The sequence below is a fragment of the Columba livia genome, chromosome 12, assembly GCF_036013475.1.
Source record: "Columba livia isolate bColLiv1 breed racing homer chromosome 12, bColLiv1.pat.W.v2, whole genome shotgun sequence".
NCBI classification, from domain to species: Eukaryota; Metazoa; Chordata; class Aves; order Columbiformes; family Columbidae; genus Columba; species Columba livia.
In genome coordinates this window covers 2,843,262-2,961,503 of record NC_088613.1, presented here as the reverse complement: position 1 = coordinate 2,961,503, position 118,242 = coordinate 2,843,262, and the positions used below count along the sequence as shown (strand labels likewise).

The following is a 118,242-nucleotide window of genomic DNA, read 5'->3' as shown; positions in this document are numbered from 1 at the left end:
TCCCTGTGACAGTTCAGGAGTCACTATGTCACCCTGGGGGTTCCTGGTCCCCAGCGTGAGCAGGATTCCTGTGCTCGCCTTGTGGGTCCCTTCAGCCTGGCTCTGTGCGTACCCCAGGTTCCCTGGCTGTGAAATCTGTGGAGTGGCAGGCTTGAAAGCTCCATGCCCTTGCTGCCAGTCAGTGGCCATGGGCAGATAGAACGAGAAGGGAGAAGCCTCCTCACAGCTGCAGCTTTGAAATGGCCAGTTGTGGGCTGCCCGGGGCTCGCCTCTCTCCTCAGCATCCCATGTAAAGTAGCATCTTCATAGTCTCCTGAAATAATTGCAGGTGCTTGTGTGTCCTGCCCACTGGTGGCAAGCCATTGGAAAAGGCAATGGTCTTCCCCTGCTCCTAGCTCTGCTCTCTCATTCTGCTGCTCTCCTCCCAGCTGGTGAGCCTGTTACTCATACAAACTGTTCACTCTCGAGCGCTGATAGAGCTGTTTGCTTCTCACCCCACTGGGCTCTGCAAGCTCATTTTATTTTTTCTTGGATTAATGGGATGTTTACTCCACAATAGCCTTCCCTCAACACCCAGCAGCAGGAACTCTGAACCATCACCCCAAAAACTTCCCCACTGAACTGGGAGCAGACACAAGCTCCCTGCTGCAGCTCACGGTGCCGTTGGGCTTGAATGCTGGTTCCCAAATCCTGCGCCCAGAGGGTTTGTGCCTGGCTGAGCTCATTTCTGCCCAGGGAAGAAGCTCCTTGTTTGGTTTGGAGCCTGAGGACTCTGCTGCCTTGAGCAGGTAGGGCTGAGGCTGGGACATGTGCCCAAGTCCCGCTATGTCATGACAGTGCAGCTATAATCAGGTGACAAGGATCTGGCTTGACAACAGTCAGGCTTGTTTCCTGACAACTGCCAAACAGCCATTAGGTAGTTGTGACTTCTCCTACTCACTCTGGCTTGGAGTGAGGGACAGAATAAGAGGGGGCTGCTCTGCTTTTCTTGTAGAAGAGAAAAAACCCAGGTGTGCACAGATCCCTTTTTCATGTGTCCCCCTTACACAAGTGTGACTGTTGCTGTGCTCCCCACCTTCCGTCCTCATCTGACCCCGCTGTGGGCTGCTCCTGGGGCAGGGAGGGTTGTACCAGTACAGATGTTCTTACAGCAGCAATCGGTACTACCAGCAGCACTGGTTGGATCAGTAGCTGTGCACGTTGGCTCCATTATACCTCTGCCACGTGCTGCAAATACATCTTCATTTACCCAAGTTTCCACTACTGGCATACTGTGCCTGCTGGTATGTAGTTTCTTTAGAGAAAAAGAGCCCCCTTGAAGTTTGCTTCTTGCTTTCCATGAGCTCTGTATTGTCTGTTTCCTGTCTTGGTGTCACCTCTGTTCTGCTGTTCTTTCTAACTGTCAAAAGCCCCAGCAAAGTCTCGTCTGAGGTTCCTCCAGTATTGTGCTCTGCAGTAAAACCCCTCATCTTGTCATCACAGACAGTGAGAGTCCCTGGGGAAAGGGCCATAAAGCAGCTAATTAACAAGTGGCTAATCCAGCACGGAGCAAGACCATTGAAAAGCAGCAAGTGTTGCAGTGTGAACCCAACCATCTTTGTCTCATCCTGCACCAAGGAGCTGGAGGCTTATGGCGCAGGGCACTGTACCAGCACTGCCGCGAGCCCATGGCATCCATGGGAAGCATGGGCTAAGAAATGGACAATGTGTGTGTGTGGCACTGTATCGGCACTGCCGCGAGCCCACGGCATCGATCGAAGCATGGGCTAAGAAATGGATAATGTGTGTGGTGGTCACATAGGGAGATTAAGAGATGCCAGAGGAGGGTCTGAATTTATACCCAGCAGCGATCCTTAAAACATTTGAAGAGAATACTCCCACAGCAACTATTCAGGAACCCAGGAGGAGAAATAACTTTGTGTTTCACTCCCAGGCAGTCTGCAGGGCAGGGAACGAGTTACACATGTTATAATTCCACACCACTTCCCAACTCTCACCTAATATCAACTGCAGAACAGCCTTCTGGAAAATAAGCTGTGCAAAAGTAAGGAAACTTGGCCAAAGAAGCAGCTGAAAGAGTAAAATTCTCCCTGATGATACTGCTGCTCTGAGGCATTTAGCTCCTGCTTTTAAGCAGGCTCTATACCAGCATCCAAACTTAAAGAAGTGGTGACAGGTGTACATAAGCAGGTGGGTGCAAACAAACAAATCCTAATACTCTGCAACGAGCAGCCTATGTTTGTGAGGGATGTCTTCATGCACAAGCAAGCAGAAAGAGTGCATGTTTTTTTATGGAATAAATTCTGACATTAAAATGTAGAAAACCATTTGGTAAAATTTATGTCTTCTTCTCAATCTTAATTCAGGAAATATTTTTTCATAGCTGTATCTGTAAAGGACCAAAACACACCAAGAGGTTTAAAATAGCCATATAAAGGAGAAAATTAGACGTCAACAGACAGCCTTCAGAAGGTGCACGTTGTGTCCAAACAAGGAAAATAAGAGATAACATAAATCTGCGCGAGTCGAACGTAAACCTCTAGGATGAGGTAAGTTTTAAGGTGGGACATGCTGACAGCATAAAAATGTGTAATGAAGACTATGGCAACATCATTAGAAGGAAGGCAGGCAGTGCTCTGCTGGCTTGGTGGATTTCTGTGGCTGCAAAAAGCTCTGGGATAAGGGCATTGTGTAAAAACAAAATTAATTTCTTTACATCAGTATCTGCCATCGAGGATGTTGGAAAATTCACATACTGTGCCCTTTCCTATGGCAGATAAATCTGAACAACTCTCTCAAACTGAAATGTCAAAGGAGATTTTTGGAAAATGCTGATGAAATTGAGAGCAAGAGATTGCCAGAATGAGGCAGGAATTTCCCTAAGGGCTCTGGAGGAATCGCAGCATGGAGCTATGAAGCTACCAATAGGTCCAGGTGCCCTTCTGCTGAGATGAGCGCTGGTATCATACAAATGGGAGGCAGCAAGTGTGACTGCAATTTTTACAAAAGCTTAGAGCCAGGAAACTATATAGAAGTCCAGCTTCTGCATAGAGCAAACTACTTGCTTGAAGCTCTGATAAAGAATAGAACAGGGCGATTTGGAAAATGATACAGTGAAAGCCAGTCAGATTTTCAAAGGAGCAATTTATGGCTTGCAAATCTATTAACATTCTTTCTTGAGGCTGTAGCCAGCTAATAGTGTATTTGAATTCCCCAAACCCATGGTAACCTCCTTTCCAGCCCTGGTTTCCCAATCTTTCCATAAGAAATGCACACAAACCTCCTTTTACGCATTGATAATGTAGTTTCCTTAAGAGCTTTTGTTGATTTTTTTTCAGATCGGGAGGGAGGTTACCATGGAGTTACCTATGGATGGGCAAGCAGACAAACCCATGCATTTGGAAAAGAGGATGAAGAGCAAGGTGTCAGTGCTCGCGCATCATACATAATGTCTAAAGGTAATTTAAGAAAACACACACACAGAGAAAACTAATGAAGCGCTGCAGAAGGCTAGCATGATGTTGAGCGGGCGGATGACAAAATGGCAAGGTGGCGTTCAAGGAAAAGTGCCACAGGCTTGCAGGGGGAGCAGGGCAGGCACAGCGGTGGCCCCGGAACGGGCTGGTGCTCGGACAAGGAGCCCCCGCCGCTGCAGGGGTTGCCCGGGCAGGCTGGCTCCGCACCCAGCAGAGGCAGGAAGGGCACCCGGGCTTCTCGGAAGGGGAAAGGGAACAGAGCGGAGGTTGGAGGTGATAGCCGGCTGGAGCGGGGACACCCAGCAGGAGGGACCGGAGAGATGCGTCGGCTGGGGACGGAGCTGGCGGGGGGGCGTGAGGAGGTGGGTGACGGACTCGTCCGGCGGGTCCTGCTCCTCCGGTACCCACCGAAGGTGCCAGTCCGGGGGCAAGGGGCGTAAGATCCGCCCGGTCCCCAGGCGGGGCAGGCGGAGGCGGGCGGACCCCGTAGCCCAGCAAAAGGGGGGCTGCGGGGTCCGCCCCCCGGCGCCCCGCCCCGCAGAGCCGCCCGCCCTCGCCCCGCAGAGCCGCGCACAGCGCCCGCCGCCGTCGGCCGGCCGGGGGACACCGGGAGCAGCGGGCCGGGCCGGCATGGCGGGGGCGGGCGCTGCGGGACGGACGCAGCAGCAGCAGCAGCAGCAGCGGCGGCGGGCCCTGGCTGAGCGCTGAGGGCGGCGGCGGCAGCGGCGGGCCATGGGGGCGGCGGCGGCGGGGGGCTGCGGGTACCCTGCCCTGCCCGCCCGCCGCGCCGCGCCGCCCGCCGCGCCGCCCGCCTGAGGCTCCGGGTGGGGAGCGGCGGCGGCGGAACCCAGGTGAGCGCTTGTCCCGCGGGTCGAGGGCTGCCTGCTGGGTGCTGCGGGCACGGCGGCGGGGAGACCCGTCGGTCTTGTGCTCCGACCGGGGTGCTGTCGGTTGGCGGGAGTTAGCTGGCTTCCCCCGGGGATGCGCCGGCTGATTGCGAGGAGGCAGGAGGCCCGCCGTCTCCTCCCCAGCACCTTCTAACACCCCTAATTGCAAGCGGGTCCGTGTTTCCCATGGTGTGTCAAGAGGGATGCCCGGGGGTCTCTGGGTGCCCAGAAGCTGCCGGTAGCTGGAGGTGCTGGAGCAGGGTTCTGCCTCATCCTTCTGCAAGAGCCTTGGCCGCAGGGTCAGCTGGAGACATGCGTGTGGCCTTCTGCGGGCACCAGGGCAGTGATGGGATGTCCCCCTCCCAGCCATCCTGCTGCCCCATCTCCCTGTCGCAGCCTCAGTGGCTCCTGGACCGTGGATCTATGGGAGGTATATGGTGCACGGAAGGAGGAATCTGGTTTGAAGGGCTTGCATGGTCTGAATCGGATCAGCGCTGCTGAGCACCGCTCTCACCTGAGATGGCTTTTGCCATGCCAGAGCCCCTGGGCAATGCAAGACTTCACAGAGAAGGTGGAGTGCAGGGCAGGAAGCTCTGCCGCTGCCCCCCAGGTCACCTTGGCATGCCCCTGGGTGGAGAGTTGCTGTGATCGTGGCAGTTGCTGTGACGGATCGTGGCTGGTTGAGCTGAAAGAGCAGAGATTAATGCACTTGGTTCCTAGCTGAGGCTTGTTTGGGTTTTTTTCCTCATTTCCTTGTTCTAGAGCAATTTGGATGGGATGAGTTTTTCTCCTTGTCGGCAGCAGAACTGGTAGAGAGACATGGCTTGCTTTTGGGGAAGAGCAATTTGAAAACATTCACATCTCTCTCTTCTCTCATGACAACTGGCAAGCTGTGTGCCGCCTTCTACCTTTTTGTGCCTCAGTTTCCCCCATGTCTGCAAGGGAAGGGTGGAGGAGGGAAAAGCTGATTTGCACCAGGGTGGGCTGGAATGTGTATTCTTGTGCGTGAGAGACTCCCTGCACAAGGCTGCCTCGAGGGTAAGAGTGGTTCTCGACCAGGCCCAAGGGAGGCTGAGCCTGTGGCTCATCTGGGTGGAGGCAGGTGCTAAGGGCAGGGGAGAGCTAGCGCTGCCTCTCTTTTGGGTGCTTCCCTTTGCTTAGCAGCCCTCCATACTCATCCATACCCCTGCATGAGCTGCTGGCAACCGTGTCGCCCTGCAGCGAGGAGTTCACACAGCACACGAGCAGCAAACAAAACCATATTTTTTCCTTTTCTTTTCCTTTTTTTTTTCTTTTTTTGTATTTTTTTTTAAGAAGGGACTGCTCCAACATTCTCCATCACTGCCGCCCAGACAGCGCGCTCTCTCTGTGCCTTTGAGCGCCAGTGTGCGGCTGAGCCTGCAGCCTCTGGCTGCGCGCTGAGGACCTGCTGCCGTGCTCACCCCCCCACAATGCTGAACTTTCCCTTGCATTTGCTGACATGCCGTCTGCCTCCTTCCAGCACTGCTATCACCACCTAGCCGCCAGAGCAGCAGGAACGAGCCAGTGCTTGTGTCTGTAAACAGCTGCCGGCTGGAGCTGGGGTGCAATGGTGCAGGGCTGCAGTGGGGAGTGGGCTCCGGGGGCCGTGCTGGGGTGGGGAGTGGGCTCTGGGGTCTGTATGGATCAAGGAGCGCCTGGTGCTTGGTGCGGGCATCGGCTGAGAGCAGCTCAGCTCCTTGGGCTGTGCGATGCTGCTGCAGGAGACCAGGGGGAAAACAGCCCCCCAGGGCACGCTGCTGTGGGTCCATCTCCAGGAACGTGGCTGCTCTCCTGGTTTGGCATTTCAATGTGCTGGCTGCCTGCTTGATTGGCATGGCAACAGCCACCATTGTGTTGCAGCACTGCTTCGAAGCCCCAACTTCAGCATCATTGCAAGCAATTGCTGCAGGACCTACCTGTGAGGAGGGCAGGGGGTGCTGGTGGCTGGGTGCTCCAGCGCAGGTAGCACCGAGCCGCTGGCACCCCACGGTCGGAATGTGTCTGGCTCTTCCCAGGGCTTCAGCACAGCTGGTGCCAAGGGCTGTCCCTGCAGCAGCCCCAGCTGCTGCAGCTTGTCCCGGGGTGATGTCCCCGATCCTGTCTCAGGGGTCGATGCTGCTGGCTGCCAGCAGCTGACTCGGCTCATCGGGAGGCTTCCCCCATGCAGGGGAATTGGGATCTCTTGTTAAGGAAGGGCCTGCAGAGCAGGTGCAAAACCACATCCTCTTTGTACAGTGGTGGGTGGGGGGAGCACACTGAGGATGAAAACAAAACGGTCTCAGGCTTTGTCCCTCTCTCTGTAAGCCAAGGAACAGGGTGCTGGAGACAAGGCTGGGGAAGGGGAGAAGTGCCACCCAACAAGTTAGGGTGGACATGGACCTCAAGCTTCCTGAGGCAGGAGGGTGGCCTGATGCTTGCACTGAACAATGGTGTGCATGTAGCAAACTTTGGAGCTAATTTCTGTCTTGAAGTAAGCTACTTTGAGCTTCGAACTGAAGCCTGAAAGCATAAATCCCAGTCTAGCACAGGAGAAGCCCCCAAGCATGAAGCAGTTGGGAGATAAGGCACTGTTTGCACCAGCCGCCTTCGTGTTTTGCCTCACCGCCTGAGCTCGTGGGAGCCAACCTGTGCGCTGGGGGCGAGCAGGAAGATGGGCTCTGGGACTTGCCAGCAGGTCTGCAGAGCTGGGATTTTGCCTCCAGTCACAGCCCTGAGATACCAGGAAGATGCTTTCATGGTTTGCTTGGTGGCTCCTCCCTGGCACTGAAGGACAAAGCTTCAAGTCCTCAGCTATGCCTTAGCACCGGTCCTTCCCCCCTCCCGCTGAAGTCAGCAGCGAGCTTCTGTCCCGATGGTGCCCATGAGTTCAGTGTTATTTGCCAGGGCAGCTCCAGCCCACAGGCACCACGCTTCTGTAGTGAAAAAAGCATTTACATAATGATCAAGTCGGCTGCTGCCTTGAGGAGCCTCCAGCCTGCCTGGAAGAAGGCTCAGATCATCTGGGGGTCTTCCACCGAATGAGCCCCCCACCTTCTCTGGCGCCTGGCGCAGCAGGACTGCTCCCGTCTCTTCCACTGTGGGGCTGAAAGCAGCCCCCATCTCCTGGGGCTGAGATGCTTTTCGATGCCCCTGTCCCCTACCAGGGCTCAGCCATGGCATCACTGAGTGATGTCTCGGAGCCGGCGATGGGAGGAGGGAGATGAGCGGATGTAATGGAGCCTTTTGCTCCCTGGCAGTGCACGGCTTGTTTGGACATGCTCCTTCCCCTCCAGCACCCATACGCAGCACTGGTGCTGTTGGCTTGCTCCAGCTTTGAAAGTGGGGGACAGTGACACGAATTCACATCAGCCAGGGAGAAACACTTGGGAACGTGGAAGGAAATGTGGCGCCATCCATCTTTCAGTCATGCAGCTCGGGAAGGTGGTGGCCTCGGGCCCCGAAAGCTGGGAGATGCCACTGAGTTGTTGAAGGACCCATCTTTTTCCAGTTGATCCAGCCTGCCTAAAATAGGGTCTTTCTTCTTCTGTGACTCCTGCTGGGAATCTCTTCAGATCCTTGCTGCTTGGAGGGCTGGAAATCTCTGATCTGGCTGAATGTTATCTCTGGGCAATGCAGTGGCAGTGTGTTGGTGTAGCAGTACTGTCATTTGGGTTTAGCAGTGCTTTCCCTTCTGTTGTTCACCCTCGAATGCTTGTAAGGAACAGCTCTCCTCCCCAGCGAGGAGAGGGATGGCTCCTTCACAGCCTTCCCCTGCGAGGCTGGGTGAGCTCTGCTTGTCCCCTGCTCTGACCTGTTCTTGTGGGAGTTGTCCTTTCCCAAAAGTGGGGGGCTGGAATTGGGCTGGGGAAGGCCCTACATGAACCACAGCAGAGACTTCTTCTGCAACCAGGACAAAGACATGGTAGCCAGGAGCCACCTTTGAGGACTTGGCAGCTAACAAGCCCCTTCAACCCACTGGAAGTTATGACTGAAACACCAAGGCTGGGTCTGGGATGTAGAGGAGCCTCAAATCTGGCACAGCCACAGCTGGACTCAGAAAACACAATGTCCAGTTTTAATTTGTGCACGGCACAGCGAGTGCTCGCACAGGTTCACGGCTGGGCGTTCTTTACCCCAAGGGTGCATGGATCCTCAGCTGTGTAAAAATCACTGTGTCTCTGCCTTATGGTCCCAGCTGGGTTTAGAAAGACCTAAGGCTTTGGTCTCAGGTCATGGAGGTGTTTGGTGGTGGAGTAGCACCCCACTTAGACGACAGATCCCTGCACAGCCTTGTGATGTTGTAACTCAGAGACAAACAGCCCCATCTATCCCTGACCCAATCCATCCCCGCCTGCACAGCCTGAGCACACAGGATGGATACCAGGACTGATGTTGGGAACACTTCTGAGCTCCCTCACCATTCTCTTGTGCTTTTAAATTAATCAGGAGCTGGCCTCAGCAGCCAGTCAATAGTGAGATTTATCTCTTAAATAGCATTATTGATTGCCTAGGAAGCCTGGTTTTGTATTGATAGATACGTACACATGCAGACAAGCCCCGTGCCAGGTCCTGATGGTGAAAGGCATAGTGCAACGTGCAGAGATGGCTTGTTGCAGGTGGGGACGTGCATGTGTCCACATGAGGGAGAGCATCAGAGAGCAAGGTGAGGCACCTCAGGGTCTTTGGGTACGAACCCTTTCGCATCTGTCCAGCATTATTGTGCTCCCTTGACCAATCTTGAGCTTTGGTCGCTTTTTTCCTAATACATAACGTTGTGATGCAAACAGCTCTGCCAGCTTGCATTGCCTCTTCATTTGCAGGTAGGATGCTGTATCTTTCCTTAGGAGAAGACATGCAGATGTCTGCCCATGAATTGCCTGGTTTCCTTAAAGGTCACTGACCCTGCGGGGATTCTTTACGTGGGAGACTTGGGATAGGTGGGCAAAACCAAGTCTGCTGTAGCATTGCCCAGAGGGGCTGATTGGAGAGGAGGATGGACAAGACGGGCCAGACCCATCCTGCCAGGGAAGGTTTTGCTTTGTGCGCTCCCGGGGCCGGCGGTGCAGGCTGCGAGCCGACGCGTGCGGGAAGCGCGGTGGGACCTGGCTCAGCTCCGAGCAGGTGGAGCCGTGGGAGTGTGACAGGAGAGACGCTCGCTGCCGTGTCTGCTCGGGGAAAGGCAACGTGCGCTGCCGCTCGCCAGCCGTCTCCCTCCAGGTAACGGGGAGCGGGTGGAGGAGGGTTCCTGTGGGCTGGGGGGGCTCCGCCAGCTTCATCTCCTCATGGCTCAGAGTGGCTCTTGTCCCATGGAGGTGGCAGAGTGTTGTGCTCTGGCACTCTGCTCAGGGTCCCCATTGCCTGGCTGCCTGCATCACACACCTCTGTAGCAAGGGCAGCATGGTGTGCAGGCAGCCCCTAATGCCTGGGGGAGTGGGTGCTGGTGGCACTGTAGGATTAGGGTCGGGACTGGGGATGAGTGTGAACCAAGCTCTTGTCCTTTTAGTTTTGGGGCAGCGCCGCTTGACTCCCCCGAAGCAGTGCCGTGTGCTGGAAGCCTGGTGGCTCTGTCCTCCAGGGTCGTGGAGCACAGCCAAGGTGCAGTGATGCTCGTGAGAGGAATTGCTAAAGCTCTTCCCAGGTTTGCCGTAGCAAAGTTCAGGCTGTGGCTGTTTTGCATCGGTGCTGCAGAGCCCCGCTCCCCAGCTGTGCCGGGGACTGGGAGCCCTGCGGCTGCCACGGCAGCCAGCCTCGCTCGCCACGCCACGGGCACTAACTCACACTCGCTCCATGAGGCACGACAGAGCGTGGCCCTGTGTCCTATACCTTGCATCCAGCATTGCTTCGGACCGCGTTGCCTGATGCTCTGCTGTCGCCTGGGATTAGTTAAGGCTGAGGAAAGCGTCAGCTGTGTTGGCACAAGCAGCCGAAACAGTGCAGATGATCTGTAGGGTCAGGGCTTGAAAGACTCGTGTGTGTGTGTGTCACTGTTCAGCTAATCAATGGGCTTGGAAAGTTCTTGGATGCTGTCATGTCTATGTGTACGTGCATATATATGTGTGTGTGTGTGTATATATATATATGGAGTGCTATAGCATCTTGCTACTGTTTGGACCCAGTAAGCGTTTTTCTAGACAATGCCTGCCCACAGCGAGCGCCCGGTCGCCTGATCTTAGCAAGCCAATCTATGCAGGGATCTCAGGAAAGAACAGTTGGGGTTTTATGAAGCTGGCATAATTTACAGCTAAAATAGCACACCAGAAATATGTCCAAGACAATCTCCTTTGTAATCTTGTTTTCCTTTAAGCCTCCAGGGTAGTGATGGGGGGAGTAAGTAAAGCAAGCCGCAAATGGACTTTATTACCCATGCCGGGGAGATTTGCGTGATGGTACCAAATGACCTCAGTTAGCGGAGGTTAAAGCTGGCTGTGGTGTCCCCCAGTTTGAAGGAGTGTCCCCTGCCTGTTCTGGGGGCCTTGGCTGCAAATCCTTTTGCAGATGGATGTGTGGTGTGCTCGGGACCATCCACACCGTGCAGCCATCCCAGTGCTTGCTCCCGCAGCTGGGCAGAAAGCATGATGCTGATGCACCAGTGACCATCGTGTTTGTATTGGCCTGGGCTCCTCATCGGGAAGAGCAATGAAATTATCTCACTGCTACTGCCTTTACGGGCTGCGTTTCTCTTTAGTTTTCAAAACACATATTGTCCCAGATCTCCTGCCAATAGCAGGGAGTGAACTGATAATGCAGCTGCTATTAATAAAGCAGCGTTGTTACATATTCATATCAATCAGACTTCTAATTCCACATTTTTTTTTTTTTTAAAAAAAAAGACTGTTCCACCAAGGCAATGCAGGAAGGTGTCAGGTGGGATGGTGCTGGAGATGCATTTCACTGGCGTTGGCAGAACTTGCTCCCCTCATGTTTCTTCTCTTGGGAAGTCCCATGCTGACCTGGCCCCAGGGTCCTTGCCCACCGCCCCCTTCCTTCTCCCCGGCAGTGCCAAGGTAAAAGGTGGGATCCCAAAGGTGGTTGCGGGATCCCCAAAGCACTGTCATCATGGGGAAATGGGAGCGGTGCGAGACGGGAGAGCATTGAATTCAGGCAGGTGGGTTGGTGGGAATGGCTCGGTGCTCTTCTCCATTTTATATAGAAAATTTCACATATTATGTAAATCAAAAAGCAAAGTATGGAAAATCTGGGTATAAATCTGGGATGTATATATGTTTGTACAGCCATTAGAGAGGAAAGTATACCACAGAATCCTAGCCAATGGATAAATATACTTATGCTGCCATTCCTGCAATAAAATATGCTTTTTGTCATTGCTACAGTATAAAAAAAAAGTACTGTCTCCAAAACTGTAGCAGCATTTTATGGTGAGCCATAAATTGGAAGAGATAACTAATTATTCATAAAGTATTATGAAGGTGTCGGTAAATGACTTCACCATTAAAGCTGCACCGAGACTTGCCCGTAAAGCAAAACCCTCTTTCTCACTTTGAAATGATTGGATTTGATGTCCAGATTTGGCCAAATACATCTTGCGATGCTGAGCACGTTTTCTGTGCACATTGGTCTGGAAACTCTGGTCTAGCCGGGAACATTTTGAAACGCGGCTCTGGGCTCTCCGAGTCCTCTGACGAGCCCCATGGTCCTGGCTCCCTCATCCCTGGTGCTTTCGGAGCTGCTCCCACCCCATCTCTGCTTCCTCGGGCTCCCAGCACGTGCCAGGGGAAGGAGCACGGTTGTTCAGGCGGGAAGCGCGCTGGCATCGAGCCCTCCCGGCAGCAGCTTTCGGTCACTGCAGCAAACAGTTTCCAAGCAACTCAGAAGCTGCTGGTCTAAAAGGACTCTTGGTAGAAGCATGTAATATTAGCTGGAGTTATTAAAAGGAGCAACGCTAAAAAGGGTGCGGGAAGGGCAGCCGGTGTGTTGGAGCCAATATCCTTCTGCCATCACTCATATCTTAAGTGCTTTAATAAATCTGTGGGCATGTCTCAGCTGAAATGCCTGTAGAGCCTGGCAAGCCTGCAGCAGCTCTGGTTCCCAGCCTGCTGCTACGAGTGCTGGGGACAGGGCACTGCTGTCCCGCCAGCTCTTCAGCTGGGCACTGGGACAGATGCAGACGATGCAAAAGCTGTGGTCCCTGACCCAAAGAACTTGCGTCTCAGGCTTCCATCCAGATTTGGGGCCTTTTTTGAGCAGGTGTGTTCCCCAGTGTCACCTGGCTATGGCATAGCCTACAGTGCATGCTCTGCTCACCTGGGAACGGGTGGGAGATGGCCACAGGTGGGTTAGATGCGTCCGTCTTGCTGTACAGATATCCAACCTCGATCCATGCCCTGATGTGCGTTTCCTCTCTGGAGGCTTAACTGCTTCTTTCAGGTTGTTATTTCCCTGCCCTGCCTCTTTATTTCCACTGTTGTGGTATTAATGCTGTCACAGGGGATCTGCAAAGTGCCTGCACTGTTTTGTTGTGGTTATACATAGCAGGAGACATCTGGCTTTTCTCACCTTGTCCACAAATTTAACTTTCTGTCCCTCCTAAGGTAGTGTGAGCTGAAGACAGCGGGGAGAGAAGGAGCCAGTGTTTTTTTGTTGATCAAAAGCAAATCCAACACGTATGTTGTTGTGAGCAGACACTGGCACTGCAGGAGCACTGAGAGGCCAAGTATGGCTTTCTGTGGTGGAGGAGACCTGCCCAAGGGCAAGGCAGGGTTGGGAAGGGGCTTGCAGAGCAGCTGAGGGTGAGATCCATCTCTCCCTGGTCATGAGAAGAAACTCCTGGATTCTGGAAATATCATTGGGGCACTCAAATCCAGAGATGGATTTGAAAGGGCAGCCGCTGACATAGTCCAAGCTGGCAAAGTCCTGGTCCTCAGGCAGGCATTTCACCCTGGAAATAGAAGAGGCTCAGCTGACTTTGCAGTTCTTCCCGATGCTGGTTTGGGTTGGGCTCTGTCCTGCTGCCTGAGCCTCTGGGACGGCCACCTGCTCCAGGGCAGCAGCTGGACAAGCCACATACCTCCTGGGCAAATGATGCCGCCAGTCTACATGTTGCACCATGTATGTGTGTGATAGCTGCACCAGGCTGCTCGCAAACAGGTTGTGCTGGAAAGGTGCCCAAAGAGGGGCTGCAACAAGAGAAGGGATGGAAGGGTCTTCCTGCAGGTCTGGGAGCATGAAGGGTCTCATGTGCTGTGCCAGCCGGGCCGTCTGGAGCAGCTGAGCAGGGGACTATGTGTGTGCTGTGGTCCAACATCTCCTCCGGTGCACCAAGGTGGGTGGGGAACCAAATTTTGCAAAGTCCATAAAGTGCCCTGGGGCACTGGAGGAGATGCTTCACTATCTCTGTCCAGACAGTGCTGGCAGTGGGAGGGAGTCAATGGTGCTGCCCTTGGAGACACTCGCTTTGGGGACTTGCTCCTGCCACTGGCTGCGGGGAGGGAATGCTGGGCTGCTGGACCAGCCTGTCAGTGCTTGCGTTCCTACCATAAATCTGTCTGGCATCGATGCGTGGGGATGATGCAAAGAGAATTCCTGCTGACTTATGGCTTCTCTGCTCCACGGGGATAGGAAATAGCATAACGCGCCTGGCTCTGCTGGCATTTACTGCATCATGAGTTGTCCTTCCTCCCCGTGCAACGTCAGTGGGACTCGGCGAGTGACTATGGCCAGGCAGGTGAGCATGGGCAGGGCAAAGACTGGTGTGCTGGGAGCTCAAACCCATGTGAGGGTCTGGTGGCTCCAGTGATGTTGTGAGCAGTAGTTGTTCCCACCCAGGGATGCTGTGTGGCCATGGCACAGCAGTGTCATATCAGCTGTCCCTGTTAGACCCACCTTGCTCCGGGGAAAATGTGGTGGCCAGGCGTGAAATGGTGCCACTGCTGCTGTGCTGCCTGATGGCCCTTGTCTCATGCGCATCACTCTCCATGCTTCCAAATCAGCACTTGGTCCTTCCAAAGCTGCCGTGCTTGCAAGGCTGGAATGGTTGTCAGGCCACGGCAGAGAATGGCACCACGCTTGTGGCCCGCTCTGCTCTCAGCAGCAGGGCAGCAGTGCTCACCCTTGTGCCTCTGGCACTGACTGCGCAGCCCACTGGAGGGCTTGGGCTTGCAAAACTGACCCACCGTGGCAGTGGATGAAGCTGGAAGAAACCCAGAGCAGAGGAGCAGGGCCAGGGCTGTGCAGCAGCAGGCGGTAACATCGAGTCAGTAACATCATGCTTTGGGAACACCATTGCCTCTGTGCCTGGACCGTGTGCCGAGGTGAGACAGTCCCTGCCTGTTGAATCAAGACTCACGTTTGTCCCCTTAGCCCTCTCCTAACCTGTCTTCTGCCCGTCATGGTTGCTGCTGCTGTCCCAGCCCATCTCAAATAGCCCACAAAGTTGTTTTTTTCCCCAACCCCTTGCTCTTGTTGCTGCTCTCAACTCTTCCGCTCCACATGAAGCCAACTCCAGCATGTCTGACCCCTCACGTCACAGCAGCAAATGCCGGGTGCCTGGGAGTGCTCGGGGGGGATGGGAGGCAGTGGGGTGCCCCACTCTGTGCCCAGCTTGGGGCACCCTGGCAGCAGCACCTTCACCTCTTCTCTGTCTCCACACACTGGAGCACTGGAGCAAGTACTTTCTCCTTCTTTGCCTCGGTTTCCTCATTCTTCCAAGGGGAGTGATAGTAATGGCTCTGAAGTGCTTTGGGAGGAAGCACCAAGTGCCGTCTCTGTCCCTGGCATGACAGTCCAGGGGCTGTGGTGGCCTCCTAAAGCCCCTCTGCCCAAGGAGGCCCCTCTGCGGATCTCATTGATTTGAAGAGATGTGATACGGCTCTTGGCTAAACAAATTATAGTTTTCTGTGTCTCTTTCCTATTCAGCAAGGAGGGAGCATCATTTTGGTAACCAAGGTATTTGCATAATCTCTATTTTGTGGTAATTGCTCCCTTTCAGAAGAGGTGCTTATCATCCCATCGGCTTTTGGGCAGCCTGTGCTGTCTTTGAGGCCGGGTGTGGAGGTGGTCCCTAAAAGGGGGTGGATGGGCTGCTTCCCTGTGGCTGGGGGGATGTCTGCTCCAGGGCAAGGAGGCTCAGGGGAACCTTTTGCCCACAGGTTTCTGCACCATCAGTGATCTCTTGCTGCAAGTCCCTTCTTCCCTGTGTGCCTCAGTTTCCACTTATCCCCAGAGCCTCCGAGCTGGTGGGGAGGCTTTTCTTCTGCCATGTGCCTCCGCACGGGGGGACACGGGGTCTCCATCTCTGCAGGAGCTGCCTTGCCAGGGCTGCTCCCTCTCTCCCTGATGCCGTAGCGTAGAAAAGTAGCTGCTGAGAAATGCTTCGTGGTGCTTCAACAGCTGCTGGAGCTGCAGAGCGTGCTGGTGGCATGGGGCTGTGACCCAGCTGCAGCAGATGCCACTCCGTGGGGACGCCCTGGCTTTCTGACCTGTGCCGCCACAGCACAGCCCGCAGGGCTGCAGGGGGTCTTGGGGGGTGAGCGGTGGCCGGTGCCATGTGCCCACGTGCCGCCCTCGCCTGCCCAGCAGCGTGACTCACTCCCCGAGTGCCAACTCCCACACGGCAGCGTTTCCAAGAGACCGAGGAGGTGTCTCCGAATGGCGACAGCCAAACGGGGAGCCTGAGTCCTTGTCCCTGGGGCCTGGGTAGGGTGTGTGTGTCTGTCCCTGCCACCAAGGGGAGCCAGAAAGCAGCCAGCTGGGGGGCAGGACCCCCATGCCAGGGGTAGCAAACTGGGCAGCCTGCATTGGAGTGAAAAGCAGCAGCAAAGCTTGGTCTTGCCCAGCCAAGGTTGGGAAGGCCACGAGGAGGTGGCTGCTTGCCGGCTGAGCAAAGGCAATGCCCGGCTCCCGGGACTCAGCTGTCCCCAGCCCTGGAGAAGCAGAGGCAGCCAGCCAGCTCTCTGCAGGCTTGCAGGCTGGCTCTTGGGTGTGCTGGCCGTTAAATGTGGGCAAGCAGAGCCTGTTCTGTCTTGAATTATTTCCGTGCCTTGCTCTCACAAAGCCCATGTGCGCTGCCCGCAGGTCCTGGATGCCTGTGGGTCTGAGACAGACAGCAATGCAGAAACCAGCCTGGCCAGCGGTGCAGAAGTTAAACCATCCCTGTGCTCTCTGACTGCAAAAGAAAAAACGGCACATCCTTTTCCAGAGGCCTGGGCGGCGTTGGTGCTGCCTGACCTGACTGCTAAGCAGGGGCTGAGGTTTCTCGCAGCTCTGATCTCGGTGCCGAGCCGCGCTGTCTCCCCATCCGCGCTGCATCTGTCCCTGCTCCCCTGCGCGGGGCTCTGCCCTGCTAACTCAGCTCCTCTTCATTGCCTGCTCTACCCTCCAGGCCTTGCTTCTGCCATCAGCCAGATAGCTGAGGCTGCTCCTGCCCCAGCACCAGTCGTCTCCCTGGTTGTATTAAGTCTCAAGTTTATCTGTATAAAATCTCATGTCATTTGTCTTTCTAAAGGCTGGAAAGTAATTCTGTAATCAATGTCCCTCCTACAGTGCTGGCCTCTCCTCTCTCCCTCCTAGTTCGATATCCTCTTGGGGTTTAATCCCCCAGGAGTTTACATTGTCTTTGCAGTCCCCAAGGAATGATGCTGGTAAACCCGGATCCCAGTGTTGGTCTCTCTGGGAAGACCTTGATTCCCCTTCCCATGAGCAGGATGCCCAGTTAACAACCCATTGTGGCTCCTCTCCTGTTGTCCGGGTGCAGAGGCTGGCTGTGTGGGAGCTCTGCTGTGGTGGGGTGCACCACCTGGCAGCTCTCACCTGACCCTGGTGCCCCCCATCCCCAGGCAGTCAAACCCAGCGGTGGGTGAGCCTGCGGCTCTGAGATGCTGCAGCAGACCCCACTGCAGATCTTCCCCTGAATCCTTCCAGGGGGAGGCAGGTGATCCCCCCGGCACGAGGTAGGGCTTCAAAGCACTTTGCACCCCAACGCCTTGCCTCAGAGACCACATGAACCCCACAGATCCCATGGAGGTTTTTCTCCACAGCCCCATGGAATAAAGCTCATTGCCATCCCAGGAGCAGAGCTGGGGACATGGGGCAGGGGGAGGCTGCACTGGGAGCACCTCTCAGGCTGGGGGCTCCCACTGGCAGAAGATGCTTTCTTCAGCTTAGACAGAGGACTCTTTGAAGTGGTTTGGTGCTCGGCTGTTTTTTGTACTTTACTTTTTTATTTGTCTTCCCTTTAATGGGAATTGTATTCTGTTTGTGGAGCAGCTGGTGATTCTCCTGGCTGCTGACACATCTCCTCCAAGCATCTCTCATGAGACTCTTCACTGTCTTTACCAAAAACTTGAGCAGAAGAACCTTGGGTCTGCTTCTGCTGTAACTCTACTGATTAGAGAGATGTTTCTGAGAAGGTGTTAGATACCTGGTCCTGCCTGGGGTGGGACATAGGAAGGCACCTTGTGAGCAGCATCCCCACCCCATTAGCTGCGGTCATCAACCTGGGCTCTGTACGATCGCAGCCAACACACAGCATGTGTCTCACTGATGTTTAACAGGGATAAAGCACATTTTTGTTTTTGTTTTAAAGTGCTTTCCTCTGTCAAAATCCTCTAGTCTCGTTGGGGACCCAGGCCTGAGCTGGGTGAGAAAAGGGAGTTTTCCCTGGAGACCAGGAGCCATCCTGGAGCTGTGGGTTCCTCCAGGGACAGAGAAAGACCTTGTGGCTGTGGGAGAGAAGCTGGATGCTCTGGTCTCAGCTCCCATCGCTTGGGTCTGTAAGAAGAAGATGCCAGGGTTTGCTTTGTCTCAGCCCTTCAGAGGAGATCTCTTTACGGCAATGCCTTCCCTTGCTGCCAGTTCACACAGGATGAGATCCAAGTCAGACAGTCTCCACTAACGCTGATACTAATAACTTGCCTGTGTTTACCTGCCCCTGGCAATATTCTTGCAAATGAGGTGTCAGCAGGGATGCTGGCACATGCGAGCTGCTGCGTGTGTGTTTTACAGGACCGATAAAGCAAGGCTGTGGCCTGTGGTCAGGAGGAATCATTCTGGCATCCAGTCGGAGAGCCAGTGGCATGTGGGGGAGGTCTGTCTCCCAGGCCAATTTGAGATGACAGTGTCTCATCACTTGCACCTTCACCTGGTGCTTGTTCAACAGATGGTCCTTGTGGCAATAGCTTGAATTTCATGTGTGCTAACCACGGTTCTGCAGCCTTCTCTGCTTAGAAGGTGGCAGCTCGTTACCCCAGCTTCAGCACAGGCTGCTTCCCCAGGAGTCGCTCTGCTTGGCATGAGGAGCAAAGGCCAGATGTGACACCCGTGGGTCTCCCAGTCTCTGTGAGCTTTGGCTGCGGAGCCCCGCTCCTGTCTGTCCATCGAGGAGCTGGGACAGATGAGTCTCTGCTTTCCCAGTCTTGCACAGGGTGTAAGCGATGCCCCCACCACCACTCCAAGGAGACTGGGAAACATCTCTCAGTCCGTAACTGTGTCTCTGCCTTGGTGGCCCTCAGCGATATTTGGGAACTGTCACTAGACCCTGAGTCTCTTGTAGCCTGTAGCCTCCAAAATACTTTGACCACTATGTCTGCGGTAGCAGGACTGGTGGGGCTGTAAGAAGGTGACACCTGTCATTACTGAAAGCGCTGCTGTGTAACCCATCCCCAATGGGAAAATGGGCCAGGAGGGAGCCGTGCCTCCATATCTACTCCACCTTTCTCTGCCATGGGCTTTCCATCTATCATGCTTCACTTTGTAGGGCTATTACGGAAAACATTCCCCTCCCATGAGGCTTGGCCACTGCTGCAGTCATCACTGAACCCAGGGCTGGAGCTGAATCCCCAACCTATGTCTTCCTTCTCCTTGCCCCAGAAGCCCCCCAGAACTCCCAGATGGATGTCCACTCTGGCCCCAAGACAGAGCCTGTAGCTCTCATCTCCCCGTGACACTGAGCTGCTGGCAGCCAGGAAGTATTAAGGACCAACTAGCTCATCTGCTGAGTGTGTTTGATCGTTGTTGTTAACATTTTATTACCATTTTTATAGGCTAGCAGAAGGATTTTAATCTGGACAGTGAAGTAGGAAATGGGAGAAGCTGTGCCCGGAGCTCAACAAGGAGGTGGTGGGGGCTGGTTGCTCCTTGTCCACGTCTCTGGGAGGTGATTTTGATGCTCTCAGCCAAATTAGGAGTGTCAGGGAGAGGCGTTCCTGGCCCAGCCTTGTGGCACTGCAGACCTTGTGTTATCCACAGCCCAGCTGGTGCCCAAACAGCCAGTGATGCTTAACCCCGGCCTCACAGCTGCCCAGAGCCGGTCGCTGCCTCCAAGCATCAATCTGAGCCAGCAGAGGAAGGGGCAGCGAGCTCCCAGGGCCAAGCTCCAGCTCTCCCTCCTGCTTCTTGTGATTCAGGACAGCCAAAGTCATCTGATGTGTTCCCACCAGTGGCTACGAATTGTCATTCACCAAAAGTGCCAAGGTGACAGCTATGGAGACCACAGGCAGTGGTTTCGCTTGCAGATGAGGAGAAGTGTAGATCCTGGCTCTGCAATGCTCTCTGGATGGTACCGCAGCCAGTGGTCATGGGCATGGTGATTTTGGGAGCTGCCTCTCACAGAATCACAGAATGGTTGGGGTTGGAAGGGACCTCTGGAGAACACCTGGTCCAACCCCCTGCAATGAGCAGGGACGTCTTCAACCAGATCAGGTTGCTCAGAAGAGATGAAGGGGCCAGGTGACAAAAGTGGTGGCCGGCAGCTCTTGGCTAGGGGGCTGCCCAGAGAAGTAGTGGGGGGAGGCAGCAGTCCCACGTGCTGGGGGCTCCGGCCGCTGCGGCACAGCAGGGGAGGTGTGCGGTGCAGGTTGCAGGACGCCGGGAGGTAATGTGTTGCAGCTAATGCTGTGTGACAGTTTGACAGGTCCTCCCGGGACAGCCGGAGCTGACATGCCATCTTCAGAGCTGTCACTCTTTGGATTCTGCACTACAGCATTTAGCATAAACAAGCAGCATGGGGAACTTTTCCCCCCAGTGTTTAAGGAGTGAGAAGGGCTGTGGTTTTATTTGCATGTCCTCAGGAAGATGCTCAGCCCTGCATTAACCAGCGCTGGGCTCTATCCTCCAGAGATGAAGCTGGCTGGGGGGTGGGTGGAGAGGAGGGGGGATCTAACATTCCCCTGGTCCAAGGAGGTGATGCCAACCACCTCCTGAGGGGTGTGCCAGGAGCCAAGCACAGCTGTCCCTACTCTGGGGCTCACCACAGCCCCAGTGCGGGGTTTCGGACCCACTTGGATGCAGCAAACAGTGCTCACGGTGCCCTGGCTGGGGAGCGGGTGCGGGTATCATCGGCTCCTTGGGGCTGTGGTGGCCCTGGCTGGCTCAGGGAGCTGCTTTAGGAAGGAAGAGGCTAGAGATGCTCATGTGGGGCTCACCCAGAGAAGCTCCTGCCCAGCCCCACAGTTAACCCTGGAGCTGGGTGTGGAGTTTCACCTGTAAAACACAGGAGCAGAAGGACATGTTGCTGCCTTCTCCAGCCCCCTGAACCTGACCCAGGATGTGAGCAGCGTCCTGTATGGACCACTGTCCCCCTGGCAGGAGCTCTGGGGCATAAGATGCCATCATGGACCACCCCAGGGGGATGCTTGTAGTCCCCTGCCTTCCCTTTCTTTGCTCCAGTGACTGCTTGTGATGCTTTCCAAGAGCAGTGAGGCTCCCAGTGCTCACATCCTTTCGCTCTCAGAGAGAAACAAACTGGGAACACGCACGGTGAAGGAGAATTACCGGTGTGTCTGGAGAGGCAGGGAGCTGGAACAAGGCAGGCTCTGACAGCTGCTTTCAGGTCTGCAAGAGACCAAGCAAAGATGTCAGCTACGCACAGCTCGTCCTGCAGAGCATCAGCCCCTGTTTTTGCCCAGCTGCCTTTCGGCACGCACAGCCTGTCCACGCCTCAGGAGCTGCCTGGCTCTATCTGTCCTGGCTGTGAAATGCATTCAGGGTGGGTGCTGGGGGGGCAGCCATGGGACGCTCCCTCGTGGGACAGTGGCTGAGCAACAGGGACGTGCCAGTCCCGGCAGTGGGGCTGCGAACAGCATGTGTTTCCAAGCTGAGTCACGCTGAGGATTGTGTTTTGTTCCTTGTTAAGAGCCCAGATATGATATTCACTTGGCAGAAATCAGCTTATCATCCACCTCTCCCCACCTGTCTGTCTGTCCATCCATCCCTCCCAGCTCCTTCATGTGGCAGCAAAGTAGCATCTGTAGGTAAAAAGAAAAATCTCTGTCTGGAAGATTTGGGTTGCCGGGCAGGGCTGTAGGGTCAGGAAAGCAAAATCTGGTGCTTGCTATGCAGAGCACGGAGCCGGCATGCTGGGCAAGCAGGTACTTACTCAGCTGCAGCTGCAAGGTCTGGCTTTGCACTGGGGTGGGGGCTTGCATCCATGGGAGGGGGGAAATGATGCTACCAGGGCCAGAAGGGGATGGTAGGTGAGCAGGGGAGATCAAGACATGCTGAGCTCCTAGGTGGGACTCGCTATCCCCTGTGCTGGCCACACAGGCAGCTGGAGCTGCGGGGGGGACAGGGCACCCACGCTGCTCTGTCCCCCCTCACCGAGTTGTCTTTGCTCAGCTGCTCTGTGCCTAGGTTATTTCAGCTTTGATTCAGCTCCGAAATTGCCTTGGCTGAAACTCTGTCTCTATTGTTTTCAGTCTGCAGAAGCATCATTGAATGTGTCAAAAAGATAAATTGGAGAAAAGGAGAGGAGAAAAAAGAAAGAGGCCAGCAGTGCGGTTGGTGGTTGAGCCGTGCCGGCTGTGCCCTCCCAGAGGCAGCTCCTTGCGCTGCTGCTCAGCTCCCCACCCTGCAGCCCTGTCCCCTTCTCTGCAGGGCTGGGACACTCTTCCAGACACCCTTTCCCTTCGGCAAAGCTTATTTAGGCTTAGTGTCTGTCCTGCCCTGGCTGGAGCTGAGACGCCGAGTCCAGCCCGGTGGGTGATGAGCTGAAGCCCGCGTAGATAAGCCAGAAGCACCATGGCAGGGCTCTGGAGATGAACAGAAAAGAGGTAGGAGGGAGCAAGACAAACCCAAGCAGGACTGACAGCAGGAGGGGTTGTGGGCTCCGAGCAGACCTGTGTGCATCTCCAGGGGTTGGTGGGCTTGTGCGTGTTTCGGGGCTCATCAAAACACCTGGTCTGGGGTCCATGGAGCTGGGGAGGGTGTGTGCAGCACAGACCCAGTCTGCATGGGCTGGCTTGGGCTCCAGCCCAGGCTCTATAAGGAATTCAGGGGTCCCCTGTCCCAGCTGTTCAAAGAGGGTTCAGGCTTCTGCATCCCTGGCAGGATCAGGCCTGAGGGATGAGGTGTGAGGATTATCTGTCCATTTTGGCTTATCAGTCAGTGCTGGAAGACTGTCCAAGGGTTCCTGGAGCCTGCACTGGGGATGCGGCATTGAACAGCTCAGGTCAGGCTGCTGTCATGATGTCTTCAGCACTGTTAGTGCCATCAAGCTCCTCCAGGACACAGCTACTAGGGGAATCCCTGCCCCGACAGCTCCTTCAGTGCCAGGCAGAGAACGATTGTGCTCCCTGGCTCCCAGGAAAGTTGCTTGCGGTGAGTTACGGGAGGTTGAAGAGGTGGAGGTTACTGCTGCCCGGGGCAAATGAGTAGCCTATTAAATTAAATGTCAACCAGAAACAGATGAGTATGGGCATTGCTTTTTTAGCTTGCACTTTACAAAATTAATCTCCTTGTGTGCGGTTGATTTGCATATTGAAAATAGGCTGTAGCAGAGGGTCTCTCCTTCTGAACCTGCTGACACCAAGGGCTAAATTGTGTAAATTCTGTTATCCAAACGCTCTTTTAAATGACTGGAATAATCTAACGACAAAATCCATTGCCAGAGGAGATGGGTTTTCAGAGCCTAGGCCCTTTGTTTCTGGAAACTACATCAACTCATGTGTGCGAAATGAAGCTGAGAAATTGCCTGCAAGTGCTGAGCTGGGTCCCATGCCAGAGCAGGTGAAACTGTTCCCTGTGTCAGGTGCCTTTCACACCTGAAATGGGGAAGATAGATCTGTGTGAAAACTTCAAGAGGCAAATACTGAGTGGATCCCATTAAATAAGGCTGGTTTCAAATAAAAACTGATTTGCATGGGATGATCAAGCTAATTGCTACAGCAGGAACTGGGAAAATCATCAGATTCTTATGCAGTAGGAGTGCCGAGGTCTGCTGCTGTGAAGCTCGGTGTGTAGATGCGTGCCAGTACTATGATGCCTTCAGCGGCAGCCACACCAGCATCTCCATCGGGAGCTGTGCTCAGGACGTGGCTGACACGCTGGCTCTGTTTGAGATGATCGCTACTCGCTTGCCAACAGCAGCCTGAGCTGTGGCTCCCTCTCATCTGACAGAGGAGGCAAACTCATGACATGGATAATTTATAAATCATTTAGTCTGGTTTAGAAACCTCTCGGGGTGTTCCTCTGTGATACTGATGCTTTCCAAACACCATGGTGCCTGTGGAATGCAATGGCCCCGTGGCGCAGTGCCTGCCGGCACGAGCAGAGCCAAACCACCAGCAGCAGGGGACACCCACACAGCACGCGCATAATGAGCATCTCTTGCTGGTAATTTGGTCCCATCTGGTACACTGGGGACTGAAAGGCTGCGCTGGCACCTGCGCTACTTCTGCCACAGCCAGGCAAGAGCCAGTTTGGGTGCTGCCTGGGAGCCCTGGCAGAGCGCGGGGTCGTGCAGGCAGCCTGGTGGGTGACCAGCAGGGATTTGTGCCCTGGGCAGGTGGCGGCTCTTGGGTGGCATTTGACCTGGTGTAAGGGAGGTCCCTTGGGTGTTTCCACCACCCCTGCCTGTGTCCCACAGGGGACTGTGTGTGCGTGCATCCCACAGGGACACCAGATGCCTGTGTCCCATGAGGTACCATATGTGTGCACATCCCATGGGAGGCCATGCATGCTGGCATCCCACAGGGACCCCAGGTGCCAGCATCCTGCTGGGGACCACATGTCCCTGCATCCCGTGAGATGCCTACATCCCACAGGGGAGCGTGCCTGCGTGCATCCCACGGGAGCCCTGGGGCACGCGTGTCAGGTTGTGCTGCTGCAGGAGCAGCTCCATGTCCCCATGCCCGCGCCATTTCCCCAGGCGAGCACCTTCAGGTGACTCGTGGGTGGGGAGGCGTGTGGCTGGTGAAACACACGTGTCTTCTGTCGACAAACAGAGAGACACCGTCTCCCGAGGCTGCTGGTTTGGTGCAACGTTTGTACACACACCTGTAGAAAACAGAGTACGTGTGGGTGACTGTGCCTCTAAATATAGGCCTGGCTACCTGGGGAGCGCTGCACTCGCAAGCCCACTCACTGCAGCTGGTGGAGTCCCCCCTCGCCCTGCACCCGGCAGCACGCTGGCGCAGGCAGCGGAGCTCAGAGCAGGTTACAGAGGGATTATAAAGAAGTATAAATTAAGCATCTCAGATAGAAATGCCGGCAGCCCCAGGCTGAAAGCATTGTGCTCAAAGGCTCCCCCTTCTCCTTTGTTGTTATCTCTTTTTAATGGTTTTTGCCTTTATCTGGCATCAGCTCAAGAGCTTTACTGAGCCTCAGAGCATGGAAAGGGCTCCCAGAAAAGGCAGGGGTGGAGGGAGACCCAGTGATGCTGTGTTTGTCACCTCCTGTAAGCAGTTTCCTCTATAGCCCTGGTCATGCTGGTGACTGGACCACACTGGGAGGTGCTGGGTGAGTTCATTGGGTCAGACCCACACTCCCTCTCCACCCTGGGGACTGTCACACAGCTGTCTGGGCTGGGGATGTTGCTATCACTTCTACAGTCCTGCCTCCTCCATTGGCACCTCTTCCCCCATGCCCCTGCTCTGCGCTGCGCTGGGTTGGAGACGGCAGTCCTGAAAACCTCCAGCAAGTCATCAGCTGAGCAAATTGCTCTCTGTAAATCCAGACTGAAAGTCCTGGGGTTTGTGAGGGCCCAAAGGAAAGTACTTGATTGGATTTTCAAGCCTCTTTCTGTGGTGCCGGGAGTGAGGGGCTGACAGCCTCCCTGAATCTTCCTCATGGCCACATGGGAGAGGATGCAGACTGTGCCCTCTCGTAATGGGATGTAAAGGATCTGTAACTCTCTCCGTTTATTTAACTCCCTTCTGGACTTTGTATGCAGCAATAAATTTCTTCTCCTGCAAATCTTTCAGAGCAAGGCGGCTTCATGATCTCTCGCCTGGCGTCTGGGCAGCCGTGCTTGTGCTGACTTGCTGACAAAGAGGAGCCGCCGTGCAGCAGCCACAGCCTGTCCCCTAGGAGCACGAGGCTCTGGGGACACACTGTGTGCATTTGGGCTCTCGCAGGAAAGGCTCCGTTTGGGTTCAAGCTGCCCATGCCAGCGTGAGAGGGGCAGGAGCACGAGGGGCTGACACCCATTGCCATGTGTAAGCCACTTCCTCCCCATGGGGCTGAGAGATTTTGTCTCCAGTACTGCCAGAAAGCAAAGTTAATACAACACAACGGTGTGTGGGGTTAAAATCAGGGAACACAGGAACCGAGTGGTTCAATCAGCAGCAGTAACTGAGCAGCAGAGGCTGTGCTGGGGAACTGGTGTCACTCCAAGCCCCCATCACGCAACTGAAGTGTCACGCAAACAAGGGAGAAGAGTGCTGTGATTTTTGTTCCATCACTCCTTATCTCTGATTAATCCTCTTATGTGTTTATCTCATTTTAGCCCAGTGTTGACTGTCTGTTTACTGTATTCCTATAGTCCTCACAGAAATAAAAACCCCTCCGAGTCCGTAACGTCTTCCCCAGCCCTGGCTGGGCGAGGGGGCTCCTGCCTGCTGACGCCGCTGGAGCACCGCGGAGCACAGGACCAAGGTAACGTGCCCGTGGTCACCGCGGCAGATGGTAGCAGAGGAGGGGCTGGAAACCAGTTTCTCCCAGGCCTTAAATTAGTGCCCAGCTACTTGGGCATCCCTGAAGGGAAAGAAAAATACCCTAAAAAAGTTGTCCCATGGTGTGGCTTTGCAGCCCATGCTCAGGGCACATGCTAAACACACTAGAGAGGAGACAGGCTTTCCTCTCGCCATCCCCGTGTTATTGCATGCAGATTTGTTAGAGCCCTGCGAGGGAAGCCCTGCCTGTCCCGAGTCCCTCTCCTCTGCTGGGGCTCTGCAGCTCAGCTCGGGTTTGCCGGCAGCAGCTCCCCTGCCTGCTGCTGGCTGAGGCAGCAGCACGAGCCTTCAGGGCCTGACCCTCTTGCTACAGGATTTTGCTTTGATCCTCTTCTCAGCAAGGTGCTTCTCCAGCTGGGGAGAACAAAATTCCTTTAAACAGACAAAAATCATAGGGAAAATTGGAGGAGAAAATGGTGGGAGCCTCCAGGTAAAAACAGTTCACATTTATAGGAGAACAGTGTCCATAGCCGCAGGGAAACCTGCACAAATGAGGCAGCCGGCTGTCTTTGAGGGGCATTCAGACAGGTTGCACAGCACCCCGGCCTGTCCTAAATTCATATGGGCATGGCCAGGCTGTGTGTGCAGATACCCTGGAGATCTTCATCAGAGGCCTGGAGCACAAGTGTGATGGGAGCGGTTCAGGGGACTGGGGCTGTTCAGCCTGGACAACAGGAGGTTGAGGGGAGACCTTATCACTGCCCACAACTGCCCGAAGGAGGCTGGAGCATGGAGGGTGTTGGTCTCTTCTCCCAAGTAGCAAGTGACAGGACAAGAGGAAATGGCCTCAAGTTGCACCAGGAGAGCTTTAGATTGGATATTAGGAAAAAATTGTTCACTGAAAGGGTTGTCAGGCATTGGAACAGGCTGCCCAGGGCAGTGGTGGAGTCACCATTCGTGGACAGGTTTAAAAGGCATTTAGACAAGGTTCTTAGAGACATGGGTTAGTGCTAGAGCTGGTCAGGTTATGGTTGGACTCGATGACCCTGAGGGTCTCTTCCAACCAAAACGATTCTGTGATTCTATCTCACGCTCGGCGTCCTTCACTCCGCAGGTACCCGATGCCCCGCGGCACCGCTGCCCAGCGCCTGCCCGGGAGCGCCACCGACTCCTGAGGGCAGCCAGCGGCACGCTGGGGCTCGTGCGAGCCGCGTCCCACCTCTGCCACGCTCACACGCGCCTCGGGGAGCCCACGCCGGTGGCCTGACACGTGCAGGTGGGTACGCACCCCATCGGTGTGCCCAAAAGGTGGGCTCAGGTCCTCTCTCCCACTGTGTATTGAGGGAGAGGGCTCATCCCCATCAGGCTCTTACCAGTGTAAATTCTCACAGGTTTTGGCAAGCTATAGCATGGGAATTGTGGAGGCCTCTGGCTTTTAGCTGGAAATTGCTTTTCAAACACAGTTGAATTTACAGCCTCCCCAGCATCCAGTGGCAGTGAGCTCCAGGAATTAATTGTCTTTTGGGTAGCAAAGCCCTGCCTTTTCCATGTGTTAAACCTCCTTCCACTGGTGCCCTCCAGTTCTCACATGGTGCCAGCTCCCTGCCCTATGTCAGGCTGGTATTAGGGACCCTATCACGGTCCCTCTTCCTCTTCTCCTTTCCAGGCTGGAGAGTCCAAGTCTTAGATGGGGAAGACAATGTTTGTGTTTGCATGTGGGAGGTGCAATCCAGGCTGTGCTTCAGATTCTTGGTGATGCTTCTGGCTGTGTCTCACAGGACTTGTTTCAGGACAAGTATCTCTCTGCACAGAGGCTGTTTCATCTGTTGACCTGAGTGTGTCTGAAGGTTGGGGTGAAGGATGATTGTTAGCTATGCTTACACTGTATTTTCTGTTAATAAGCAGTAATACTAAGGGAATGGACCCTCTCACCCTCCAAGATGCAGCTCTGAGCGCCAGGTTGGGCTGGTGCCACCCCCAGTGTGGGGCTGAGCCCCTCTACATCTCTCTCTGCCAACCCCTGGGGTATCACAGGTCCTGGGATTTCCACCTGGCCCATATCCCTCCCTGCCCCTCTGCCTGTTTATCTCTAGCTGAGATGCCAGAACCATTTAAAAGGCTTCGGGCCGAGCAGCAGAGAGCCGTGGCTGCTGCCCGGAGCCAGGCTGCGGCTGCTGCTTCATTATTTACAGCTGCCTTTAGCCGCTCGCTGGCGTCTCCAGCACCTCAGCTCTGGCTGTGCTGGGGGACGCTGCTCGCCATCTGTTTGTTCCTGCACTGAAAGCCCAGAGTATTTTTGCCCTCAAACAGTTGCCATCTGGCACCCGACCTCTGTACCGGCAGCGTACCTGATGTACCCGCCAGCTCAGGACAGACCCAGCGCCAATGGTAAAGATAACCCTTGCTGACCCTCTTGAAGAGCTCTACTGATTTTAAATTGCTTCCTAATATTGACAGTAAATCTGAGCTGGAGCACAGGGGGTGAAGTCCTGAGCCATATGGCAGAGCTGTACACAGGCTGCAGTTCTCCAGGCTGAGTCCATGAAGGACTTCAGCTGTGAAGGCCTGGGTCATTCTGCTGCCTTTAATGCTGGTCTCAGCCAGGCTGGCACCCCTCAGTCCAGCCCTCCTCACTCAGCCAGCCGTTAACTGCTGCCAAAGCCATTGCCGGGCCATCAAACACCATCTCCGTGTGCTCTGTGCTTCTGAGCAGCTTTGCAGTGGTCTGGAAGCACAGCATCTGTTTGTCTTTGCCGGGAATCACCAACGTGTTAATGTGGTCCAAACGGCACCTTCCAAGGTGACCAGATGCTTGCTGGGTGCGCATGTACAGGGCTGATGGAGCAGAGATGCATGTTTGCAGTGGGTCCCGTGCTGGCCAGCCCTACCTGCTCTGCTCTTGTCCCCACCATTGGTCCCCTCGTGCCCTGGCAGCCCTGCAGGCTCTGTCTGAGATGGAGACCGGTGCGTGAGGCTGGAGCTGCCATATGCTCCCCATAAAAACACTTCTTGGCCCATTCCCCAGCATTTCCTGCCGCTGCCACACGTGCTCAGGATCCCACACGCCTCACAAGCCGTTAACCAACTGCAGCCTGGCAGATGGAGGAGCTGGGCTCGGTTTTGCAGCAGGAGGGACAGGAATCCACAGGCTCTGTTTGTTCTCGGGATGTTCATGGCAGCAGGAGAATGGGGAGAAGAGCTGGCACCCATCACTGCAGCACCATCTGTGCAAAGTGCACCCCTGCAAAAGGCTCAAGACCTTTCCATAACCATTCCGAGTCCTGGGGCTCAGCTGTAAACCTTTAGCTGCAGAAAGTGTTTCCACCTGGTGCCATCCTGTTTAAAGGTGGTTGGTAATGGTGTGAATGTCCTGGGTAGGTGGAGACCATTGCTACTCTCAGGTGGGTAGTACTGGTTTGTTCTGGTGGCTTTTTGCACTAGCAGAGGTGGTCAGTCAGCACTAAAAGCAAAGGGAGAAAACCAGTTCTCAGAGGGAGTAGAGATTTATTGTGATAGGAAATTAAAACTGTACATGTCAGTTTGAGGAGTAACTCTTGCTCTGCCTTTATCTGTCTGTGGGGGAATGAGGGCTCTGGATTCAGCTCTGCTCTGTAGCACAGGGGCCTGAAGGTGCTCAGGAAGCCAAAAGCACATTCCTTGGTGGCATATCATGGCAGGGAGTGACCAGGCAGAGCTGATGTCTCTCTTATCTTGGGTGGCAGAGCATGACCGGATTGGTGTCGGAGCTCTGAGCACAGCAGATAAGTGCCCAAGCCCCAGGAGAAGGAATATCTTCATATTGTGTTGGTCAAGACACCGTAAAGAGCCGGGTGAGGAGCAAGCATCCTCCCACACAGGAGCTCGTCCATGGTGGGCTCCTGCTGCTCACAGGCTGGGGGTGGCAGCACACAGGGACACAGGCAGAGTGGGGACACAGGCATGAACAGCCCTCTGGTTGCTGCGGTGGGATGGCGTGGGTGCTGAGCTGGGATGGGGCTGGGTTTGGCTGCTGCTGATGGGGCAGAGCTGCTGGGCTCCAGGTGTTGTTTTATAGCCTCACTTCCCTGCTGCCAGAGCAAGGCTGAGAGATTTGCAGCCCAGCACACTTCTCTGCCCAGGAATTAGAAGAAGAAACACAAAATCCAGGCTTCAGGGGAGCGATGGCTCCTGGGGTACAGCCAAGCTGTAATTACCAGTGTTAGGGAAAACATTACCCACTGCTGGTTTTCTCCGACCTCTTGTTCTGGTCCAGGGTGAGCACATGTGGTGCCTCAAGCCCAGTGTGGGAGATCTGCCACGAGTAGGATGTTCAGAGCTGCAGTCCTGGGCAAGTCATGTCATACCTGCTGCTGAGCACATTACTGCTTCCCTGGGAATGGATAAGTCCCACTTATGAGGACACTGGTTCTCTTTTATTTAATTTCCTGGGAATGCTTCTCGAGCATCCAAGTCTTATCAGGAGATGAGAACCTTAAGAACCTGGTAAAGGAGTTCTATTGTCAGTATCCACCTCTTTATTCCCCTCTTCCCTTTAACACTGGATGGTGGTCTACTTGTGGCTGAAATGAGGTGTGCTTTCTTTTTCTTTTGTCTGTTTAAGCTGCAAAGATTTCTGTACTATGCTTTTCTGATGGTAATTCAGCAGCAAGAGAGGCTGCTGTTCCTGGGTGGTTATCAGAGGGTTGTGGCTTGGCCATAGACTCACGGAGAGGTGCAGGGGTGAGACCCACTCCCAGATTGCATACAAAAGGACAGATCTGGGGGTCACAACAGCATTAACTGCACAACTGTAGTCCAGGACTTGTCATCCATTTGGCTGTGACTTGGTGAGCAAACCCCTGCCTCAGTTTCCCTGGAGCAATTGTGCTGAGCTCAATCACATCTCTGAAGCATCCCAGGGCTTTGGGCCATGCAGTTCATCCTCACGTTCATGTGCTGCAGGGGCTTGTTGGATAGAGGGACTGGACTTGCTGTGGGCAGCAAGGAGGGCGGGCAAAAAGTGGGGAAGGTCTCCCCTGGGAAGCCAGCAGCTCAGTGGCTCTGCTGTCTCTTGGCAGCCAGCTCCATCTCTGCAAACAGTAGGTGTTCTCCCCAGGCACACCAGGCGTGTAGAGACACAGCGCTACATTCAGTCCCCTTTTCAGCCACAGGCAATGGCTGTGGATAATGTTCATTTGAGAAAATTGGGTTGAATCGTGTGATTTTTTTTGTTATTGCTGTTGTTCTTTTAAATGCTCATGGGAGTAGCAGAGCAGCTAATGAGGCGGCATGTAGCCAGTCGCAGGGGAGACGGTCTCGCCTGCGCTTCCCTGCAGCTGCGCTCTCCTGGCGATGGAGCCAGCCCTGCACCCCATGGGTGCTGCACCCCACCAGGACCGCTGACATGTGTGGGACCCCCCTGTCCCCCAGGGGATGCCTTCACCCTTCTGCTTCTCAGCAGTTCCCTTCCCCGGGTCTTGTTGTTTTGCTTCTCCAGCCATGTGCTGCTGAATGAGAGAGGGGAAAGCCGTGGGTGGCCACGGGGATGGGGCAGGGTGGACGTGGCAGTGGTGGCATCCCATCCTAACAGAGCACAGATCACCCACAGCCAGCCCTGTGTCCCTGATGCTGGATGGAGGCATCCAGTGCTCAGAGCCCTCCTGATTCCTGTAGGAGACAAGGCAGCGAGGACAGGGCCAGACCCTGCGCCCTTGGAGGATGTCAGGTCACCTGGGATCAGGGCTGGCTTTCTTGGCAGCAGTGTGCTCAAGCCCGAAGCTGCACATGTGCTGGTGAGGAGCTGCAAGAAGCTCCCATCCTCTTTCAGCCCCGTGTGCTGTCCCTCTTCCCTCTGCAGCGGTGCCAACGTGCGGCGCAGGCAGCGAGCAGGGGGTGTCAGAAATGCAGACAGAGCGCATTAGGTGGATGATGCGTCAAATCCTTAACTGATAAGAGATGGGGCAATTGATGTGTTGCCAAAAGGTTGGGAAGGATCTTTTTTAAGCAGGCTAAATAGTCTGGACAGGAACAGGCAATGAGCAGCACAGAAACAACAGCATGTTCATTTCTTTGGGTTTTTTTCTGGTTGTGGCCGTGCACATTGCCATCTGTCCATGCTGCACTCTGACGCCATCCCAATGGTGCTGGGTCTGCTCCCCAGCTGGCAGCCCTGCCGAACAGCACACAGCCATGGCTTGTGTCGCCTTGGGGTGCCCAGGGCAGGTTTGACATGACCTTGCCCTGGGACGGGACTTCCCGCTTCTGGCTGTCACTGCTTTGAAGAGTCCCATGGCCGGCGGTGGAGACTCAGCTGTAGTGCCAGCAGCCACGGCCGAGCCTGCCTTAATCCCGGGTTTTAGACCGGCTGAACTTGTTTCCACTTATCTCTGGTATTGTGCAATGTGTTACATGGCATGAAAAAGCCAGCCCTTGAGTTTCCTCTTGAACCTCTGCAGAGAGATGGCTCTCCAGCCATGCCAGGGCTGCCATCTCCTCTGAACCTCGTGGCAGTGGCATCCCTTGGGTAATGGCCAGAGACACACCACCTGGACTTTATCTCGCCCAGGTCTCCCATCTAACTGAGGTGCTGGGACAGTGAGATGCTGGGAGAGAATGGCATGATTTACCTATGGGGTATCTCCATGAATGTCCCCCTGCCTGAGCTTCTGGGGCTCTGGCAAGGACGGGCACTGAGCAGCACCACTCTGCAAGGGAGGGTGGTTTGGGGCTGTGGATGTCTCAGCAGCGATGCAGGTGGAGTGGGGCTGCCCTCCAGGTCACAGAATTACAGAATAGTTGGGGTTGGAAGGGACTTCTAAAGATCATCCGGTCCAACCCACCTACAGGTTCACCCAGAGCAGATCACACAGGAAGGTGTCCAGGCGGGTTTTGGGTATCTCCAGAGAAGGAGACTCCACCACCTCTCTGGGCAGCCTGTTCCAGTGCTCTGGCAGCCTCAAAGTAAAGACATTTCTCATATTCAGATGGAACCTCCTGTGTTTCAATCTGTGCCCATTGCCCCTCATCCTATCATTGGGCACCACTGAAAAGAGTCTGGTCCATCCTCTTGACACCCACTCTTGAGATATTTATAAGCACAACTAAAATCCCTGCGGAAGGCATGAGGTGACACAGGGCTTGGGGCGAGCGGGGAGGGCTGCCGTGGTGGGTGCATCACAGCCTGCCCCTCCGCTCCGCAGCGCAGCCATGTGATGCCGGAGGAGCGCAGTGGCGATGATATGGAATGTGGGCAGCTGCCTTCGGACACGCTCCGACAGGTGACGGTCCAGCGCCACCCCTGCTACGGATTCGGCTTCGTGGCCGGCAGTGAGAGGCCAGTGGTGGTGCGCTCGGTGGCAGCAGGTAGGGCGGGTGGTGGGGGGTCCCTGGACACGACCGCAGGGTGCCAGGAAGCACAGCGGCACCTTCCCCTGGTGGGACCCATCCCTGGGCTCCTGTCCTCTCCTGTCCCCTCCGGTGGGTCTGCAGGGTGCCCTCCACAGCCACATACACAGGCAAGCACTTTGGGGGTGCTCGGGACCCTCCTGCTTCCCCTCCATTCCACAGACCTGAGGTGCCTGGGCTGGCCCTGACCCTCTGTCCCGGCAGGTGGCCCCTCTGAGGATAAACTCCTGCCAGGAGACCAGATCTTGGCCATCAATGATGAGGATGTGAGTGAAGCCCCCAGAGAGAGATTCATCGAGCTCATCAGGTGAGGACAACACTCATCTCTCATCACCTCTGTGGGGGGGGTCATACCAGGCCCCCCTATGTCCCAATGATAACCTTTCAGTGTTGATGAATATCCCCCAGGCTCCACTGTCACCAGTGGTCACTGGTGGCATGGTGAAGCCTCAACCTGTGCAGGAGTGCCTTGGAGCAAGTGCCATACCCATTCCTGGCTGGCCAAGGGTTGGGCAGCACTGGGAGAGCACCCACAGCTATATTACCAGCCACCCCAAGGGGGCCACCAAGGTCCCAGCCACCATCAGGCTGGGGAGGGTGGGGTGTGCTCTCTCAATAGCCAGACGCACGTGTTGAGGTGCATCACCATGCAGTCCTGTCCACCTGAATTTCTCCTTTCTGTCACAGGAAGGCCAAGGACTTCATCATCCTCACGGTCCTACACACCCACCAGGTGAGACCAGCGGGGCCAGGAACACCCCTGCAGGAGCCAGGATGGGGTTAAGAGCACTTTGGGAGACTGAGGTGTGGCCTTGGGGGACCACTCAGGCAGCTCAACTGAGGTGTTATACTGGTGTCCCACCACCCCAAAGCTCTTCCAAGCTGTTGAGTCTGAGAGCTGCCACAGCCCTGCAGGGTCAGTGTGGGCACACAGCCATCTCCATGTCCTTGTCACGACCTCTTCACAGGAGGGAGGGAAGAAAAATATCCCCAAACCCCGCAGTTTGCTGAGGGTGCGTCTGATTAAAGGCCCCATCACGCCAGAGGTGGTGGAGAGGGACGTGCCATTGCTGTCCTGGGACACTTGTCTAGGGAGTCCGTGGGTGGATGGAGTGCCAGGCTGCGGGCCCCAAGTAGCACGGCTGCGGGTGGCGCTGGCACCGGGGGGTGACGGTGCACTGGGGCTTGGTGATGGTGCACTAAGTCTTGGCACCTGTGGCACTGGAGCAGACTGAACTGTCAATGCCAGACACAGCATCATTTCTCCTTTACTGAACCTTTTGATGTTGGTGAAGGAGATAAGTGTGAGAGCTCCCCTGTGCTCCCCTCCTCTCTGGGAAGGAGATGCTACCACGTAGTACTGCTCTATCACACTTAGGGTGTTGCTGTGACTTCAGGAGCTGCTGCTCATCGTTCTGGCCCTGCCTTCAACACTGTATAACCACAACAAAGTGGACTCACTTTCCACCACCACATTTCATGGTTTGCTGCCCGCTCCCCATCATCCTGCTGGCTTTGGAGAAGCTTTCTCTGGGCCCTGTGTCTGGCTTTCCCCAAACCGTGGCTCCGGGGTCAGGCAGGTGATTTACCCAGTGCTCTCTTTCCAGTCTCCCAAATCTGCTTTCATCAGCGCAGCCAAGAAGGCGAAGCTCAGGTCCAACCCAGTTAAGGTCCGATTTTCAGAGCAGGTGACAGTCGGCGAGACGGACCCAGTAAGTCCTGCCCTGCCTTCCTCTGTGATTCACCCCCTTCAGGCATCCCCAGGGCCATGGGGTGGGAGGTGGCCGGGGGCTGAAGGGCTCCTCTGCCCTGATTTGGGGTCCACAGTGGGGAGCAGCCCCCTGGCCCAGGGAGCCCCATAAGGCAGATGCCCTTGGGTCAGTGCTGGGGGGACATGCCATGGTCCTCCCACGTCCCTCTGTCTGGATGGGGCCCCAGAAACTGTCCTTGGAGACTGATCCTACCCGAGTCCCATGGGTGCTCAAGGTTGACACCCAGGCAGTGCCAGTGCCTGCCCTAAGGAAGGGCTGTGGGTTCCAAACCGGTGCCAAAGACTTCGCAGGAGCACCTGTGCATGGGGCAGGGTGACCAGAGCACTGTTGCGTGGCAGTGGAAGCTGTTTTGCCGCAGTAACTTTCCAGCCCAGTACTATTATCTCTTAATTCCAGAAAGGTTTTATTAAACAGCGTTCAAAAAAAAAAAAAGTAAAATAAGGCCTATAAAGTGCTTTTAGCAAATTCTATTTTTAAGCAAAATCAATTAAGTAATTATCTGATTGAAACGCTTCTTGCTAAATAAAATCAGCCTTCACCCAACTTCTTGCATGGGGCATGTGAAGGTTGAGGTGAGCTTGGGTTACGGGTTAGGAAAGGGGCATCAGCTCTGAGCCACCCCGGCCATCACGTCCCCTCTGGAACACCCGCTGGGGAGCGGGACAGGCTGCCAGGCACGGGTATGGCTCTGGGACGTGCTGGATGGAGTGGGATGTTCCGTTCCAGCTGCTGGGAGCTGGGGAGGTGAATCTGCCGGGAACTCTGAACCGCTCCATCTCTGCGCTTCTCGATGGCTCAGCAGAAACACTGAATTTTCAGGGGAGATATTCCTCTTAGCGCGTAAGCCCTGTGAAGTGGAGGATACCGTAACTGCTCCATCACTGACACTCATTCTCTCTCTCCACCCTCCCTCCGTCTCTCTGTGCCCCTCATCCTCCTCTCTTCCCCTGTTGCTGGCCCCATGTGCCAGGACATGTTGAAGAAAGAAGCTCTCCTCCTCATTCCCAATGTGTTGAAGGTTTTCCTGGAGAACGGGCAGATCAAATCCTTCACGTTCGACGGCCGAACCACTGTGAAGGTGGGCCCCTCCCCAACCCCCACGGCACCGTGACACTTCTCGCTTACCATCTACCCGCTCCATTTTTTCTTGTCTCCTGCTTCCTTGCACAAATGCCGCAGCAGCGCTGGCTGGCTGCGAACTGCCACGGCATGATGGATATCCCCTTCGCCTCCCCGGCAACACGCTTTGCAGCTGGAGGGGTGGGGTTTTGCCGTCTTTCTCCCGCTCCGAACTTTTCTCCTTGCTGCGAGCCTGCCCTCCAGGCAGAATGGATGCCCCTGCCAGGAGCCAGCTCCCTGCAGCCCCCTCTGAACACCGCACTGTTACCCCAGGTGTTAGGGGTCTGGCTGCCGGTCACCTCCTGCTGGGAGGTCACTTCACCCAGCAATGGCTGGGTACCAACCCATGGCCCCTCTCAGTGCTGTGAGGCCTCATCCTGTGCTGGTGCCAGAGGAGCAGGGTCTCAGGGGGTGCCAGCTCCCACCCTGGGAGGGAGCCGGTGCCTCTCACCCAAGCCTGTCCGTGGCATTTGCAGGACGTGATGGTGACGTTGCAGGACCGCCTGTCCCTGAGGCACATCGAGCACTTTGCCCTCGTCCTGGAGTATTCCAGCCCAGAGCAGAGCCACCGGTTCCTGCTGCTCCAGGACAAGCAGCCGCTGGCCCACGTAAGCTGCTGGGTGCGGGAGGGCACTGGGACGGTCACCGCCAGTGGCTGGGGCACAGGGATGCTCTTCTGCCACCAGTGTGGGGCTTGGCTGGGGCTGTGCCGTGGTGTGGCGTGGCCTCTCCTTGCTTCTGGCATGGTCTCCAGGCTCAGGGGTGCAAAGGGTGGCCAAAGAGGGAGACGAGCAGGGTTGTACCCATCCCTCCCTGACAGCACTGTGAAGATGCTCTGTGCTCCAGCCTGGGCAGCTGCAGGCAGCATTCCCGAACATCCTTGGCCTGTCCTGGAGAGCCAGGGAGCTGGCACTGTGTGGCAACAGGGACAAAACAGGGATCGTAGAGGAAGCATTAGCCTTGGTGGCATAAACCCCTGCAGCACCAGGCAAAGCTGTCACACTGAAGAAGGCGGGCCTGTTCCCAGGATGAAAGGATCGGGTGGTGCATGGAGGAGAGAAATCAAATCCCAGCCCAGGGGAGAAAAGAGGGGGTCTCCTGCCCTGCAGGCAATCATACACAGCTCCTGGGCTCACTGCTCCTCTCTCGTCCTGTCACAGGTTGTGCAGAGGACACACTACCATGGCATGAGATGCCTCTTTCGTGTGAGCTTCTTCCCCAAGGACCCAGTGGAGCTGCTGCGCCGGGATCCCGCAGCGTTCGAGTACCTGTACATCCAGGTAGGGGGCTCACCCCTAGGAACTGGGAGCTGATGGTGTTCATGGCCCACAATGGGCCCCCCATGCTGGGCCCTGTGGACGCACACCTTGGCGGGGGCCCTGTCCCCATGGCTGCCTGAGGACACCTCTCCTCCCTCCTGCAGAGCCGCAACGATGTGATCAGAGAGCGCTTTGGCACGGACCCCAAGCCAGAGATGCTGCTGGGACTGGCCGCCCTCCACATCTACATCACTGTCTCAGCCACCCGCCCCAGCCAGAAGGTCTCCCTCAAGAACGTGGAGTGAGTCATCCCTCTCCCCATGCTGCTGCGCTGTCCTCCTCTGTGTTCCCTCCCTGTGCTCCTGCTCGCAGCCTCTGCATAACTGGGCTGCTCCCAGTCGCGTTTCGGGATGCTGAGCATGAGATGCCCTGGGACCTCCCTTGGAGCTGTCTGGTGGCTCATGGGTTTGGCAGCAGTGACACGCAGCCCCTGGTCCTGCTACAGGGCTGTGCAAGACCCCTGCACGCAACATCCAGACACTTGCAGGAGCCTTGCCAGGGCTGGCGAGGATATTTGCTGCAAGCCCAGGATCATTTCCATGGGAACCCAGGCTGATATTCCTCCTGGCATCCAAGGAGAGAAGGCGGCACTGTGGCTGTGTAATCTCAGCCTGTCCCCAAGCCGCGCGGCTCTGGGTCAGCCCTTCTGTGGCTCTTAAATCCATATGGAGTCCATCTGTGCAGGCTGGCCTTGCGAGAAGGGGAAGATGGCACCCCAGGAGGACCCCGAAAGAAGTTTGGGGATTTGCCCAGCATCCTTTAACCTTACACAAAGGCAAGCGGCAGCTGGGCTCAGCTGCAGCGCCAGGCACTACCGCGTTCCTCAGCCCAGTGCTGGTGGCTGTGACACCAACCGGGGGTCCCATCCCCTTGGGGACCCAGGCTGGGGGCTGCCGCTGCTCTGGCTGTGCCACCAAGGTGGTGCTGGTGCGGCTCTGGCTCCCTCTGATGGCAAGAGGACGCTCCCGGGCAGCATCCCTGGTTTCTGGTCCTCTGCTCCCATCGGCGGGGTCTCTGGCCTGGGGCTCAGACAGGCTTCCCCCCTCCCCATAGGAAGGAATGGGGCCTGGAGCCCTTCCTGCCCCCGTCGCTCCTGCAGCTCGTCAAAGAGAAGAGCCTTCGGAAATCCCTCTCACTGCAGCTCAAAGCCCACCAGAACCAGCCCGGCGGCACCAAGGTGAGCCCAATCTGCACAGCCACAGCTCAAGGCTGGTGGGGTGGCAGCATGCTCCCCACCCCGGCCACCCTGTTGTCCCCAGCTGCTCAGGGAATCCTGTTACTGATGCTTAAGTCCCCTTGAATGGGAGACAAATCCCGGAGTGACAGCCAGGCAGCTGCTCTCTCTCCTGAATCCACTTCTGAGAGCTGATCTGGATTTTGGGGACTGCAGTGATGATCAGTGGGGTGAGATCAGCCGGCTTGGCTGAAGCGGCACACATCGGTTAAGCCTGTGTTTAGCATTATCTCTGCTTCTGGGTTTGGAAAGCTCTGGAGGAGGCTGCTGAGCAATCAGAGCTCTCCAAGGCCAGGGGGAGGTTTATATAACCCCCAGAGGGTTAAACATCTCTGGGGGGAATTATGCATCCTCTGATGGGGTTATACATCAAGTAGATGGGTTTCTCTATCTGTACATCTGCTTTGAGTCACCTCCCAGCATCTGCCCAGGACAGCAGAGGAGCAGAGACCCCCTCCATTCCATGTCAAGCCCCCGCGCTCACTGCCAGCACAGCCCATGCTCCAAGCTGCTCGCCAGCACACTGCATACCCCTTCTTGGGAGCTCCCGAGTTTGTGCCAGCCTCCGGTGTTTATCCCCCGTTGTGCTGGTGGTGATCACCCATCTGATGTATTTTGTCAGGTCTCCACGGCCCAGGCAAAGCTGCAATACCTGAGGATCCTGAACGAGCTGCCCACCTTTGCTGGGGTCCTCTTCAACACAGTGGGACTGGTACAGTAATTCAGGGTGGGCTGGGAGGTGCTTGGTGGTGGTCCTGAGTGTGTGCTGGAGCAGGAGAGCCAAGGGAGATATGGCTCCCACAGAAATTACTTCCCTCAGTCTCTTGTTCTGCCCTGCTGGGCTCCAAGCCCACCCAAAAAAGCCTTTAGAGCCTCTGCTGACAGTGGGTCAGATCTGCTCTGCGGGGCCAGGGTTGACTCGGTTCTTGCCAGTCTTTTGGGCAAGGAGGTGACTTGTTCAATGAAGTAGGAGTAGTTTCAGACACATGCTTATAGCTGAGTCCTGCCCTGGCAGCATCCTGCCATCCTTCTCAGAGGAAAGTCACCACTGGCAAAAGCCACCGCTTTCCCTGTTTGCCCACACGGAATAGACCGGCTGGCCTTACCATCTCCATCAGCAGTGGTCCAGCTCAACCACTGCTTGGCAGCTCTCGGGAAGCTGCCACGGCCACAGTCTGCTCCTCCCTCATCTGTATCAGAAGAGGCATCTCTACCCCTCACCCAAGCTACCTCACTTTCTCCATGGCAGGAGAAAAACCACCAAGCCAAACAGGAGAACAGTGAAGCCACTAAGGCTCCCCACTCCCTGGCTCACCTCCCTGTCCCTCTTGCTCTACTCTCCCATCCAGGGGTCTTTATGCAAGTGTCACGTCTCTGCCACCCTTCCCTTTACCCCCACCCAAGGTCTCAGCACTCCCCTGGATTCCCTAACTCACTCTGGTGTGGGTGCTCTGCCTTTTTTTTTTCCATCTCTGACCCCAAAGCAATGACTTTGAGCCAGCCTAGGAGTTGAACCATGTGTAAGTGGTGAAAAGTATTCCCTTATTCTCTTCTGCACTGGTCTGCCCAGCTCCTCTTCCCCTCCAAATCTGGCTGGAAGCACTGGTGATGGGCAGACCAGAGCAAGAAAGATCTCGATTTTCAGTCAAGGCTTTAGTGTGTCTTCTTTTCTAAAATGCATTCACTCCCTCTTCTGCTACCTCCTCTCAGAGGCAATGTCAGATCAGACAGATTTGTAACATGCTCTTACTTTTCTGTACTGACACTAACAGGCCTGAATATTTCATGTGGACAGTCAGTTCAGAGCTTTATTTTTAAATAGACTTGGCAGCCTGCACACCATTCCCAGCTCTGCAGGGAGGCCCAGGGAGGGGGATTCATGGCACCAGCTTCACCTGCTGCTCTGCAAAACTCATCTGGGACCTGGTGGAGACTTGGCTCCATGGAGAGAGCCAGGTACAGCCCCAGGGTGCTTTTGTTCACCCCTCTCCATCTGCCTCTCTCCATGTGCTCGTGCTACCAGGATGAGAAGCAGCCGGCCACCACGCTTCTGGTGGGACCCCGGCACGGCATCAGCCACGTCATCGACCTGAAGACCAACCTCACCACGGTGCTGTCAGAGTTCAGCAAGGTCAGCAAGATCCAGCTCTTCAGGGAGAACCAGGGGGTGGCCCGGGTGGAGACGAGCATCCTGGATGCCAAGGTAGGCACTGAGGACAGGGGCTGGTGTGGAAGCTGTGGGTGAGCGTTCAGTGCTTGCCTTTAAGGCGTTCAGGACACAAGTTTGCATGTTGGAGCATCTGCTTGGAGATTTCCAGGGATTCAAAAGCCCCTTTCACGTTGCGGTCACAGGGTACCTGCTCTGTGGTGTCTCCCCTGCCTGTCTGGGTCCTTGTGCCATGGAGGCAGGGACTGACACCAAGGGTGCGTGGTGCAGGTGTGGTGGCATTCTGGCTGTGGCCCAAACACCTGCCCAACAGTTGGAGCAGGGTCCTTGGGGCAGATGGGGGTGACACAGGAGGCAGGACGTTGCCTCTGCTCGGGGCTGGAGAGGAGCAGGCCATGGCCACACCTGGGATGGATGCAGGTACCGGTGGGGTTTTGTGCATTAGCAGCGCTTGTGGAACTTGTCAAGGCATGCAGGATGGTGGAATGAACTCAAAATGACAGGACGAGGAGCGTCAGGCTCAGAGTGAGAGAAGAGATTGCTGGGCATCCCTGGGCATGAGTGTCACTGGCTCCAGTAACACATCCCCTGGGTGTCTTGCCAGCTGCCTCTGTTATCCTCTCCTTCAGCCCACGGAGCAGTGTTACCACTCCTTGGCGTACATGCCCTTCTGGGCCCTGTGCTTTTACCATCCTGCCATCCCCTGCTAGTTGTTGCGTGGTACAGCGCTAGTTCTGGCAGTGGATCCCCATGGTCTGGCCCCACCACCTCACCTCACCCCTTGCAGTCTCTTGTCTCTCTTGTGTCCCAAACCCTTCAGAAGGACTGTCAGCAATACAGTAAGAAGTTTAGCGACTTCTTTAATGTCTGGTCCAGCAGCCACGAGATCCTAAGGAGATCTTCCACTGGGCTTTGCTCAGGTTTTTAATAAGCTAGGACATGTCTCTGTCAGAGTCACCAGCAGATAGCTGTGTGCCTGCCCCAGGGCATCCTCAGTTTCACTGCCTCCCCATGCCTAGCTCTTCCCTGCCCCATGGGGAAGGACAGAGCTGAGAGGCCGCAAATCTGACAGATAAATGCCAAGCCTCAACCTCTCCTCCCAGCTTGAATTCAACAGGCCAGAGTTAGGATTGAGTTTGGGCTAAATTAGACAGGAGCTGTGCTTGGCACAGGCTGCCTCATGTCATGAGGCACAGTGGATCTGTGACCACTGTGGGCCACAGAAATGCTGCAGAAGACAGGGTGTATCTGCACAAGCCCTCTGAGCCTTTGGCCGTAGGTTAGTTTTGCTGACCCCGCATTCATCCTCTTTCCCCTGAGGCTGATGAAGTTGGGCAGCTTTGCGGGCTGCCTCCACATTTCTTTGTCTCCTGTGAGGTATCTAAGCCTCAGCCTCTCTGCAGCCCTTTCCTTGTGCTCTGTATTTCAGCCATAGCTTTGCAGATGTAATCATGGTGGATTTGCTTAGGATTCTCCTGCTGCCTCCTCTCCTGGTGGATTTTAGCATTTCCTCCCACCAGGCTCATTAATTCCCCCATGTCTGTTTTCCTGCTGCCTCTGTGCCTGGTCCTGTAGCTCTGCTGAACTGCAGTTACACCCCAGTAGCCTCTGCCAGAGCCACACTCATCCTCATCCCCTCTGCTTCAGCTGTTGCCTCCAACAGCCTCAGCAGTGAAGCCCTTTTCTTGCATTTGTAATTCAGTGGGTATTAGGTCACCTGTAATATCTGTAATATCCCCTTTTCTTCTCACTGAGGTCAGTTGTTGCCCAGGTGAAGTTCTGCTATCCTGCTGTGCCTGTCCCTACCCTTCAAAACCCTCAAACCTCCCCTCCTGCAGCTGGGGCAGGGGGAAGCCCTCCCTGCGCAGCCCCTCTGGCTGCTTAGAGACCCACCAGGTCTCTTCCTTGCTGCTTACAGTGCCAGTATAACCAAGGGCTGTCGTCTGCACCGTGAGCGCATGGTTCTCTTGGTGCCTACGCCCCTTGGGTATGTGTGTATAAATCACAATATTAATACATTAATAATAGGCTGGTTAGAACCCCATGACTGACTGCTCATCGCTCACTGCAGGCGCTCAGAGCGTGTTCTTGCTGCCACGTTGCTCCGTGGCCATCTCGCTGGCAGCAAGCACCACACAGGGGGATGTGCAGCATCAGGTCTGCTCCCCGCAGCCCCACTCGGCCCCGGCAGCACATTGAGCTCACGGTGGGGTGCACGGGCCCCTCTGGTGCTGCGTCCCCCTCCCTGGCACTGGGAGAGCAGCCGTCCCCCCTGGTGCGTGGCTGAGACTGGCCACAGGAGTGGCAGATTGGCTGGAGGCTGAGGGGATCCTGACGTCCAGCTGCTATAAATTAGGTGGCAATTCCCACAAGGCTTCTCCACAGCTCCTGCAGTGCAGCTCCCCTACAGCCCTGCTCTGCAGCAGTAATTAGCTCCCTGACACCACCAGCCCTTTTCTGCTGGAGGAGCAGACTTTCTGCTGCGCTCCCTCTATCCAGCCTCCCCATTGCTGGAGAAAAGGCAGCTCACATACAATGTTCTGCAAGCACATACGCATGCACAGCAGCTTTATCTCCCTGAGACGTTCCAGGCAGCTGCCTACAGCCACCGAAAGCCCCTCTGCCTGCCTGGAGCGGAGTAAGCATCCCATTTGTGAATCTCAGCAGGCTCAGCAGCACCCTGCCAGTGCAGAGGCTGCTGTTATCTGTCTTCATTTAACCGTTATCTAAAGGGCTGGGCTTTAAAGCCAGAATGTCTGCTCCAAAATGAGGCATATGCTAATCTTTCTCAGGACAGCGATGGATGAGGCAGACTAAGAAAAGCAGGCAAAAAGATCATTACCTCGCAGTGCTAATCTGCTCCCTGCAATTATTCTATTGCACTGAACGTGTCGCTGGCTACAGCCCTGGGTTGCAAATAAATCTGCTTCCGCTGTTGAGTCATAAACCATTAGAGGGTTGTGCTTGAAGTAGTGTCCTGACTGCTCTGGAGACCTGCGTTCAATCCATATCTCCCCCAAAGCCTGTCGGAGACCTGCGGATCGCAGAGCAGATGGGGGTGTCCCCCAGGGCCGTTGCAGCGTGATGCCCGGTGTGGGATGCTGGTGCTGGGGCAGCTCCGGTGCATTCCCCAGGTAACAGCGGGGATGCGGATGAGCCACCCTGAACGGGTGAGGTGTTGCCAGCCCATCACAGCTGCTCGCTGGGTTACTGTGGAAACGTCAGATGTTCGGTGACGGTTCAGGGATTTGTGCAGAAAAGCCATTTTGAATTTCTAAGCGCCAGGTTTATTGATGTCATGTAGTTGATCCTAAGGGTTAAAACAAGGGGGTCAGGTCATGGAGCAGCCATCAGCTGGGAGGTCTGCACACCCCAACCACACCATCCAGTGCCGCCCAAACCTCCTTATCTGCTGTTTGCCTGCAACCGCAGCCCAGACGTACCTGCCAGGAAGGAGCTGGGGAAGATTTTCAGGTAACAAGCAGACTTGAGGAGATTGTAAACAATTTGCATTTAGTTCAGGAGGATCTGAAGCAGTGTTTGTCTTATAAATTGTTCACTGGGTATTTAGTCGGTTTGTTTTGGAGCTTTTCCATCCTGGGCTTCAGTTTCTGTGCAAAACAGTGCATTTTTGATACAGACCCAGGGCTGGTGCCTCTGCTTTGCTTTCTTTAGCTCTTTGCCACTGTGAGCGTGGCAAGTGGGGGGCGAATGCTGGCAGGACCCCTTGTAGAGGAGATGAGCAACCTCAGCGCAGAGGAACAAAAACCTCCAGGCCACTGCTTCTGGGTCAAAGAAGGATTTTTATTCCCTGCAGTGTCCGAGGGAGCTGCTGGGAGGAGAGGAGCAGGTTTTGCCTTGACAGCGATGGAGGGAGCGGGGCAGGTTTGCTTGGAAATACTGAGAAAGTTCACAGCACGGAGCTGGGGGCAGGATGGTGCTTCCTCAGCCGTGCTGCACCGGTGCAAACATTTTGCAGGATCGTGTGGTCATTACCACCTGGAAAAGTCCTTTCTTTGCTTCTCCACTCTTCCTCCTGCACTCCAGGCTTCCTGGTGTTTGAGCATTGATTCTGGAGCTCATAGATTTGTGGGGATGGGGTGGTGGTGCATGGTGTCTCCTGTGATCTTTATGCGTTAAATGCAGATTGTCTCAGTGGTCTGGGGGCTGCAGCCTTGCATTTCCTGGGGGCTTCACCCTCCAGCTGCCCAGTGGTGCTGGGACCAGCATTTGAGTGTGGCCAATGCCCTTGCACCAGCTCAGATTTGGGCTTCCAGGCATGCATCTCCCCTCCTCCCCAGCCCAGGACTGCAGAGTCCTCTTCTACCTCCCAGCATCCCGGGAAGGGCCGTGTCAGCATCTCCTGCCCGGCAGCCGAGGCTGCTCCCCAGATCAGAGCAGCTCCTGACATCCAGCTCCACCAGGTTGCACCCCTGGCTATGCAGCTCCACAGCTACTCCAGAAAGAAAGGGGTTTTTTTCTTAACCAAAATGCCTTTTCAAATGGAGCATTTCACCTCTCTGATTTACACAACTACATGCCACTGGACTTTTTATTATTAACAGTGTTGACACTGGCAAAAAAATCTTCCGAAGCCTTCTGAATGGGAATGAAAGAGGAATGCTCGAGGGGCAGCAGGACCGCCTGAGCCTGGGCAAGTGTCTGCAATGCAACAGGATCTGTCCCAGGCTGCGCCTCGTCCCCACGCTGGGCTGCAGGGCAGGAGCCCACGGCAGCTGGCCCCTCACCAAGTACAATTCAATCAAAGGCATCGGAGTAATTGACTTCATGTCTCCCAGCGGGGCCTGCAGCCAGCTGGCACTTTAGCCGAGATCAAGACTCGACAGAGGAAAACAAAGAAGGAAAAATTAATTCAGAAGGGTCCTGGCTGCTGCTGTGCCTGGAATCTGGCTATCGATGTCAGCGTCCCCGGGGCCCCGATCTGCTTCCAGCTTGCCATGGAAATAAAAAGCTGCCGTGCACAGCTGGGGTGCAGTCTGCTCCTCTGCCCTGGAAGGAGCCAGGTCCTGCCCCACGGCCGCCTCTCCATCTCGCTGGCTTCCCGAGCCCTGCGGGACAGGGACACGCGGTGGGTGCCGAGCTTGGTGCCCTACGTGTGTTTGCCAAATTTTAAGCTGAAAATGGTGGACAGCCCCATCAAACTGCGAGGCTGGCATTGCTGCCACTTATGCAAGCAATGACTGAAGCCCGTTGAATTTCTCCTACACAAGGAGCAAGGCTTTGGAGTGATGAGGGACCTGAAGGCTCTAGCTCCCTAAGCTGAAGTCATCTTTATTTGCATTAAGCCATTCTGAAACACTGTCATCTCACAGTAGAGAGGGAGGGATCAAGATTTCCCTTGGCTCAGCACCTGGGACACAGTTTCCCCCTTGCAGAGCCTTTGTAGTGGGATGTAAAGCAAAGCAGGTACCAGCATGTGGTGCTAGCTCTGGTGTCACCCATAGCGCTGCCCACGGGCACCCAGGACAGGAGCCAGCCAGAAACACGAGACAGACAACATATGGAGAGGATGAGTTTCCAAGCACGCAGAGCCAAATTTGTTTTGCTCATTTAAAAAAAAAAAAAGCAAGCAGAACTTGGGCATCCCGTGCTGTGGACCTGAGCACAGCCTGATGGTGCTGCAACCTTGGGATTCCTAAGAGCTTGCTCCAACAAGTAGGAAACGTGGAGGATGCCAAAAGCACCAGCAGGCTCTGGTTATTAGAAATCCCCCAGGGAAGAGCACAAGCCATTTGAATAGCTGTGAGGGGGGAGATGGATGTCAGCCAGGGTGGCAGGTGCAGTGTGATGGGAAGGTGTTGGCTGGACCTGTCTGTGCCTTTCCCGGGACACAACAGCACCACGGCGGTGGAGATGAGGAGACACCTCCATGTCTGCAGCCATCAGAGATGGTTCCTCAGATCCTCAGGACGGAGGTGCCGCTGCAGAAACCTGAAGGGCCGCTGCTAACAAAGGCAGGAGGTTTATCGATCAACAAATGGGAAATAATGATCCTAATCACAAGCAGCCTGGTATTGATAGAGCTGAGTTAATAATGCTTAAAGGGAGGGAAAGAAAGGTCAGTGTACACGTGAAAAATTGACTGCTGTCTCGTTAGGCCTGGAAGCCTGTATTATTAAATACAAGCTTAGCAGTGCACCTCAAGTAAACTAGGGAACATAAATTATGTAAATTCATTTCCCACCTTTCTACTGTACTACATTAAAGGAAGCAGGGTGAGACTCAAAGTACATGATAAAGGAGGGAGATTAAAAGGAAATGCATATGAGCTTAAGGGTTATAGCATGCGTAGATCAGATCATAATTTAAATATAAGGACTCTTAAGATCCTGCAGCATAACCATGGCCATAAAATTCCTTCCAGACTTTCTTCTGTGAAGCCTTCACCTTTGTCTGAACAAGAGAATATTCTCCAGAAGGACATCAAGGTTTGATTTAAAGGCAGGGCATAATAGAAAAGGCACTATATCCTTAATAAGGTAATGGAAATCTCTTCTCTTATATTCAGTATAAATGTATTTTGGTTTACTTTCCAGAGAGATTGATTGCCAAGCAGGAAACTTTTAAGTGAAAAAATGTCGTTTTTCTCATTAGGACTAGAAAGATCTAGAAAACCGGTATGAGTGAAAGATCAAGACATCAATAATTTCAGGCTGCTATTATGCATTAGATGTAGAATGAGCATTCTCTTTAAAATTTGCTGCTTTTCATGTTGGCATATTACAAGTCAGAGATGAACCTTTACCTGTGCATCCCTCTGGGAATCTGATGTTTGGCATTTTTAGAGCAGTGGGATTATCCCAGTAAGTTTGTTTCTGTGTAAAACCAGCGAGGTATGAGTCTCTGCAGCTACTGCAGTGAGAACAAGCCGGTGGAGGAAGAGGATGGGCTGGTCGGCATGAGTTGTGGTGAGGGGATCACCTGGAAGGTCACTCAATAACTTGTTTTCCATCGGTGATTAACACCACATCCTGATTAACAGCTGGGAAAGAGGGACCGATGGGGTGGGCAGTAGGTCTTAGAGGAATGACACCGTTTTTGCTCCTGCTGCATCCATCCGTGCCTTCCAGCTGCTCACAGAAGTCTCTCTGCTCTATCGCACTGCCGGGTTTAGAAAAATGAAGATTCACACTCTTTCAGGTTGCTGCCTTTTTGTCAACTCTGGCTGAGGTTGAGCAGTGAGTTATAAAAATGGCAGAGAGAGGTAGGGATGTTGCATGAACCCCAGCCCCTTGGGGCCTAGGCCAGTGCTGACCATGGGCACAAGCATTTGCTGCTCCTTGCAGGAGGTTCCCAAAGCAAAGGAGGTCAGTCCTGCTCGCTGCAAGACACGGGTATCACAAGGAAGCCCAAAGCACGGATTACGGTCCTGTGGTGTTGTTACTTAGAGCAGCTCCCTGCAATGCTGCCCTGAATTTACTGCCTAAACCCCTTAGCAACATTATTTGACTTTCTTAACCGCTGCATGAAAAGCTTCCAATGTTTGCTCAGCTCGCCTGTGCCTGGTGGCCTCCATGAGATCTCATTTGCTTTGCCTGCGTGGAACAGGGTGACCAGCACTGCTGATGTCTAAAAATAACATCTCCCTTAGCTGCCATCCCTGACACCTCCTCTTTGTAGCCTGGTTTCCCAAGGAAACAAGACTGCTGCCATCGTGTTGCCTCGTTGCCTCTTGACCCAACAAATCACTTTCAGATCTGTTGGCCACGTTCAGGGAGATGGGGCAGCAGGGTGGAAGCCTCGAAGCTGCCCCTGAAGTGATTTAATCCCTAGTAACAATATTTGAATGCTCAACAATTAGAGAAGAACTCTCACACCATTTGCTTGCCACAATGTGAGAGTAATTGTTAAGACTCCTCACTAAGCCATGATGCTCTTTTTCAGAGTAAAGTGTTATGGTTAACCCCAGAATGCCATACACTGGCTGCTGGAAGCCATTCTGGATGCTGGGCTTGCTTGGAGACCTGGCAGGGAGCTTGTGGCATCTTGGCATGTTCCATGTGTTTTATTTGTAGGCAAGAAACACAAGTCGGGGTGGTTGTGTCTCAGTCCTGTCTGCCTTCAGGAGGATTGATCCAGAGGCTGCTTCTTGCCAGCAAGAACCTACAGTCCCATCTCTGGGAGCATCCTGAAGCAGAGGTATCTGAGCAAAGACAGAAAGAGGGCCAGTGCTGGTACCCAGCTGGGGGCACTGGGACTGCACCGCAGGCTGAATGACAAGCGCTAACAGGGAGGCAGAGACAGTCCATGACTCTGTGTCACCCAGCCATGGTGTCCCCAGGAATTAAGTGGTTACACAGTGGAAACTATTCCCCTAATTTTCTTTTTGAAAGGGAATTCTCAGCCTGCCTTGGCCTCTTCATTTAATCTCCTGCTAATGGACACTCGTCAGCCATTGCCTCCCTCCCCTTGGCGTTTTCTCTCTTTCTTGTTGCTAGCACACAAACCCTCGCTGCTGCATAGCAGAGGGGGGAAAATGTGCAAATGTCTCTTTATTCAACAGATGGCTTGAAAAACCCAAGAAGGCTTAGCCCTATGTAGAAGGCACTTGTTTTAAGGATGCTTCATATGGCAGAACTGGAACACACGATTTCCTTTCATCACCTTTTCATCATCCTTTCCATCACTTATATCAAGACTGGAGCTGGTGTCACACCCCTCACCTGAAATGACACGTTCCTGCCTCCTTTGGGCTACGTGGAGAATCTCTTCTCTCCTTTCTTTCTACATTGATACTTTTCCTTTGATCTCTGTCTGGTTTATTTTCTATGATGCCAAAAGAGCCTTGTCAAGCGGGCAGGGGCAGGGCCTCTCAGCAAAGCATGTTAGCTTGTCAGGTTATTTCTTTTCCTGCACAGTATCCAAGGAAGGAACTTCTTTACCCTGGCCCCAGGAGGAATCGGCCCCTGCCAGGGGCTGGTGTGTTTTGGGCAGAGCCACATGTGATGCCAAGGGCTGATGGCTTCACACCCAGATCTATTGCGTTGTATGCTCCAGAGTGGGATGTGCTGTAAGGCTGGGTCTTCCTTTGCCAGAGCTGGCTTAAAAAAGCAAGTGTTGAGCAGAGCACAGAACTGGCCAGTGGGTACCAGGAACCTCCTGTGGTTATAAAACAAGAAAACCAAAATAGCTGTGATGCTTTTCACGCTGCGTAGGCTTAAAGTGATTTTTAAAACAGGCTTCATTTGCCCTGCATATGGTAAACAAGTTCTTCTGAGTCCTGCAGCACTGTGAGCGTGCAAGATCCTGAGCATGGCAAGACAGGCAGCCTGAGCAACAGCAGTGGTTAAACATCCCTCTGTTGCCTCAGATAAACCCTGTACCTGAGTGCAAAGGTCCTTGAGGTGCTTGTGCTTTGTGCAAGGAGTGGATGAGGGCTAGAGCTGCCATGCAATAACTTTATTGAAGGCACTGTCAATTTTTTCTCCATCTCACGGGTCTCGCCTTGAGTGGTGCTGACACAGGCTCAGAGTGGTGGCTGGGGGAACCCATAATGGGATTTTGCCCCTTCTGCATCTTGCTGGAAGCAGATGTCTTAGTTATGGGAGGGCAATGTGGCGCCTACAATGAAACAGGGGTTGTGGCAGCAGGAGCCAGTTGCATGGGGGGGCCCTGCCACGCACAGCCCGTGCCCTGCAGGGCTCCCCCTCCTTCACCATCCTTGGAGGACTGGCGAGCAGGAACTGCAGCAAGGCGCTTTCTTGTGCAGAATGAGTTTGTTGGGTGACCTGGAGCAAGGACATGCACCTGGCTGTTTTTTCCTGTGTGGGTGCTAAAAATGCCAGCCAGCTCACCAGTTACACCAGTGCAAGGGCCCAGCACAACCCCTTTGGAGCCCTGGTCCACGTCGGCTGAGCCACGTGGCCCTCATGCGCTTTGCTCCTCTTGCCTTCCAGCCGCTGGTGCTGCTGATGGAGTGGCCTGAAGCCACCAACTTCGCCTGCCTGATTGCAGGCTACTGCCGGCTCCTGGTGGACTCCAAGAAGATGATATTCTCCAGAGCCCCCAGCCAGCCGCCCCCGCCTCAGATTATCAAGGCAGGTACGTTTCAGCCTCTGCTTTCTGTGTGAGACCCTCCCCAGCCTCCCTCCTCCTTCTCCTCCCTCCACCCAGAGCTCTGCAGCATTAGAAAGGAGAAGGGTTTCTCTGGCATCTCCCCTCTGCAGAACCAGCAGCCCCCTTTATAACCAGAAAAGAGGGAGCAGGGAGACAAGTCCTCATTTTGGATAAGCTCTGTCTTGCGGTGTCAGCTTGGGCCCTAAACACTCACTGCAAGCGTTGTCCTGGCAGCTCCTCGAGCAGATCCAGGAGGTGCCATTTGCAAAGACCTGTAATGCTGCCAGCTCAATGCTGGGTCCTCACAGAACAGCCTGTGCATTGCCGCAGGGATGCAGCACACGCTCCTTGGCCGGCATCCTGGCTCCAGAGAGCAACATGAGCGTATGGACTCAGCCAGGGACCGCACTCCTGCTGCCTACAGACACTGCTGCCTTCATCCACGGGGTGTGGGCTGCATGGGCAGCTCTGCAAGCACAGCTGCCCCACTGATTTCCTAAATCAGGAGGGAAACTTTGGTGTCCCGGCTGTTCAGGTGCCCAGCCAGATGCAGGGAGCAGATCTGGGCATTCAGGAGACCAGAACAGCTAAACGCGGGTTCTGTCCCACCAGGCACCGCTGCTCTGTGCCTTGAGGATGGATTGCAGGTGTCAGTCACCCTCAAAATGATGGATGATTCTCAAGAGTGATTTCAAACAAGAGCCAGCCATGAGCTACATTTGGTTGTTCCATGCGGGTGTTCACATCGAGTACATTTTGTATGCAGAAATATAGGATCAGTGGTTGGAGATGGGCAAGATACCAACCCAGCTGACTCTGGGAGGTGGCCCCTAGACCTCCCGCATGACACTGCAGCTCCAGAGAGCTGTGACAAGTTTTCAGTTTAGCTGGCAGTGTCAAAACAGCCTCCTCAAGATGGGACTAGCTGGGGGTGGTGGGAGGAGTGCCGAGAACTCACAGGGCCATTGGGAGAGGACTCGGTGCCTCTGAGGTCTAAGGACACAGACTTAGCACATGTGGGAGGACAGATTCACAAGAGGCATCAGGAAAGCATCTGCGGCGACCTCAGTGAATCCAGGGAAAGACCTGGAAGGTGATGTTGGCGTAAGTATAAGTGCATGGTTTCCTTTCGTTTCTTCAACTTACTGACAACTGTCACTGTGCTCTCTGCTCTGGGTGCCCTACAGAAACACGTTTAGTCACATTTGGCTATAAGTGAAGGGTGTTTCTGGCTTAACTGGCTATCATCAGAGTGGTCCTTCCCTGAGTCAGATCACCCTGAGATGGGCTACAGGGACACATGGGACACAGGGCTGTGGGGAGTCAGAAGAATGAGGTAGGAAGCAGAGAGCATCCCAGAACATCCCCAAGGGCTCAAAGGGATGCTGGCAGTGCCCGCAGTTGCTGGTCATTCAGGGGGTGTCTCAGCATGTGCGAGCGGTGCTTTTCCGCACTCTTGCAACAGTGATAATAGTGAGGATTTTTCCTTGGAGAGATTTTGCTTTGTGGCCACACTCCAAACCAACGCCAAAAGGGGCAGAAGATCTCACCCTTTTCTTGACAGTCTCTTGAAACCAATGTCACTCTGCAGGGAGCTGGAGGGAGTGTGAGGAGAAGTCATGGTGTGGGCAGGACAGTGATGGAGCAATGGATCCATGGTCTTTGTGTGAAAGAGCGAGCCCCTGTCTCAGTGGCCCGATCTGTCCTTAGTGGTGCAATGAAAATCTGACCAATGTAGCAGAACAGTTTCCCTGCAGACCCAGTACACTCAGCCCAGCTGCTCGGGCATCCTTCAGAAGCAGTGAATTTAGTGTGTATTGAGAAAACAAAGGCTGCTCACAGTTCTGGTCTTGCTAGGTCTGCAGGCTGAGCTGTCAGGAGCCGAGTGGATCACAGGGAGCAGGGACTGCTGATCATTAGCACATCTCTGCAGGAATGATAAGAAAGCCTCACTGGGATGAATCAAGTTAGCCCAGGCTTTGACTTTCCGGGCTGCAGGCAGGCTGTGCCAGGATCTTGTAGAATGCAGAATCAAGCCCTGGCCCATGCTTTTTGCCTCGATGAGAAGCACATCCATCTTCCCCAAGGCCCATTAAGACCTCCTGCTGAACAGCAGACAATTTTAGAACTGCACACTCTGCCCGGGTGCTGTCAGTTAAATCCATCTTTCCACATGTCCCTGCAGAGCCATATGCCAGATCCTTGCCCCGCTCCCACCAGCAACCATCGCCAGCCAAGGAGCTTCATGCTCTTGGTTGCGCTCTTGGCTCTTTGTCAGGACCTTCTGCCTCAGAGCATCCAGCAGCTGGGTTATGGATTTTAGAGTTTTGGGCACATTCAGCAACAGACCCCGGCTCAGCACGGGCAGCCAGCGAGGCTGTCTAAGCAGGGCATGACCCATCAGAGCTGTCTGGCTTTGGGAAGGTTCTGCTTTGGTCCATGCTGCCCCACCGCAGCCCAGCACTGAACACACGTCCCCAGCCACGGGAGCCTTGTGTTCCCTCACACAGCTGTCATTTCTGAGTACCGGCGTGTCCATAAATGAGAGAGATTGTTTTGATTGGGATTTTAGCATTGCAGGTGATGAACAGTATAACACAAATGTGTGTTTGGGGAGACAAATTGTCCAATTTGTTGAGCTAATGAATTTAATTAGGAATTATTTGATTTAATTTATACTCAGTAAGATGGAGCCTGGATCCCCCTGGCAGCCATTCTCAGCACAGCTGCACAATTCAACCTGTAATGCAGACAGATGTCCCTCCTGAGGGCTGGACCACTGGCCAGAACTTCAAGCAATATTCCAGCCACTTGCCTGGCACAAGGGGGCAATGGGAGGTTGTTGCAGCGAAGTGCTTAACAGCGCAGGGCTCTTTCAGGGCTGTCAGCCAGGCAGAAAGAAGACATTTTCCCAGGTAACTGAGGTGTATGGAGTCCAGCCCAGATTGGGGCTGGGGGTCGGACTAGATAACCTTTAAAGATACCTTCCAACCTAAACTATTCTATGAGCTGCATGTGCAGGACATTTCTTCCCACACTCATTACTGGCAGACAGGCCCAGCGGGTTGCAGAAGGTGGTTTTTCAAAAGACCATCCACGCGGCCTGGCTGTGCCACAGAGAACACGTGTGTCCCGCTGCAGTCTGAGGGCTCGAGGACACAGAGCACATGGATGCTTCTCCAGGGTGAGCAGGAGCCTCCCCATGCTGTCTTTCCGTCTCCCACGTGCTGCTGCTAATGTGCCTGTTGTGGTTTTGGTTTAGATTACATCAACGCACACAACCTGCACCGGCCTGCCACGGGAAAGAAAGAGAGCGGGTTGGTGGGTGGCTCTGCCGCCGGCGCCAGAGCAGACGGGTCTCCAGCTGCCAGGGCTTCGGACTCGGAGCTCATCAGCTTTTGCTATCTGCACATGCGAGAGCAGAAGAAGGAAAGAGAGAGCAAGACGGATATCAATGAAAACCTGATTTTTTTGGAGGAAAGTCGTCCCAGGACCAAATCTGACCCCACTTCCAAAAGCTCTGGCCAAGGCTACAACGGGGCAGGGAACGAGTACGACCCGGATGGCCTTGACCGAGACAGGCATGCGAGCAGGGCCAGGGCGCACACCATAGACACCCACCTGCGGAGCGACACCTGGCACTTCTACTGCGAGTCCTGCCAAGCCAAGATCAAGAGCCGGCTGGCCTCATGCAAGGGCGGCAAGCCCGGCAGCACCCGGGACAATATGGTGGACTTGATGTCGCTTCCCCCTCCCGGGAGCGATGAGGAAGAAGACGAGACAACATCCCTGCTCCCCGCCATCGCCGCCCCCCCTCCCGGCTTCCGAGACAACAGCTCGGACGAGGACGACCCCAAGCGCCGGGCGAATGCCCAGAGCCAGGAGCAGGGCCGGCACCTCTGTGGCATCCTCTACGATGAGATCCCTGTCACACTGATAGACAACGTGCAACCGCGGACTGTCCGAGACCATGCCCAAGAGCTGGACGATGCCCTGGTGTCTACCCTGCAGGCGCTGGAAGCTCTGGCTGCTTCAGAGGATTATACACATCCCCCACCACAGCAGACCGCAGGTATTTCAGTGGCTGTGACTTTTTCTTCCCTGTAGCCTTTCTTTCCTATGGTACATCCTTCCCTTTAGTCTCCTTCTCCCATCCTATATGTGATTGTGGAGCAGCTGCTGGTTAAAACTAAGCATCAGTTCCTCCCTGCTGTGACCCCACTCAGCTGGCGCTTTTGGCTCTCAGTCTCTGCAGCTTTCCACCCAGGTTTTGCAGCGTGTGAGCCCTTCCCAGGGCAAACCTGCTGCCAGATGGGTGTCTCTGGGACCAGCCTGCTGGCAGCACAGTCCTTGGTCCCTCTCCCCGCATTGGTTGCCCTACTCACTATGGTAGAGTAGCTGCTCCCTGATCTTCCTTCTTGCTCCAGACAAGTCCCCGTAGCTCTGCTATCACTAACACTGGAAAGCTTCCCAGGACCTTTTCCTGGGCCAAGAGCTCTTGCTGAATTGAACTAGCAAGCCAGCTCAGTGCTGAGAAGTGATCTCTCTTAAAACATTAACTCTTAGTTGCAGGAAGACGCTAAAGTTTCTCTGACGGGACGCCGTGTCCTGCATTCCTGGGACCCTCTTGCTGCATGGTTTCCCCTCTCCTCCATGTAGCAGTGTGGTGTGAGTGTTGTCGTGGGGTTTTCTTTGTGTCCCTCCTCAGGTCTTATTGTCCTGGCTGCCATCACCCCTGAGTCATCCTTGGATTCTGGCCATGAAACCAACTCTTCAGAGCTAACTGATGTCTCAGAGATGGTCTCTGCTATGAAGCAGCATCAGAATGCAGCCTACTTCCTCGCTCAACATATCAACAAAGAAAATCTCCTGGCCAGAAAGGACTTGCCTTTCCGAATCCAGAGCTGTGCTGCCCAGGCTGTGCTCACCTCTCCCTGCGCCCTTGGCCGCCAGGAGCCGAGCCCTTCACTGAAACCAGCTTTCCCTCACCAAAGCCGCCACCTTACCAACTGCAAGAGCAAACAGGAGCAGCAGCAGCATGCTGAGCGGAGCTACACCCTGGCTGTCCAGCCAGTGCTGACCCCCCAGCTTCCTGAGCAGAACACGGGGACTCCCGTCCCAGGCTCTGAATGCAAAGGCCACACAAAAGCTGCCTTTGAGGTATCTTTGCACGCCACAGCAGCCCTGAGCAGGGAGCAGGCACAGGATCTACAAGAGAAGATCCCCAAAGAGGTCCAACCAAGCTCCAAGCTTGTCCTGGATCAAAAAAGTGGTGAAACTCCAGCTATCATTTCAGCTGCTCTGCAGCAAGTGGCAAATGCAAAAAGCTCAGCTCCCCAAGTGGTCACGGCCTCAAAAGAAGACAAGAACATGAATGGTACCAGCAGCTGTGCAACAGCCAGCAGCAAGCCTTTGAAACTTAAAGGAGGTCCACAGACTGGAGAGACATTATGCAACTGTCAGCAGCAGCAGCAGCAGCTCTCCCCGCAGCAACACTGTGAAGTTTCTCCAAGTCCTAAGGAAGCTCATGGCAGTAAGGCTGAAGCTTTCCACCTCACCTCAGCAGGTGAGGAAATGACACCTGGTAAGACTTTTGCCTCTAAAAGCTACCAGCAGAAAGTGAGTAAAGATGCTCCAGGAAAAGCCACAAGCGGGGAGCAAAGTCAGAAGGCAGGTGGGGAAGGCACAACCCTTTTTCAGAAACACACAGCTCCTTCAAACCAAGGACAGAAAATGCAACAGGAATGTTCATCCAAAAATTTAAAAGCTGAGAGCAGCAATCCGCACTCTCCATCACCTGGTAGCACTTTCAGGACCACCAGTGAGGAACCCAAAGGGCCAATCCAGCTGGTGCCCAGATCTGAGAGCCTGCAGATCAGCACTGTGCCTTCCAAAAAAGCAGAAAAAGTCCTGGAGGTGACTCAACAAGATGCTGATGTCCCGGCTAAACCCAAAGCTCCGAAAGCTCCCTTCAGGTTGAGGAACCTGTTCTCCGCAACTTTTCCGACCCGGCTGAAGAAGGAGACAGATGAGCGGCAGGCCCAGCTGCAGAAGGTGAAGCAGTATGAGCTGGAATTCCTTGAAGAGCTGCTCAAGCCAAAGAGCAAAGGTGACCTCCCACCACAGGAGTATCTGCACCCCCCTGCCCCTGGGCGCTGCAGCTGCCAGCTCAGGAGCAGTCCTGTGCAAAAGGTCCCAGGGATGTCCAGGGAGCAACGCCGCAGCTGCGACTGCAAGAGGATTTGCAGGGGCGTGAGGCCACCCCCCAACCAGTTGGCCGTGCCAGAACTGGAGAGGCGAGGGAGGGATAAAGCTACCGATGAGCAGAAGCTGGCAGAAGCCATGAGGTTGACAAGCATGAGCAGCCCTTCCAAAGGCAAGCGGATACGATCCACAAGTTTAGAGTCCAGAGACTACCGGTCAGATCCAGAGAACGGCGTGTCCTGTTTGACAACGTGCACTTCCCAGGGGGAGTGCATGGGTGCTCCGCACTACAGGAAGCTCTTGCGTCGCTACAGTGTCAGTGAAATAGATAAGACTGATAGGACGTCCCTGTCCTCTGATTTCTACCAGAACATCTATACAGCCAAGCAGAAAGGCCCCCAGAAAGAGCCTGAGCCCAGCATCCTTTGTCCTGTTCTGAAGAGCAAAATCCAGGAAGCCTCTGGAATGGCTGAACCCTCCTACGTCCAGATAGCACAGGAGAAAAAGAACCAGAAGGGTTCAGCAGTGTTCTCTGTCCAGGAGGAAATGTATCCAAGTCCTGCTGAGCTGCAGGATGAAGACATGGAGGATGAGAAGTGCTGCTCCATCCGGTACTGCTTCTACTACAGGAAATGCGACGTTGCAGATGATGGGAGCGAGAAGGATGAGCTGTCCTACTCCATCCCCATGCAGATACTCCCGGGAATGAAGCTGGACAACCAGATGGTCCCAGTCATGAGCAGGACCCTTCAGGTCCTAGATGCAACAGCCTGCAGCAGTCCCAGTGACAGTCAGACCCAGGAAATAGATTTAAGGACCTCCACTTTTGAGGGGAGCTTGGCAAAGATCAACACCCTTCGAGGCCATGCCTACAGCTTTCCCAATGGGTTTCTGCAAGTGCAGCTGGACACCAATGAGCTCCTGACCATCTTGAGGCAGTGCGTGGTGAGCCCCGACGTCCAGGACTGCAAACCCTACATCTCCCAGCTGGCCGAGTACAAGAAAGAGCTCGCCCTCAAGTTCAAGGAGTTTCGGGCATCCTGCCGCCGCGTGGCAGCTGTCGACAAGAGTCCTACCCACATGCTCTCTGCCATCACAAGCAGCTTCCAGGTGCTAAGCAGTCTCATCGAGACATTTGTGAGGCTGGTGTACGTCGTGCGCTCGGAGTCCCAGCGCCAAGAGCTGCTCACAAAGGTGGAGGAAGTGGTGAGAAACTACACCTTCCTCCTGAAGGCTGCGGAGGAGTCCACAGCCAGAACGCTGAGCCACCAGCAGACGGTGGAGCAGCTCGCCCGCCAGTCAGCCACGGTTGCCACTGTCATGAGCACGCTCACACGCTCCCTCAAGACGCTGATCAATAAGTAAGCCAGCGACGAAAACCAACAAGCCAGTGTGTTCTGGGCCATGTGCTAGTGGTTCTCAAATCGCATAGGCCTGGTGAGGATGTGTCTCCACAGGCCCACATCTACGGGGGTCTGCAGTAGCCAAGATGCTCTTTTATCTCTGCAGAATGGATGGTTGTGTTGGTGTGTTTTTGAAGAGTAAACTCATGGCCTGTCGCAAGCTGTGCCACCAGCTTGTCAGGGGTCTCGAGCAGTTGCTCTGCTTGCTCTCTCATGCTGGCTTGTCAGTGATGGCACTTGAGGAGGCACAGTCACCCCGTCCCCACACTTGTTTGGTTTCATGTGGTTCTGAGCCTCACTTGTGCAAAGATCTGTGTCACGGTGTGTGGTGGGCCAGTGAGTTAGCAGGAACAGAGCTGAGATCTCCCAGCTTCACTTGGGCAGTTTGGAGCTAAACCAGTGTCTTGCCACGTGAACAGCAGTTCTGCCTCCAGGGTCTTCCTGGCCCACAAATGCAACGTGATCAGCAGCACAAGGGATCTCTGGGGTGCAGGTCCCTGCTGCTATGCTGGGGCTTGGGAAATAGTCCTAGCGTGGGCAGGATGCTACAAGCCTGGGGCAGGGCTAGGTCACCCCAGCAAGCTCTACTCTCACAGCTTAGGCAACAGTGCCCTAGTCCTGAGCACAGGTACTGCCCATGCAAAAGACGAGGGCTTAATGCATGTGAGCAGGAAGGATGCAGGGAACGACAGGCCTGTCTGGCCTCAGTGCCAGGGAGGGTTATGGAGCACATCATTTCGAGTGCTATCACACAGCATGTGCAGGACAACCAGGTGATCTGGCCCAGTGAGCATGGGTTTATGAAAGGCAGGTCCTGCTTGACCAACCTGATCTCGTTCTATGACCAAGTGACCCACTTAGTGGATGAGGGAAAGGCTGTGAATATTGTCTACCTGGACTTTAGTAAAGCCTTTGACATCATGTCCCACAGCATTCTCTTGGAGAAGCTGGCAGCTCATGGCTTGGATGGGTGTACTCTTCACTGGGTAAAGAACTGGCTGGAGGGCCGGGCCCAAAGAGTTGTGGTGAACAGAGCCAAATTCATTTGGTGATCAGTCATGGGTGGTGTTCCCCAGGTCTCAGTATTGGGGCCAGTTCTGTTTAATCTCTTTATCAGTGATCTGGACAAGGAGGTTGAATGCACCCTCAGTAAGTATGCAGATGACACCAACTTGGGCAGGAGTGTTGATCTGCTGGAGGGTGGGAAGGCCACACAGAGGGATCTGGACTGGCTGGATCAATGGGCTGAGGTTCAACAAGGCCAAGTGCTGGGTCCTGCCCTTGGGTCACAATAACCCCAGGCAGTGCTACAGGCTCGGGGAAGAGCGGCTGGAAAGCTGCCTGGCGGAAAAAGACCTGGGGGTGCTGGTTGACAGCAGCTGAACACGAGCCAGTATGTACCTAGGTGGCCAAAAAGGCCAATGTCATCCTGGCTTGTATCAAGAACAGTGTGGCCAGCAGGACCAGGGCAGTGATCATGTCCCTGTACTGGGCACTGGTGAGGCTGCACCTCGAACCCTGTGTTCAGTTTTGGGCCCCTCATGACAAGAAAGACATTGAGGTGCTGGAGAGAGTTCAGAAGCAATGAAGCTGGTGGGGGGCCTGGAGCACAAGTCTGATGAGGAGTGGCTGAGGAACCTGGGGCTGTTTAGCCTGGAGAACAGGAGATAAGGAGAACCTTATCGCTGTCACAACTGCCTGAAAGGAGGTTGGAGCATGGAGGGTGTTGGGCTCTTCTCCCAAGTAGCAAGTGATAGGACAAGAGGAAATGGCCTCAAGTTGCGCCAGGGGAGGTTTAGATTGGATATTAGGAAAAAATTCTTCATGGAAAGGGTTGTCAGGCATTGGAACAGGCTGCCCAGGGCAGTGCTGGAGTCACCATCCCTGGAGGGGTTTAAAAGATGTGTACATGTGGTGCTTTGGGACGTGGTTTAGAGGTGGAATTGACAGTGCCAAGTTAAGGGTTGGACTTGATGATATTAGGGGTCTTTTCCAACCTAAATGATTCTTTGGTTCTATTATATGATTCTGTGTTCCAATTCCTTTGCTGGATGGCTGTGTCCACGCTAGAGAGCCTGCAAGAATGCAGATTGATCTTTGACCATTGCAAGACAGAAGCAGGGCTAGCAGCTGGGAGGTGACCTCTTTCACACCATTCTCCAGAGGTCAGGTGCGTGCCTCCAAGGCTCAGCCCAAACCCTCTCCTCTTTCCTTTCACCATGCCCATTAGAGCTGAACCCCAGATCAGCTTTGTTGGTGAGCCATGGCTTGCCCCCGAGCCAGGCAGCCCTCCTCGCCAGGGCGTTGGGCTTCTCTTCCTCTCTCCACCACACTGACTGCCATAGAAGCATTATTTAGTACTGTGTGATGGTTATTTATTTGGAGTTGGGGTTTTTGGATTGTGTTTTTTTTTTCACTTCCAGGAGAAAGGTAAAATGATTCCTAATTGCTTCCCTTTGCACCACGAGGTTCCCCTCCTCCTTCCAGTCTAGCTTCTAGACCTGATCAATCAGACCACCTTAACTGATGCTTCACTGCACTCACCCACCCTCCAAAACAGAGCGCGGAGCTGAATGCAAGGTTGCACATTGCATTGCCCTCACCCTGCCACCCACTGCCCTTCCCACACGCATGGGGAGCGTGGATCTGGCAGGGGTCCCTGCGCCTGTCCCCATCGCACCCTCCACCGGCTGGAAAGGGAGATCGTGGCATCGGCCTCACGGTGCCAGGAGTGACACCAGTTGGCACACACAGCCAGCTTGCCCCAGCGCTTGGGGACGATCAGGGATCTCCATATGATTAATCGCTTCCCACCTCTTCTTATTTTTTTATCAATGCACACATCCAACATCTCTCGTTCTTCCACAGGAGCTATGGAAATGCACAATGTGCTTTTAACATGCGCGTCCTCTGCCGAGTGCAATAACCTCCCCTGGCCCGTGGCTTTGGGCCCCTTTGGCCATTGCTGTGGGCACAGCAGAGGGGATCCTGCTGTGGGGACAGCCTCCTGCTTTCAAGAACCATGTAGCAAATAGACGGTGGACGAGCCAATTCGGATTTCAGTCCAGGGTGGGCAAAGCCTGTTAGAATGCTGAAGGCTGACAGGGAGCCATGTTTTTCTTTTCCCCGTAAATTACCTATTACAAAACTGAGTTTCTTCGAGCTCCCTGTTAAGCCTGGATCATTCCTCCCTAAATCTCTCAGCCTAATACAGACGAAATTTTTTTTATTGCTTGTATATAGTATATATAAAGAAAAAAATATATATAAATTATATATGTACACAAATTTATGTCTTGTTTTACAAACAAGAAAGATTAAATATATTAATCTTACTATCCAATCTAGCATTTGTGTCTTTTTTTAAGAACTTTGTGGAAATGTGACTGTTTGTAGCTATACAAAACACTGCTCGTAAGCAAAACCCCCTGTTTTTGTTGCTATAGAAATGCACGTGTCTCCATACTGGAAGGGCACAGCTTAAGGACTCCACAAGGTCTCCAGACTCCACAGCAGTTAAGTGCCAGGCTATGGAGGAAGCCATGAAGCAGCAAAAATGCAGGTTTGAAATGAACTGTTTGACTTGGCACGGTTTTGTAGTGTTAATGGGTGTTTTGGTTTAATTCCCCTATGGGAGGGGGACACAGCACTGGCCCCATCACCACTGGCTCTGGGCACTTCAGCCATGCTGGGAAAGCTGGTCCTCCTGGTGCCCCAAAGCAGGGGAGAGCCAGGACGTGCTTTAACCGCGCTCTGTTCACCATCTCCTGCCCGATGCCTTTCGGCTGAGCCAGGCTGAGCACCCACTGACCAGCTCCAGCGTGTTTTCGGACACATCGCAGCTTCTGCCTGGCACTGGGAAGAGGTGACAGCGCAGGACCTGCCAGCGGGGCCTGATGCTTCTGCTGTCCTGTGGGACTGCTGTGGTGTGTCTGCAGGACGACAGCCCAGCAGAACTCTAATGCCAGACCCAGGGAGAAATCTGAGCAAGGCAAACAGTTTCCTAGCTACAGGTGATGTTTCCCATATCCGTTCCCTCTGGGGACATGTTTTGCCTGGCACGATGAACTGCTCTCTGCTTATCAGGGAGGAAGGCAGCAATCTGTGCCCATTATGTGCCCCAAAGCCTCCAAGAACTATAAAAGCCAAGTCTGATAAAGATCCAACACAAAAAACTTAGCAACTGGGTCATTCTCTGTACGGGGGCTGAATGTGTTGTCTAAAGCAAAGGCAGAAGCAGTGGAGACTCACACACGTTCTCTGTGCCTCCAGGCTCGTTATTTTAATCTGCATCACACCATTTCCCATGCTGAACTAACGAACGATGCTTGACATCGAATGAGACAAAACACACCTATTTATAAAGCTGGGCATGGATCAAAATAAATAGAAAAGCCAAGAGGAGGAGAGTGTCACTGCCGCAGCCGCCAACAGGCCCATGCTCGGTCTGCTCTGCAACTCTTAGGTTTTTTCTTTTCTTCATTAGGAGGCAAACTATCCAGAAGAAAGAAAATGTTAAATATGGAGTTCACTTATAATGCACTATGAACACGCTGCTTCTTACTGACACCACATCTATTGAAATGTTGTTGCTGCTGGGTTCAGACCTGGAGTTTTACTGAGCTCCTCCTGCTTGAGTCAGGCTTGCTGGCTCTGGTCCCAACACTGGGAGGCTGGCGGGGGGAAGCTCATCTCTGTAACACTCCAGCTCCACCAGCAACCCTGTGCATTGGGGCTCACCAGTAGCAGTGACTCAGTTTTGCCCATCTGTGAAGAGCGGGACTGATACAGCCACTATTATTTCTGAGGGGGTGGAGAGGAGAGAGTTTGTCTGTGGGCGGGGTTAGAAGATCTAACTTAGGGTGCATGTGTACCCTGAATTGTTTGGGAAGTAGAGCTCCCTAGGCCATGTTGATCTGGATCTACAGCAGACTGTGGGCGCAAGGAGTCTCTAAAGGCCTCGTCGACTTCCTCACCCTCATCTGGTGGCCTACCCACAACAGTATCACCCCTGCCAACTTGCCCCTTAATTCTCACCCATAGACTCTCAACTCGCTCCTCATCCATACATGGACAGTACTCAATACATTGTAGTTGCTCTCTCACATAAAGAGCAACTCCACCACCTCGTCTGGCTGGCCTGTCTTTCCTGAGAAGGACATAGCCATCCATGACCACATTCCAGTCATGTGTGCTGTCCCACCATGTCTCCATAATTACCACTAGATCATAATCTCCTGCCCTAACACAGGTTTCTAACTCCTCCTGCTTATTCCCCATGCTGCACACATTGGTGTACAGGCATTTCAGAGAGCGAGCTGAGCACACCCATTTCACCCCAGGGTATGGGAAGCGTCCCAGTCTTCACCAATACTAGAGTGCTGCCCCACTGGTGCAAGCCCAGGTTCAGCCCCATCCCCCTGCAAATCTAGCTTAAAGCTCTCCAAATGAGCCCTGCTAATTCCTGTTGCAGCATCCTTTTGCCCCTGTGAGATAAACCTTTCCCATGTATTACTGTATGGACTGGTGTCTTATAAAACCAGCCGTTATCAAAGAACCCAAAGCCCTGCCTGTAGCCATGTCCCTTTAGAACACGAGATGCCAGCTGCTGCTTGTATGGCTTTTTTTTACTTAAAACCAAAAGTTGTTCAGTTTGTTGTAAAGTTCAGTAGAAGACTCTGCTTGTTCCAGTGCAGTTCTCCACAGCTCCTCCTGCTTGAGTCAGGCTTGCTGGCTCTGGTCCCAACACTGGGAGGCTGGCGGGGGGAAGCTCATCTCTGTAACACTCCAGCTCCACCAGCAACCCTGTGCATTGGGGCTCACCAGAGCAGTGACTCAGTTTTGCCCATCTGTGAAGAGCAGGACTGACACGGCCACTATTTCTGAGGGGGTGGAGGGGAGAGAGTTTGTCTGTGGGCGGGGTTAGAAGATCTAACTTAGGGTGCATGTGTACCCTGAATTGTTTGGGAAGTAGAGCTCCCTAGGCCATGTTGATCTGGATCTACAGCAGACTGTGGGTGCAAGGAGTTTATAAAGAGCCACGCGGCTGGCTCTGAAGTTTTTTCTTTCCTTCCTTAGGAGGCAAACTATCCAGATGAAAGAAAATGTTAAATATGGAGTTCACTTAATGCACTATGAACATGCTGCTTCTTACTGACACCACATCTATTGAAATGCTGTAACTGCTGGGTTCAGACCTGGAGTTTTACTGAAGTTTACTTTTCCCTCCTGCTCGCTGACACCCCCAGGTGGAGCCGGTGCGGTGCCAGGGAGCTGAGCTGCAGCACAGCAGCTTCATCTTTCTTAGCCTGCTGCCACTGGGACTAAAGCCTCGCGACTTCAGGGAAGTGATCTAATCTTGATTTAGACTCCCGCAGCCTCTTTGCAACCTGCAAAAAGTGAACAGGATTGTCCTAAGGTAAACAGACTGAGCTTAGGGAGTCTCAGGAAAGAAAAGTAAGGCGGCGGCGGAGGCACAACCACATGCTCACGTAAATCCCCTCGCCGCCGCAGCCCGGGGCGACGTGGGACAGTCCTGTCGGTCAGCTCTGGGCGCGGACGCCCTGACCAATCGCAGACTAGACGGCCAGAAGACGACCAATCGCAAAACTCCACCAGGGGCCGTTGCTTAGGCGGCCGGGGGGACAGGGGGTAGAGCTTCGAGCCACGCCCAGTAGCGACGCCGGGTCGGGCGGGGCCCCGCCCCCGGGCGGCCAGAGCCAATGGGAAGCGCGCAGGATCTAATACCCCCCAGAACCTGAAAGTATTATTGACAGCTGTCAGTTTGATCAGCAGTTTCAGAGTCGATGCTTAGTACCATCTAGTGGTCAATCAGGATCCAGTCAGAAAAGAATTATTTCTTCACAGCACACTGTTATTATTTGTACAGTGGTGGCAATAGGTGCCCCAGGATGGCAAAGGTGTGAAGGGAGGAGCTGTGCTGGTACATACCCAAGAAGGATGATGAAGCCCTGCCTTTATTATTGCTGTGCTGTCTTTTAGGTGCTGACCTTGTGGCCTCGCTGTTGGGCACTTGCAAATACTCTTACAGGAAATGATCCAGGTCAAATGTTCCAGTTCATATTTTTGAATCACAGATTTTTTTCAAAAATCTGCACCTCGGTTGCACAGCACAGAGAATTAAAAGTAATTTTTTTCCCAAATCTATCTTTTTGCAGATGTGTATGCATAAAGATAAATCAGTTTTTCTCCTTCCCGTCCCACCAGAGCAAACTGCCTGAGCGCGGCAGGTTGTGTTCACCTGCCCTTTCACACCCTCTCAAAGCAGTGCCAGCAGTAACTGCCCTTCTCATACTGCCCACAGGTTTTTGCTGTGGTGTTAGAGCTGGTGCAGGTTTCCTCCAGGGCCTTCACAGCTCCCATGAGCATTACTCAGCCCCAACGTGCACTCATGCATGACATTGCACTCCCGTAGTCTGCTCCCTCCCTTCATCTTCTCCAAACGATGTCCACTCCCAAGGAGTCCTCAGCAGGGTTCCATCGGTGATAAGCAATAGAAAAGGGATAAAAATTTGGCTATCGCTCATCCCTCTAATACACATGAGAAAAAGAAGAAGACCTGGCCTTCAGGAGTTAAAGGATCAAAAAGCAGGAGCTGGAAAACTAGCAGACCTCAAGCAGCAGTCCCAAGATAGGTTTGGATCAAACTGCTTATGTCTCTGTGGACTTTGCTGGTCATTGTCAGCTGGAGACAACAACCGGGCACTCTGGTTTAAAGCACTTTGAACTCTAATCCCTGCGGCGTAGCGGCCACATTCTCCTGTCAGGATTTCCATCCTCTCCAAGGTCCTGGCAACACTACACAGGAATCGCAGCAGCCCCAGATACAACAGCGGGGTGAGCTGAATAGCTGGGACCCACTGCTGCTTTCATCACACCCAAGGGAGCTGACAGTCAAAACGAAATGAGTAATGTCTCAGTTTTATCCTCATTTAAAGCACGGTGTCTGGATTCCTGTGTAAAACATCCTAACAAATTCCTCGCGTAGGCAGACATGGTGGAGCTGGCTGGGACACCCATGGCTTTAATTGCACGCGAGAGAAGTCTGCCAGGGAAGACAGGTATCTGAACTTATTTACATCACCCACATTTATTTAGTGTACATTAAAACAGTCCGTACACATGATAGGAAACTTTTCCAAAGGTTTTTGTGTCAGGCTATGTAATTCCGTGTGGAGCATGAGCAGACAAGGAACATGCCCATGTCTCATCCCACTGCACCAGCTGAGCTGCTGCCCCTTGCTGTCACCTGCCCCCCAGCTAGAGGGTGAACAGGGAGGGGGTTTTCTGCAGCGGGGCTATAAAATTAAAAAGCAAACGCGCTGTGTTCAAAGTGTCAGAAATCTCAGGGCTGCGTCTCTGAGGTTTGTTGCACATGCCAAGGGCAGGGGACAGGGATGAAAGGGCTGGGGAGATGCAGCAGGTCGACACACACTTTATAACGCTCCACTCAATCCCACTTTTGAAAAGCACCTTGGAAACAGTCCTGAATCTAAGGAATACCCACCTCTTGCTAGAGGAACAGGACTCCATCCTCATACTTTTAACTGGGCTCCTTAGAAAGGCACATTAGACATGCGAGTAGAAAGATCAGGAACACAAAGGGAGTGGTGAGGATCCTTTAAAGAGTTTTTCATTCCTAAATCCATATTGTTTCTAGTGGAACCTTGAAAATACTATCTATTTCCCAAAGTTTTTTTCCATTTCCTGACAAATGGTGTGCTTCTTCCTAGTGGATGTTGTCTCGCAGCTACATCCTGCATAACTCTGGCAGTGTTTACAGTGCTACAGGTGAGATTCACTTCAAAATACAACCAACCCATTAGGCCCCGGGGGATACCTGTGATACAGTGACCTCCTCTGTGAAGGAAACAAGAGGGGGTTCTTGTAGACCCAGTAAAAATTCAAACCAAGAGGGTTCTTTCTGCATCTTTACCTGGGGGTCCTGGTGGACAACAGGATGACCATGAGCCAGCACTGTGCCCTTGTGGCCAGGAAGGCCAATGGCATCCTGGGGTGTATTAGAAGGGGGGTGGCTAGTAGATCGAGAGAGGTCCTCCTGCCCCTCTACTCCGCCCTGGTGAGACCACATCTGGAATATTGTGTCCAGTTCTGGGCCCCTCAGTTCCAGAAGGACAGGGAACTGCTGGAGAGGGTCCAGCATAGGGCAACGAAGATGATTAAGGGAGTGGAGCATCTCCCTTATGAAGAAAGGCTGAGGGAGCTGGGGCTCTTTAGTTTGGAGGAGACTGAGGGGGGACCTCATTAGTGTTTATAAATATATAAAGGGTGAGTGCCATGAGGATGGAGCCAGGCTCTTCTCGGTGGCAAACAATGATAGGACAAGGGGTAATGGGATCAAGCTGGAACACAAGAGGTTCTGCTTAAATTTGAGAAAAAACTTCTTCTCAGTGAGGGTGGCAGAGCCTGGAACAGGCTGCACAGGGGGTTGTGGAGTCTCCTTCTCTGGAGACATTCAAACCCACCTGGACATGTTCCTGTGCGACCTCACCTGGGTGTTCCTGCTCCAGCAGGGGGATTGGACTGGATGATCTTTTGAGGTCCCTTCCAATCCCAAACATACTGTGATACTGTGATCTGAGTGCCTTTGAATAGCAGAGAAGAGGATTTATCTAAAAATAATCCCTGCAAAACCATGATAGAGGCAGAGAAGTGGGCAGCAAACGAGCAACCAGAACTACCCCCAGAGTGGGGGTTGTTTTTTCTGCTCCCAGACAGAAAAGCCTCCAGTCTCTAAAGTGTTCAGTGAGAGCCAGGGGAGGGGAGTGAAATCCAGAGGGTCCTAATGATGGAGATGCCTCCCACCCCTCTTAGGCCTTAAATGTTTCACAGCCTCTATTTTCCTTTAGCCTCCCAACCCCTTTTTGAGTTCACTTTTTTTCCCAGCTTCTGCTCTTCTTTCAGCTACCAAGACAAAGGGCAGGGCCTTCTGTTGTTGCTATCAAGTGCCATTAATTAACAGAACTGGCTGCAGTCACCAGGGGACAGAAAGAATAAAAAACCAACCCTCAGCCACAGGCTTTCTGCATGAAAATGTGTCCTTCATTAAGTGGCTGGTGGTAATTGAGTGGCAATTGTATGCAGGAATGTGCCAAGAGAGGGACAAGGGCTACTTGTCTTGATTGACATCACTATAAAATTTGACAGTGTCAATTTGCTGCTTAAAACTTCCTGGAATATATATTCTCAAGTTATTTCTGATTAAATGCATCTCCATAGAATCAGGTAAATAAAAATAGGGGTTTGCCATTCATGTGCTTTCAGGTTCTCCTTAATTGGACAATTTCCAAAACCTGAGGGAACACGGCAGCCCAGGCTATGAGCCGGTTCATTCTGCTACCAAAGCCAACTCGTGCTTGCCAGCATTGTAAACCACAGGAAAATTAAATAAAGTTCTTTAGATTGGATGTAGATAATTCAATTTATTATATTTTGCTTTCAGAGTGAAGCAAGCCAACTGGAATTAGGCGCTTTAATTCTGAATAAGGGTTTCCACACAAGAGTGGAGATACTCCAATGCAGTTCCACATCCAAACTTCACCTAGGCCGTGCTCATTTTCCTGAGCACCCTTTGACAGCCTGACTCACAGGCCAGTGGTCTTCAAGTACACAATCTCTCCCTTCACCCCATTTAGGCCAAGAACCAGATAAACATCTCCCTCTTCAAAGCTTGTTCTCCTTGTCCCTTCTTCTTCAGGTAATGGCAACACAAACTGCTAATAGACAAGGTATGGCTGAGGAACCTCATGCACAAGCTTTGTGGCCTTGTTTACCTAAGACTTCAGTGCATTAAGAGCTTCTCCTCAATCAAATCTGTGAGATTACCTGGTTCTAAGAGCTTTGCTAGCAATGGTAATAATCATTATGGCAGGTGGACTTTTGTCCTCATAACCCAAGTGCTGTGTGACCTCCAAAACCTTTGTGGTATTCAAAGGGCTGAAGAGCAGCAGGGACTTTTCTTAGAGGGCACTTGTGGCCATTTAATGCTGCTGGCAGCAGCACCAGGCAGCAAGTGACGCAGGGCTGGAGAGACTTGGGGTGGGCGCAGCACCCAGCCCCTGGCTCTGTTTGCCTTCGAGGAAAACAAGGCGGCATCACATGAAAGGTTGCTAGTCCCCAGTTCACAGGATTAAGGTTTTAATTTCATCTTTTGTCAGGTTTTTCACTCCTGCAAATCTGTGCAGAGATCTGGGATCTCTGTGATCCCAGGGCGAAATGGATAGATGTGCTACTTCAGAAGTCCCATGTAGGGGAAACTCAGAGCTTGTCAATGAGAAGCATATTTTGCATGTTTTAATACACCTGCTGCTCCTTTTAGCCTCAGGTTCCCAGTGCCTGGTTCACAAATAAACTGGGAAGGAGACAAGGACATTGGGGCACAGGAGATATCATTCTGCATTCAAGAGCAGGGGAAAAAAATGGAATTTATACCAACAAAGAAGCAAATGGTTCAAAACCAGAAACTACTATTTGGGGGACTGAAGTTATTTATCATCCAAATTCTTCAAACTGCAATGGCAGCAACAAACCTTCTGTAGTCTGTATTTTGCAGGGAAGAGAGGCCTTGAAGTTATTTTTAGACTACATAGCTTTATCACTGAAAAATATGTACAGTCAAGTAAAATGAGTAGCAATGACATGACTGCATGCAAATTTTGAAGAAGCTGTTTGCGTCTTATTCTGTATATTTTAAAACATTTGAACAATGGTTACTTTCGCAAAAGCTAAATTAATCTACATAATGCAATCACATACAGGCTGAAAGTTCACAGGACACGAATTACAGAATTAGGTACAAAACCCCAATTATAAAAGTAAAAAATCCCCTCAGAAATTAAACAGCCTGTTAAAATAGTACCCACACGGGTTTTAAAAATTATCCAGAAGACAGAAAAAACACCTCTACATTTGCAATTCAGAGTATCCGCCACAATTACATTTTCTTTAATCTTACAACAGGGCCAAAGGCCATTTCCGACAGAAAAATAAATAGCAGAAAGTATTGTTGTGAATTCTGAGGACAAGTGCAGAAAATGTTGATTATCATCACGTTTTTTTCTCATTGAGTTTGCAGTGAGACCAGTCGCACCAGCTGTATATATGAGAAGTGGATGCCTCTTCACACATAAAGCATGCAACCATCATTTTTTAAATAGGATCCATTCATGATCCAGCCAAAGGAAAAGAGACCGAGCACAGCACCCTTGGAGAAAAGGGCAAAGAAAATAAATTATTAGTATTTTTGTAGACCAGAAGTTTGCAAGACAAAAAGCAAAAGGTTTATCTTCTAGTGAAGAAGGTAAGCGCTATCCTTCAAGTGTTAAAAACTTGTTGCAACTTGATAATGTGGACACACTTCCAGCCAACGTCTGAAGCTGAGAGCTGGGGAAGGGTCCCAACTGCGGGGCTGGTCAGGCAGCAGAGCTCCTATGTCCCCAGTGTCCTTGACACTGCCCAGCCTCCCCCATGAGGTGCCCGGGCTTCTGTTTGTGCTGAGAAAGCTACAACTTCTCTTAATGAAACATAGAATCACAGAATCACCTTGGTTGGAAGGGACCCTTAAGATCGAATCCAACCATAACCCAACTCTGGCACCAACCCATATCCCTAAGAGCCTCATCTGTGCCTCTTTTAAACCCCTCCAGGGATGGTGGCTCCACCACCTCCCTGGGCAGCCTGTTCCAATGCCCAACAGCCCTTTCCGGGAAGAAACATTTCCAAATATTCAATCTAAACCTCCCCTGGTGCAACTCGAGGCCGTTTTCTCCTGTGTCCTGTGACCAACACCCTGTATGCTACAGCCTCCTGTCAGGTAGTTGTAGACAGCAAATGGGACCCTGTTTGCGCAAATCACAGGTTGGCGGGTGCTCAGCCCACCGTGGCTCTGGCTCCGCAGCCCGTCACCCCACACCCGGGGCTCTGCGTGGGGGCAGCTCAAGCGGGCAGCGAGCCGGGGGCGCCGCACGGGCTGTGGCTGCGATGCTGGGGCAGCCCGAGCCACCCGCGGCGATGTCACCGGCCGCGTCCCGCGGGGAGGCGGCGGCACAGCCCGGCCCGGGGGCCCAGCGCCGGGGGAGGCGACGCCCGCACAGCGCGACACGGCGGTGCGGCAGCCGGGCAGGGGACACGGGCACAGCACGGCAGGGGGGACCCCGCGTGACGCCGTGGGGGACACCGCATGACGCCGCGGTCCCGCGGCCCGGCGAGGTGACGCGCGCTCGGCGCACGCCCCGGCACTCGGCGGCGGCACTCGGCGGTGGAGGAGGCACAGCGGCATGCTGAGGTAACCCCCCCCGCCGCCGCGGGGATCCTCACCCGCCGGGACGGGGGACGCGGGCACGGCACCTACGGCGGGAGCGGGGCCCTTTTCTGCCCGCGCTGACCGGGCTCTCCCTGGGCCCCCCCTGAGGAAGAGGGGCCATCATGGCCGCCGGGGAGGTGTGTGTGGGGGGGTCGTCTGCCAATCACGCACAACGAACCCCGTCATCCCCCCCGCAGCCCGGGGCGACGTGGGACAGTCCTGTCGGTCAGCTCTGGGCGCGGACGCTCTGACCAATCGGAGACTAGATGGGCAGAAGACGACCAATCGCAAACGTCCACCGGGGGCCGTAGTTTAGGCGGCCGGCGGGACAGGGGGTAGAGCTCCGAGCCACGCCCAGCAGCGACGCGGGGTCGGGCGGGGCCCCGCCCCTCTCCGGCCGGAGCCAATGGGAAGCGCGCAGGGGTGTGTCTGTGGGCTCAAGGAGTCTATAAAGAGCCGCACGGCTGGCGGGAAGGGTAAGATGGCGGGGTAGGCGTGAGTTGCCGTGCTGTGTGCTCCAGTGTGCCGCGTCCCCGCACAGGAGGCGGTTTCGTCCCCCTGCGGCAGCCGGCTTCGGTACGAGGTGGAGCGCGGAGGAGAGCGTCGCTGCTACGCCCGCCAACATGCCAAATATTAAAATCTTCAGTGGGAGCTCGCACCCGGACCTGTCGCAGAAGATCGCCGATCGCCTCGGCCTGGAGCTGGGAAAGGTGGTCACGAAAAAATTCAGCAACCAGGAGACGTGGTGAGGCGGGGGCGGGTCCGCACTGCAGCTCCCGGCGGGCCGCGGGGCGCCGTGGCGCTGGGGTCCCAACAGCCGCCGCGCGGGGGCTGCTGGGATTTGTAGTGCGGCGCCGTGGGGTCGGGCCTGGCGCGGGGGCTCGGGCGGCCCAGGCCCTGCGGCCGGGCCCGGCCCCGGCGGAGCGGCGGATCGACGGGGGCCGCGCTCGGAGGCCTCGGCGGAGCGTTTCTGCCTCGACCCTGCTGGGCCGGAGACCTGCAGCGCATCCCGCCCTTCCCCTGCTGGCAGCCTCTGGGCAGGGCCGGGTCTCCCGTGAGCGTCCTTCAGTCAAGGGGCCGCCGTGCAGCGCCGCTGGCTCGGGCTGAGCAGCTCCCTCCCCGGGGCTCCGGTCTGCGGAGCGGCGTGGTGGTCACGTCGGTGGGCGCCGAGCCGGCGTTTTCCGAGCTCTGAAACAACTGGCTCGGCAAAGCGCGGCCCCCCGGGGAGGAGGGAGCTCCGGCGGGTGGGCTGTCTCGGGGAGCGGCTGTGGAGCTCCGGAGGGCTCCCGGTGAGCCATGTGCTGGGCTGTGCGGCCCCGGCGGTGCCTCTAGCGGCCTCCGCCGAGAAGCGCCCGTCGCCCATGCGGGCTGTGCCACGGGCCTTGTCAAGGTTTTCACTGTATTTTGGGGGAGGGTGCAGCCGTTCTACGCGTAGAAGGAAGGATTTGTGTCACCCGACCGCGGTGACAAGAGGCTGGAGCAGCAGAATTCACCAGACAGACCTTGCCTCTGCCACCCCAAAAGCTTGGAGCTGATGGGGATAATGCACCTCCCGGGGTTTGACCCTTGTTAATCAGCCTCTTCCATGCTTAGGCTAGACTGTGATGACTTCAGGCTTGACAGTTTTGTGCTTAGGGTGTAGCTGGTGCTTTTAAACTACCCTGAAGAGCATCCGAGTCTTAAAGGTCTAGATAAAATGATTCAGGAAGGATCAGAGGCTGACATGCAGCCCATGATGTAGTTGCAGTCATGCAGTCTGTGTTCCCCCAGCCTCTGAAACTGAAGATTTGTCTTGCTTTCTGTCTCTGTGCTTTATAAGTCTTGCTGGCATCCTGCTTGAAGAAGCTAAAGGAGAGGCTAGAAATGATTCAGAGTTCTTCTAACTTGCTTTAGAGAGGAACACTAAGCATGTGTCCACCACACTGCATAATATCAAAAGCCTTGAATAGTTGCTCCAACCCCTCCGTTCTTCTGTGACAGTAATTTTTTCCAGGATAATCCAGGATGTGTGTGTGATGTAGAATATTATGTTTGTATTGCTTGTAACTGAAACTTCAGGGGTAGTGCAAAGAGTTGTAGAGGAGAGTTTTTAAAAAGTGTTTGATTTACAGCCATTTCCATTGTGCTGTTCTCACTGATCTTTATGAACTGCTGTTACCTGTCCAGTTGGCTTGCTAGCAGGTTCTTAGGTCAGCAGGTGACTTTACACCCAACAGGTGTTTACCCTTATAAATTGATAGCACATGCTTCCCAGAAAGATATTGTCTTAATAAAATATTTCATTGATAATTTAGTTTAATAAATGTCTTGAATCACCTTAATTTTAGACTGTTAATAAGTACAGTTGGAGATGACACTTGTATGTTAACTACTGTGAATTCAGACACCTGGCAGAATATTCTCATGCTGGGTGAAATTGTGAGAGATTGGTGTCTGCTGTCAGTGTGCAATAAAGATGACAGCAGTTTGCTGATGGATATTGAGCAGTAAGACTAAGTATGAGCAGTCATCAAAACCATGTTGAAGAAGAGGGGAGGAAGACCAGAGAATGAACAATTAAAATGGGGAATCTGCCCTTAGGTGCTCTGTAAATGAAGTCATGAGGAGTGGGTTGGATGATGGTCTCCTTGCTCCTAGAGCTTCATGTAGCAGCGGTCTGCAGAGCGAGTGAGCATCTCCAGTGCAAGAAGAAAGAAATTGTGGAACAGCTGTGTCCTTGGTAGACTGACTTCTGATGACTTCCAAACCTGGCAGGCTTCTCTAAATTGAAAGGTTGGAAGTTCTTAGTAGTTAATCCATTCCTACGAAAGTCCTTGTGCAGCATTGCTCTGTATGAAACCTGAAAGCCAAGGCTGCTGCTTTCTTTCCAACTCTGGTGCAGGTGTCTTGATACAAGCGCTGAAGCTGGCGGTTTGCTGCTGGCAAACAGGACCTTTGGCTTCCACTCAGTCCATTCATCAGCAGGGATTAGCGTGCATTACATCCAGGAGGAAATTAACCCCGAAAGCCTTTCTGAACTGAAATGCTGGAGGGCTTCTCTATTAAAGCCAGTGAAGAGCTGTTCTGACTCTAAATCTAATAATCAGCTGCAGCATAGCTTCTGGTAGGAGTTGGGTTTGGCTTTCTCTGCTGACTGGCGATCGTCCTCGCTTGCTTTGTACCCTGGATTCAGCTGAGGTGGTTGTACTTCTGATCAGGGCAACGAGGCCAGTTCTGGGGTGTTTACATGCTCAGCTTGTGCTGAGATGGAGAGTGCAGGCTGGGTGCTTTTAGCCTTGCTGACGGACCATTAGATTTGATCCAGTGAGCAATGTAAAATAGTTACTGAGCAAATAAGCAATGCTGTTCCTGCCCAGCACCCTTGATTATATGACACTGTCACCCACAGACTCTTGGGAATGTGATCCCTTGGTTGCTCTGCAGGCACATGTAATGGCCACGTTTCGATTTGGATACAAGTCTCCTTTCCCCATCTGTTCCCAGTGTGGAAATAGGTGAGAGTGTACGCGGAGAGGATGTCTACATCGTGCAGAGTGGCTGTGGGGAGATCAATGACAATCTGATGGAGCTGCTCATCATGATAAACGCCTGTAAGATTGCCTCAGCCAGCAGAGTCACTGCTGTCATACCCTGCTTCCCTTATGCTCGGCAGGACAAAAAGGACAAGGTAAGAGATGTGGGAAGGGTTTCTGCTGGGAAGATGAATGCACACCTTGAAAGTCATGGCTGCTGAACAGGGATTAGATGAATGCATAGAAGAGAAGATAAATTTTGATTTCTTTAAACCTCAGGGCATGGGACTGCAAATTCATATTTCCATAAAGATCTAGCTCTTCTTGATTTTCACCAATCTGTAATCACCAGCTGATGAAATTATGCAATGCTAACGAGTACTCCTTTTAGTAACTGCCTGTAAATCATTGCCTAGAAGTGGAAGACTGACATCTTGATGAAGGAGTTGACCTTGTTTTACATGCTGTGTTTTTCCTGTACTAGAGTCGAGCTCCAATCTCTGCCAAACTGGTTGCAAACATGCTGTCTGTGGCAGGTGCAGATCATATAATCACCATGGACCTGCATGCATCTCAGATTCAGGTAGGAGCTAAAATCGGGGTGGTACTTACCTGCTCCAGTCTGAGCCTCTTTACTGCCTTGCAGGCTTTCCAGCAATCTGCTTTTCTTTAGACAGAGCAGTGATCAGGACTTGGAAACCAGGGACTGGTAGGGACTTGTGGAATCAGTCAGAAGAGGATAGGGAGATGGGTAACTGGTTCAGCTGTAAATTATAGCTGCTCTTGATCAGACTAAGCATAATGAGTACTGTGCAAATTAATGTTGGGCTAGTAAATGATCCATGCAACTTTATTGCCACACGGTGATGCTGTATTCTTAACTGGTACTTTGAGGGATTTGCGATGGACGGTGGCTTTATGGACAGTGTTCCTACATGCTGAGTAGAGCTTTCTGATGTTTACGGAGTTGTCAGGGAGGAGTGAGCAGTTGGACACAGTGGCTGGTGACACTGCTGCCCTGAGGTTCTGTGCCTCCAGGTGTGCGGGCACAGCTGCTTTTGAAGGTTCAGCGGAGCAGGGCAGGGGTCTGAGAGCTTGCTGCTGACAAGATGGGCAATCCCACTTGTACCCATCCAGTGCCGCTCTTCTGCATAAGCTGGATTTGGTTCTTTTCCAAGCTGCTGGTGAAATGAAAGTTATTCATGGGTTTTGCTGGCTTAGTGAACAGCATAGTCTCACAGAGCATTTGAAATCTTGACTGGAGCTGTGTGAGAGAAGTGCCAAGAGCATATACCAGGGAGAAGAGGGACCACAAGCTGTTAAATTGTCAGTTGTGTCTTTCTACCTTGAGCAAGTGCTCTAAGACCAAGCAACCAACTTGGTGCAACTGAGAGGTGTGTGGCAGAAGAGAGAACATCTATTCTATTGCTGCAAACACTTAGACCCAGAGGGGTGAGATACCTCCTTCCTGGTGAAGTAGGTGGGCTGGCTGTCATTTTAACAGTTGAAAATGCAGCCATTCATGCTTCACTATAGTTTCTTCCAGTATAACTTGCCCAGAAATACTTCCTCAGATGGAAGATATCAATGCGGGCACAGCTGAGACTTTGGGAAAGATCACAAAATAAGAGCAGAGCCCAAGGAGATATTCCCCTTCCTTAAGAGGCTTGGAGTTGTGATGTGTGCCATAGGGTTGATGCTTCACCAGCAGCAATGGTGAGATTCAATGGAGTAATTTGGCTTGTGTCTATAAGCTTCCAACATCTGGCCTTTTTCAGCCTGGTTCTTGTAGTTGCTGGGTTGCTGAGCACAGAGGGGATGATGGTGAGAAAATATGTTGCCCCGTACCTTGAAACACTCTTCTAGAGTTGCTGGGCCCACTTTCCTGCCTGTCACTCCCTGTGAAGGATTAACTTCTGGCTTCTAGTGACCTTTGAGGTTTACCCGGAGGAGTCTGCTGGGTAAAATAGTGGAACCGGCTGCATTAGTCTGAAAGCAAATATTACTCAAGCCTTTTTTCAGTGATTTCCTGTAGATGGAAACAGTGCAGGTAATGAGCTTTGAAGACTGGTTTTTGTAAACAGGCAGCTTGCTGCTCTGAAAATGAGCATGTTTGATGCTGGTTTTCTATACTCCCTTAGGATAGAACTAGTTACATATTGTGAAGGTGTCAGATGGAAAGTGTTGTTTATGCTCCTAAACTATTTCTGGCTCTGAGGACTTCTTACATTACTGTTCTGTGTATCCCAAAGGCTGCTGCCTTGCATTAGTGGAAGTAGAAAGGAAAGCTGAAAGCTGTGGAAAGGCAGTGGCTGCATGCCCGATCATGTAGAAAGCTTCTTCCAACTGTTTTTGGAACGTGACCTTCAGCTACATATGTTCCTGTTGTCTTCCTTGCAGGGTTTTTTTGATATCCCTGTTGATAACCTGTATGCTGAGCCTGCAGTTCTTAAATGGATCAAGGAGAACATTGTGGAGTGGAAAAACTGCACCATAGTTTCACCAGATGCTGGTGGAGCCAAGAGGTGAGCTGCCAGACAGCTGCGTCCAGGTGCTGCCTCTGTATCTGCTTGAATTTCTAAGAGTGCTTGTGACTTTGTTATGAAGATACATGTTCCCGCTGCCAACCTTCCTTCTGTAAGACAGTCTGTGGCAGCTGCTGAAGAGTGGTCAGATGTTCTTCCTAGGGAATGTTTGGAAGGTTTCTTGGGCTACATGAAAGGTTAAATAGCTTGAAGAATCACAGCTCCATAGGTAGCAATTCCACAATTACTACATCCCTTGGACTAAAGCAGTTTTTTGTAGAATAGCAGTTATGCAGGTTGAAGGAGAGAATTGTGTGGCTCATACCCCTATGCCAAGACAGAGTTATGGCTGCTGCTTAATTATGCATTTTTAACCAGGCTGGGTTTTTTGCAGTATTAAGCATAGTCTATTGATGAATTTTCTTGTTATCCTTGATTTGGATATCTAGACTGGAACTTAAACCTGCTGCTGCTCTTCCTCCTCCCTGAGAGCAAGGAGGATAGATGGTTCCTTTCCAAAAAGCAGCAGCATCTGTTACATTTCTACTTGGATAGTCTGACAATCTCCCATCTTTCTGCAAATAAACATGCCAGTTTGGGCAATTAAGGATATTCTCCAGTGTTTGAGGAGAACCTGTTCCTTGATGCTTCTGTGTAAGGACTATGTGTGGACAGCAAAGGCACACAGATGTGTTCTTTAATCCAGGACTGTCACACCAAAATGTCGGTGTTTGCTGACCTCCTTCATATACTTTAGCATGTTTTAAGCTATCTGTTGCAAACAGCCAAGTGATAATACCACTGTAGGGTGCTGATTGGCTTCCTGTAGCTTTGTTGTGACCCTTGTTTTGGACAAGACCTTTTATATATTAATCTATTTCTGTAGCTTGTTGCGTAATACACTGCATGAATGCCAAGTCAGACAGCTATAATCTGACTACTGAAAAAAAACCTCTTCAAAAGCCACTTTAACTGAAATGTGTGGATCTTAGCTGGTGCAATATTTTATGGAGATACTGCAGAACTAAATACTTTAGTCAACAGTTTGGTTTAACAGTTTTGTGTTGGACTCGCAGGGTGATGAGTTGGATGTACTGGGTCTAGGAGTCTACTCATCTTTTGTTCCTGCTCACTCTGAATGCTTTTAAACTTTATGTATTGATACTGATTAATAGTAAAGTTTAGGTCCCTCTAGTAAGGTTGTTCTGTGGTCTCTTTAACCAAAGTAAATGTGAGGTGGTGGACTCGCATTTCTTGGATATGCACTCTTTGCACTGTCCTCGTGCTGGTACTTGCATACGTGACAACTGAATGCCTGTATGAGTGCGAGGAGATCCCTGTTGTAGCATAGCTGAAGTCTTTCCAGTGTAGTGTTATAAAGATGACAACTTCCCAGGCATTCTGATCACTTCAGGTTTGCCAGACTTGCTGGTTAAGGTTTGTTTTGAGTTTCAAATGCAAATTAATTTACAGTGGTCAGGATGAAAGATTGTTTTATCTTAATCTAGTTGCTGTCATTGCAAGATTAGATCAGAGATTGCATTTTAACTGCTTGAAGGGAAACTTAAGGTGGCAGAGCATCTTCTATTAATTGCTTGGAAGCAGTAACAGATGTGGTGACAGCTTCTCTTACTCCAGTGGCAGTTTGTGCTTAATGGTTTTAACAGAGATTTAACTGAAGCTGTTGTGTGGAGTTAAGCATTGTTTGGAATCCCTTCTCTCCTCAGAGTGACCTCCATTGCCGATCGATTGAATGTAGACTTCGCCCTCATTCACAAGGAGCGCAAGAAAGCCAACGAGGTGGATCGCATGGTGCTGGTGGGTGATGTGAAAGACAGAGTGGCCATTCTGGTGGATGATATGGCAGACACGTGCGGTACCATCTGTCACGCTGCGGACAAGTGAGTAGGGTTGATTGATTCTTTCCTAAATCAGAAACCTGGTGTTAGCAAGTATTGAATTAATCAGATTATTTGCATGTCAGGTTTCACGAAGTAACGTAGAGTGTCTTGATTATTTATCTCGTGTCATACAAAGTAAGTAAAAAGCCTAGCTAAAGTTCTCACAGTGGTGGGAATAGCTAGAAGACTGTAGTGTCTGTCTTCATTTGAAAAATGCTTGTGTTGAAAGTATGGCTTCCACTGTACTGTCACTGACTAGGTGAGGTAGAACTCAGTGCTGTGTGGTCCATCACCTTAATGTCATACATCTGAATTTCTATTAGAAGTGAGCTTTCCAAGCTTTGCCGTATTTCAAGCTTTCTACATTAGAAAAAACAGCATATGCAACATTCAGTATTAAATATCTGCTACCTTGTGTTGGCAAAAATCACAGAAGGTGGTTTGCATGATCTAATCTAAGAGTCCCAGAGCTAAGAACAATTTTATTTTTCAATGTGTACTTTGTCTGTGGTGGATTTTGTGGTACTTGTTAAATTGTTTTCATCCCCCAAATCAGTAGTGAGCTAGAAGGGGGAGTCAAAGGTAGCCTGTCCCCTAAGCATGTGGTGGTGTCTTCTTCCATGCTTACCATGTGCCCTGCACTAATGTCAGTTTAATACTTGCAAATAATTTATCCTTTTCCTTTTCCCCACCTTGTAGGCTTGTGTCAGCTGGAGCCACCAAAGTTTATGCCATCTTAACTCACGGGATCTTTTCTGGGCCAGCAATCTCTCGGATCAACAACGCCTGTTTTGAGGCAGTTGTTGTCACAAACACAATACCGCAGGAGGACAAGATGAAGCAGTGCCCTAAAATCCAGGTGAGTGTCTCCTTTCTGTTCTGTCACTCCTAGGGGTGGTGGCACTTGTCTGTCCTCCTTTTGGTGGGAAAACCCCATAATACTGTCTAGTGCTTGCGGCAGTTTCATTGCTACTGGAATCAGTGGCTGTGACTAGTTCTCTTGTTCCTATTGCTGGAGGATAGCAGACCTGTCACAATGATAAAATGCAGCTTCTAATCCAGCCTTAAACGGTTCATTTAGGTAAATGTATTTCACAGCTTGTTTTACCAATATCAGATCACTGATCTAACGGGGCCATGGTATAAGCAAGCGGTTGTGTCTGTGCAGTTTGCAGGAGGGGTAAGCTGATACATCTAATACTGTAATACGTGATACTGTAATACTGGAGCAGAAGCAGGTAGGAACTTCTGAAGGTGGTGATGCCACCTTTAGTTGTGCATCTGTCACCTAATGCGCAGCACTTCAAGCAGCGCGTCCCTTTTGTGAAGCAGAATAGGGCTGGCCTGGGGAGGGTGAATGCATTGTTTCTGGTCAGCACAGCAGTGCAGGTGAGCTGAAGAGGAGTCGCAGTCTTGTCCCACAGATGTTTTGCTGGCTTGACTACAAGCCATTGACACAGCTCCACAGTACAACGTTCAGATACTTGCCAAAGATAAAAATACTTTGCCATCTAGATGAAAGCTAAAAGCTGGTCTTTTGGTGTTCACTCTGTCTTGTTTTTTCATTTAGGTAAGTACTATGGTATTTTGTTTCCCAAGCTGAGTTTGACTTTCCTGAAACTAAAATATTGGCTGTACTACTTGAGCTAGGCAGAAGTTGAGGACTTCCTGTGTTAATGGACAGCTGGAAGTTACAAATTTACCTGAGTATTTGGGCATGATAGGTCCATCAGAAGCTTCAGGTACTCCTATAGCATGTGCATGGCCAAGGACATCCTAAATGCTGGCCTCACAGTGCAGATGTATGGAGCACAGGCATTTGGAGAAGCTCTGGAAAGTGAATGACACTATGGAGACTCAGCTTGCACTATGTTTTAAGTGTAACAGATTCCCCAGCACTGGGGTTCTGGTGAAAAGGAAGCTCAGCTGGTTGAAGCTGCAGTGAATTTTAAGCTGCTTTTAGAAATAAGTTGTGAGCTGATTGCAAACTGCTATTGGATTGTTTGTGCGGGCTTTTTTTAATAGTAGCTTCTGGATTATATTCCTGCAACTGAGCATATCTAAAAGATGTCAGATGCTTCAACTCTTTACAAGCCCCACACTACAGTTTCATGCGAAATGTTAAGCTGGTAATCACTATGTAAATAGCTGTAGCCAAAGATTGCAGGGGAGTAGTTTTTCAGGCTCTCATCACCTCACTCTTCTGTGCTGCTGTCTAGTGTTCGGTGTTGAGAAATACAGAACTAAAGGGTTTGTCATGAGTGAAATAATTCTTGTAGTACTCTATGTAGAATATCTCGAGAGTTACATGTAATTAGATCGCGGTCCTGTGTAGAAGTCATTTGTCTCCATCTGGAATATTATAAATTTAGGTGATGAGTTTACTAAAGTTCTGAACTTGCCAGCTGCTCTTCCAGGCTTGATGTCTTCTTAGTGACACTGATGCATCTTTCTTCCCTTCCAGGTGATTGACATCTCCATGATCCTTGCAGAGGCCATCAGGAGGACTCATAATGGGGAATCTGTCTCCTACTTATTCAGCCATGTCCCTTTATAACAGCAAATGCCAGCTGCTGCTTGTATGGCTTTTTTTTTCTTAAAACCAAAAGTTGTTCAGTTTGTTGTAAAGTTCAGTAGAAGACTCTGCTTGTTCCAGTGCAGTTCTCCACAGCTCCTCCTGCTTGAGTCAGGCTTGCTGGCTCTGGTCCCAACACTGGGAGGCTGGCGGGGGGAAGCTCATCTCTGTAACACTCCAGCTCCACCAGCAACCCTGTGCATTGGGGCTCACCAGTAGCAGGGACTCAGTTTTGCCCATCTGTGAAGAGCGGGACTGATACGGCCACTATTTCTGAGGGGGTGGAGGGGAGAGAGTTTGTCTGTGGGCAGGGTTAGAAGATCTAACTTAGGGTGCATGTGTACCCTGAATTGTTTGGGAAGTAGAGCTCCCTAGGCCATGTTGATCTGGATCTACAGCAGGAGCCTGAGAGCCTGCTGGCTGTCCTACCACTCCAAGCCTGACAAGCCTGTGAAGAGCAGTGGGGAAGCCTTGACTCTAGTGAAGCCCTGGCAGGCACCTGGGAGGTAGTTCTGCTACAGCTTCCTCCCATGAAAATAGATTACTGTAGCTTTCAAACTTGAACTCTGCTTAATTATTGACGAAATCAAATGCCCATTAGTGTGTTAGACAGCAAAGCAAAGGTGAGAGCATAGTCTGTGCAGTACTGCCTTGCTGTGGGAACTTAGTGGTGAAGGTGCATCCTGGACAAGCGTTGTTTTCCCTCTTACATAGAGGACCCACAGTGGTTGTGTGCTTTAGTTTTTAGTGTAGGCTAAAACCAGTTTCTCAATTTCACAGCTTACTGTTACCCTTGCTAGCAATTAGAGGACTACTGTCATGTACTATAGCTGCACCTTGACTTGCTGTGCAAATCCTTGATCCTTTTTTTACCAATACACTAGTAAACTGAGCCTCTTTTATCCTGTAGTAGCTTGGTTGTTGCATCTAGCACATGCCTGCTCAGATGCTGGGGTGACCTAATACACAACTGCTTTGTGTCCAGCTGTCTTAGCCTCTCCTTGCCTGCAATCCTGTTGGCCTGTAAGTTACTGACACATTCTGGTTGCTTGTCCTGCCTGCCTTGCTTTGAAAGTGTGGCTCCTTGCAAAAGAACTTAAACCAGGGAGCACAGGAGGCTGCGGGACTACAAAACCTGTCTGCTGCTGCTAATGAGTGCTTATGGCAATGGGTTGAAGAGGCTGGTGATACGTAGTACTGGGAAAACTATAGATCTAACACCAACCTGACAGGCAGCAAAGTGCCTGAAAGAAAAATACCAAAACTAGAGCTGGCTGAGGCTCCTGGATCTAATAAGTATCATCTGAAACTTGAATACTTGGTATCTGTACCAGACAATCGTAAACTGTTAAGTCTCTCCTGGACTATTACTGCGTGTTAGACCAAGCTGTTTTATGCTCTGGTGTTTATAAGCACTCCTCTTTTGGTTTTAAGCTGGAGAAAGGGGAAAAGGGAAAAGGAGGAACTTGAAATGACTTGCTAGAGTAACTAGCATGCCTTTGAGATGCTGGGGTGGAAGTGGAACTAACTGAAAAACTTGGTTAAGATCTAGGGAAGTACTTTTTCAGTTGTGCCTTTTACTGAAGACTTCTCTCCCTTCCTACAACTCCTGTCCTGTGGCAACATTAACAGTTCTATTACAGTTTAGGGTTTGTTTTTTTTGTATAAGAATTGGTGTTCGTCTGGAAAGTGTGCGTTTCTTGCTGCTTTGCTTCGCATCCTGCACTGAGCTCTACCCGGAGTCCAATTCCTGCCTCCTGCACCGGAGCCCCCAGTGCCCCACGAGCCCAGAGCTGGGACATGGGAGCATGGGAGGATTTTCAGCAGCATTTGTGTTTAAACTTAAGACCTGATGAAGGAATTAAACTTTTATTTAAAAACATGGTCTCTGCTTATAAATGCTTCTAAAAAACCTTACAAAGGTGGTGGGCGTCTTCTGAGTTGGGTCACTTGCAAGATAAACCATGGAGTAATGTTATTTGGAAGGGACCTTGGGAGGTCATCTGGTTTACCTGTCTTGCAGTGGGGCTGACTGGGAGGTTTGGCACGGAAGAAGCAGCTTGGGACCAAGCTGCTTTTCTTAGTTGGAAGTGGTTTTTATCTGTATCTAATCTCCTAGACTTAATTGTTAAACTGTACTACCAACTCTATCTTGTTCTGTTCAATTATATATCTGAGCAGATCTGTTCATGTAATGTCCAGGTAGGGGAAAACCTGAATAGTTTAGCATGTACAGATGGAGAATGAGTAAGTTCTTGCACAAAGCTAATTATGTCCTGAGAAGCACTTGTTCTAACTAAACCTGATCCTTTTTCATTGCATACTGTAGACTGGGGAAGAAGAAATTAAGTGAGAAGGATGAGGTGGCAGGTCCAGAGAAAGGTCTTTGGCCTTGCGGTAGACTTCCAGACCTAGATTGAACATTACCTGAGGTCATGTTTCCTGAAGCAGACTTCTGCTGAGGATCACTGCTGTCATTCATCTGTCATTGCAGCACTGGTCAATGAATAAGTGAACTGGTTTGGGTTGGGGTGTTTCTTGCCCCCTGATAGCTGGGGGTGAAGTAGGAGACTTCATCTTCCTTAGAGAAGAAACAGAATGAGCTTTGTACAAAGGTGGCCATTGCTCTTGATGTGTATATACTGTTTTCTTATTTAATAAAACCTGGGGGTTGGAGTGGGAGAAGGGCACAGACTTAAACTGCTGTGTGACACTACTGTGGCTCTTAAAAGGATGGGCAATGACACAGTATCACAGTATGTTTGGGATTGGAAGGGACCTCAAAAGCTCATCCAGTCCAATCCCCCTGCTGGAGCAGGAACGCCCAGGTGAGGTCGCACAGGAACATGTCCAGGCGGGTTGGAATGTCTGCACAGAAGGAGACTCCACAACCCCCCTGTGCAGCCTGTTCCAGGCTCTGCCACCCTCACTGAGAAGAAGTTTTTTCTCAAATTTAAGCGGAACCTCTTGTGTTCCAGCTTGATCCCATTACCCCTTGTCCTATCATTGTTTGCCACCGAGAAGAGCCTGGCTCCATCCTCATGGCACTCACCCTTTATATATTTATAAACATTAATGAGGTCACCCCTCAGTCTCCTCTTCTCCAAACTAAAGAGCCCCAGCTCCCTCAGCCTTTCTTCATAAGGGAGATGCTCCACTCCCTTAATCATCTTTGTTGCCCTACGCTGGACCCTCTCCAGCAGTTCCCTGTCCTTCTGGAACTGAGGGGCCCAGAACTGGACACAATATTCCATACACAGGGTATGAGAGCTGTCCAGAGGAGGAAAAGCTCTTCTGCTTTGAAACCTCCTTCAGATGAGAAGGGCTGGACACTTTACCTGAAGTTCCTTCCCTAAATTAAGAAAAAAAAATATACAAACTTTATAATTACTAAACTGATTGGTAGGCAAGTTGTGACTGACTGTGCAGTACTGACTATGTGCTATTAGAGCGAGTATGGTGCCCTTTAACACATGCATGTAGTAGAATTAAAGTGCTCTTTGTATCCAGGACAGTCCTGGAGGCAGCACCAGGCAGCCATGGGAAGGGTGTCCCTTCACTGCAGTGTGGCCTGGAGGTGGCAATGGCAGAGCCCCAGGTTCCTCCAGTGTCCTTCAAGTTTGGGAGCAACGCAGGGGTGTGCGTCCCTCAGCCCAGGCACGTTTGGCCCCAGCAGTATCAGCTGTGCTGGGAAGCGCTTGTGCTGTTTTGAGCTACCTGCTGCAGTGGAGGCGACTGATTCTCCAGCCTGTCCTGGAGAGCATGCAGGGTGCTCTGGAGGTGAACTGTGTGCTGTCTTCTCAGGCTTTCTTCACAGTTGCTGAAGAAATACCATAGAGAGCAGGAAAAATCCCAGGTGGGTAATTTGCTATGCTGTTGCTGGAGAGTGGCTGCAGAGGTGCTGATCCTGCTGCTAGTAGCTGCTTTCTGTCTATCTGCTGCCTGCTATAAAAGCGTCAGCAGAAGAGGACACATCAATCAATAGACCTGCATCTTAGCCCAGCTCACCTGCCCTGTTAGCTGAAGCTAACATGCAGGAATGCCTTAAGCCTCTGTGAAAGCTGGGCTTAACCATTTGTGCCTTGCAGGCATCAGGACTTGTCTGCTGTTTGGAGCAAGATGAGACACATCTCAAGCTGCTGTCAGCAGCAGCTCCCTCCCGCTGTTTCTTCCTTTCCTTACTAGTGTACAGATGATTTCTCAGCTCTTGGAGTCAGTCTTTCTGTGATCTAGAGAAAGCAGGAGCTTGCCTTGCTGCTCTTAGGCAATGGGAAAGTCCTGAGGGTTAACAGAAAGCCCTTCTCTGAACTGCAGGGAGCAGCAAAATCCGCAGGAGGAATGAGCCTTGGTCTAAGACACAACAGGCCTGAGTGTCCTGGCTGCCTTCCTGGGGCTCCCGGCTCCTGCCTGGGTGGAAAGGAAGGGTTGTGGCAGGAGGCTGTGGTTAAAAATGAGCAGGAGGGATTAAACTGTGGCCGTGTGGAGTGCGGGGACTGGCTCACACAGCTGAGCGGTGGCGGCTGGAGGGTGCTCAGGTCCTGGGTGGCCGTGCTGGTGCCCTGCCTGTCCCTGCAGGCAAGAGGCTGAAATATCCCCTCCGATCACATAGAGAAAACCTGCTTCATCCTTCCTGTAGCACAGAATAAAGCGTTCCTGGAAGTGGCCATGGGGAGGCTGTGTCTGGGTCCTGACTGCCTTGTTCTGTGGAAGATTTAAAACTCGTCTAAAATGGCTGGCAGTGGTTCTTCTCTATTTAGGGTCAGGTTTTGCTTCCACCCTATCTGTTGAAGCCTCAGGATTGTTGTTTTCTCTTTCTTTGGTATAAATTATTGAAAGCAGAAATACCAAAATGCATGAGAAAGAAGCAGGTTGTGCAGTTACAGGAGGCTTTGAAAATTTGTCAGAGGGTGCGGGGGGGGGAAGCTCCTTTCTTGTTCTTTGTGCAAGATGGGTGTTTCAAGTTCCCCAGCAGCAGCCCCACGCCTTGCCTGCTGGAGTGCAGAGGGTTGGCTGTAAAGCTGCCCTGGCCATGGCTGCTGGGGGCAGCTCCCCTTCCCCTGCCTGCGCGGCCACCGCGGCAGCTTCGTGCCCAGACAAAGACCCCGGGGTTTGCAACGCGCTGCGGCAACGAGGAGATAAAATGCGGCACGGGGGCTGCGCCTTGGCTGGGGTGGGTGCAGCCGGAGCTGGTGGGGGCTGTGAACAGGGTCCTCTCACAAACGCTGCCGCAGAGCGTGCGGCGTCCGCGAAGGAGAAGCTGCTGGGAACAGGCAGGGAAAGGGGGAAGATGGGGGGAAGGCAGGCACAGCTGGAGTGCGAACGCACGGCAAAACACTTGTCTGACTGTTTGCAGAAAGGCAAAAAGCATTTCCTGCTTTCAATTTGAAACTGGGTGGGATTTTTGCTTCCTTTTGACTGTGCGAGAGAAATGAGCCCTCTCGGGTGGGAGTGGGCTTTGTGCTGCAGGGTGGGCTGCAGCGCTGCTCCTGAGGGCAGCCCTGCCTGGGCTTGCTGCTCTGGGCTGTGGCAACCTCCAAACCCGTCTGTGCCGCAGGGCAGCAGCACCAAAGCAAAGCTGCTTGGGAGCAGCCTGGCCTGGGGCTTTGCCCGCAGCCTTCTCCTCAGGCTGTTTTCTATCCAGGCTTCTCCCACAGTGGCAACTGCATCTTAGGGCCTGGCTTTAGAGATCTTGGCCTTTGCCTTTTCTGCATACACCAGCCATCGGCGTTTCTTTAATTTGGAGTGCACTTGCTAGCTGGAGGGGAAAGGTTCCCGTGTCCTCAGGGCTTGCTGCAATGTGCCAGCTCCGGCCAAGACCTGCTGTCTCTGGAGAGCACCGAGCCCCCATCCATAGACGGTGGTCTTCTAGCTAAAAAAACACAAAGCAAATATTTCCTCCACCTTGCTGGGGATCTCCTCTGCAAAACCTCAGATAAGGCTGGAGAGAAGGCCCGCGGCTGGCAGGCTGGGAGGAGGCGGGTGTGAGAGCTGCTGAAGCGCAGCTGCTACCCTGGCACTCTGCTGCACGTTCCTGTTCGCCACAACGCCGGGATCTCTGCAGAAGGGTTTTCGCAAGTCTGCCATGGGGTCAGGATGCTTTTTGGTTTTCTCCCATCTCCTCATTCCCTTCAGAACCTTACAGGGCTCTACTGCAAAGCCTCCCAGGCATCCCGGCACTCCAGCCCCTCTCCATCCTGGTGGCCAGCGTGCAGGTGTCCCCTGGGCCACCGCCACCCTTCCCAGCTGGGAACGGGTAGGCTGCTTGCACTTACCTTTTGGGAGAAAAAGCTGAGTGTAGTTTTTTCCACAGGCACACCAGCCCATCTGGTCTGTTCTGGCTGCCCCCCATACTTTCTGTACCCGGGCCTTGCTACAGCCGAGCGAGAGCGTGGTCAGCTTCTTGCCCACCCACACTGCTGCTTTAGTGACCGAATCCGCCAGAAAGTGCCATGACTTGACTAGTGTGGCCATGACTTGAGCGTGGTGGCAAAGCATCTCCCACAGCTGTGAAAATACGGGGCTATTTTTATCCCGAGGGCTTCCTTTCTTCAACAAGTTCTGCTTCAGCAAGGCAGGTGTGTTGCTGGGCACACATGCGGGTCACCTGCTGCTGGGGAGGGTTTGGGGCTGGGACAGTGGCCCTGGGGTCACCCACTGCCATGGGGACCACCTGGCTGCCCCTCATGGCTGGCCGTGCTGAGGGGGTGTCGGGGGGTGTATGTGGGTGTGTGTGCTCCTGCACTGCCTGCGTGTGCACACGCGAGGTGTGTGCAATGCACGGAGTATGTATTGGAGAGTACGCAGGGTGGCTGTGGGTGTGCACAGGGCTGCCGGGGGGGTTGTGTGTGTACAGGGCTGGGTGTGAATGCATGTGTGCAGGGGCAGCAGGAGAGGCGTCTGTGCCCCCTGTAACGGGTAGCACACACTCTCATTCACACGCTCATTCACACTCATGCACAGCCATTCACACACTCTCTCATTCACACGCTCATTCACACGCACGCACAGCCATTCACACACACTCTCATTCACACGCTCATTCACACTCACGCACAGCCATTCACACACACTCTCATTCACACGCTCATTCACACTCACGCACAGCCATTCACACACACTCATTCACACGCGCGCACACACACTCACACGCACCCCCCAGCTCCCGCGGCCCCGCCCACCGCCGCGCCCCGCCCACCGCCGCGGGGCATCTCGGGAGTGGCAGTTCTCCCGAGGGCCGCGCGGCCGCGGCAGCCAGCGGGCGGACTACATTTCCCAGCAGGCTCAGCGGGTGGCGGGCAGCCAATAGGCGCTCGGGCTGGGCGGTGCCCGGGTATATAAGGCACCGCCCCACGCTGGGCGCTCCATCCTCACCTGGCAGCGGAGCGGGACGGGACAGCAGCGCCACGTACCGGGTACGGCACCGGCTCTGCCGCCGCGGGGCTGCCGGGTGTACTGGGGAGGGGGCTGCATGCAGGGTGGTGCGAGTGAGGGGCGCCCAGGGGTGGGGGCTGCGGGCGCGGGGGGTGTGAGCGGGCTGCGGGGAGCGCGGCTGGCAGGGGCGGGGGAGGCTGCCCTGGTGGATGCGGCCACCGGCGGGGCTCCCCAGGCGGTTGAGGGGCCGCCCAGAGCCGGGGAGCGGTGCGGGGCCCGGGGCGGTGGCGCGCCCCGCCCTGCGCTATTGTCCGCGGCGGGGGCTGCTTTTGTCTGCCCGTCCCCGGGGACCTCGGGTGACCTCGGGGGTCGGGGGGGGCCGGGTCTTGCAGGCAAAATGTGCGACAAGCCAGACCTCTCGGAGGTGGAGAAATTTGACAAGAAGAAGCTGAAGAAAACCAACACGGAGGAGAAGAACACGCTGCCCTCCAAGGAGAGTGAGTACAGCGCCAGGGGTGGAGGAGCCGGGTGGGACCCTGGTGCCTGGCTGCGTGGGGAGCGGGTGTCCAAGGGTGCTGATCTCACTGCCAAGGAATCTGGTGAAGAGGTGGAAAACCGCTGACTGAGAGATGAGGGGTTGGGGTATGGCCCTTGGGGGCAATGGGCGTGATCACCTGTAGGGCTGTTGCCTCAGGGCTTGACTTACCTGAGGAGAGGTGAAGGGAGGTGCCCACCTTCCCATCACCTGTGTGTGTCTCATCACCCTCTGACTTGAAGAGTTTGCCTACCCCGCTTGGGGACAAACCATCAAACTGGGTGCCAGGGCCTAAGTGATTGTTCTGCAGCCTTCTCCAGTGGGTGTTTCCACAAAAAAAGCACCCGATACTAATGGACCTCTCTTCTTTTGCAGCTATTGAGCAGGAGAAGGAGTGTGTGAAGTCTTCCTAGAGCGAGATGACCTGGCAGGAAGAGCTACCACTTGATTTTTTTTTTTTTTTCTTTGAATTAAGTCATATTTTTTAAAAAATTACATCATCTACATGTATAGAAAACAGCTGCATCACCTAACCCACTGTCCCACCTTGCTGGCAGCTTTGGCGGGTGGGGGGAACAAAATGTGACCCTCTCAGTCCATCAGTAGCCTGACTTAACCCCGTCTCTGCTGCTCAGCCAACTCCTGTTGACAGCACTGGTCTTGCTTTAACACGGTGGGGAGATGAGCAAGGGCGGTGGAGGCTCCTGAGGCCAGGACCCTTCTGCCTGAGGGGGTGGGAATGCTGGCTGGCCTGTGGCCTGGCTCTGTCTTACATACTCTTCACTCATGGTGTTCTGTAGCCTCACAGTTTTTGTTTTTTCTGGTCTTCCTTGGGGGAAAAATAAGTTTATTATAAAATAAAAAAAGTAATGACCTACCATGGCTTGTGGCTTCTTCCCTGGCAAAGGTTCAGGCTGCAGTGTGGCTTTCCCCAGGGGGTGGGAAGGTGTCTGGCTGGTGTTGCTCAAAGGGCTTTATGGGATGGTTCCCTGGAGGGCAAATCTAGCCTGGTAGATTTGTGTAGGACTTGGTTCCTGGTGGCCTGGAGGAGACCAGAGCTGGAAGCATTGTTGGGGTGGGACTGGGGGCTCAGCTGGCTGATGTGTTCCCCCAGCGATCCTGCCACCATAGTGGTTCTTGTAGAGGCTGACCTGGGCCTTCCTGCCCACTTGAAGGCTTCAAAGAGGTTGATGTCCCCTGCCTAGAACACCATTTGTGTAGCTGGGCTGGCTCCTCACCTGCACGGCTGGAGGTTCGCGTGCTTGCCATGTGAATGCTGGCCTGGGTCCTGCTGGCGCTGTGGCCAGGCTGGCTCTGTTCTCCCAGTTCTCCGAGGAGAGCCTTCCACTTGCTGCCTGGTACAGTCCTTCTCTTTGCCTTGAGCCAACCCCTGCCCTTGGTTGACGGAGGTTTTTACAGCCTTGTAAGGATGGATTAATGCAATAGAGCATTTGGATACCCTCTTGGCTGATCCCAGCGCTGCCGTGCAGGGGTGGAGATCCCTGTGTCCCGCAGTCAGCCTCCAGCACAGCGTGGGCAAGGGGAACTGGGGTCTGACAGTGCACCCGGGTCTATGCTGAGGCTTCCTGGGTGCTGCCAGGATCTCCTCACCTCCACCCAGCCTGCGGGGTCACTGAACAGGCTGCTTGTGGAGGAGGTGGAGGCAGAGTTGCCAACTAACAGTTTTGGCCCGTGTCCCTAGTGAGCCTGGTCAGCTGGAGAGGAACAGACTGTTGTGCCTGTCTGGACACAGTGCCTATCTGCCCAGCACCTCCACCCACGCCGCCTGCCAAGGGCTGCAAATAACATTGCTTGTGTAGTTGCAATTGCCTGCACCTCTTAAAAAGCAGAATCGAAAGAGCTGAAGGTAAGAGGTTGGTGTTTGTATAATGCGCTGTCAGGGCAGCGTGACGGGTTGTCCATAGGATGAGGGTGGTGAGGAGTGATGCTGAGGCCCAGCTGGGGCTGCTGCTACACTGGGCTGAGCACTGGGAAGCTCAGTACGCACCAGGGTGGCTGTGCTGCCTCAGCACCCTGAAGTCCCCAGGGCAGCAGCCCATCCTGGACACAGGAATCCTTTTCCCAGTGCCAGGGTAGCAGCTGGGCCACTCAACTGACCCCAGGGCCACTCATCACCCCGGCAGGGCTTGTCCCTTCTCGGTGGCGGAGTCTCTTGCCAGGCAGGGGTGTGCTTTGTCCTGTGCTGGGGAAGGAGCACGAAGCCTCTTCAGACCCTTCTGTGAAAGCAGAAGGTAGAAAAGGTCACACCAGTAAGAGCTGGGCTCAGAAGCAGCAGGCAGGGCTTGCAGACCTCTAAAGGCTGTAGCACCTTCTTGCTGCTTCAGCATTTCCCCTTCCTGCAGAGATGCTTTGCAATCCCTTGGCCACTTTGATGCACCCAGGCTGGGAGTTGGGTGAAACCCAGAGGTAAAGCCAGCCTGAGCCCTTTCCCTGTCCCCGAAAGCCAGAGCGCGAGCTGAACCAAGTGAAGCTTTTGCAATGGAAACACAAAGTGGCAGAGCTGATCCTTTCTCCTCAGTGGGGATTCTGGGGACAGGGAGGTCTCGGTGGCTGCTCCCTACGTGGCTGCTCCCTACTGCCCCAGCGTCTCTCCCTCCTGCACACTCTTACTCATGCTACAAAGGGCTGCTCTGTGGGCATGGAAAACCACCAGTCGACTTATCTCTCCGTGAGTCACTCACACTTCTGCAAGGTCACGGCTGGAGTGTCTCGTCCCCGCTGCCTCACAAAAACCTCCCCCTCACCCTACGTTGCACACACGGGCAGCAAAGAATTTGCCCAGGGGTGCTGAGCACCCCAGGTGCCTGCCGACTGGTTCACCAGCCAGGGTGAGGGCTGCAGCTCTTCTGTGGTTGCCCCAAATGTCAGGGTTGCTGGTGCCAGGAGCTAGCGACACTCCAGCATCCACCCCAAGCCTGTGGAACTGGCCCGTGAGACCACCTGGCTGCATCCCCAGGAGCTGCGGGGTGAGGACGGGGTGCTGATGCACCTGGGTGGCCATCCTGGGACACTGGCACAGCCGGGTCTGTGCCTCAAGGAAGCCACTGCAGGGGCTGGCAGCCCTGGTCTGGCCCTGGCGACATCGGGTTGGCACCAGGGCCAGCTACCCAGCCCTAGCAAACCCATCTTGGGGGGTGATATGGCTGATGCGTCTGTGTCCACCCAAAGTGAGGGCATCCCAGGAACTCCACACACACCCTTGCCAGAATGTTGCACAGGGAAGTACCGAACACCTTGCCCAAATGCTCTGTCCTCAGGTCTGAGGATAAAGAGTTTTGCTGTTTTGCAACCCAGTGCTCAAAATGCCCCTGTTGCCAGACAATTAGCGAGTAAGGGGAGAACCATTACCGAAAAGCCCTTTATATCAACAGTTTCCTTCCCTCCCTGCCATGGACCTTCACTATTTCACCCCAGCACACATGGGCACAGGGCTGCCAGCGGTGTGGGAGGCCAGGATGCCTGCCAGGCTGATGTCCCCTGGAAACGCGGTGGCTTCAGCAGCATAGGCTGTCCCGGCAGCCACCCAGGCATGGAGGATGCTGCCCCGGGAGCTGGACCTTCCTGGCAGGGCTTGATGCCACCTTCCCTCACCAAGAACCAGGTAAGTTATATATGTCAGCTCCTCCTGGTGAAATCTGTATCTCTCCCCGGCCAGGGCCCATTCTGCTGCTCCCAGGGCCGTTTCCTCCCATCCATGATGGGGTGGTGAGCTGTGGCGGACGCTGGGGAGGAGGGAGGAGGAGGCTGAGTCATGGCAGGAGGAATTTGGGCAAATACCTGGTGATCAGCAGCATGGGGTGAATTCAGATCGGGGCTTGTGGTTGGGAAGGCTTTCTGCCCCCCCTGCTGCTCCATCGCCTCTGACTCAATCAGGAGGGGATTTGGCCCCATGTATGCTTGTGTGGAGGATCATAATCGCATTTCTTGCAGGAGGTGTGTGTCAGCCCATGCATGGCCCTGCTCTGGGCACCCCGGTGTCCCCCTCCTGTCTGCCAGGCTGCAGCACCCTCCGTGCGTCCCACAGCACCATGCTGGTTTGCAGCATGGATTGCCCAGAGCAAGAGAGGCTTCTGCACACCGGCAGCCGGGATTTCCCTTGGCTGCTCTCCATCTAGCAGTCCCTGGAGCTGTGGCAGAAAGTGGTGAAAGCCAAGAGGTGGTGGTGACCAGCACCTGGGGCAGCTCCTGGGTTTGGATGGCAGAAAATCGCCAGCCCCAGCCAGAACCATGGTCATTCAAAGCAAATGCCTCCTTAGAAGGCATGGGTTTATCACCAGAGCAAATGGGGTAAGGCAAAGCCAAGCTGAACAGCCGGGCAGATGCTCCACTCCCTGCACCCCTGGGGAAAACGTGTCATCAACTCAGTGTCACTGGGATCAGCCTTTCCCGGCCAGGTCATCCCTGCTCGGGTGGACACACTGCCAAACACAGAGCCCAAACACCTGGTGCCAGAGAGGGGACAGAAGGGACAAGCTGCCAGGGAAAACCTCTGCTGGGAGCTGTTGGGGAGGATACGTGTGTCTGTGGGTGTACAGAGGTAGTTCTGTGTTTGCCTGTAAAAGGGGAAAGCAGAAGAGACTGAGCAGTAATGGGAAATGAAAGTGTCGTGCGAGCTTGCAACCACGGCCCTTCGGGAACGGAGCTGATGGGAGGCCACCATGCATGTGAGAGTGTGTGCAATGTGGCACTGAAGGTCAGACTGTCCCCAGGGGATCCCCAGCGACCCATGAGGAGGATTAACAGGCAAGCTGTCCGCACCCTGTGACAGAGAGCAGCCCTGTGCTGGGAGTTCCTCATCACTATGGGGCAGGAATGCCACTGTCCCTGAGCAGCGGGTGCAAAGGCACCAGCACAGCGAGCCCAGCGCCCCTGGACACCCACACCAGTAAACTCACCTGTGGGCTGCCACACTCAGCACACCCCGACTCCTTCCCCAGCAGCAGAGGTTATTGCTGCTCTGGAAATAATGTCCTGCAGGTCAGGTTTACCAGCAGGAGCTTACTCATCCCCCGCCAGCCAGGGCTCAGCCCTAGTAATTAACGATGAACCAGGAGCGCTCAGAGCTTCCTTCTTTCTCCTCCAGAGCCCCAGTGACGACCGAGCTCCTGCCAGCACCCAGGTATACATAAAGCTGGGGAGTTATGCACTGAGCCACCCTGCACCCCGCAGCATTCCCTGCACTTGCTCAGGTTGTTCTCAGCACGGGGTGCAGGTAGGAGCAGCTTTCCGCCCACCTTTGCCAAGAGCCGTGCGTGATGCTGGTGCCTGGGGTGCTGAGCCCTTTGGCGGCTCACAGCCCGCTCCCCAGAGCAGCCAGAATTGAACACTCGTTTCTGGCCCCCCCAGCTGCATTCTGCAGATTCTCGCAGGCCTGCGGGGCTGCGCCGGGAGTTGCAGGAGTGCGTGCTCCCGTGGGGGACGCGGCTCCGGTGTCGTGTGGCAGCACCCGCACTTGTGCCTGAGCGGGGCAGCTGATGGAGGAGAGGAATGCTTTATTTTAGGAAGCAGCTGGCTCACACAGAAGACATTGTTCATCATCTTTCTTCCCCCTGGTGCTTTATTACAAAGGATTATGGCATGAAAAGCCATTTTGTTCCCCTGCTCCCAGTGCATAGCCCGCACGCTGTGATTTATTACTCTCCATAGGCAGCAGCTGGGGTTTGGCACTCCGGGGAGCTGGGGAGAGACAAGGTAAGGGCTCAAACCCACAGCAGTGATGGCAGCAGGGACGTATTCAGGCACCAAAACACAGCATGGCTGGCCGGGGCTTGCGAGAGGTGCCCGGAACTGCTATTGACTGCATGTGTGCCTGCATGATGTGAAGAAACCTTGAGGGCTGGAAAAACAAAATCAAAGCCTTTCTGTGGTGGGTGTCACCCATGATGTCACTTCGCTTCATCTGGACAAGGCAGAAGTCAATGTCCTCCCCCCAGGGACACTGCTGTCGCCAAGCCCAGGTGCTGGCAGAGCTGTGGTGTCACAGCTCCAAACCTGCCTGGATGAGTCTGTGGGGAAGCATCCCGGTGCCTGGGGGGAACAGGGGCCAGGCTGGCTGCAGAGAGCGTGGTGCAGGGTACGAGCCGGACACGAGGGGCGCAGTACAGGACACGGGCAGGGGGACAGCACAGGAATACGTCCTTCTGCCGCTTCCCCCAAAATCACCTGTGGGCAGGGTGGAGGCACCTCCGAAGCAGCAGCAGGAGCGGCTTCCCTGCAGCCGTCTGCCCAGGCGCTTTCCTTGCCAAGAGGCAGCTGGAATGCCATGAGCCCTTCTGTCCCGCTCCTCTGTTCCTGCTGCCCTTGCTGCGAGTCCCCGAGCAGAGCCTGCTGCAGCGGGGGCGAAGATCCCCCCGGGAAGGCCACGAGCCGGCGCCTGCCAGCCGCCTACGTGGCTTTCCAGGAACCGGCACAGAAGTGATGGGCAGCAGATAAGTGTGTTGCAACAGATGCCTCCTGCTGTCTCAAAAAACCCCTACCCACATCAGGGTAAAATGACGGCTGGTTGCCTCTTCCTATGGTGCTACCTGCTCTGCCAGCCCGTCACCCAACACGTCCCTGATAACCGGGCAAGGGGCTCCAGGGACAAGCTGGGGATGGGTGAGGGTGAAGGCTGTGGCGGTGGCACGCAGCTCGGCCCCTGCCAGCCCTGGGGCTGCGGGGGAGCTGGGACAAGCCCCCGCTTGCAGTGTTCTGTCTCAGAGACACAGCTCAGCAGCCCGAGCATGCTCCTCTCCGCGCTGCCTCTCCCACGGCACTCCCAGCTCAGCAGGGAGGGACCTCACGGGGCTGCAAGGCAATTTGCCTCCTATCAAGTTTTCCTCTTGTCCCTGACGGACCTCCTCAGCAGAGGGTTCAGGACACCTCCCCACTGCACGGCCACACAAGCTGTGCCAGGTTGTGCAGCCAGGCTGTATCACTGCACCAGGGTGGCAGAGCCATGGGGCGGTGGCTGTGATGCTCTTTGCAGCCCATCAGGCCACAGTTACTCTCCTCAGAGGTCTCCTTTCACATATAAAATACATTTTTCCCGAAGATACTGTATTTAGTCTGGCTGAGATGGAGTTAATTACCCCCTAGTAGTCCTAGTAGCGCTGTGCCTTTAGTGGCTGAATAGTGTTGGTAACACACCAGTGTTTTGGCTTCTGCTGAGCAGTATCTCTCAGCATCAAGGCTCTCCAACATTCCCCCCTCATCAGTAAGCTGGGAGTGGGCAAGATCTTGGGAGGGGACAGAGCCAGGACAGCTGACGCAAACTGACCAAAGGGATATTCCATACCATACAACATCTGCTCAGCAATAACGGCTAGGAGAAAGGAGGAGGGAAGGGGGCATTCGTTATGATGACGTTTGTCTTGCTGAGCAACTGCTATGCCTACTGAAACCCTGCTTCCTGGGAAGTGGCTGGACATCACCTGCTGGTGGGAAACAGAATAAATCGTTTGTTTTCCTTTGCTTCTGCACACGGCCTTTGCTTTTGCTTTGTTAAACTGCCTTTATCTTGGTCCATGAGTTCTTTTCCATCTTGTTTTCTCCCACCCCATCCTGCTGAGGCAGTGACTGAGTAGCTTGGTGGGCACCTGGTGTCTGGCCAAGGTCAGCCTGCAGCAGATGCCAAACAGGTTGTCGCCGCGCTCAGCAAGGCAGCCAAGCAACACAGCTGCCAGTGGCCAAACCTGCCCAGGCGCATCCCTGCTCAGACAGGCAGGTGACACCCCAACAGCTCTCAGTGGCTCGGCCCGGGGAAACATGGGGGCCCTTGACCACTGACACTCTCAGTTGGGGCCACTGGCCCTGTGGTGTCCTTGGCCACACTTCAGGGACATGCTGAGTCCTGCAAACAGCATCCCCAGAGGCTTTGGAGTTGGCCAGCCCTACTTGGAGTGGTCCAGGGCATCAGGGCACAGCAGAGTGCTGCTGCAGAGCACCGTGCCCCTCTCGCCTTAGCAGGATGTGTCTTGGCAGCTCGGTCTCACTCAGAAGGTCTCTCGCCCCTCCTGTCCTCGGTATTCTTACATGCTAAATTAGATCTCTAATAAATAAGTAATGACAAATAATGGGATTAGGCAGCTGCCACGCAAAGGGAGCTGGCCGGGGGAGGCACGCTGTGCTCGGAGGCTCTGGCGGTGCGTGGCCCTGGCGGGGCTGGTGAGGGGAACCAGGCCGGTTCAGGGTGTGGGCTGGGTCTGCCGCCTGTACCAGTAGAACCCTGCGCTTCTGTCCCTGGTGCGGGCACACACATTGGTGCCTCAAACACCTGCCCAAGGAGCATCCTCATATTCCCCAGGCTCCTCTGCCACCCCTTCCTCACCCCCCTATGCTTCTCTGTTCTCCACCTCTTCCAACAGATCACTGAGGCTGGTATTACTGTAATCCCCGTTTTAATTAAAATCCTTGTCCCCTCTCATGTTTTTCTGGCAGGGAGGAGAGAATTGATACACTTTTGTGTCACCCCCTCAGCACTGGGACTGGTGTTGGGTTCAGACAGCCAAAAAGACCTGGTGTCCATGTGGGGGGTCCCTGCTCTTTCCCCCGCAGGGAAGGTGCCCGGGGCATCTTGCAGCCCTCAGTGAGAAGTGTTCCCAAGTTTTGGAGTTGTTTTGGAGCTGTTTCTGGGAGGGCACCAGGCACTGGTGAGAAGAGCTGACAATGCCTGGGTGGGGGGCAAGGTGGCTCCTGATCCCCAAAACCCTCTGCAGCCACACAGGATTGTGCTCTCCCTTCCCTGTCTCCTCTCCACCTGCCCTAGGCTGGGGTGACCTCACCACTATTTTTCCTTTCAACCATTTGAAATATTTTTATTTGCTGTTTTTCCCCAGAAACCTCCTATAAGACATTCTCCCTCCTGGTCCCACAGGTGATGGTGGGGGGGAGTCACACTCCTTCAGGCAGCTGCCAGCCATTTGCCACCCTCAGCACTAAACGGGGGATCAGGGAGAAGCCATTTGTGGTATTTGTTAATTTATCTCTGCATGTCCTGCTTGCGGAGCAGCTGGGCTCCCGCAGACAGGGTGGGGGACAGGCGTGGGGGGACATGTGGGGCTGGGGACAGCCACCGCTGCTGGCTGCAGTGACACTGTGTAGGGGACCGCGTTCTGCGGGAAATGGCCTTTTGTGGTGATGGTGCCATGGCCTCCGCTGTGAGTGGCACCCCCGGGGTGGGGGTCCCGCTGTGCCTGCCCTCCCAGCAGTGGGGTGGCAGCAGGGAGGTGGCATGGGGGCAGCAGGGAATGCAGTGACAAAAGTGAGGTACTAGAGATCTAGGTATTGAGGTACTAGAGAGAGTGCAGAGGAGGGTGATGAAGCTGGTGGGGGGTCTGGATCACAAGTGTGATGGGAGCAGCTGAGGGGGCTGGGGCTGTTCAGCCTGGAGAACAGGAGACTGAGGGGAGACCTTATGCTGTCACAACTGCCTGAAAGGAGGTTGGAGCATGGAGGGTGTTGGTCTCTTCTCCCAAGTAGCAAGCAATAGGACAAGAGGAAATGGCCTCAAGTTGCGCCAAGGGAGGTTCAGATTGGATACTGGGAAAAAATTCTTCCTGGAAAAGGTTGTCGGGCATTGGAACAGGCTGCCCAGGGCAGTGCTGGAGTCACCATCCCTGGAGGGGTTTAAAGGCGTTTAGTCGAGGTTCTCAGGGACATGGTTTAGTGCTGGAGCTGGTCTGGTTATGGTTGGACTCGATGATCCTGAGGGTCTCTTCCAACCGAAACTCTGACTGTAGAAGTGGGACAGGAGGGGACTGTGAGGGCACGGCGGCGCCAGGCGGGCGACAAGCGGCGGGCAGGAGGCGGCAGAGAGGGGCGACAAGCGGCGGGCAGGAGGCGGCAGAGCCGACACACCGGCGGCTGCTGCGGCAGCGCCCGCCCGTTCCCGCAGGGGGCGGTGGGGCGGGGCGGGGAGGGGCCTCTCGCGGCCGCCGCCGCCAGGGCGCGTGCGCTGCGCCGGCGCGGGCCGAGGCGGCACCTGCGGGCAGGTGGGCGGCGGCGCGGAGGGAGGTAAGGGCGGGCGGGCGGGCGGTAAGGACCCGGCACCGCGTCCCCCAGCCCACGCACACACCCCTCCTTGGGGCTGCCGGGCTGCCTCTTGTCCCCGGTACCCGCTGCGGGAGGCCTCGCGCATCCCTCCGGCCTTGGGTGCCGGGGAGAGCCGGGCCCAGCGTGCGGCTCCCACTGCGCCTGCGGGAGGGGCTTCGGTCCCGCTGCCAGGCCGGGGCGCCCTCCGAAAGGGCTCGCGAAGGGCTGGTTTGTAGAGGCAGGTCGCGAACAGTGTTGGTGATGTGGATGTCATGGCTGTGTCGTGTTTTGTCAGTCGCCTGATGGCCTGCCGGGCTCCGGAGCAGCCTGGTACAAACCGTTAGTCGTTCTTAAACTGTCCGCAAGTCGCTTGCTGACAAACCATTTCCAATTGGAAACTCTGGTCAGGGCTGATGGTGCATGTTGGGGGGCAGGGACCGCCTGAAACCGCCCTCAGCAAGGCTTTGGGAAAGGAGGAGCTCACCTGCTTGGAGGAGAGTTTCCCAGAGCCATCAGCCCAATTCCTGTTTGTCTCGTGTGACATTTGGATATTGCTCTTTGGTTTAGAACCACTGGGTTGCGCGGACGCTTCTCAGATGTGGTGGAGTCACCATCCCTGGAGGGGTTTAAAAGGCATTTAGATGAGGTTCTTAGGGACACGGTTTAATGCTGGAGTTAGGTTATGGCTGGATGTGATGATCCTGCGGGTCTCTTCCACCTGTCTCACGGCACATCAAGTTGGCTCAGCCCTGCTTGATTGGGGTGTTTCTGTGCAGGGGAAGTGAAATTGGTGAGCCTTTAGTTAGCTTCTGTACTTTCCACAGAAACTAATGTGAAGCGGAAGTTCCTGATTTTGGCTTTGTGGTGAGCACTGTTGAAAGAGCTGAGAAAAAGAGCAGGAACTAAGTCAAACGGGATCCCCCACAGGTAGCGCAGCAGGTGTTTTTTTGGCCTGGAAGGAGTAGGAGTGCTGAATGCTCCTGGTTTGGGTTGGGTGGAGGTTGGTCGGGCGGTGTCATCACTCCATGCCCACACCCTTCCTAGGAATGGTGGTTGCAGGTGTAAACAAGCCAGATCCTGTCTCTTTTCATACCGGGCTCTCGCCAGCTGGCTCACTCTTCTGGTTGGCAGATTCAGGCACGTGTTCAATCCTCAGATCAGATCCCAGAGTGTGTGGGTAGGCAGGCCAAGCAGATCAAAGCTATCGACATCCCCTGGATTGTGGGGAGTCATGGGTTACACAGCCTGTGTGCTCATGCCAGAGCTCCTTCGATTTATTCTTTTCTTATTTTGGGTTTAGCATCCACAATGTACTGGCTCTGCCCTGCTCAGAAATGGGATGTGTGCCATTTTACTTAGGGCAAGGGAAATTCTCTCCTCAGCACCTTGTCCTTTCCTGTTTTGTTCCAGATGTCAGTACTGCACTTTCAGCTTCCTAGAGCTCTGCTGTTGCTCTTCCAGGCTGGGTCAGCATGATAAATTGAAAAGCAGTGCACTGAGTGCAGCTCTGGCAACCTTGCTGATTGGTGTTTGTTTTTTAGTGACTGTTATGCTGGAGGAAGGTGTGTTCCCTGGACAGTCCTGGAGACAGAAGCACTAATTTCTAGAGCAGGTACGGTACAAACAGCAGCCAAACCTCTTACTCCATGTCAGGCCTTTAGATTTGCTTAGGGAATGTGTCTCTCTAATAAGAGAGATTATCTCCTACATACCAAATTTGTTCAGAAATAGGAATGGAAATACCAGATTCTGTTCTTTTGTGTGCAACTTTCTGCAGAATCCTTGAGTCAATTGGCTGTTTTGTACTGTTTCTGAACCCTGCAGATTGCCTTGGTACTGCACCTGTCCTGCTGCAATGAGTGGGAAGTCCTTGCTCTTAAAGGTCATTCTCCTTGGGGATGGTGGAGTTGGGAAGAGTTCCCTCATGAACCGGTACGTCACCAACAAGTTTGACTCGCAGGCGTTTCACACGATCGGCGTGGAGTTCTTAAACCGGGACCTGGAGGTGGATGGACGTTTCGTGACCCTCCAGATTTGGGACACTGCAGGACAGGAGAGATTCAAGAGCCTGCGAACACCCTTTTACAGGGGAGCGGACTGCTGCCTGCTGACCTTCAGCGTGGATGACCGGCAGAGCTTTGAGAACCTCAGTAACTGGCAGAAGGAGTTCATCCATTATGCTGACGTGAAGGACCCTGAACACTTCCCATTCGTAGTCCTGGGCAACAAGATTGACAAACTTGAGAGACAAGTGAGCACGGAGGAGGCCCAGACCTGGTGCATTGAAAATGGTAACTATCCGTACCTGGAGACTAGTGCCAAGGATGACACCAATGTGGCCGTGGCCTTCGAGGAGGCCGTGCGACAGGTGCTGGCAGTAGAGGAGCAGCTGGAGCACTGCATGCTGGGCCACACCATTGACCTGCACTCCAGCTCCAAATCGGGGTCTTCATGCTGTTAAGAGTGGCTTCTGCTTTGGGAATGTCACTCGAGCTGGCAGCTGCATCTGAACAAGCATGGGCAGCTCTGGGGCTTTCTGAGGAGTGACCACGAGGACAATAGGTGCTTTGCTCACCTGGGGAATTGCAGCTGCACCATCTGAATTCTGGCTGGAGTTTTTGGGCACAGAGCATGTACCTGCAGGAGGGAGCTGTTAAAAGAGCACGTGAGCATAGTCCTGCTTCCATCTCTGCCTGTTTTAGCAGGTTTAAAGGACTAGGTTAAAGTCCTTTAAATTCTCTAAAGACAGTAGTGATCTAATCTGTACCAAGAACTGCCTGCAGAACAAAGTTGAGAGTGCTCTAGACATTCTTTGGAGTATTTTAGTCCTGAACTCAAAAAAAATATACTAGACCCACTAAACTCATGACCTTACTGCCAAAGGAAAGTCTGCCCAGCATACTGAACAAAACCTGTTGTAGAGACTTTAGCCCATGCGACTGTGAGAATGCTAAATACCTGAGTGGCTGAGATGTACGTATCTGTTGTTTGGGATAAGTGCACTGTTCCCTGAGACTGAGTGGTGCTGAGAATTGTTAGAGCTCTGACCTGAAGCAACATATGAAGGAGGGATGGACCACTGTTTGAATGTGGCAGCATCACTTCTCTGTAGCTGCCTGTCTCTGGTCTGGTTTTCTAACTTCATCTTGTATGAGTGTTACTGTGTGGAGGGACTGTCTGCTTCTTGTTTAGTATGTTTCCTTGTCTCTTGTGGAGGCTCAACACTGAATCTCACTCATACTTTGAAGACCTGGATGGAAACTATTATATGGACACTTGCTGGGCCCTGTCAAAGGGTTTAGGGTTACTCAGGATTTCAGGAGATCTGGAGCATGGAGCTTCAGCTTGTTTCTGTCACAAGTAATTGCCATGTCCAGATGATGTGCTCCAGCAGACCAGATGGTAGGTTGGTGGGATGTCTCCCAGGTGTGCGTGTGGCTAGAGGAGTCACACGTGGTCAGCTGTTAAATCCACTCAGTTTGCGAGGCTGGTGACCACTGTGCTTCATTAGCTGGCGGATCAGTGTCTTCAGTTGCTTCAGCAGTGACGTTCCCGTCTGGATGCTGCAAGATAGAACCATTCCCATTATTCCCTGTTGTGTCAGCTGCAGTGCTGCTGAACACAGTTGGCTCATGCCATTGTCCTGGTCCTTACTGCCTGATGGGGAATGTGGTACGTTTTACCTGTAATTCACATGACAGGTTTTACTGGTAGAGGGTGTCCACTCAATTAACTGGCCTTTGTTAATGACAGCTGTGCTCAGTCCACTGGGGAGAGAGCCCCACTGGTTCCACCTCTGCTCAAAGTGGCTGAAAAATGGCATTGAAGGGGGCAAGGAACCTTCCAGAAAAGGACACAAGGCTTTGCTGATCCCAGCCCCCTGCTAGGTGTTCGTCCCAAGCTATCTGCGTAGCAAAGAGAAGAGTGCTTGCTCACTGCTGTCTTTACCATTATAACCTCATGTCCTGCAACCTCCCGTGCAAGCGTTTGTCCAAAACGATGACTTTGCCCATCAGCACACAGGAGCCTGCCGCGGGGAGAGCTTCCCTGGGTACGTATCCGCTAGCTGCTGCATGCCATTCCCACTGTGATGGGCTACTGGATGGTCAATTCCGTAGCTCAAATTGAGCAGCCTCACGCTGCGCTGTAGAGCAGGGCGCTCTCTGCCCTCGTGCTGGCTGGCAGCAGCTGATCCCCGTTGCCAAGCAGGCTCTGAGCACGCAGGGAGTCTCCTGGGGGACCTCAGGGTGATCCTGTCCTCTGCAGGGCAGCCGTGTGTGGAAGGGACTGAAGCTTTAATGCAAAGTGCTTTAGAGGGGTCTGATTTCCAGACAGGGCTGAAGACTCATGTTCACAGGGGTAGATAGGGAGTGCTCGCAGTCTCTGGAAAACCAGGTCCCTTGAGGTGTAAGAGAAAGCTGTGCCTCTGTAGGTGCAATAGATTTTTACAGGATATTATTGTTACTGTTTTTCGATGTCTGACCTCCCCAGGACTCTAGATTTTTCTTCAGTTTAATATTGCTTGATATTTCAAGATCCCAGATGCTGTGACCCGTGTTCTGATTTACGTCTCCAAACAGACACGTTTCCCCGGACCTGGTTTGTGCAGAAGCCCAGAGTCAGAACAGGCCCAGGCCCTTGTGAGCTGCGCAGCCCTGTCAGAGGGCAGCAAAACTGCTGCTTGCCCAGCGTGGATCTCATGGGATCTGTGTGCGAACTGGTACGTCCTGTGGGGGCGGGCAGAGGCTGAACAAGCCACGGTGTAGGAGTCAGGGATGCAGCACGCTGTTCACGGTACCCCGGGTGTGTGTTGATGCTGATAGCTGAAGCTTGGTGTCATTGTGCACAGGCTGTGCAGACAGTGTATATTGCCAGGGGGTGTTACAGAGCATCTTTCATTCCTAACAGACATCGGTTCATTGACTTTTTTTTAAGAAAAACCTATTTTGTTAGGCTTGTGTGTTTCAAAAATCCATTAACAAAGTATAGTATAATATATTTAAATTGTTTAATTTATTGTAAATGATACGCACAATTTCCAAAGGAATCAGGATTTTCAGCTCTTTGTTGCAAAGTTCCATGCGAACAGCCATCCCTTACTTGTGTCCACTCATGCTGCTGCGGTTGTTGCTATTGCTACAGAACTAGCATTGTAAAACCAAGATTCTACCTTTGTTTAAGCAAATAAAACATGGATGTATTCACCTGAATTCAGGAAGTGGCTCTGCCTTTCTGGGTTTATCACAGTTCAAATCTGCTCCTGTTCTCCTGAGGGATGTGGAACTGGGTTGGTTACAGCATCTGGCAGAGAGAAGTCACTGAGGGATCAAAGAGGTTGGTCATCCCTGAACGTACCTAGCTAGATGAGTAGTTGAAGGAATATAACTTTAACCTGCTCACTGGATTCTGCTGGTAATTGTCTTTTCAAGAATGTATCAGAAAACACTTTCATAACAGAAATATTCCACGTTGCTTTTCTCTGTCACTACATTTTAATTTCCAGCCTGGGCTCTCAGCAGCGAGCCAGCCACTTTCCTTTGATTTCTTCCTGCAGCCTTGGAATGGGTCCCTTGGGCTCCAGGGGGTTGTAACCAGGCGTGATTTCCACAGGATGCTGAAACAGAAACTGGCATATGGGGAATCTTCTCTTCCGCTGTCCTGCCAGGATGGCTGCTTATTTTGGGAGACTTTCTCTGGGTTTGCGGAGTCCACACCTGCTGTTTCTGTTGGCAGAACCTTTTAGTTTGTTTTTCTCCCACGTCTGCTTGCCTATCCACGCTTCCAGAAGCAGTGTAGGGTTTCAAGTCCTTGGAAATTTTGCATTTTAAATGTGGGCTGGAGTATCTGGGGTCCTTCAGCATCTTATTTCAGCCAAACACAGCTGAAATCCAGCAGCCAACATGACTTGGTGGGAGATAGTCCCAGCCTTAGAGGAGTCGCAGGTGCTGGGTGAGGCTGTCTCATGTCAGTGAGGGTCTGTCTGTCTAAAACCATCAGAACCACTGACTCCTCTGGTGTGAGATGTTTATAAGAAAATGCGGGGCAGAAGTGGTAATGAGACTGTTCCCTCATTCCCCGATTTGCTGCCGCAAGCAATAGCGGAGGGCTCGGTGGGTTTTGTCATGGGTTGTGGAGCGGATGAATCCCTGGAGAGCGAAGAAGTGTCTCCAAAGGAAAGCAGTGAGATGCTTCTGTGTGAAATAAATGCTGCAGCATATCCCTGTGTGCTTACAGATGAGGAGGAGCAGTGGGGAGTCTCCTGGTCCCATCCATCCCTCTCTTCCTCAGCCCTCTTGAGGATTTTGCTACTCTGGGTCAGTTAGTGCAGATGTAAGGCTGTGCAGCTGTTTGGGCTGAGGATACTGAAATCTTCTCTGGAACAGCTGAGGACCCCTGTGTGGATGCAGGTGCCCTGGGGTTGTGCTCTGGGTGATGGAGGCTGCTCGTGCACCATGTGTTTCCTGAGTGCAGCTCCTCTCTGGCTCCTCACAGCAGTACAGCTGTAAGGAAGTTTACAGGAACGCAATCTCTGGGGACCACGTGTTCTTGCACCTGTTTGGGGATGAGCAAAAATACAGAGAGGATCTAAAAATGCCATTTTGTGAGAATCTGAACCTCACTTCAGGCTGCAGTTCTTAACAGGGAGTCAGTTTTAGGGGCACTGGCACACTCTGCTCTGGGGTAGGGGGCAGTCCCTGCTCTGCTGAGGTGGGATGCGATGGCAGCTCCAACAGCAGCTGCCCGAAGGCCTCAGGGAATCAGATTCTTCAGACTGGGGCCTAGGACAATCTGTGAAGTCAATGAAATTATGGGTTCCCTGCTGAGGTGCTTGCTTGGGCAAAAGCAATTGCAGATGGAAGGAGATACCCCTTGACCCTAGTGCTTGCATGGGTGGTGGAGCAGCTCTTTCCTGGTGGCTTCAAGAGGTCTTTTAGGGACCCCATGCAGATGCAGGACTCCTGTCTTCGTAGACAGCCAAGTACAGCATCTGCCTGTGGTATTGTCAATCTTAGTCCTTTTCATTGCCTTTGTCAGCCCTTTCCATGAGGACTTCCCACTTGCTATTACCTCCTTGTCCCTGGGCATCTCCCTAGCAGAGCCAAACGGTGCACGGAAATGGAGAGAAGCCAGCTGGGTGCCTGAGAGGTGGCAGGTGAGACCTTCCTCTGGGACAGTGGGCAGCAGTACCATGCCATGACCTCCAGGCAGGGCTGCTCGCCAGCTACGGCCCCTGCCAGGGCACTCCTTGCCACTCGCAGCCCTTTCCCTGTCCTAACTGGAGCCAGGGCTGGGGGAGCTGCGTGAGGAGCGGCAGGAGCGTGCCCTGCCATGGCTGGTGCAGGCGGAGGGATGGAGGGCTCAGCCAGGACAGCCCTTGGGTTTGCCTGCAGCACGGCCTCCCTTCCCTGAGCCTTCCTGCTCATCCTGCACAGCCTTTCCCTGGGGCTGAGCCCTATCTCTTGCTAAGAGAAAAAGGCAGGGACTGTGCCTGCCTGTGGGGCTTCAGAAGAATTTGCTATATAGTTAGGGGCTTTCAAACAGGCTTTGAATGGTAGCATCTGGATGTTTTAGGGGAGTTTTTACTTGCCATTTCCTTCCTGGGTTGTGTAGGACAGAGCCCACTGTAAATTAAGGCATCGGAGTAACGCTCTGGGCAGCTGCCGCTGCGGCGGCCGCGGGGGGGAGCCGGAGGAGCGGGGATGGGGGGAGCCGGAGGAGCGGGGATGGGGGGAGCCGGGCCCGTTTGGCCAGGGCAGGCGGCCCCGGGAGCAACGTCCGGGGGTGCTGCACCCTTGGAAACCACATCAGTGGAGCAGACCCTTGGCCATCCCTACACGAACAGCCTTGAGTGCCGCCATCCCCTCTCCTTTGCCTACCCTTGGGAGGTTTCTGTCTTTGCTGTCCCAAGGCCTGGCTGGCTCAGTGTCCCTTGCTAGCAGCGGCACAGAGCTGTCCCCTGGAGTGGCAGGGCATGGGATGCAGGAGTTTCTTTCCCTGCCGGCCAGCAAGGCACCCCATGGGACCTGCTCCAGGGTCCCTTCTTCTGGTCCAGCCTTTGCAGGACTGAACTGCAACCACATTTCAGCTGCTAGACCAGGGGGCTGATTGCAGTGGCACTGCTCCTTGGAGGTCTCCTGATGGGCCAGTTTACAGAGAGGTCTTTTGGCACAAGAGAGGGTTTATTCCCTGTGTTTTCTCAGCCAGATCCTGGAGGGCACTTTGTGCCCAGCAAAGATGCTGTGAGCACAGGTCCCATGTCCCCAGGTGGGGTGGCAGCAGGACACAGCCAAGGGCACACCCAACATCTGTCCTTCGGCCCTTGGACTTGCCCAGCATGCTGGCCACTTTCACATGCTACCTCGTGCTGCTGTCCCCAACCCTCACCCCGAACGGGGGGCACCAGTTGTTGCCAGGGGAAAGAGATGGTGTTTTGTTCCCCAGCTCACTCTGGCCCAGTGGCTGATCATGCACACACAAGGCCCTTTCAGCATGGGGAGAGGAGGGTGGTGGCATCTGGGAATGCAAGGAACAAAAGGTTCTATTGATGCTGCCTGCAGCCCCACGGGTTTCTGTGAGCCGGGGCAAGGCTGGGGTGCAGGCACAGCTGTGCACTGAGCTGGGGCAGCAGCAATGCATGAGCTAAACCTCCCCCAGATGGGCTGCATGGGAAACTTTGCTGCCTGCCTGAGGGAGAGATAGGAGAGGGGGATTTAGGCTGGAGTCTCATTTGAGGAAGAGTGGCGAGGGTCCTGGGCACAGGTAGACAACAGCCTGCCAGCTCTCAGCCCACCCTGCCGCTCACAGGCACCCAGCCGTGCCTGAAATCTGCCTCTCAAGCAGATCTGCTGCAAACAGGAGCGGTGCCGGAGTTTGAGCGTGGTACTGGGCGCATCCCTCCACAGCCTCACTCCCTGGAGGTTCCTGAGCGCAGCTCACAGAGGGAATTTCCAAGAGAAGCAGCATTTGAATCAATTTTTGAGCAGCTGCTGTGGAAAAGTGCGTTTAAGGGCAGCATTCATGTGATCGGGGGTAGAAAGACACCAGCCATTGACCTCCGCACGCACCAGCACTGTGCAAACTGGTAATGACCCTGTGGCAAAAGGCACGCAGCCACCCACACAGCGTGTGGACAGGACATGGAGTGCCCTGGGATAGTCAAGTCCGCCCTCGCGCCTAAACAAGATCGTCTTATTTCGCACAGGGCTTTCTGCAAGTGAGACAATCACGTACCCTGCGTGGCTCCGGACGTGCTTTTACCACATGCATTGCCTGGTGCAAGCTGGAGAGCTTTGCTCGAGATGTGCTGATCAGTTTTGCTGTGGTGGTGCTGTAGGTGCTGCATGAGGAGCCATGGCAGAGGCTATCACCGTGCAAGCTGAGCATTAAAGGACAGCAGCACATCACCAAAAACAACCCAGCAGCTCCTGCAAGGCCCCAGCTTTGCTCTGGGTGGCTGGAGGAGAAATAGAGGTTTTTAAGGGCTCCTTGGCTGGGAGCAAAGGTTTTGAAGTCAGGGTTATGAAGCTGGTGGCTGGGGTGGGAAGGAGGGGTGGGCAGAGTCCTGTGGGGATGCTGGCCCACGCATGGGACTGGCAAGAGCTGCTCTTCCTGGACCTTCTCCTCTGCAGCCTCCCCTTCCCTGCTGTTTTTTGACTGGGTCGGGGGCAGAGGTGGGAAAGCCAGCACAACAAATGGACAGACAGATACGTATCTTCAGAATGTTCTTAATTTTAATTTATTTTCTTTAATTTTTATAAAATACATCTTGTAAGATAAGTCTCTAAAAACTTGCTCCTTTTTATTGCTTGTTAACGAGTTGAAATTCTAGATCAGAAATGAAGGAAACACTTTCAGTTGATTAACTCTCTTTTTGCGTGTGTGTGTGCGCACACGTGTGTGCGTGTGTGTGTGTTTGGGGTCTGGGGACAAGGGTGGGAAGGAGGATCTGGTTATTTGTTGTTAAACGTATACCAAAAAATAAAAACCCAGCAAACCCCCAAGAGAGATCACATCGATGTGGATTCCCAGCTCTTGGCCGGTTTCTCCCCACCCTGCCGTCCCTCCTGGCATCTCCCACCTCCCCAGCCCATGTGCGTTGGTAGCCTGGCCAACCTATTTCAGCACTCCTGGTGGCAAGGATCCTTTGAACGCTCTGCTCAGCAGATCTGCTCCTTTATCCTTGCCCCTGCTGAAACTGGCACTTAACAAAAATATACAATAATAATACAAACAAAGGGAAAAAATATCCATGCAAGATGGAGCTACAGTCTGCCACTGAAAGTAGTTTCTCCAATAAATAAACAATAGGATTAGCATTAAGGAGAGACAGGGAAGAGCGAAACAAAATACCAGTTGGTGGGGAGGACTGGAAGCAGCATTTTGGCAAGTGTGGTTGGACCCATGCTACCCAGCCAGAGGCCCCCGGAGAGCAATTGTGGGGGAGAGAGAGGTCATCTCCACCAAACCCCTTGCCCTGCTGCCCCCTCTGTGGGAAAAGACTGAACTGGCACCAGAAAGGATCTGGTTTGCAGAGACAGGCTGTGTTTCTGCCCTGTGACCCCCAACCACCACCTTTCCCTCCCTCCCTCCTCAGCTCCTTCATGGGTTTCTGCTGGAAGCGAGATGCTGCCAGTCCCTCCCGCCCCAGCAGACACAAGACAGTTGTCCTGACTTGCAGGAAACGCTGGGGAAAAAAAAAAACCTGAGGGGAAGAGATAGGGACAGAAGGAGGGAAAGGTAACGTTTGACATGGGTGAGAAACAAATGAAGCTCTCCGCCACGGCGGAGGTTAGAGAAGCAGACGTCACCCCGGAGAAGAGCACCATTGTGAAGGGATGAGAGCGAGCGCGGCGCGGGCAGAGCAGGGCGGGCGGGTGGTCCAGAGGCTCATCCCCTGCCCACGGGGGTGGCTCCGGCTTTACGCTCCCAGGGCATGGCACAGAGGTGTCTCCTCTTGGCCAAACCTATCTGCTGCCTGGAGGGTAAAGCCAAGAGTCCCCCTTGTCTACAGAGACACCAAACTCCTTTAGGCTTTAATAGGGGCAGCTGGGTTAGGGCTTTATCAGCATTGGGGTCAGCACTCTCTTCTCCACAATGGGAAGATCCTTGCCCTGAACTCCCTTTGCCTTGGCTGTAGCAGGCAATTTGGGGTAAATTTGTTTTTTTTTTTGCTAAAGGGAAAAAAAATAATCCTTCTCTTATTCTCCATCCATGGGTGGTGACAGCAGACAGCTCCAGGAGAGTCTCTAGCAATGGTACCAGGACTGGGCCAACTTCCTTTTCTCTCTAGGTAGCCTCTTGCTACTCATGGAGCAACCTACATCGATTTCCTCCTCCCAGAAGCATGAAGGCCTTTGCTCATCCCTAGGCAACATCGGGACACTGGAGTAGTCCCTCCTCTTCTCTGGCTGGTTTTGATGGGCTTGGCCCTAGAGCGAACCAGTTATGGATGAGCAGAGAGAGAAAAGTGCATGAAGAGGTGTCCATTGGTGGGAAGCTCTCCTTCCTGGTCACGCTCAGCACGATGGATGCGAGGGAGGAAGAGGAGGGGAGTCAGCAGCGAAGGCAGAGTTAACGCAGGAGACCTGGTGTCGGGCGGCTGCAGTGTTAAAGCCTCGGGGTTAGAGAAAAGAAGGGTGTTTGGTCTGGCTGGTCTCCAACACACGTCCTAGAACTTGGTGCCTCGGCCCATCAGCTTGAGGACGGCAAAGTTGTAGGTGGCGGCGATGATGAAGGTGAGCTGTGGGTGGGAAGAGAGTGAGCGAGAGGGGAAGGAGGAGAAACAAAGCTCCCACAGACGAGGAGGGCAAGTGAGGTGGGTCTCCTCGCTGGGGTATTGCCGAGGTGGCATCTCCCAGCCCAACACTTGCCCCACAGAGATCTGTAGCCCCACGGCACTGGCGGGACACTGCAGTGTCTCATCACTGGTGTAAAGGAAGAGGAGAGCTGGGGAAAGGCAGAGGACTCAGTGCATGGGCAGCAGGACCTCTCCCCGCTGGTCTCCTGAAGCCTCTTCAGATCCCCTACAGCAGCCACCTCTACCTTCTTATGGCCTGAATTCACTATCTGCACTTATGTGCCAGAAAAAGACACGAGCACAGGCTCTGTCATGTCCATGCCCACCAGCTCTGCTGTCCTCTGACCCCACATCCTCGCTAAGCGGGGAAGACCGGCTGGGCAGGGGCACATTGACTCACCAGTGAGACCAGCGTGGCAGCTGCCCCCACGAAGGCCGCAATGAAGAGGTGGAAAGTCATCTGGAACTGCAAGGCAAGAGCCGGGTGAGCTCCCGGGGTCCCACGTGCCAGCTGGGGAGGCCAGTGCCAAGGCCACCCATGGAAGGGAGCACACATGGGGTGACTGGAGGTGCTCACCTCACTGGTCTTACAGATGGAGAGCAGGTTGGAGCCGCACACTTTGCCAGGGAAAGCGTTCCAGGGCAGGACACCTGGTGAGACGTGAGGAGCCAGCTGAGCCAGGCACGAGCGCCAGCTTGTTCAGGCTCTCACAGCCACGTGTGTCACACACACACGGGTTTTTCAGGGCTCTTCAGCACTTGCCCTGCTTTATCCCAGCCTTATCCACCTGGACCCTCTCCTCCGTCCCCTCACCTCCTCCCCGAGCCCTGCAAACCCAGCACTCACCGTACATCCTGGCGTCTGCACACAGAGTGCCAATGCTGGCCGAGGTCTTGCTGGGGTTGGCAATGGACTGGCAGGTGGTCCAAGTGTTGAAGTAGATATAGACGGGCACTGCAGAGCAGGCGAAGACTAGGAGCCAGACGATGGTCAGGACGTAGGTAATGCCCACAAACTGCAAGGGGCAGGACAAGCCGGGGCAGAGCCATGATTACTGAGCAGCCAGGGAACATGGACAGGGGAGCGTGAGGGTCCCCAGGCAGGAGGGGGTGTTGGGCAGGCAGGGGACTGAGATGCTCCTGCATCTGGCTCCACACCACCCGCCAAACCCGGCGTGTCCCCACGCGGCCAGCACAGAGCGGCAGCATGAGCCGGGCGACCTGCACCAGCCCCAGGTGTGCGGGTGGCTATGCCTGTGTGAGGGTGACCGGCAATAGCAGCAGGGTGGCTGCCACTTCCTGTGTGACGGGGAAAACCCACAGCCAACAGGGTTTGATCTCTGCAGGAGAGCAGTTGAAAAACCCGCCTTGGTGTGCAAATGTTCATCTCCTGCCCTCCCTTCGTGGTGCCACCCCAACAGGCCCCCGAGGGAACCGCAGCCGTCTCCTTCCGCTCCCCCAGGCCACGGGGTCCTCTCGCCAGCACTTTGTCATGGTCCCCAAGCACAGGGGAGAGCACAACGCCCAGGGCACCGTGGGCACCGGGTGCCGGAGAGTCTTGGGCTGCCAGCACCACAGGGATGCTTATGGCTCTCCATGCCAATGCTTAAACATGAAGCAGTTTCATTAAATTTGGGCTGGGTTGGTCCCCAGGGACCATGGCAGGCCTGGGGGAGGGTGGCCGGGCTGCGCTTCCCTTTGGGATACCCCGAAACCCGACCGGCCGCAGTATCCTGCCTTTCGGCCACGCCGAGCGTGGCGAACCCGCTGTGGGCGCGCGAAGGGGTGCCAAACCCCGGTTAAGATCACCTTGTCAGGATGTCCTAGCCACTTTCCCAAACACTGACACACCCGCTGCAACGAGTGAGCTCGCTGGGGGCCTCGCGCTCCCCTCCCTTTCGGGCCCCCAGTTACCGTTGCGCTGAGGCCCCTGCCGCAGATGGTGGTCTTGTAGTCCCCGAAGATTTGCCGGACGGCACCGGTGGTGTAGAAGCCTTCGGCCAGCAGCAGGGCTCCATAGAGGAAGAAGAAGGAGGCTGTGCCATAGATGACGTACTGAAAAGCGTGGATGCTGCCAGGGAGAGGAGCAGGCAGGGATGCTCAGGCAGCGGGGCAGTGTCAGGGAGCTCAGCCCTGCATGCAGCATGGCCGGGGCAGCCTGGCCACTGCTACTGAACCCCCCCCACTGCCCCAGGGGGACCAAACAGAGGGTGAAGCTGTAAGAAGAGCAAGCTGGGGCAAAGCCATAGCGAGCAAGGCTATGGGCTGCTGATTGCTCCACCATGCCCTCCATACCTACCCAGTGCTGAGGTCCAGCACTAGCCAGGGCATCTAGCGAGGCTCAGAAATGGAAACAAGTGGCCACTGGACCCTGCCATGCAGCCGTGGCACCAGCATGCAGCAAACACAGCCTGAGGTCCCCATGGTGCCCGGGTGACAGCATCGCCCTGGCCAGCCCGGCCGGTCACCTCCTCCCGGCACAGAGCAAGATGGAGACGTGAGGGGCCCAGTGTGAGGGCAATGCACAACAGCAGGGTACTTACACGTTGATGAGATACTCATAGTCCTGGTAGTTTTTGGAGAAGTAGGTCTCAATGAGCTGCTCGGTGCCTGTGAGGGCTTCGTGCCCACAGCCACAGAACAGTGCTACTCCAAAGAAGCACAAGCCTGTGGCAACCAGTGAAGCAAAGGGTGCTCCGATGAGACACCTGGCACAGCACTCGAGCAAACCTAAGGAGAAGAGAGGTGAGGTGGGACGGGGCCGCTGGGACAGGGAGAGCCCGGAGCCCGCGGCTCAGGGGCAGGCAAGCGTGGGAGAAGGAACGTGCCCAGCAGGAGGTGGGAAGCAAGTTGAAGGAAAACCCAGAAACAGTTCATTGCGGTGCTGCAGAGCCAAACCCAGCAGCTTCCCCGAAATATGTCTAAGCAGCCGGGCAGACTTGCACCCAAGCATACCCAGGGACAAGGGGTGGCAGCAGCATGGGGCACTGGGGCCACAAGGCAGCCCCTGGGGGTGAGACAGACAAGGGGCTGAGGCGAACCAGCCGTGCTGACCCACGCTAAACAAGATGGAAATACAAGGCAATGTAGCGTAATGCCAGCGGGACTCAGCAAACAAGCTGCTAATGGGCTCCCTGCTGCCAGCACAGCCCAGCTGCGGGCAGCAGCGATGCCAGCTGCCTGCGTATTTCTTTTGCCAGCAGAGATGCAGGGGAACCCAGCACCTCCACAGAGACAAAGCCCAATGGAGACCTAGCGATGTGGCCCAGGCTTGAGGCAGACAGGAGGCGCCGGCACGCACCCTGTGTTTCAGGGTGGCACGCTGGAGTGCACCTGTCCCCTGTCCTGGCACCCTGCGAGCAGTTCAGACTGCAGCAGCCCTGTTATGCAGGCAGATGTGCTTATGGAGACGAGCCACGCTAGTTCCCCAAACACCAGCGCTTGTGTAATAGATTTAATCCTCCAGGACAGATATTTGGCAAGAGGGCACATGTACCTGTGTGTGGGTAGGGGAAATGAGGGCATGTGCCAGTGTGCTGCTTGGATCGCCTAAATGCTGAATTTTTTTCAGCAGTGGTGCCATGGGCACCTGCTTCTCCTGCATGTCAGAGCTCCGAGGTGCAGGATCCTCAGCTCAGGTTCCTGGTGGGCTGGGTTTGGAAGTGCTCAGCCAGCCACTGTCCTGCCCCATTTGGGGTGGGCAGCTGGGTGGGTTTGTACCCACCAGCATGCAGCTCTGGAGCATCAGTTTGGCTCCAGCTAAGCTGCCATAGCCTGCTGCCCTGGCTGTGCGACACCCTGCATAGGGAACCTGCTCCTCTTCCCCAAGACGTGGGCTCTGGCACCCCGCTGTCCCAGGCACATCCCATCTGGGCATAGCATTTGTGCCTTGAATGCGAAAAAGGCACCCGTGGGAAGCGTTCCCAAACCCACGCTCCCGCCTCCCAGACTTGCTTATCTCCTCCCTCAAAGGACAAGCAAGCCATGGGGTCCTAGCCAGCAGTGCTCTTCCCTCCCCACTGGTAGCAAGGTCACACAGTGACACCAAGGACAATGGGGGATTGTCCTGGCACTGCCACCCCAGCGCCTGCCCCATGCTGAGAGCAAACAGGGAACAAAGGCAGCGCTATGGGGGAGTGCTGTGACCCCTCCCGCTTGTTTGCCTTGGATGCTGCAAGTCTGGGGGGGTCCCTCTCCTCCTGGCCAGCGCTGCTCCCCAAACCTCACTGGGACCTATGGGGACAGCCTTGCACAGCCAGCGGGGTGCTGAGCCAAACATGCCTTTTTTATCTTTGGCCACCTGGGAAGTGGCGCGGCAGGTGCCCGGTGAATCACTCTGCTCCCAGGGAGCTGGGGGTCCCCGGATAGACAGGGCCTGGCAGTCTCCCTGCTACAGCGCTGGTCCCCTGGGCTTTGGGAGGCTGCGCTGGGGAAAGCTGAGGTGGGGAAGGGAAGAGAGAAAGAGCCCTTGTGCCACACAATCCCGCGACTTGTACCCGGGCTCAGCTGCTGCTGGATCCAAACAATACACTGCAGACAAGAGGAGGAGAAGGAGGCAGGGTGCCTGCAGCCCATGGCATCCCTGGGAACAGGGTATGCCGGTGAGTATTAGCTCTGGTGTACCGATAGGGAAACTGAGGCAGGAGGAGTGCCTTCAGTTTCCCAAGGCTGCTGGCACGAGCTGTGACAGGTCTCAGCCCCCTGCCTGGACCTCACGGCTCCGGGCAGGAGCTCTCATCTCTCCAACCCATGCGGCCAGGGCTCAGGTCAGACCAGCTGTGAGGATGGCATCTGTCCCCACAGATGTCCCCATGAGCACACAGGGACAGAAAAACACTTTGGGAAGAAAACATCATCCCTGCCATGCTGAGGCATCCTCCCCTGGCAGCCCCCATGGCTGGCATGGCCATGCCAGGGCCACCGGGACATGGCCTGTGCCAGAGGAGAGTTTCAAGAGATTCTGCTCCGGGACAGGGTCCCCAGAGCCACCAGTGACATCTCCCTAGGTATCCACCACCCTCATCTCATACTCACCCATGGTGCTGGACTTGGTCAACTCCCTCGACTGCCCGCTCGGCTGCCTTGGTGCTGTCTGCTGGAGCCCTCCCCTGCCTGGCAGTCCCTCGCCCTGTGTTTCCCCTTGTGGGTGCCTGTCCTGCTCTCCAGCAAAGAAAAGGGCTCTCTGAGTGACAGCCACCCCCCTTAAAGGGACAGGCCCCCGCCCCTCCCCGCCAGCTCCCCCTGCACCCCTTGGCTGCCAGCTCGCGGGTGCCTGGCAGCTGCGTGGGCAGAGCCGCCCCACAGCCCCGCTCAGGGCTTCTTGGGGAAAAGGCTTTTGCAAAAGACAGAGAGCCGCTTGGGGGGTGGGGGGTATTCATGGGGGGTCCCCTTGCTGGTAGCTCTGGGGAGCCCCTGGCCCTGACTGGGCTGTGTTTGCCCCAGGCTGCCCACTGTGGCAGTGTGGGACATCAGTCCCATGGGACAGCAGTGATGACCCTCTGTCACCTTCCCAATCCCCCCAGCACCTGCCAGTGGGGTCCTTCATCCCAGGGACATGCTTTTGACCCTGGGTGCTCCAAACTGGGGGGGTTTTCCCCCTTACACTGGTAATCTTGTGGCCACTTTCCCCAGCCCCTTGACCCCCGTGGGGGAAAGGCGCTCGGGTGGGCACAGCCATGGGGTCCCCAAGTGATGGATACGGCTCCAGGGCTGCAGCAGCAGGAGCCAGCTCCCTTGGGTGCCCCGTGTCCCGTGGGTACCACAGCTCCC

General features: G+C 53.9%; 5 protein-coding genes across 16 annotated transcripts; 4 read left to right on the top strand and 1 right to left on the bottom strand.

Annotated features, from left to right (window-relative positions):
- Positions 1 to 4,297: 4,297 nt before the first annotated feature.
- On the top strand, positions 4,298 to 62,226 carry FRMPD3 (FERM and PDZ domain containing 3). Of its 8 annotated transcripts, XM_065077435.1 has the most exons (16): positions 4,298 to 4,327; positions 26,076 to 26,188; positions 27,320 to 27,481; positions 33,793 to 33,895; positions 34,276 to 34,321; positions 35,196 to 35,300; positions 36,331 to 36,438; positions 36,956 to 37,087; positions 37,640 to 37,759; positions 37,903 to 38,039; positions 38,852 to 38,975; positions 39,655 to 39,744; positions 41,056 to 41,235; positions 51,117 to 51,261; positions 54,539 to 55,348; positions 55,985 to 62,226. In XM_065077435.1, exons 7-16 carry the CDS (start codon positions 36,334 to 36,336, stop codon positions 58,843 to 58,845), a joined length of 4,704 nt encoding a protein of 1,567 aa, XP_064933507.1. In that variant the 5' UTR covers positions 4,298 to 4,327; positions 26,076 to 26,188; positions 27,320 to 27,481; positions 33,793 to 33,895; positions 34,276 to 34,321; positions 35,196 to 35,300; positions 36,331 to 36,333; the 3' UTR covers positions 58,846 to 62,226. The 8 variants fall into 8 exon arrangements, with proteins under 8 accessions (XP_064933507.1, XP_064933502.1, XP_005511904.2 ...); XM_065077430.1 differs by lacking the exons at positions 4,298 to 4,327; positions 26,076 to 26,188 and adding an exon at positions 33,384 to 33,461; XM_005511847.3 differs by lacking the exons at positions 4,298 to 4,327; positions 26,076 to 26,188 and adding an exon at positions 33,384 to 33,546.
- Positions 62,227 to 71,983: 9,757 nt separating this feature from the next.
- Positions 71,984 to 84,618, top strand: PRPS1 (phosphoribosyl pyrophosphate synthetase 1). Of its 2 annotated transcripts, XM_065077436.1 has the most exons (8): positions 71,984 to 72,207; positions 72,767 to 72,970; positions 75,709 to 75,892; positions 76,222 to 76,320; positions 78,138 to 78,262; positions 79,990 to 80,163; positions 80,863 to 81,022; positions 82,628 to 84,618. In XM_065077436.1, the coding sequence occupies exons 1-8, from the start codon at positions 72,200 to 72,202 to the stop codon at positions 82,718 to 82,720; spliced, it is 1,047 nt and encodes a 348-aa protein (XP_064933508.1). In that variant the 5' UTR covers positions 71,984 to 72,199; the 3' UTR covers positions 82,721 to 84,618. The 2 variants fall into 2 exon arrangements, with proteins under 2 accessions (XP_064933508.1, XP_064933509.1); XM_065077437.1 differs by lacking the exons at positions 71,984 to 72,207; positions 72,767 to 72,970 and adding an exon at positions 72,977 to 73,279.
- Positions 84,619 to 89,998: 5,380 nt separating this feature from the next.
- On the top strand, positions 89,999 to 91,522 carry LOC102090242 (thymosin beta-15A homolog). The gene is made up of 3 exons (XM_065077438.1): positions 89,999 to 90,150; positions 90,502 to 90,606; positions 91,020 to 91,522. The coding sequence occupies exons 2-3, from the start codon at positions 90,507 to 90,509 to the stop codon at positions 91,055 to 91,057; spliced, it is 138 nt and encodes a 45-aa protein (XP_064933510.1). The 5' UTR covers positions 89,999 to 90,150; positions 90,502 to 90,506; the 3' UTR covers positions 91,058 to 91,522.
- A 9,030-nt stretch (positions 91,523 to 100,552) lies between these two features.
- Positions 100,553 to 105,886, top strand: RAB9B (RAB9B, member RAS oncogene family). Of its 3 annotated transcripts, none has more exons than XM_065077426.1 (3): positions 100,553 to 100,658; positions 102,218 to 102,288; positions 102,501 to 105,886. In XM_065077426.1, the coding sequence occupies exon 3, from the start codon at positions 102,532 to 102,534 to the stop codon at positions 103,135 to 103,137; it is 606 nt and encodes a 201-aa protein (XP_064933498.1). In that variant the 5' UTR covers positions 100,553 to 100,658; positions 102,218 to 102,288; positions 102,501 to 102,531; the 3' UTR covers positions 103,138 to 105,886. The 3 variants fall into 3 exon arrangements, with proteins under 3 accessions (XP_064933498.1, XP_064933499.1, XP_064933500.1); XM_065077427.1 differs by having other exon boundaries at positions 100,559 to 100,636; XM_065077428.1 differs by lacking the exon at positions 102,218 to 102,288 and having other exon boundaries at positions 100,566 to 100,658.
- A 4,503-nt stretch (positions 105,887 to 110,389) lies between these two features.
- On the bottom strand, positions 110,390 to 117,666 carry PLP1 (proteolipid protein 1). 2 transcript variants are annotated; one of them, XM_005511841.3, is made up of 7 exons: positions 117,508 to 117,666; positions 115,017 to 115,203; positions 114,283 to 114,544; positions 113,321 to 113,489; positions 113,051 to 113,124; positions 112,874 to 112,939; positions 110,390 to 112,416 (listed from the first exon to the last, which is right to left on the bottom strand). In XM_005511841.3, the coding sequence occupies exons 1-7, from the start codon at positions 117,509 to 117,511 to the stop codon at positions 112,345 to 112,347; spliced, it is 834 nt and encodes a 277-aa protein (XP_005511898.1). In that variant the 5' UTR covers positions 117,512 to 117,666; the 3' UTR covers positions 110,390 to 112,344. The 2 variants fall into 2 exon arrangements, with proteins under 2 accessions (XP_005511898.1, XP_005511899.1); XM_005511842.3 differs by having other exon boundaries at positions 114,388 to 114,544.
- Positions 117,667 to 118,242: the final 576 nt, after the last annotated feature.

What these genes read in the sequence shown, in the direction of transcription:
- FRMPD3 (XM_005511847.3), top strand. Translation starts at nt 33,396, where the DNA reads ATGCCGGAGGAGCGCAGTGGCGATGATATGGAATGTGGGCAGCTGCCT. An exon ending in AGATTCATCGAGCTCATCAG is followed by an intron (nt 33,896 to 34,275) that starts GTGAGGACAACA and finishes TTTCTGTCACAG; the next exon opens with GAAGGCCAAGGACTTCATCA. An exon ending in CAGTCGGCGAGACGGACCCA is followed by an intron (nt 35,301 to 36,330) that starts GTAAGTCCTGCC and finishes CCCATGTGCCAG; the next exon opens with GACATGTTGAAGAAAGAAGC.
- PRPS1 (XM_065077436.1), top strand. An exon ending in TTCAGCAACCAGGAGACGTG is followed by an intron (nt 72,971 to 75,708) that starts GTGAGGCGGGGG and finishes ATCTGTTCCCAG; the next exon opens with TGTGGAAATAGGTGAGAGTG. An exon ending in GATGCTGGTGGAGCCAAGAG is followed by an intron (nt 78,263 to 79,989) that starts GTGAGCTGCCAG and finishes TTCTCTCCTCAG; the next exon opens with AGTGACCTCCATTGCCGATC.
- LOC102090242 (XM_065077438.1), top strand. Translation starts at nt 90,507, where the DNA reads ATGTGCGACAAGCCAGACCTCTCGGAGGTGGAGAAATTTGACAAGAAG. An exon ending in CACGCTGCCCTCCAAGGAGA is followed by an intron (nt 90,607 to 91,019) that starts GTGAGTACAGCG and finishes CTTCTTTTGCAG; the next exon opens with CTATTGAGCAGGAGAAGGAG.
- RAB9B (XM_065077426.1), top strand. Translation starts at nt 102,532, where the DNA reads ATGAGTGGGAAGTCCTTGCTCTTAAAGGTCATTCTCCTTGGGGATGGT.
- PLP1 (XM_005511841.3), bottom strand. An exon ending in TGCAGACGCCAGGATGTACG is followed by an intron (nt 113,125 to 113,320) that starts GTGAGTGCTGGG and finishes ACGTCTCACCAG; the next exon opens with GTGTCCTGCCCTGGAACGCT. An exon ending in CTGCCACGCTGGTCTCACTG is followed by an intron (nt 112,417 to 112,873) that starts GTGAGTCAATGT and finishes TCCCACCCACAG; the next exon opens with CTCACCTTCATCATCGCCGC.